The sequence below is a fragment of the Lepidochelys kempii genome, chromosome 2, assembly GCF_965140285.1.
Source record: "Lepidochelys kempii isolate rLepKem1 chromosome 2, rLepKem1.hap1, whole genome shotgun sequence".
Classification (NCBI taxonomy): domain Eukaryota; kingdom Metazoa; phylum Chordata; order Testudines; family Cheloniidae; genus Lepidochelys; species Lepidochelys kempii.
In genome coordinates, this window is record NC_136381.1 from 241,629,665 (window position 1) to 241,753,766 (window position 124,102).

The 124,102-nt window shown below is 41.9% G+C and overlaps 1 protein-coding gene and 1 long non-coding RNA gene across 3 annotated transcripts; one reads left to right on the forward strand and one right to left on the reverse strand.

Annotated features, from left to right (window-relative positions):
• Nucleotides 1-2,620: 2,620 nt before the first annotated feature.
• Nucleotides 2,621-81,183, reverse strand: ITGB1 (integrin subunit beta 1). Of its 2 annotated transcripts, XM_073334421.2 has the most exons (16): nucleotides 80,935-81,024; nucleotides 47,829-47,898; nucleotides 47,428-47,513; nucleotides 45,291-45,513; nucleotides 41,860-42,030; nucleotides 41,317-41,555; nucleotides 39,046-39,201; nucleotides 35,337-35,432; nucleotides 33,945-34,034; nucleotides 33,050-33,190; nucleotides 32,680-32,882; nucleotides 28,893-29,131; nucleotides 26,945-27,167; nucleotides 20,649-20,881; nucleotides 17,763-17,929; nucleotides 2,621-3,759 (listed from the first exon to the last, which is right to left on the reverse strand). In XM_073334421.2, the coding sequence occupies exons 1-16, from the start codon at nucleotides 80,941-80,943 to the stop codon at nucleotides 3,694-3,696; spliced, it is 2,412 nt and encodes an 803-aa protein (XP_073190522.1). In that variant the 5' UTR covers nucleotides 80,944-81,024; the 3' UTR covers nucleotides 2,621-3,693. The 2 variants fall into 2 exon arrangements, with proteins under 2 accessions (XP_073190522.1, XP_073190523.1); XM_073334422.2 differs by lacking the exon at nucleotides 47,829-47,898 and having other exon boundaries at nucleotides 80,935-81,183.
• LOC140907747 (uncharacterized) lies at nucleotides 80,622-87,184 on the forward strand. The gene is made up of 3 exons (XR_012157605.2): nucleotides 80,622-80,992; nucleotides 81,494-81,553; nucleotides 83,954-87,184. It is a non-coding gene; the product is annotated as an uncharacterized LOC140907747 (long non-coding RNA).
• The last annotated feature ends 36,918 nt before the right edge of the window (nucleotides 87,185-124,102 follow it).

Genomic DNA, 124,102 nt, shown 5'->3' on the forward strand with positions numbered 1-124,102 from the left:
CATAATCAGAAGCCAAAAGGCTTTTCAGGAAATGAGCTTGCATATACATATGTTGGTGTCAAGAGCCACTCTTTTGATGCTCAGATCTTTCCTTCCTTATGTAGAGGGAAAGATTTATTCAGGTAGCAGCAGACAACACAATCACTACATATTATGTGAACAAAGACTGGGGGGTGTTCATTCTTTCCATTTATATGCTGAAGTGGTCAGATTATGGAATTATGGTGCATTCTTCACAAGGTCTAGCTGGTGAGCTTGCATTTGACAGGGGAGAGCAATGTGCTAGCAGATCATTTCAGCAGGGACAATTTTCAGAGGCATGAGTGGTCCTTCAAAGGTCAAGTTTAACTGGGAATTGGTCCTGCTTCGAGCAGGGGGTTGGACTAGATGACCTTCTGGGGTCCCTTCCAACCCTGATATTCTATGATTCTATGTAGCAAAAGGCATCTTCAGTTGTGGTTGGCCTGCTGTAAACCTATTTGCAACAAGAGTCAATAAAAAGCGTAGTCTCTTCTGTTCATGAGCAGGAAGGGCAGTCAGTCCATCTCAGACACCATCCTTGTGCAGTGGAAAAGGGGCTTTCCCTCCATTTCAATTAATTCAGAAAATGGTGAAGAAGATTAATCAGGACAGGGCAAGAATGATACTGACTGTCCCAGCTTGGCCAAGACAGCAGTAGTATCTGGACCTGCTTCAGCTGTCACACAGAGTTTGCATGCATTTCTGTCTCCAGATCTCTTGCCACAATAGCAAGGCAGGTCCCTCAGTCTCTTCATTTGACTGCCTAAGCTATTGGACTTGGACTAATCTTGAACAGTCCAGTTCCTTCTTAGTGCAGAATAGACTGCTCCATTTTAGAAAGCTGTCTACTAGAAAGTGTTGCTTCGATTTTCCAGTTTCAGCTTCTACATTTTGGAGTATTTAACTTACTTAAAATTTCAAGAGTTATCTAGTTCCTCTTAAAGTTCACTTGGCAGCTATCTCAGCTTACCATTTTTTTTTTTGGCAGTGATTGATTGTTGTTTGTGGATGATGCAGTTAAAAGATTATGAAGGGGGTACCTAACGTATCCTTTGAGGGATCCAGTTCCCTCTTGGGATCTTTCTCAGGTCTTATCTATGTTTATGAAACCACTGTTTGAAACCTTGGTGGAATGTTCCTTATTTTATTTATCTATTAAAACTGTATTCATTATTGCTATACTATCATCCAGAAGGGTGAACTGCATGCTGTAATGAGTGTGTTCTTAGACTTGATCCCCCAGGTTTTTACCAAATAAAGTATCTGAGTTTCTTACAATCAGACAATTAGTTTACCAATATTTTTTCCTAAGCCACATAGAGGGGAATATGTTACACGCTTTAGATACTGGAAGGGAGCTTACTTATTATTTACATAGAACTAAGAGTTTTACAAAATCATGTAGGTTGTTTTTTATGCTAAGAATAATGTGGGGTCATAGTTAGAGCCCTGCAAATATGCAGATATCCGCAGACCATGATTGTGGATTGCAGAGATACATGTTTTGTATCCGCACAGGGCTCTAGTCATAGTGTGTCTGCTCAGACTATTCTAGATGGGTTAAACAATATATCACTGAACGTTACAAGTTAGCAGATATTTCTGTGCCTACTATTGTATGTCCTCATACTAGAGCTGTAGCAGCACTTAATATGTTCCTATTTTACAAATTTACAAGACTGCTACTCCGAAGTCAGTAAATCCATTCACTAAACATTATGGTCTAGATTTGGCTTCAAGAGCAGATGCCAAATGAGGCAGAGCAATGCTTGAATTATTATTAAATTAAAGCACTGTTTCCACCTCCTGAGTTTTCTGCACTGCTTGTCAAAATACTGATAAGTGGAACTATGCAGACCCTCTCAAAGAAGTAGTGAAGGTTACTTGCTTCATCTGTAACTGGAGTTCTTCAAAATGACTCTACATAGTCGTGCTTCCCATCCACATTTTGCTCTTCTTCACAGTCCCATTATGGCTTCTCTGGGACAGCAGAGGCAAGAGGGAAGAATTGAGGCAGTAGAGGGCACAGTACACCCTTACATAGCCTCTCCCTCAAAAAGTTCAGAAACAGTGAGGAGAGGGGGCACATGGGCACAACCTGGAAAAGGTTACAGGGTTAGGTAGCACCAGGCGGTGCAATACCCATAAGTGGGAGTATGCAGAGTCACCTCAAAGAACTCTGGTTACACAAAACCAACTTTCATTTTGTGCACAGTGTAAGAATTCTATTCTTTTTACGTTTGAACAAATAATTTTGAGTTTACTTTTGTATAATTAACTCACTTTCCTGATACTTGGTCCAAAGAGCAAAAGGACCTGATACTTGGTCCTCCTCCCTAAACTCTAAAATTGACTATTGTAGGCAGCTAGATTTAAGAATTTTTTAAAAAAATAATCTTTGAGGAACCCTAACTTTGATACAATTTTGTACATTATAAAGATTGTACAGGTTGCTTGAACAGTATTAACATCCCCATTGTAGAAAGGCAAGATGAGGTTTAGGTGTTTTTAGGTACTTTTAATTAATAAATAACTTCAGTAATAGCACTGTAAAAAGTGAACATCTGTTAAAATAAAAAGGCACTTAAAACAACATAACCAATTTGGAACAGATGCAATCTTAATGTTCACAGGCAAATATACATGGCACATGTCAAAAATGAAACCTGACAGTGACAGTCATGTCACAGTACAAACTATGCAATCTCAGCTACAGGGTAAAGGCAAATGTACAGCCAAGACTGCAAAAGAAAATAAAGTTGTGCTAATAGAAAAATATTACAAAAATTGCAACCAAATACATTAAAAGATTAGAAAGGTGACAAGGCATCAGGCTTTAAAGCAAGGAAACATTACCATAAAGGACACTATATGAATTAAGGCCCTCATGTATTTAGAGGATGTCCTGGTGAGTGCTTCATGGTACTGCAGGCCGGCCAGGGCTTGAATTTACAAAGAAAAAATATGCAAGATACTAAGCAGCAACTTCTTGAAAAATGGCACAAATTTTAAAGCTTTTCCTTCCTAAAATTTTCTTCCTAACCCCTTCAATTTGTCCATAACCTGGCACTTGACAATTTAATATTAGCTATGCAGACACTTTTCACAGCCTTTTACACCGTTTGTTTCCATCCTATTCATCTTACTGTTTCTAATCAGATATATCTAACAGCTACCCAGTCATTGATTAACTTTAAAAAAAAATGTGCGAGTTTGCAAGGAAATATTTAGTTAACATTTTAACTATGTCTGCAAACTCAAGCCCTGATAACCCTGTAAAGCTAAAACTTAATTTTTAATACTCAGTGGCTAGGCAGAGCCCTCATACTGATTGATTTCACCGTTTCCCTCCCAGTCACATCACAGCAGTATCGTACACTTCCCACAGAAGACCTACATTTGAACAGCACAGTAAGGAAAAGGTCAAAAAGGCACCATGTGACCTTAGCTGATTAGGCTATGCAGTCTCAAGTTTTCTGTCAGTCCCCTGGCACTGATTATTTTATTTGGAAAAAAAAAATTACATATTGTACATTTTTAAAACCTGCATAGGAAACAAACCTACATGTAATGAGTTAGTAAAATCACTGCAGAATTGCCCTAAATCTATCTTACTGTGACTACAAAAATTGCTACGTTGCATACAGTGTTGTGAAGTAATACAAGTAGTGTTCATTTTCCCTCATATTTAGGATTGACCACAGTTGTCACTGCACTCTTGTAAATAGGATTTTCACCCTAAAAAAAAAAGAGAAATGTTTACATTAGTATTAAAAGTACACACAACAAGCATTGCATTTATGCCAACTTTGCAAACAAAAGACATATTTTAACATATTACCCATTGATCTGTAGTGTTTCCAGATGCTGTAAGTAAATACTAGCTTAAATTGTCTGAACAGCAAGATTTTCTCTATCAACTTTAGTAAAAGGCATGCTTAGCTAATAAACGCTAAAGTGTTAGGACAGATCTCTACTTTAGGGTCACTCAATGATTACCTATTCTGTTCTTTCCCTCTGAAGCACCTGGCATTGGCTACTGTCGGAAGACAGGATACTGGGCTAGATGGGCCATTGGTCTGACCCAATATGGCTGTTCTCATGTTAGGATATGCCACTTGGTTCCCTTATAATTTATGAACCACACATGCTCATCTGCAGGCTGAATGATCAGGCGAAGGCTCTACATCTTCGATCTCATGACATACTGGTGAAGGAGTTGGGGGGAGCATTTCACTCAACATTTTTTGAACTGGAATGCTTGAATTTAGGCTCAAATAAAAGTTGTCTGAATTTCAGTTACTGAGCATTTGTAGCTCTGACTGACTTTGTTCCCAGGTGACAAAGTTTGGAGAACAGAAGGGTGTGCTGTCTTCCGGGAGCTAAGCTATGAGATGTGGACAGGAGGCTGAAGAGCATACTAATGGGAGCAGGAAAGAATCCACTGATTATCCTTGATGTTGGAACAAATGACACAGCTAGATTCTCGTTGGAACATATCTGAACCAGTTCCAGTGCAGTGAAGAGGTAAAAGATGAGCTAGCTCATGTAGAGAGCCCACCTGACTCAGCGCCTTCATTGATCTTGTCTTTTGTATTGACACCTCGCTGTGTGAGTGGAAGGAAGAGAGAAAGGGGGTCCAATGCCACCCCCCTCCCCCACTGCATCCAGATCTTTAGAATCAAGCCAGGAACTGATGCAAGTGGATCTGGGTTCCAAATGTTTGACCCTGGAGGAAAAGGAATACCACTGGCAACTTAACCCCTGTTTCTACTGCAGAATATCGGAACATTCCCTCAATTCCTGTCCATCCAGACTGAAATCAGGAAATGGACCGGCCCAGGCCCAGTAAGGGGGTACAGCCTGGGTGTCACCAAGCACCAAGACCTAAGCTAGTTCCCCCACCTTTAAAGAGAACCAAACCTAAACTGCATGGAGCCTCACCACACCTACAGGTACCACTGCACTTATGCCTGCACTGCATGAAAGCTTATGCGCAAATAAATTTGTTAGTCTCTAAGGTGCCACAAGTACTCCTTTTCTTTTTGTAGATACAGACTAACATGGCTGCTACTCTGAAACACTGCACTTATGTGTCCTAGGAGGATTGAAGTTGATTCCCCTGCAGTTAGCCCTGGTCAACTCTCATGCCATTGATAGTTTTATAGATGCAATGGCTGCCCAGAACCTACAAATTCCTCTTTGGCCCAAATCTTAATCAGACCCGGTAGAAACAGTTGATGGGTCACCCCTGTCATCTGATCCAGTAACCCAGGAAATTGTTCTCTTATGATAGGTCTACACTGCGATTAAAAACCTGCAGCTAGCGTGTGCCAGCTAACTTAGGTTCACAGGACTCGGGCTAAAGGGGCTGTTTAATTTCAGTGTAGACATTTTAGCTCAGGCTGAAGCCTGGGCTCTGGGATCCTCCCCACTTGCAGGGTTTTTAGCCTGAGTCAGCTAGCCTGGGCCAGCCACAGGGTTTTAACTGCAGTGTAGACATTCCCTTAGAGGCCAGAGTGGGAGAGCATCGCATGTTACTATACTTCAATGTGATCAGCTCTCAGTACTTCCCAATAATACTTGGAATACTGTGTTTTGTTTGGAGTAGCGTTACCCGCATATCTCCTGACGAGGGAAGAGCATTGACTTTTCTTCCGATTATTGCCAAAAAGCAGGCCTGCAACCTCCATGTTAGCCAATGCCTGTTCCCCTGGAACAGATATTACTACCCAAGGAAAAACAGCGGGGGCTAATGAGAAAGAAATTGCCTTGAGCCCAAAATCCCACCTCCCCAAGAAATACCAGGAACACACTAACATTTTTGAGAAAAAAACCCCACGTCCCTCCTGTCCCCTACAGGAGGCCTAGAACTGTCCCACAGACTTGCAGCTTTGGGTGAAGGCCCTGTATGGACAAATATACACTATATCCAAACCACAGTCTGGAAGCACTATGCATCTATATCCAAGAAAATCTCAAGAAGGGCTTCATCTGTTATTCTTCCTCCCCAGCAGGGGCTCTAGTCCTTTTTGTATGAAAGATGAGGCACTGTGCATTTGCAGGGACTACTGAGCCCTAAATCTGCAACCGGTATTCTCTGCCTCTTTGTCCTGGAATTTCTAGATTGTGTGTGAACAACCACAATCCTCATGAAGCTAGACCATCAGGGAGCTTACAAAGTAGTGCATAAAAGTCAGGGATGAGTGGAAAACAATCTTTCATACTTGATACAGATAATTTGAATATTTAGTTATGCCATTTGGCCTAACCAATGCCCCTGGAACTTTCCAACACTTTATGAATTGTGTGTTCAGGGACACAGGGGAACAGTATGTCGTCATTTATATCAGTGATATCCTACTGTTCTCAGAGAACCAAGAACAATACTGTTGCCACATCTGATCTGCTGTGGAAGCATGGTTTGCATGCCAATCTGGAAAAATGCCTCTTTGACCAGTCCTCCATCAAATTTTTGGGCTATGTCATCTTCCCAGGGTGTGTTCAGATTCAAAAAAGCAGCAACCTGTGACTGGTCAGCTACCCAGAATCCCCGTGAATTACAACACTTACTGGGCTGTGTCAATTTTTATCAGCAATTTATTTCTGACTTCTCAGGAAAAATAGCTCCCCTAACTCCTACATAAGATTGTCTGGTTCACTTTGTCACCAGAAGCCTACCATACCTTCATCAAGCTCAAGTCCACCTTCACAATGGCCCCATCCTGGTGCACTCCAACCCAACCTGCCTGTAGCCATCAGGGCAGTACTCTCGCAGAAGCCCAGACCCCAGCAAGTCTTGCACCCTTGTGCTTTTTACTTCCCCAAGCTCACCCCAGCAGAAAGAAATGACAACATTAGATAAGTATCTGCCTGCAATTAAAACCATGTCCAAGGAGAGATGCCACCACCTTGAGAGGGCTTGGCCACCTGGACAGGTATTCAAAGATGATAAGAACCTCAAGCATCTCTGCAAGGCCCAAGCTTCAAACCAAAAGCAGCTAAGGTGGGTCCTGTTTTTCTCTCAGTTCGAGTTAACCATCACCTACCTGCCTGGGTCTCAAAATGGGAAGGCCGACACCTTATTGCAAAAAGGAGAGTAATACCAGGAGGGCAAAGAGCCAACTGCTGAGAGAGCACACCTCCTCAAAGCTAGTAATTTTCTCAGCATGGCAGTTCACAGAGATCTGATCTCCCTTGTTTGATCCACCTCTAAGGAGGACCCCTTGCTGGGGACCACATCTCAAGTGTTTGCACCACTCTTAACATAATGGAGTAACATGTTTCAACAGGTGCATGTATGTATCTCTGAGGGCCTCACCCCGCTTTGAGATGCTACATCTTTATCATGATATCCCACTGGTAGCACACTTTGGTCATTGTAAGCCCTCCTTTGCAGCCTCCCACTTTTTCTACTGACCCTGTATGAAGGCCAAAATTCAGGCCTGTATGGATTCATGTGAACTCTATGTCCACACCAAGACACTTTGAACCAAGCTCATTGGTACTTTGGTCCCCACAGAAATACCTGCAAAGCCTTAGATATCCATTTCACTAAACTTCATTGTGGAATTCCCTAAATGGCCCACTTCATCCCCTGCAGCCACTTACTCTCCACTGAGGTTACTGGCCAACTCACGATAAGACACATTATTTGTCTTCAAGGGCTTCCAGACCACAATGTCTCATGGAGAGAGGAAGCGCCTTGCCTGGGAGCTAAATTTTCTAATCGTGCCTGCCTCCTTTGCTGGCCATGCAACTTGAATTGGGCTGCTGAGATGCTCTCTGCATCCTTCCCAGTAGAGTTAGTGTCTCCAATCCTATCTGGCTCCTTTCCTGCCTCTGGAAGGGGGGCCCTTGGTGACCCCACCTGGTCTGGGCTGAGGGAGGAACTGCTTACTGCCAACAGAGTTGACTGAGCTCCTCAACGAGACACCTAATAGGCAGTAAAAGCAGGCAATATAGACCCTTTCTTTTGCTTCTGGCCTTTTCTGTCCTAGCTCTCTCCCAAAACCCACAGAAATACCAGCTGCTGCAAACACTTCAGAAGCTGAAGTGGAGCTGAGGGGTAATTTCTGCAAAAGGCAAATGCAGCCCTGTGACATTAGCCAGCCAAACTGTTAGATGGAAATTTGAAATAAAAAGCTCTACAGCAGAGAGGTCTGGCTAAGATACTGTGGAAGTGATAAAATTGGAAGAAAATTCAGGGGTTGGGGCATTCCATTGCTGCCAGTGACTAAAAGAGCTGAAGAACCCATTGTAATGGATCTGTGGACCTTAGTACAATAAAGACCAAGTCATTTTATTGATTTCTAGAAGTCTGGGTTCATATTTATTTAACTAAACAAAGGAAGGCTATAGTACAGTGTGTGTATACTACATGGAGTAGGGGGATAACACATACACACTTCAATAACAGTGATGCACTTGCACACAACAAAGCAAGTCTTGCAGCTGTCTCCATTCATATCAGACTCTGGCAAACAATTTTGATATGCAAATAATCCTTAGTAAGGAGAGAAAACCTCAAGCTGTTTAGGCAATATAAATATTTTAACTTTGCCCTTATGTAGCTTTTTAAATCTTCTAAACACTTTACAGATAAGTCACCCTCAACACTCCACAGGGAGGTAAGCAAGCATTATCTCCTCTTTACAAATACGAAAACGGAGGCAAACAGGTTAAATGACTTGCAGCAGGCCACAGTAGGAATCAGTGTAAGAGCTGGGATTAGAACTCTAGAGTTCCCAGGGTCTAATTCATATTCGGTCCACATTTATCTTCTGGAAATAGATGATCAGCTGATATATATTAAATACAATGCTGTGAAAATACAGATCAGAAGCTCTGAAGTTTATAAACGCCTTAATTTAGCACATGACCAATCATAGGGGAAAAAAGTCAGAGAATATCTGTGCTTTTCTTACATTTGTATGAATTTAGTGTTTACGTGCAGTGCCAGTGAGAGACTGATGTCCTCTATTAAGTACATAATAGGCAACAATAACACAAACTTCCTCATGCTACCCAACCTGGATGTCTCAAATCTGAGCTGGAGTAACCACTCCTAGGAATGTGCGAATAATTCAGTCTCTTGTGACCCATTTGATCTGTAGCCTCTCTAAGACTAACAATGTAGTAGTGGACAGTTGTTCACTAGACCAAACTCATTTCACATTGGCTACCTAATAGTCATTGGTTATTACCAATCTGTGCTGAATTTTGACTGATAACTAAGATATGAAAGATTATTTTCCATTATTAACCTCTTAGCAATGGAGTTTCACAGAATATCTTACCTTCTGAGATAAGTGTATTGTAGTTTTTATTTAAGGAAGATATATATTTCATTTATAAGATAGTGTAAATCAAAATGAGCACACATTTAACATGCAAATTTAGCAGATAAACCATTTCTATCACATGCCCACTAAATGTCATGCACAGTTTAACTGAAATGATTCTGGAAACATTAGCTGTTCACACCGTATTCATACAGTAGAACTAATTACACTTCATTTGAGACCAAGAACTCTTAGGGCTTATCTACATGGTGCATTAGTGTGCACCAGGTGGGGTGTAAATTCTAGAGTGCACCAGAGTGCCATGCACTAACTTGCTCATGCTAAAAGTGCAATATAAGTTCCGTACTGATCATGTAGTCCCATTTCAAACGGGACTGGACTGGCAGACCCCTGTGATGTCGCAGAGCCCCCAATGGCTTCAAAAAGGGCTGCATGCAGATGTAGGGAACTGGCCATATTTTTTAGTGCAAGATTGAGGCTTTGGTCTAGTTTCCTTGTTAATAGCCACTACACCTGTTGAAACACTATCTAGGCCAGGGGTTCTCAAACTGGGGGTCATGACCCCTCAGGGGGTCGCAAGGTTATTGCATGGAGATCAGACTCCACCCCCAACCCCTGCTTCGCCTCCAGCATTTATTGTAATGTTAAATATAAAAAGTGTTTTTAATTTATAAACGGGGTCACACTCAGAGGCTTGCTGTGTACAAGGGGTCACCAGTACAAAAGTTTGAGAAAAAATGATCTAGGTATATCTAACACACTAATCGTGCTCCTTTTATACAAGGATTAGCAGGATTATATAAGGATAGCTTTTGCTTTCTATTTATAAATACTCTATTATTAAAAAAATGCATCTAATTCAGATTCATATCTGCCTCATTAATTTAAGTTTGTTAAATTATAGAATCTTTAATACATTAAGACTAAAACATTAAGAAACTTTACAAATTTAACACTGTATTAGTCTAGCTCCCACATGTATTCTGGCTGGCTGGCTAAAATAGAACTTTTTAGCATTAACTTGTCCCCATATATTTAAGTCAAATTATGTCAAAAATATTCTCATTAAAACTCTAACACATTGGGAGGGATCCATGGAAAGATTTGGGCACCTACATTCCAGACTTAGGTGCCCAAATCCTAGTTTTAGCTCCACTGCAATCCACAAAACTCCTGTCAAATCTATCGGTGCCTAAACTCACTCAGCACCTAAATTTTTCAGGTTAAAGTTTCCCTGGGTGCTTACGTTTCTGCATCTGATTATGTGCACTGCTGCCTCCCTGTAAGCATCTGGACACTTATCTCCCACCTAAGCCCCAGAGTGATTCACGAACCAGTGGAAGACAGGCATTTGGCGGCTTAAGTTGCACGTGAAGCCCAAACTGGTAGCCGTGCTAAGAAGGCATTTAAAATCCTCCCTGCAGCCTAGACTTAAGCACCTATCTCTAAGAGGGGGTGGGACTTAGTGCCCCTTCCCCAGTTGGCACCTGCCATTTGTTAGCTTAATACGCTTAATATCCCTGCCTAATATGTTTGCTTTTGTGGATCGCATTCTTAGATGTCTCTCTCCCTGCATTCACATTGTATAGGGAGCCTGCTGTGTGAATCTCAGTGTTGTTCCTGAGATTTTCTATAGAATCATAGAATATCAGGGTTGGAAGGGACCCCAGAAGGTCATCTAGTCCAACCCCCTGCTCGAAGCAGGACCAATTCCCAGTTAAATCATCCCAGCCAGGGCTTTGTCAAGCCTGACCTTAAAAACCTCTAAGGAAGGAGATTCTACCACCTCCCTAGGTAACGCATTCCAGTGTTAGATCTAGGTGCTATGATGCCCAGCATTGCAATCCCTAAGTATCTTTGTGGATTCACAACCATTTTGCTTAAAAATCTTAAAAGGAAATTGCAAATGCCATAGCTGTATAAGTGAAACAAGGTGAGTGAGGTAATATCGTTCACTGCATCTTTCACTGTTGGTGAAAGAGATAAGCTTTTGGGCTTTCACATGGTGACCTGAAGAGGAGCTTTGTGAAGCTTGAAAGCTTGCCTCTCTCGCCAACAGAAGTTGGTCCAATGAAAGGTATTACCTCATCCACTTTGTCTCTCAAATGTCCTAGGACAAACACTGCAGATAACTATAAGTAATTTTTCCATTCATACCCTCTGAACAGTATTGTTTTAAGCATTTTACTGGTTTGTAGTTCATGCAAGAAACTATTAACTACCTCTTAGATATCAAGACGATATAGAAAACCTAGGATAGATCATTTAAAGCTCACAAGATATATAAAAAGAAAAGGAGTAATTGTGGCACCTTAGAGACTAACCAATTTATTTATCATCAAGTTGGGCCATGATCACTTTAGATAAGCTATTACCAGCAGGACAGTGGGGTGGGAGGGGGTATTGTTTCATGGTCTCTGTGTGTATATAATGTCTACTGCAGTTTCCACGGTATGCATCCGATGAAGTGAGCTGTAGCTCACGAAAGCTCATGCTCAAATAAATTGGTTAGTCTCTAAGGTGCCACAATTACTCCTTTTCTTTTTGCAAAGACAGACTAACACGGCTGTTACTCTGAAACAAGATATATAATTACAGTTCCTGCAACAATATTCTCTCTGCTACATTACACAGTGTGTAGCATTCTAGATTACTGTTTAAGTATCTTGCTGTATACAGTATGTTTCATTGGCCTTCTTACTACTTTTTTCTCCATTGATGTATTGTTTCAATTTAAACAAATCACAAAACATCTAATCACAAAAACTATATGCAAGATATGTGCAGTTAGTTTGAGTTACGACCCAAGTTACAGTGGAAAACTTATCTCTAGAATCTTTTGACATTTGCTCAAGAACTGGTTCTCACTATCTACTCCATTTCACAAATATCATCAGGTCTTTTTGAACAACACCATTATGTGGATCCCCTGCCCAGTTTCAATGTTGGAAACTGCAGCCCTCCCAAAAAAGACATATCCCTTTTTCAGAGGATACAGAAAGGAGGAGACACACCAAGCATGGCTGGAAGGCTAGACAGGAGTTAACCCCTTGGATAATGTAGGATGCTATTCACTGGCACAGATCTAAATTGAGCATCACAGTGAAGAAGGTGTCGCAGGGCCCTGCTAGAAGGAAACCCTAGGAGTAGAGTGAAGTGGCTTCTTCCTGTGGTGACACAGCAGCCAGCTTCCCTTCCATGGCAACAGTATATGGCTCTTCTCCAAAGTGTTTGAGAGGAACCACTACGATGTGCATGAATTAAAAGTTATTGATTGAAGCCTGCTGCTACTGTGACCTCGAGTGAAGCATCCATTACTGGGGAGGTTCTCTACATTCCATTTCCTTCCCGAAAACCCACTCAGTCTATCCATGGCACCCTCGACTCCCGCTCTGAACAGATTCACAGCAATAGGGCTGAGGCCATCCAGCAAAGCCAGAGAAGACCTTGACATTCCTGATATTTCTAAAGTTAAGAAAAAGACAAAAAGTTAACTTTAAAAAACCAAGCCTCCTCATGCCAAATAAAGCAGCAAAAAGGCAGAAGCCAATCTAGAAAAACCCCATAGGTCTCTTAGGTAACAACAGGAAGGCTATGTCAAAGTTTTCTGAATTGCTTGGGAGATGAACATTTTCAGTGCATTTTTTATACCCTAGATGTCTGTCTAACTAATCAAGTTGCTCACAATAGACATGATTGCAGATAAGCTAAATGTAATAAAAGAAGTTAACAGAACTTTCAGCAGCTTACTCGAGATTTAAGACACACTTATGGTTTAAAATTTGCAATAAAGTCTCTGTTCTTTAGAAGTTAAAAAAACTTTTTTTTAGAATATCATCATTTGTTTAGCCCCAGCAAGCCAAAATAAGCTGGTAGAAATACAAGGCCTCTGCCTCAAAGAATGTAAAATATACACAGACGACTCATCAACAAAGAGGGGGGAGGGGGAAGGAGGAGGGAGAAATGACCCAAGCCATAAAACTGAATGATGACATTTAGTACCATCTGAGATCTGCCAACCAAGACTTTTATTTTACTTCTTTTAAAAAAAAGAGTGAAGATACTTTCATCTTGGTTCTTACCACCTGCTTGAGGAGAAAACTAAAGAGTAGTAGTCTTTTGAAAGAAATCAGAAAAAGGCATGGCAGGGCCAAGAGGGATCCAGCCATACAGAGATGCATGGAATGAGGCATGGAACAAGGGGGTAGTTAGATGTTTGGCTTGTGCACAACAAAAGGGGAAAGGAATGACAAAGAAGTAGGCAAGAGCTGGATTGTGTAGAGTCTTAGAAGGGAGGACAAGGAACTTAAAACATCATTCAGGAAATGTCAGGAAACCTGTGAAGGGACTGGAAACGGAGCTGGATATGGTTCAGAATGAGGGACAAGGTAAATGATTTTTACAGCTAGGATAGATTGAAAAAAGTGTGTGTTTCATGAGGCGAGAGTTTAGGAAAACAGGATTACAATAGTTGAGAAGAAATAATCAGGGCTTGGGAAAGGTTTTTTATGGTTAGAATGGAAGAATTTTGGAGATATAAAGGAAAAACTGGGAGAGAATGAGTAGTTAATGATAATATCAGGGTATAACCACATAAAAATGAGAAGGGACCAGCTAAGAGAAAATCAAGTTATGGGTCCAGGGCCTTGCCTGACAAAAAACCCCCACCACTTTGAAATAATAGGTGCAGCACTTAGATTCTATTGTGATGGACAAATTCTTCCTTTTCCATTTTCTTTATTAGCCCCCTCTTCTGTTTCCCCCCTGCAAGATTTTCCATCTTTCTCACCCCCACCCCCAACCTTCTCCTGTCATCTGTTTCCCTACCTGTCCTCTCTATTCTCATCCCCCTCTTTGGAGACCCTGGGGAAGGAGGAGAGCAATCTCACTTAAGAAGCCTTCCTTCTAATCTCCCTTAGACAGCCCATCCTCTCTGGCTTCCTGACCTCTACATCAGCATTTGGCTGTCACTGTCACTGCTTCTTGTGCTTTAGGGTTGAAGAAATAAGATCTTTGGGCTGATGCCATTCACTGCCTTCTGCCTTTCTCCTCAGTATTTGACATGGGAGGAGAGAAGATGGAAGCTACTACCAGCTAAGAATCTCAGAATACAATTTCCTTGTGATGGGCTTAATGCTGAGCCAAACTGACGGATGCAGCTCCTGCTTCACTGCCTCATGGCTGGTGGCTGTTATAACAGCGGAGCAGGGGCAGTCAGCAGCACAGAGCTGAAGCCAACAATTTAAGATAGAAGGTTGGAGTGTTCAGCCATAGTTTCAGGAGGGAAAGGGAGGCAGAAGGAGACTAACAGTTGGCTATGGAAGAAAATGACCTTCCCTCATTCCCATAGATCAGGGGTCTGCAACCTTCGGCATGCGGCCCATCAGGGTAATCCGCTGGCGGGCCGTGAGACATTTTGTTTACATTGACTGTCCGCAGGCACGGCCCCCTGCAGCTCCCAGTGGCCCCGGTTCACTGTTCCCAGCCAATGGGAGCTGCGGGAAGCGGCGGTCAGCACGTCCCTGTGGCCCGCTGCTTCCCACGGCTCCCATTGGCCAGGAACGGCAAATTGCAGCCACTGGGAGCTGCGGGAGGCTGTACCTGTGGACGGTCAACGTAAACAAAATGTCTTGCGACCCACCAGTGGATTACCCTGATGGGCCATGTGCTGAAGGTTGCCGACCCCTGCCAAAGACGACACCCGAGAGACAAAGGATTATGACATTGCCAGTTGTGATGGGAAAATTAGGAATGGGTTGCATATCTAATCATGAAATTATTAATGAACATATTTCACATTTCAAGGGTATGTTTAGACAGGGTTTTTTTGTTTTTTACCTTGAGCTAACTGACTGCCCATTAACTGAGGTAATTAATACATTTGTAAAAGCTAGTCTGGATGCTCCCCAAAAGTTTGTTCTAGTAAAGCCACAAACAATTGTATCCCAGATAAACCGTAAAGGCTAGTCTGGACAGTCCCTAAAAAACTACCTTGAGTTAACTAACAGTCAAAAAACCCCTACTGTAGAAAAGCCCAAAGAGATTCTCCTTCCTCCACCACCAATCTAAATTGTTGTTCTATTTTCCTTTATATAAAATACTGTTCTTCAACTTCACATATAAATTCAGTTCTCAAGCAAGTACTACTGATATTAATAAATAAGCAATGTTGCTGTTAATACAGATTAAAGATTTTCAAGCTCCACTCTGTACAATTTCAGAACTGAAGCAGCAGCAGTTCAACAGAATAAGGCTCAAACTGTGATTAATTGGCAATGACACTGAGTCTCAAAAGAGTTAAAAGTGACATGCAAAGAAAAAGAAGAAATTGAAAAGAAAATACAAACTGAGACTTAGAGACCAGCTTTACGTCCATAGTTTGGATTCTTGAAATTATTAATAGGACTCTTGTATATTGGATTTTCTTGCTGAAGTAAAAGAAATGGTCAATGTCGAATAATTCAACAGAACAAAAGAAAATAACATTCTCAACTACCATAAAAAAAAGGAAAGGTCATGCTGTATGTAAAGGAAAATTATGTTAGTAATTTTCTTTTAAAATTATTTAGTAGTAGAACTCTAATACAAATCTGAAAAACCCTCGGCAGATCAATAAACAAGGATAAAGCCCTTCTAAGGGAATAACCAAAGCATAACTCTGCTTATAAGGATGCGTGGGTGTTGAGTCCCACAAGATTTCTGTACATCAGTACGGAGGTTCGATGTTCAACCATTACTGACCTCCCCACAGACCTTAATGAGTATATATATTTAAGGTCTCCTTGCAAAAACAAAAAACAAGGACCTGGTTACTTATCTTTCCATATCTTGTTCTTTGAGATGTGTTGCACATGTCATTCGACTGTAGGTGTGTGCATGCCCTGAGCATAGTCAGTGGAAATATTCCCTTCAGTTGTTCCTGTTGGGGTGGCTTGGGCACCCTCTGATGCCATACACTCATAGTGCTGGTATAAAGGGTCCAGCCTACTCCACGCCCCCTCAGTTCCTTCTTGCCGGCCAACTCTGATGTAGAGGGGTAGGAAGGCGAGTCTGAATGAACACGTGCAACATATCTTGAAGAACAACAGTCCAGGAAAGGTAAGAAATCACTTTTTTCTGCTTCACATGCTTGCACATGTCCATTCCACTGTAGGTGACTCTCAAGCAGTTGCATAGGAGGTGGGATTAAAGTTTATGGACATGCTGACTGCAAAACAGCTTAACTTAATCTGGAATCATACCTAGACTGTTGAGTGATGGCATAATGAGCAGAGAACGTATGTACTGATGACCAAGTCACTGCTCTACAAATGTCCTGAACAGGAATCTGTGCTGGTAATGCCGCTGAAGATGTGTATGCTCTCATGGAGTGGACAGTCAGGATAACTGATGGCGGAACACCCACCTGCTCATAATGCACCTGAGAATGCATGATGTGATCCAAGAAGAAATTCTCTGCATAGAGATGGGGAGATCTTTTATCCTGTCAGCTATTGCTATGAACAGTTGGGTGGATTTACGAAATGGTTTGGTCCTTTCTACATAGAATGCTAGGACACATCTTATGTCCAATGAATGAAGCCGCTGTTATTCGCTGTTTGCATGTGGTTTTGGGTAAAAAACTGGTAAAAAGATTGCCTGATTGCTATGAAATTGGGAAACCACCTTTGGGAGGAAGCTAAAGTGAGGACATAACTGCACTTTATCCCCAAACAAGACTGTACAGACGTTCTACTGAGAAAGTCTGCCGTAGCAAGGAGAAGAGTTCCAGCGATCGTCAGAGTTGGCAAGAAGAAACTGAGGGTGTGCAGGGTCAACTCGGCCCTTTATACGGTGCTATGAGCACACAGCGCCAGAGGATGCTCAGCTGCCCCAATGAGTACCACTGAAGGAAAAATTTCTGGTGAGTGTGCTCAGGGTGCGCATACACCTACAGTGGAATGAACATGTGTAAGCACTCAAACAAGGAGGATGCTTTTTGCTCTTCTACACTTTGTAAATGCAACTGCCATCAACTTTTAATGGAAGCTGTCTGATTATCTGAGGTAACAATTTGTTGCACAGACAGGGTGTGATACTCGGATGTCACAGTAACAAAGTTGGGCTAGTCTAGCGCTATCACTTCAGTCTGTTTCCTTTTCTACAAGCTTGGCCAAAATTATTTAAGTAGTTAGAACTCAAAACCTAAACCTTTGAGTACATGGTGGCTTATCTAGTCAGGTTATACATCCTAGGCAAAAGATGTTCTTTTACAATTCATCGCTCTTTACAGTATGGTACAAGATATGTTCAAGACCAACTCTGAACAAAGGTTTTTTGTATTCCAGTTTTTAATCCTATAGAGGAGCACCTTGAAATATTTGGGGCATACAAGCAACACCTTTTGTACTTTCCGTAACAACAGTAGCTTTACTGAATTTAAGGTTCATGACTCACTGTGTCCCACTTCGCATTCATCTTCTCCTTTTCAAATTTAGCAAATTCTCTTCTGTCATGAATGATCATAAGTAGTTTCCAAATCAGTAATAAAGCAAGACCAATCAGAACAATTCCAGCAACCACACCAGCTACAATGGGAATGATATCCGGGCCAGTGGGGCATTCTGGGGAATAGAATAATAACAGTACAGTTTTAGCACAATGTAAAAGAAGCACAATTGCTGAAGAATTTAAATTATACTGTGCAATATTCAGAGCATCCAACTTGTCAAGAGCAATGATTTCTCACATTTAAAATGCATCTGTGAATAATAATCTAAATTAGAGCTACTGAGATCTACAAAGATTCTTATTCTAGTTTTGAGACACACACATAGTGAGAAAGCAAGTTTTGATGCCATGGAGAAATGACTTTTACTGACCAAATCAGCTTTTAAGACCACACAGAGCTAAGAATTTCATAGCACTTGAAGCCTTAAGATTAGACTTCTAGACTACTTTTGAACAAGCTGATTATGAATTGTGAACATAACAAGACAGGGGGAAAACTGACTTTATGAGTGTAATATGGATTAACCAGATAGTCCCAAAATACTCCTCGCTTTATAGAAAAAGTGTGGCCTTGTTACAATATTTATACAAAGCCAAATTGTAATAGCATGATCCCCTGAGGCAGAGGGATCAGATTTAACAGATTTTTACAAGACTTTTTCCAACATGGAAATCCAGTGCTTTGTTGAACTAGGAGATGCAAAAATGATTGACATTTTCATTCATTAGGATGAATAATTGCAGAACAAAAATGATACTTGTAAAATTAACTAAAACCAAACAAAGGAAGTTATTATATGGAGAAGGCAAGGCAAGGGTAACCAGCACTCTTGTAAAAAAGTTACCTATTTTGCAAAATACAGAATTCTGAATAGTCACCTAAACTAAAGGATTGATCCTGCTCCCCTTCTAGTCAATGGAAAAACTCCCATTAACTTTACTTGTGCAAGATCAAGCCCCAAGTAAACTGCTGGAATCTGTCAAGGTGAATAGTTACTGTATCGAATCACCCCAAGGGACACTGATTTTGAGTCCTGCTCCTATTGATTGGGCTGAGATTCCTACAGAATGCTAACATTATTAACCAATATTACTTTTTTTTAAAGGAAATAAAATGAGAAAATCTATTAATGAACTTCACAAAATTTTGAAAGTCAGCTGAGACAAATGAACATTCTACTGAGATTGTAAACCCTTTGGGAGGAGGATTCCCTTCATTATACATGGGCACAGCACCTAGCACAGAGTGATAGACTGCCTCTCCTCCTCTTCCTTTCCCTATTCTCTCCTGATCCCCTATGATCCCTTTTGCTCCCCATCTAGGTGAGGGGAACTCATGTGAGCCTTCAATGGCCAGGTCAGATATTTTGTAGTAACAGCTATAGGCTGTGCATGGCCCTTCCTCCATTTCATGTCAAATGACATGTTCAACAGAGAAATGTCACTCACTAATTCAATTTTTAAAATCAAACATGCTAAGTGACTGTTGGCTTTTAAATTCAGTCAGCTGAGTTTGCAAACAGCTCTCTTTAACGTATAAAAATTATGCTCCTCACCATGGAAAATTTCAACCGTAAAAGATGAAATTTTGGGAACATTACCAAAAAATAGTGAGTTAATGCAAGTTTCCATACAACATTCATGACGTAGAGAAGCTATTCCATGAATCTTTAAAATGCTGTACTAAGCAAAACATATACAGCTCTCTGGGTCGACATCATACTAAACTAGTACAACTAGGGGAAAATCTGGCCTTCACTGATCAGATAGATTATTGCAAATATCTGCATCAATTTCCCATAAAACAGAAATAACATTTAAAATTAAATAAAAAACCCCAGATAAACAAATCTCGTACTTCAGGGCATAAATTTCACCAGCTGGAATGAGGAAGGTATGTCATTCAAAGCTGCATCATTGTACAAATATGTGCATTATGGGCATTAACACATTTATGCCTGAAACAGCGGGTGTTGGCCACTGAACTAAGCAGACGATCGATCTTGTCCACTTATCAATTCGTATAATCCTGCAGAATGAGACATAACTTTCTACCTATCGTGTACAATTAATAAAAGGTATATTTTATATTAAGTCACTAACTCAGTCAGGAAACCACTACTATGGTTGGAAGCAAAAGTCCTTTTCAGAAGAGATGTTAGCTTGATTAGAGAGTAAGCCATCTGCACACTGATCTAAACTAGCCAATTTCCCAGAAAATAACAAACCATTGATCAAACCACAGTTGAATCAATTTTTCCTCTGCCAGTAGATATTTGATAGAACCACCTCCAGGAAGTCTGAGTATTATGGATTAATTCCTTGAAGGTAAGTCATCTGAGTAAAGCAAGGACTGAGAAGAGAAATAATCAAGCATAAACAAAGGAGGTTTTTGCTATTCTGTACAAAGCTGGACATATAATGTGACATTTTACTTAATTGTGTGTTTTTTGTTTTAACCTGTAACACGTTTCAAACCTGAGCTAAATCAGAAAGATTTGTATCAATGTATTTAGGACTTGATTAAAAGACATTATAGAAACACGATTAAAGTATGTCAACAGGAAGAAAAAAAACTTTAAATACAACATACACCAAGTCATGTGAGCAAATCTGTTTCAGTCAGTGTAGGAGTCTGTAAACAGTGTCAATATTTGAGACAGAAAAACCAGTCTCAAGCAGCCCTAGTTTCAGAGGAGGGAGCGGGGATACTACTTCTGGATACAGTCTGAAGGTTCAGAAAGGTCAGTCAATGTAACTGTGTTGGGTACAGAAGGAACAACAGAGAGTTGGTCACAAAGGTGAAGGAAACATGCAATAAGGGGTTTGTACCTGGTGTCTCCACTACATGGACAATGGCGTCATTGTTTGCATTGACTGAGTATGTGAAGTAGAACCAGCAGTCATCAACATCCTTCTCTTTACAGTGAGTCAGTGGATCAGCCTGGCCAGGCTGTGGTAACTTTTCTCGACTTTCCACTAGTGTCATGCTGAAATTCTTACAACCCTGAGAACATGTGTCCTTCTTTTCTCCCTTTTTGAAAGCTCTGCATTGAACACAGTCCCTGTGGAAATACAAATTAGTAACACCACTTTTAAACATGTTCATGAAAGGGAGATTTCTAGTATATTATTTCCATCTAATTGAAAAATCAATTGGCAAAGAAGGCAGAAATACCACCTGGAATGTGAGACTGCCATCTATCATCTCCCCCTACCTCTACACCCCCCCCCCACCCCCCGTGTCCTTTTTCTTACTCATCTCATTTCTTCTCTTTCCTGTTGCTCTCCTTTTTACTTCTGTCCAATAAGAGTCTGGCTTAGCTGACCAAGACTGTATATTTTGCAACACTGCTGTAAACTTGTGACCATAAAGAGGAAATTAAAAGTGATGCCCTAAACAGCCTGATGCTGGTACAAATTTGACAGGTCTTAGAATCCTGGTAAAACTGTGTGCTCTGCCAGTGTTTCTCCAGCAGTGAGATTATAAGTGAGACAAAAGCTGCATTTTCTATCTTTGCTATTCTTTTCTCTTTTATTTTATGTGTGTCTTATTTTTGTCTTCTAGGAAAAAGAATCCGATTTTAAGAAAACAGGAACGACAGCTCCAGCCCATCTTAACTATTACTTTTTTCTTCAAAAAAGGACAGTATTACTCTCTTTAATACCGTCTAAAAGACTGTCAAACAAGGGTTTTTTATTCTAAAACCTGTCTCCATCTAAAGGGAAAGGGATCAAAGGATGTTGTTAAAATGAAATCCTTATTTAATAGTTTACAATGCTTCAACTGTTTTTCTTTATCGTCTGTATCTTTAAAAAATGTTTTTAAAGGGTTTGCCATGGTACTAAGCAGGCTGAGGTCTCCCTATACCAAACTCCGAACCTTGCTTAAAACTGTTGAAATGTTGGACAGTAGGTGGGTTATGGCCCATATATTCTATCTAAATGAATATAAGAGGTGTAAGAAAGTGTAATGCCCTTTTATCTTGGCTTTGTCTTGCTTGATCTTCTTTATCACCTTCAATACCAAAGGCATTGGAGAGAATGCATAAAGAAGGTCCCTCGTCCACAGAACAAGGAAAGCATCTCCCAGAGTGAGAGACCCCAACCCTTCTTTCAGGCAAAATTGTTTGCACTTTCTGTTAGTGGTGGCGGCGACAAAGAGGTCCACTTCTGGAAATCACCAGGTCAGAAAAATGTGATTGAGAGTTCATGAGTCCAACTCCCCATTCATAATCTTGGAAGAAGTGATTACTGAGATCATCCATGTTCTATAGGCCTGGAAGGTAATTGGATGTGATTGGCTATATATTAGTTCCATAGCTTTACTGTGCTTCAGCACAAAGGAAAGGGGATCTTACCTACGCACCCTGATGATTGACGTAGAACATGCAGATTATTTTGTCTATCATGAATTCTATTGATTTACCCCTGATTAATGGAAGGAAGTGAACAGAAGCATTTCTGACTGCCCTCAACTCTAGGAGCTTAATGTGAGGACATGCTTCTTGGGCAGACTTACCAGAAACCAAAGGAATCTCTCGTGAGAAGGATGTTGTGACATGAAAGTACATGTCCTGAAGGTCGAGATACAATTGGCTAATGCCAGTGATGGAATTATAGCAGTGAGAGTCACTATTCTGAATTTTTGTTTTTTCACCAAGTTGTTTAGGAGTCTTAAATCTAGAATCGATCTCTATCTCTTGCCTGCCTTTGGGATGAAAAAAATACTTGGAGTAAACTCCTTCTCTGTGCTGAGCTAGAACGGGTTCTATGGCTCCTATGCCTAGAAAGAAGTAAATTTCCTGTCTCAGCAAGTGCTCATGAGAAGGGTGGCTGAAAAGGGACATGAGAAGGGGGAAGGATGGAGTAACATGATTTTATAATGTCAGATGTAATCTTCTCCCACACAAGTTGAAAATGGGAGCAACAGTCTACAAAGGTGTGTGTGTGGGGGGGAGGGGTAGAATGGTGTAGTTGCAGCTTGGTGATGTGGGGTGGTTCCAGGCTCTCAACCAATCCATCAAAACTGTCATTTTTATGACAAAGATGGTTGAGTGACAGACAGATCTTTCTCTGAAACCATGGCTTCTTTCTGGACAGCTCTGTGTGACTTTGAAATCCTGAAAATTGAACGGGACAGGATCTTTGTGCTGTTTGAATGTTTCTTTACATGTAGGTATATGTAGTGGTGTGGTGGTAGTCCCTCTCCCTTTGGGTTGGAGGGAGGCCACAGTGCCTCACCACGCCATTGGGACCAACGCCTAGTATCAGGGGAATTAGCATTAGGCATTAGTGTCCAGCCTGGTCTAACAGGGCTGAGCAGCCAATTGTTTATAGCCTCTTGACCCTTTAAGCAGAAGCCAGGCAAACACCTTAGTCTGTTTCTGGGCCCTTTTTGCAGGGGCCAGAGCAGACACAACAGTCAATTAAGCTCTTAGCCCTTTAAGCTGGGGCAGAGAAAAACCCCAGGAGTCAATTAGCTCTGGGCCCTTGGTGCAGGGACAGAGCAGAAACCCAGGGGTCAGTGTCCTAGCTCTAGCGGACGATTGACAAATGCAGGCCTCTGCACCTGGCAAGGGGAGGCGGCCACCCAGAGGTGGGGTGGCCGGTGGAGCCCGGGCCCACCCTACTCCCAGGGCCCTAACAGCGGCGGAGCGATCCGCCACTGGGTCAGCGGGGAATCCAGCTGCAACACGCTGGCCATGCTTCCGGCAGCGCTACAGCCACACTGAAGTCGGCTGTTCCTGGGCCACTTCTTCTCCTCCCCTCCCCTTCGGGTGCACCTGCAACCAAGAGACATCTTCCATCTGCTCCGGGTGGGTGGCCAGCAGCAGTCCTGGTAGGTCTGCAGTAGGCACAGGTTCCCTGGCGGGAAGGGACTCACTGGGCTGGGTAGCAGAGTCAGCAGCCGGGGGTGAATAGGACATGTCTGTCTCCCTCGGCATTCTGGCTGCAACTGAGCCAGAGGCTCCGCCTTTTATACTTCCCATTCCTGTTATCCACTTCCGGTGGGAGGGGCGAGGCAGGCTTGGCTCCGCCCACTTGTGCACAAAGGCCAGTTCCTCCCGCTCTGGGTCAGAGGGAGGCCACACTGCCTCACTACCGTGTATAAATCCCAAGGGATCTCAAGATGGCTCTGGAATCCTTCAGGCACGTAAGGATTAATCGGTGGATTCAGCAAAGAAGCTTATTCCATCAAAGGGAAGGTCCCCAACCATATTTTGGACCTCCCTTTAGAACCCAGAAAGCTAGAACCAGGGTGCCTGATGCATGAGCACTGCTAATGAAACAGTACAAGCTGCAGTGTCAACTGTGTCCAACAAGGCTTGGAATAAGCTCCTAGCTAGTAGCTGATGTTCATTAATAATGGACTGGAATTGCTCGCAGTATTCAGGCGGAAGGCACTCAAAGGTGGTAAACCTAGAATAATTTCTGTCATCATATTTCATCATAAGAGTCTGGTAATGTGCAATCCTAAACTGAATTGTAACAGATGAGTAGGTCTTACGGCCGAACAGATCAAGACATTTTTAGTTTTAATCCTAAGGTGTGGATTTGATGGGGTGCTGTCTGCCACGTTCAGTCACCACTTCTACAACAAGGGAGTTACATGAAGGATGGGAAAATAAAAAGTCAGAGTTCTTGAATAGACCACACAATTTTTTTTTTTTGTCAGCATGCTTGCATGTTGGTGATATTGTTGCTGGGGTCTGCTAAATGGTCTTGGCAGGATCCCACAGGGCCTCACTGACAGGTAAGGCAATTCTAGATGAGGATCACCACTGTAGAATATCTGGTAACTTCCACTGCAACTCTTTGACCTCCTCTAAGGGGATCTGTAAGGAGTCCGCAATATATTTTACTAAATCTTGAAGGCAGGGGAGGCTTGACAGTCTCATCTGGAAAAGATGAGGAGATATTCATTTGCAGAGTAGCCTCCTTATCTACTCTGGCCTCCTGCTCCTCAAACAATTCTTTAACTTGCGGTAATGGAAGAGGGATAGCTGAAGTAGGAGAAAAACTAGGGGCTCATGAAAACTGTTGTCAATATGCAGCCCAAGGATCCCAGTCTGGCCACTGAGGAGGTCCATGAGATACAGAAGGTGGTATCCAATGCTGCTGGAACTAGCAAGGAGGAGCACTGTTTTGTAGTTCCTCTCTTTCCCTAAAAGTGTCAGGTGGAAGCTCCTTTCATTGGTGAGCAGGGGAATCCTGCACTGAGATTTGAGAATCGGATGGGAATTCCTTTTCATCTAAAGGAGGAGCTCTGCCAAAGTCATGGTGTGCTGGAGAATCAAGTGGTACTGATAGGTACCCATTAGCAATGGAGGCTCAGACATATCTGAGACAAGTAAGGCTTTGGAATTTCTAAACTGCTGTGGCGCGGGGTGGAGTTGAAGCCAGGCTCCACAGTTGGTAATGATGGTATAGACTGTTCCGGTAAGTCTTGTCTGATGCAGTTCAACGGTACCAAAGAAGATGAATCCTTGGTATGTGCTGAGATAATATGAGAAGCCTGTCTTCTGGATGACCAGCTTAAGCATGGTGAATACCAAGAGAGTTCTAGATACCATCTTTTAAGAAAAAGAGTGCTTAGACTTCTTCCCTGGAGTGTCTTGCTACTGTGGTACAATGGAGGACCTCATTGCCAAAGCATGTTTTGTTCCTTTAGCCTTACAGAAGCTCAGAGCACTAGGCACAAGGTCAATACTGATGGAGCCTGCAGCCTCAGCGATACCCAGTGGAGGATATGAGGTCTCCAGTGTAGTCTTATTTTGAGGAGATTGAGGCATTCCTGGAGTAAACTATGAAGAGAACGACTCCTATTTTTATGGGTTTTCCCTGAGTCCTCTGAGGATCTCTTTTGTGTAGGTCTGTAGAGGTTTGTGAAGAGCGTGCAGATGATGATGCAGCACTATGCTCACTCAGAGGCTGATGTCCATTGGGGGTCTCTGGGCTTGGATGCAATGCTGGATGGAGAGAATACTCCATCATTAAGAGCTTAAGTTTCACCTCCCAATTCTTCATAGCTCTGCTTTTAAGGGACATCCATCTCCCCCTAACAGCAAATATACTGGGAGTGTCCGTCACGAGCCGGGATGGCTTCCCTGTGTGACGCAAGACAACACTTGAAGCCTGGAGATCCTGCCATATCCCAAGACAACAGGGATCCCAAAAGAAAAAAAACCCTCTTAAGAAAAAGGGATTATAATGCAAACCTCTACAAAATAAGAGATATAAAATAAATTACAGAAAATAATTAGTCTAAAGAATAAACTCTGAACAGTTATAAATGGGCACACTAAAGGCTCCATCTCAGGCTGAGGCGGTTGACAAGGAACTGAGCACAGCCTGCTGGTGCAGCCCGATATAGTTTTGGTGCAGGGCATGAGGCGGCATAAAGCACATGCGCTGGCTGAATGGGCACTTTTACTGAAAATCTTCAATCAAAGGCGCATGCACTCCAGGTCGGACACGATTCAAAGAAGAATCTCTGTCATCTTATCTATGAAATGAGGGTCCCTTGCACTTAGGGTAGGAATATTTATAGATACTGAGGCCAGAAGGGACCATCTAGTCTGCGCTCCTGTATAGCACAGGCCATAGAACCTCCTCATAGGAGTCTTTAGTCAATACTAACGGTTGTGAAATACACAGAAATATTAACTGCAGTCACTGGATGAGGAGATTTGAACTCAGTCTCCTGGATGCAATCCAGGGTACCTTTGGCTTTACATAGAAACCAGGTTGCAAGGTTAACTATGATGCAGTAGTCCCTGTCCTATAAACAGAGTATTATCCAAAAAAAGCCAGTCTGAACTGATTTTTATTTATCACAAATCACATTCTGATATAAAGGGAAGAAAGTTAAGGACTAAACGATCTTAGCTAAGGTAACCAGTCAAAGTTGTGTACTTTTTGTGTGTGTTTGTGACTCTTAACTTTATTTCATCTCCTCCTACTGCCTCAGGGGATTATATCCCTATATTTCAGATTGGAATATGAGAATGAAGCAGCAATGAATATCAAGGGCCTCATTTTCAAAGTTGAGAATATGTAAATAACAAAACCGCACATACACACAGCATCTCTGAAAGCCTCGCCTTTGCTGAACTGACACTTACTTGTGCTCTGCACAGACACCAAGGCAGGTCTGACACATTTCACACGTGGGGCCTTGGAATTTGGCATCTGTGCAGTTACAGGTTCCACACTCACAGGTTCCTCTTCCATTGCAGATTTGCCCATTGGAAGCCATACATGAAGACTTATCCAAGGAACAATCACAAGCACTGCCAGTGAAATTGGGGTAACATTCACATACTCTACACTTGCAGACACCATTTCCTGCATGTTAAAAAGATATTTTAGTAAACTTAAGTAAATATTCATTTTGTGGCACCGAGAAATACTTTGAATAATGTTTGCCATCAGGGAATATTAGAAATATAAACTGACTGATGCAAAGATAAAAAGATGACAAGTAGAATTAATGTTGCCTCCTTTGAGAGTTTTTTTTTTATAGTTAAAGACATTTCTCTTCCCTCCTCACAAAACCACAACCAAAAAACCAGAAAGGCTGGTGAATGGTCACTCATGGAGACCATTATAAAATGAAGCCCTCTCCCCACAACAGATAATCAGCATCAGTGCAACCTCTCTTTAACAATAATTTAACATTTATATCATGCTAGTAGCCTAGATGCCTCAATCAGGTTGGGGCTCTACTCTGCTCGGCACTATACAAACATATGGTAAACAACATAATTTGCACCTCAACCTTGTTTTAGAAGAGCTTAAGTCTCATGAAAAAAGGTCAGTTACTCTTCACAGTTGATTAAGTCCTTGGCCTTTTCTGAGACTGCTCGGAAGGATACCAAATAGTCACCAGTTTCAGAGTAACAGCCGTGTTAGTCTGTATTCGCAAAAAGAAAAGGAGGACTTGTGGCACCTTAGAGACTAACCAATTTATTTGAGCATGAGCTTTCGTGAGCTACAGCTCACTTCATCGGATGCATACCGTGGAAACTGCAGAAGACATTATATACACACAGAGACCATGAAACAATACCTCCTCCCACCCCACTGTCCTGCTGGTAATAGCTTATCTAAAGTGATCATCAAGTTGGGCCATTTCCAGCACAAATCCAGGTTGTCTCACCCCCCCCCCCCCACACACACACAAACTCACTCTCCTGCTGGTAATAGCTTATCCAAAGTGACCACTCTCCCTACAATGTGCATGATAATCAAGGTGGGCCATTTCCAGCACAAATCCAGGTTGTCTCACCCCCCGACCCCCATACACACACAAACTCACTCTCCTGCTGGTAATAGCTTAAATAGTCACCAGTGGTTTATACAATGTGAACAATAGCCACTAGTATCTGGGCTAAGATTACCAGCTCATTTTGTACTGATCGAGGTTACAGTAGGTGCCACAAGTACTCCTTTTCTTTTTGCGAATACAGACTAACACGGCTGTTACTCTGAAACCTGAGTGTAGTAGTACAGTCTCAAGACACTTGACTCAGCATTTACTACACCTCTTGTCAGATCCACCCAACATTTCTTAGATGGGGCATGTAGTAAAAACAAGTGCAAAATTCTCCCTCAAATGATTTCAGCTCCTTTAATCATTTATAATTTACTTTATCATTTTATATTAATACATACTGTAGGTATTTGCCTGGTGTCAGATTTATGAGATTTACAATAAGTTCTGGTCTCCTTTTAAAAGGCAAAAGTATTTAAATTTTTGAAGGTCTCATAGCATTTTACAGCTTTTGTCAAATTCACTTTACATCACAGACTGGAGCTGTGATGGCAGGGAAGATATTTAATCTGAAGTGTTAGCATTTCTACTAGCACATACCATAGCCTTGGCTATAGACTGATGGCCATTATATTATTAGGTAACTATCTTCAGACACTATCTGCTCAGGCCAGATTCAAATGGCTCTATAGTCATTTATCATATCCTCTAAGTCACCTAGCCACTGTTCAAATTTGTCAGCCTCACCCTGTAACATATTTGCAAAGTTTTGTAGAACTATGAACTATATTTCTCACCTCCGCAAATTAAGCCATTAGATCTATCACAGTTGAAGTTATCACATTCACAATATTTGCCAGAGTAGACTTCATTGGTGTTTTCCCTTTTCTTGCATACACATTGTCCGCAAATACACTCTCCATTGTTACTGCATATTTCTGTACTGTTCTCTCTTCTACAGTAAGCATCCATATCTTCACTATTTACTTCATCTGTGCTGCATTCACACTCTTTTCCAATACGTCCTTCGTTACACCTAGAGGAAAAATATATGCCTAAGATTTAAATTGGGTAAAACTCATGTGAACTGAAAATGTTTACATACAATAATATATACAAGAAAAAGATTCAACAGGATAAAAGGCAGTAGTCACTGTTTCTCCAGGGAATGGTTTGAGGTTCAAACTAGATACCAGCTGAGACTTAAGTGTAACCATCCTTAGGACCTAATTGTGCCATTAAGCAGTTTCTCAGCTGTTTACTTGTTCCAGGTGAAAAGCTGAGGGCTGCAACCTATGACAACATAGCTATGTAGCCATTATTTCTGTAAAAGGAGATCATTATTACTTATTATTTTAATATAAAAGTAGTGCCAATGGCTATTTACTATGGCTACTGCCCTTTACCCCACTTAATCTCTATCAAGGAAACATTCTCGCTTGGACACTGGGCATTCGAGGGCTGGATTCTCAGAGGTACTGAACACCTGCAGCTCCCAATGACTTCAATTGCAGTGAAGGGGTTTCAGCACTTCAGAAAATCAGGAACTAGTGTTTATGAATAAAAGGTGGTTTCTTATGGTTACCAGAAACAAACCTGAGAGCCACTTAAACCAGAGATGAAGCTTTCATCAGGAAATCATTCAAGTGTAGAAAAGAGCAAGGAACTATTCTTCATATTGAATCCATTATCCTTTTAGTCTTTGTATGTGAAGTCATAGAGATGTCAGTGGCAGTGATGTATAAAAGTAAAAGTAAGTGAAGCAGATAGTGCTTCAGGCAGGTAATATTTGATGACTCCCCCTTTCCAAATGCTTACCAGTTAGAGAAACATGCCCCAATCTGCAAGCATTCAGTGCACACACCACTTCCACTGACTTCAAAGGGAATTCCATATAAAGTATCCTGGCAAAATTAGGTCCTGCATTAAATATGCTCCTGAAATCTTTCCATTAAATCAATGTCTATTGCTGTTTGTCTTTAATAAATAACTGCATATGAGGGAGCTGGGAAAGGGGTTGAAAACTTCTTCAATTTAAAAATAATGTTTAGAGACACAAGATGGGTGAGGTAATATCTTTTATTGGACCAACTTCTGTTGGTGAGAGAGACATGCTTTCAAGTTTACGCAGAGCTCTTCTTCAGGCGTCAGGGCTTGTCTATACTTCTGGCTAAATTGTCATTGCTGCAATCGATGCAGCGGTATTGATTTAGTGGGTCTGGTGAAGATAAACTAAGTTGATGGCAGAGTGCTCTCCCATCGACGTCTGTACTCCACCCTCCCGAGAGGCGGAAGATAAGTTGGTGGGAGAGCATCTCCTGTCAACATACAGCGGTGTCTGCACCGCACTAAGTCGACCCAAGTTACGTCGACTTCAGTTACACAATTTATGTAACTGAAGTAGCGTAACTTAGGTCAATTTACAGCGTTAGTGTAGACCAGCCCTCAGATATGTACTCTAGGGCAGTGCTTCTCAAAGCCGGTCCACTGCTTGTTCAGGGAAAGCCCTGGCGGGCCGGACCAGTTTGTTCACCTCCTGCATCCACAGGTTTGGCCGATTGTGGCTCCCAGTGGCCGCGGTTTGCCACTCCAGGCCAATGGGGGCTGTGGGAAGGGCGGCCAGCACATCCCTTCACCCGCGCTGCTTCCCGCAACCCCCATTGGCCTGGAGCGGTGAGCCGTAGCCAGCGGGAGCCACAATCGGCCAAACCAGTGGACGTGGTAGGTAAATAAACCAGTCCGGCCCGCCAGGGGCTTTCCCTGAACAAGCGGCGGACCGGCTTTGAGAACCACAGATCTAGGGTATGTCTACACTTAAAATGCTACAGTGGCACTATTGGTGTCTACACAGGGACTTAGGTCAGTTTAACAATGCCACTCAGCTACGTGGATTTTTCACACCCCTGTGACGCAGTTAAATTGACCTAATTTTCTTGTATAGACCAGCAAAAGTGGTTAATCCAGCTTTCCCCCACCCCATGACAGGATAGGTGTTAATGGTCCACGTCACCTTGAATGGTCCCTTGAAACATGAATTAACTACTTATGCTAAACAATCTGTTGCACCTTGTATTTAGTAGTGACACTCTGGGTATGTCAGTACAGCAAAGAAAATCTGTGGCTTGCCTGTGCCATCCAATTCGGATTCACGGGGCTCAGACTGTAGGGCTATTTCATTGCTGTGTATAGTTCTGGGCTCAGGCTGGAGCCTGGGCTCTGGGACCCTGCAGGGTGCGTGCCTAGAGCCCGGGCTCCAGCCGAAACCCAGAGGTCCACACAAGAATGAAACAGCCCTGCAGCCTGAGACCCATGAGCCTGAGTTGGCTGTCATGGGCCAGCTGCGGGTTTTTCTTTGCTGTGTAGACAGACCCTCTGAGCAATTCCCCAGACCCGAAGGAGCACTCTGTGTAAGCTTGAAAGCTTGTCTCTCTCACTAACAGAAGATGGTCCAATAAAAGATATTACCTCACCCTCCTTGTGTTTCTAATATTCTGGGACCAACCTGGCTAGAACAATACTGCATATAAATAATGTTTGGAATGTATTAACCAGATATCAGTGTTGTTCACTACTCTCTGAGAGCTTGGATCCTACTTCCCTAAAGGTGAAATTCTTAGGAGTTGAGCCACATTTTCAGGTTGTCTGCCTGGTTTTCCAGAAGGAATCATCTTTATTTTAGCTATAGGTTTCTTTGAAAATGAAGAGCCCAAACTGGGATTATCGGGTTGATGTCTAACTGGCCCACTTCTAGGGCCAAATTCTGATCTTTTAAAATCCAGTACAACTCCAGTAAAGCCAATAGAATTAAGTCTGACTTTCACTGGTGTAATAAAGCAGAATTTGGTTTCTAGTTTACTTTCCATAGCTTGTGCTGAACACTAATAAATATAATTAATGAAAGGGAATTTCAATTATACATATAAACACATAGTTCTATATAGCCTAAGGGATTTTAAAACATATAAAAATTGAAAATATCTACGTAATTAGAGCCCCAAACATTAAGAATAAATAAAATAAAGAAAGCGATGAGGAAAATCACAGCATCTTAAAAGCCTTGTCTGTTAATACTGATTGGCCTTGAATTTTCATTCATCACTGGTCTTGAGCAGCTGGTGCCAGCTTGCCAGGCACTCCTGCCAAGAAGCTACAAAATGCATTGTAAAACTCCTTGGAAGAAAATCCAGACTTCATGTCTCAAAGGTAAAAATTAGGTCAATCTTAAAGCTCACAAGAATATTATAATTTACGCTCCATTTTTATTTGATCCTTGCAGTATTTTTCATAATAAATGGGTCTTAAAATAATAAGGCCTCCATATTCTTTGAAGGACCAACTCATGAAGGGCCAGATTCTGATACTTTGCTTGGCAGTGCCTTACTACATGAATAATTCCCCTTATTTTAGTGGGACTATTTCTGGAGACAAGTTAGTATTCAACACAGGTAAGACCCTAAGATGACCAAGCACCGTAATGTTTCTCCCAGCCAACCTGCCCAAAATAAAAAAAAGCAAGCCTAAATAAAGAAACTGTGTGCTCATATTTCCCGTTTGCCAAAAAGAATAAAAGGTCCATTTATTTACCTGCAAGCACCACACTCAAATGTTCCATTTCCCTCATGGCAGTCTGGACTACGAGGAATTCCCTCACTTTGACATTGACATTCACAGATGAACTGAAGATTAATTTCCACTTCTTCAGTGAAACCCAGTGGTTTAATTTTAATGGTTTCATTTTGTCCTTTCTTTGGACACTCGTTAGCGGTTACACTAATCTCAAATTTAACCTGTAAGTGAAATAAATGGAATCTTACATCAGTACTAAAAGGCACTCTGTCTAAATTATTAAAAAGTAAAATATTACAGAGATCTTCAGTCTTGTTCAATTCTTTAGGTATTAAAAATGTATGTTGTCAGCTATGTACTGTATACTTCAACTGAACAGAAAAATTACCTCATCTCCAATTGAAATGTTGGAACACTTTCTGCCATTTTCTCCTGTGCCATTCACTCCATTCTTGCAGTAAGATTTATAATTGATTGTTACTCCTTTTGGTAACTTGCTGTTTTCCAAGATAACCTCTGAAGACAAGGACTAAAACAAAAATTAGTTATTAGTTAAGTAATAACTACCATCTAGCTTTAAAAGAGTTGACAAATAAAGGTGGAGCCTATTAAATGGTCATTTCCTGAAGAGAGACTTTCACAAAAATACATTCTCTACACACCAGCCTTCAGTACAGTAAAGGAGAACAAAATCTGGAAAGGAATAAAATTGCACATACATTATCCTTATTAGAAGACACTTTTCAGAATGTTCTGTGGAGGGTCGTTAGGTTTTATCAGTCCTTTCTCACGCCAGGGTGTTTTCTTAACAGTTCCCCAAAGATTCATTACTTCTGTTTAAACCCACTTTCACTATTCTTTGAAGTACTACCATCATCATTTAAAGACCAGAGGTAGCTTCCCTCCAGAACTTAACAACATGGCTCAAAGATTACTAAACATAAAGGTTGCTGTGGTGAAGAAAAAGCACAGCTTCTTTCCTCTCCTTACAATAAGAAAAGATCATGCAAGGAAAAATAAGCATGTCCTCTTGATCACATCAGATGCAAGAAAACACAATTAATGTTAGATGGGTTTGAAAAGAGAAGATAAGTCTTTTTTTTTGCAGAGAGAATGCTAATCTTTACATACAGCTGTGCACTTTTCTTCAGAATTTGACAAGATTATGCAATTATTAACATTCCATCTTCTACTCCATTCACAATGTTTTTAAAAAAAGAGCATACCTCAGTGGGCTTCTCTAGAAACTGATGCCAATATACATGAATTAAAAACAAACTTACATTGTAGGCGTCAATAATCAGTTGAATCACATTGCTGGAATTTGCAGACAGAGTTCCAACTGCTGACTTTGGGATCAGATTTTTCAGTTCCTTTTAATATTAAAAGTAGAAAGTGTAAATTACTTTTACACAAATATAAATCCCACTCTAACAGCTTGTTTATTATATACACTGAGATGCAGTAGATCAGAGTTATGAACAGCAGAATTATGAACTGACCAGTCAACCACACACCACATTTGGAACTGGAAGTATGCAATCAGGCAGCAGCAGAGACAAAAAAAAAAAAAAAAAAAAAAAAAGCAAATACAGTACAGTATTGTATTAAACCTAAACTACTAAAAAAATAAAGGAAAGGCAGCATTTTTCTTCTGCATAGTAAAGTTTCAAAGCTGTATTAAATCATTGTTCAGCTGTAAACTTTTGAAAGAACCACCATAATGTTTGTTCACAGTTATGAACATTTCAGAGTTTGAACAGCTTCCATTCCCGGGCTGTCCGTAACTCTGAGATTCCACCTTATACAGTCAGGAAAAACTCCCAAGACCAAGACAAAAATGTTGCCAATAGTTTCAGTAACTTGTGAAGGAATAAAAACAGTGACTGGAATATTGAAAACAAAATTATGCAATCTTTTAAAATTCTCGTATATCTTTTGATTGAATAAAAAAGGAAGGTATTCTCCTTAAAAATTATTTAAAAAAACCTCTCATTTAAGTTAAAAAAATATTCAGACAGTATTTAATTAAGAAGATACTTCTGTAACTATAAAAGGTTTTAGAACCATAAGCCATATTTCCTTCTGGTGCATTAAAACAGTCAGGGAGAGGGAGATCAACTGTCATCAAATGAAGGTGAAAGAAAACAAGTTAGTTCTGTTGGTAAAATCATAAAATACAAATAATGGCAAACCCACCTTTTCAAGTTCTCTAAATCAGGTATTGAGAGAACTAGTTTTAAAACATGTTTAAGAGTTATGTGCTTTTCCAAAACTCCTTCCCCTTAAGCTCAGCTCTGCCCCTCCCACAATTCTCCTTTGACTCCACGTCTCCATGCCCCTCGGGTATTTTGAAGCAAAAAGCAGGTCCTGCACTGTTATTTCTAACCTAAAAGTAAGAAAGATTAAATCCACCCACTTTCTGCTTGAAAAATAAAAGCAGACTGGTAGGTTTTATATTGGGACAGGCAACTGCTCAAGAAAAGATTGCTTAGTAATTAGCAGGAATGGCAAAAATCACTTTCATGGTCACCCGTTTTCATACACATTTTAATTTCAAATCAAATTAGTTTTGATGATTGCATACTGGATCATCAGAATCAGCCTCTCAACTGTCTGGAAAAATATAAGCAACAGAAGCTTATCTCATGTGATTTTTTTTTTTTTTACTTTACCTTGTAAACTGCCTGAAACTCCTCAGTAACGGCAAAAATTGTCTGAATGTTGTTCTCACTAAGCTTCTGTACCAGGTGAGCAATGGAGGGATAATCCTGTAAAATTAGACATGAAACTTAATTCAAATTTAGCAGATAAAGAACAATCTGGGTTTTTTAACCTTACATAATATTAAATTGCTTTTTGAATTTTAAAAGCATAGGCTTCCAACCAAACAACAATAGTTTAGTTAAAGGGCAAGCTTTTTTAAAAACACAAACAAAAATTCCCCCAAAACCAAAAAATCCACAAAACCCTTCAAGGCAGGACTGTCTACCAGCAGGTGAATATGGTATAAACACATTTTAGACAAGACTATAATATAAAATAAATATAAAATAAATCAAATTTTCACATTCTTAATCACTTCCTATAAAGTCTGATTTAATCGCTAACATATATCCTATCATGTTTCATAATACTTTTGACTTAATCAAAACCATTAGCCTTGTGTGGTGTTTTATCCATTTTAAATACTAAACAAACTGTGACTCAAATGTAGTCTGGTATTAAACAAAACGTTTATTTTAATCTACATAAAATGTGTTTGGGAACATGTACACGCACACACTTTTTACAGCTACTTGTCTTTAGCAATCGAGTACTTAATTATCTACACACATTTTATTTTATCTACTTACCAAAAAGCCACAAAAGCATAGTTGTTAACCACACTCTTGTCTTAAACGTATTACATGCTACATATCATCAGGCCTGAATAACTTGCACTTGAAAGTCCTAAAAGAGTTGGCTGAAGAGATCTCTGGCCCACTGATGTTAATTTGTAATAGATCTTGGAATAATGAGGAAATTCCACAAGAGTACTAACATTGTGCCAGCATTTAAAAAAGGCAATGGGATGACCTGGGTAATGGTAGGCCAGTCAGCCGGACATCAATCCCACACAAAATAATAGAAACGCTGATTCGGGATTCAATTAACAAATAATTCAAATACAGGAATACTAATACCAGTCAATATCGTTTTATAGAAAAAACTTATAGAGTTATATGGGAAGGTCCTGCTGACCCCAGTATGTCCACCAGTCTATGGGAGGAATCTTGCACCATCTCCACCTGTATGTCCACAGAGGAGACATATGCTCTGTAGTCATCCTGCAGAGGAGAGGACACCCCAGACATCACTGCATCATTCAGTAATGAGGTGGCTACATACAAAGATGGTTGAAAAGGAGTCTCTTCAACCTCTTTTACAGGAGGCTCCAGGAGGGTTATTTGATCTCACTCGGTACTGACATCAGCACTGGGAACAATGTCCTCAGTCTCTTCTCTTGTGGAGAAGCATGGGAGGAAACCCCCAGGGATTCCAATATGGCCACTGGTAAGGCATGGGGCCCCCAACCCCTACTTGCACATGAAACCAAGTCTCTGGACCAATGTGGACCCTTTATTGCATACCAGGAGCGCAACTCTCTTGATGAAGATGAACAATGCCTTTGATCCCAAGATTGAGGGGCATAAGAACCTACTTCTGACTCTAAGGAAGATACCGAGTCTCCTGACCAGGGAGGTGCAGTACCACACAGTGACAAGGTCTGGCAGTGCGTCTCCAAAGACTTAAGCAACAGGGACAGCATGCTGGGCTTGCCTTTTGATGGTGTCTGGCGAGGAGGTGCCAGATGGTCTGAAGTAGGTATTGGATCTGAATAACAGTGGTAGGTAAAAAGAAAAGGAGTACTTGTGGCACCTTAGAGACTAACCAATTTATTTGAGCATGAGCTTTCGTGAGCTACAGCTCACTTCATCGGATGCATACCGTGGAAACTGCAGAAGAGGTAGGTAAGTGCAACAAAGACTACATATCAACTGCTAATGGATCAGCAACTCCTGCACCACCACAGAATCTGGTACTGAAAGGCACTGGAGATATCACACCACATCACATGCTTCTGGTGTGATCTGGACCAAGAGGGCTGACCTGATGCTGCTGTTGTTGCATCGAAGGGGTTGCTACAGTGCTCCAGCAGCGGTCAGTCATAATGCCACAGGCCCCAGTGCTGGAATCCACGAGCCTTCATGAAGTACTACTGGCACTGGGGAGTGCCTCCTTTCCGAGGACACTCTACCCTGTTTCCCAGCATGCCTACTGGATGTCAGTGCTGGGGATCTTGATCTTTTGGAGGAAGAGTCCTTTAAAGTACCCCACCAGTATTTCTTTTTTGGTCCTGGGGGAGGAGAGTGCTGCTGAGACACCACAATGGAGCACTCTTGACAGAAGTAGACGTGCATGCTGCCCACTTAGAACGTACAGCCACCTTAAGAAGTGACAAAGCTTCACCTCTGTATCTTTTTTGGTTCGGGGCTTAAATTCCTTACACATCTGGCACCTGTCCTGGACGTGATCCTCACCAAGGCACTTCACATATCAAAAATGAGGGTCACTCACTGACATGGATTTCCTGCAGCTGGTGCAAGGTATACAGCCCAGAGAACGAGGCATTCCCCAGTACCAGGTGTCAGTACTCAGAAAAAGCAGGAACTGACAGATCTACTAAACTCTTAAAAAATGAAACATACACTAAACTAACTATAACTTTATAAAAAACGTGTACCAACTATATACTCTAGAAATAATTTTCCTGAAAGGAAAAACATTGCCAAAGCAAGCTAACACACTCCAGCTACCAAGTATGAGCAGTTACAAGAAACTGAGGGGGAGTAAGGGTTGGCTCCATCCTTTATAGCATTGCAGAGTAGAACATGGCAGCAGAGGATGCGTGCACCACTGGGAGAGGTACGGCTAAACGAAAGATCTCTGATGCTGGTGCACCGGGTGCATGCACATTTGAAGTGGTGTGCACATGCGCAATCAAGCAAAGAAGAATGGTAAATAGTGATGAGGACAGGGAAGTCATTGGTCCATCAAACAAAGTACATTTTAATATAGTCAAATGAAAAGTTACACATCTAAGAACAAGGAATGCAGGCTATGCCTGCAGATTTGGGGGACTGTATCTTGGAAAGCAGCAACTCTAAAAAGGATTTAGGGTTTACAGTCAACAAGTAACTGAACATGAGCTTCTAGTGTGATGCTTTGGATATGTAAACAAGTGACTAGGGAGACAATTTTACCTCTGTATATAGCGTCAGAGAGATACCAGAATACTGTATTCAGTTCTGATGACCACATTTTAAAAGGTTTTTGAAAAATTGGAGATGATACAGAAAAGAACCACAAAAAAGATTTGAAGGCTGAAGAAAATGCTTTACAGTGAGACTTAAAGAGCTCAACCTGTTTAGCTTATTAAAAAGACAATTGAGAGGTGACTTAATTACAGTGTAGCAGTACTTTCACAGGGAGAATATACCAGCTATTAAAAGGCTCTTAAATCTAGCATAACAAGAACCAACGGCCAGACAATTCAAATTAGAAATCAGACAATTTTTTTAAAACCAATGACTGTGATTAAGCATTGAAACAAACTACCTAGGGACACAGTGGATTCTCTATCTCTATCTTTTCAAGTTACACCTGGATGCCTTTCTGGAAGATATGCTTTAGCCAAACACAAGTTATTAGCCTCGATACGGAGGAACAGGGTAAAATTTAATGGCCTGTGATACACAGGCAGCCAGACTAGGTGATCTAATGATCCCTTTCTGACCTTAAACTTTATTAATTTACTTTGGTTTAGGCATGAAGACTTACATAATAATGACTCATTGTGTACATGTTATTTTCCAGATGACACCTCCCATCATTTGGTAAAACAATTCCACCAAGTTTACCATCTCCAGCAAAGTGGAATCCAGCATCCGTAGAAAATACCAACAATCTTGTCACATTTCTCCATCCAATTTGTGTCTTAGGGGAAAAAAAGTTTTATGATTTTTATTTCATTCTTTTAAAAACTAACCCGCCCCCCCTAATTTGTTTAAAGCAATGCAACATACACTTAGATTTAAATACAAGAAGGCAGACATGACAAATATTCAAAAAAAAACTAAAATAAGCCTTTAAAAGTTAGTTATAGTTAGTTTATGCACATATTTTGTTCAAGTCTGTCCTGTAATATTATCAGCAACAGTAGCGCTTGTATAGCACCTTTCATCAGAGAACAAAACACTTTCTGACCTAGACTCTTGTCTGTTCTGCTCTCTAAGCACTACCTGAGTGGCACAAAGGATGAAGAAACTGCCCATATCACCCCAACTGTGGAGTTTCGGTAAGACATAATGCCGACATAACCAATTCCCAAACCACTACCCTGTAGCCCAATGATAGAGAGCATGTTTGGGGTAAAAGTGCACAGTGTGCTCTGGCAAGCCTGTACGGTCAGATGGTACCAAGAGGACCATTATCAACTAGTGGACATTAAAGAATCCCCTAGGTTGTCCTAAACTGCACAAGTTCCACAGCCAACACAGAACAGGCTAGAGAATCAGGGGAGCTATAACTAGATCCCTGACATCCCCTCTTCTCATCGCTATTCCACCCATTGCAAACTGGGCGCAGCAGAGTTCTGAGCCTACAAATATGGGGCTCATTCCTGTAAACTTTCTCAGCCATCTACAGAAGTTATTACAGGATTGGGCCATTTAAGCATATATAGCATTTAAGACAGAGGGAGGAAAAAGGCAAAATACTCATTAGAATCTCAGAAAATTCATAGTTAAAGCTGAAATTCTAAAATAATGCATTGGCTTCTCCTTTAAATAACAGCAGCAACCTTAACTCTGACTTAATAGTTTAACAGTACAATGATATTGTAAAAAAGCAATAGCTCGTGCTTGTGTTCTGGAATTTTGCATTGTGCAGGTGTGTATCAGTACCTATGACTGCAGGTGAAACTGTTTGGGAAATAACAGAATGAGAAGGTGGCACATTACAGTCTCTCAGGTTTATTTTATAGTATTATGTTTAACTTAGAGCTTCAAGTGTAGACCCAATGGTTGTACATATCAAAAAGTGCTGGCATGTCACTATTGAAATGGCCTGTACTGAAGGTTTTTTTGTTGGTGGTTTTAGAAGGGTTTTAAATGAGAAGTATTGTGTGACATACAGTATTTTCATTTCTATGTCCGGAAAGCTGGCGGCATGACATGTTACATTAGCTTCTAAGTAAAGGTTTCTAGAATATTTCTATTTGTAACAGGTCTTCCTATTGTTTTGTGAGTGTGGTGAGTAGGAAGGAAGAGAAGGTTATTATACACTTAAGATGTCACTTTCCTTTTGTTATCTCTACTGGGGCATTAAGGCTGTAATTACTTGAATAAGGATGACAGAAAAAAAGGGGGGTGGGCTGGGATGGAAAAAGTGTAGAAAGTTGTGCCCTGGCCAAACTCGAACCAGAACAAACTACTGAGGAACCAAGGAAGTTTTGTGAGCAAGTGTTTTCTAAGCTCCTTTGTGAACGTTTTGAACTCGGAATCCACTGGTCCATAGAAGTCCCCCAAAAAGTAGCAAAAATTAAAAAGGGGAGAGTTAAGTTCTATCTACTCAGTATAAGTGGCCTGTAAAAAAGTGCAATACACAGAAGTGTTTTGCATATATTTTAAAAGAAAATCATGAAGGGTACATTACATGTAAAAGTCATTTGAGAACACTTGTTTGATCTTGTTAAAAACATCCATGTGCCGCAAAGATTTCATGATTTTGACTTTTCTTTTACAGAAACTTCTGGGAAGAGAATGTTCATGGACTGCCCTCCACACCAAAGAGGGCTCATATTCCTAATTTCAAATTTCCCAGTAGGGACCTTTCAGTGAGTGGAATGTACATACTATATAACGTAAGTGCATGCTTCCAGTTCTGTTTGCTCTGTCTCCACCCGCTGCCCTAAGGATAAATCTCAGTCTTGGTTGGTAAAGTGAAATGTAGATCTGTTTTTAAACTTCAGGTCAACAACAGTGAGACACTCTGACTGCATTAAAATAGTTTGATCTAATATAGTAGTAATGAAAATTGATATACACTTACTCCACAAACTGCAACTTGCATTATTGCATCAAATCCACCTTCAGGAGAATCCAAATTGCCAGAAATGTGTTGTTTACCTACAAGTTCATTGAACGTCTTTCCGTTACTGGTAAGGTTGAGCACGTTTTTGTAACTAAATGGACTCGTACAGTTTTGGTCCCCTGTACAAGGGTTCCTGAGTTTGGCTGGTGTGGTACTTATATAAGGCATCACAGTTTTCTCCACAAAGGAGCCAAATCCTAAAACAGAACAAAACCCCTCAGTCAGAGTGTAATTCTAGTGTATATATATAATCATGACGGAATAGTGCACAGTTCAAAAAATTTCAATTTTCCCCCTCAACATTCCAAATATTCTTTTGGAACAGTTTCTAAACTGTACTTTACTAGAAGAATAGCAATAATATGAATATTGCTCATTTTTCTTCTATTATTTTTCAGACAGTCAAAAAACACATCAGTAAATTCAACTTTACTATTTTTAAATCTACAAATGGGATTTTTCCCTTTTCCCACGTCCATTAATTAATTAATCCTTTCTTACCAATTCGAAAATCTGAAGTTATTTTCTTCATTTCTGTCATTAGAGCAGTACCAAGACTCTTCACATTCTCTAAATCATCCTTCATGGAGTAAGAGAGGTCCATAAGGTAATAAAGATCAATGGGGTAGTCTTCAGCTCTCTTAAATGTTAATGAAAATGTCTGTGGTTCCCCTAAACCAACAAAAATAACCCCCATTCATTACAAAATGAAGAGTAACTGAACTGACAAGAAATATAAATTCTTTATTGAAGGTCTTTCACCAATGTCCTAAAAAAAGGTTCACCGCAACCATGAATAAGGTTACTTCTATAACTGGAAGTGATCAACTGCAAATTAATATATCCAGAATTTTCAAAAGTGACTAACAATTTTGCATGTCCCATATGAAACACCTTAAAGAAGCCTGATTTTCAGAAAGGTCTGAAGGCCAACTCTTTGAGATCAGGTCCCTATAGGTTGTTTTATGTTGAATACATGAAAATCTGTGACACCAAAAATCAGTAGTCACTTCTGAAATCTTGACCTAAATATTAATTTCAACAAATAACGTTCCTGCAAGGTAAGTAGCACAGCTATTTCCCCCTGTTTTTTATGCCATTAAAACACAGAAACACAAAAGACTATGGATATTGTAAAATTAAGGAGGTAAAAAAAACTTAAAGGAAATTAAGAGTTGGTTTACCCTTTCATCCCTATCTCACCCTGTTGTGATTACTTATTACAGCCTTAAAACATGGGGTGAGCTTATATAACATGCAATAAAAAAAATCCAACAAAGATAGATCCCCTTTAAATGAAAAATTCAAGGATGAAAGACTTATTCCAAGATTTCTTTTTGCAGAAACATTGAAGAATTTAACGAGTACTTGAAGCACCTTAGAGACTAACAAATGTATTTGAGCATAAGTTTTCGTGGGCTAAAACCCATTTCATCGGATGCATGCAGTGGAAAATACAGTAGGAAGATATATACATACACACACACACACAGAACATGAAAAAATGGGTGTTGCCATACCAACTATAACGAGAATAATCAGTTAAAGTGAGCTACTATCAGCAGGAGAAAAAAAAACAACCTTTTTGTAGCGATAATCAGGATGAATATAGTCGACTGAATGTCTCATAGTGAAACTAATCCTTAAAATTCCACTGCCAACTCTGGCCAAGTAACCAATGGTTTCCAAGATTATTACAGATGGCAGATTGTCCCCCCCTTAGATCTGGATAGGCTTCATTAGGGCCCTGTATACCCAGACCCTACCAATGTGAAGGTTTCTGCCTGAAAGTGCAGAAACTGACACTTGGAACTTAGGGCTACACTCAGGACCTTACTGATATTCTAAAGTCTTGGGAAGATTCTACCCTAAAATGCTATAGAAGGATTTGGAAAACCTTTTACTAATGGTGTTAAGAGTGAAATCTAGTTCCCCTTCATGAGCCATACAAGTCGGTTTTAGTTTCTTCTTGACTATTTTAAATTACTCACAGGCCAAGGCCATGCCTTTGAGCCTCCAAAACTCACAGGAAGACAGACACACTGACTGTCTCCCTTCATACTTCTGGAAAGTTATTGCCAATGTGAAGCTTCAAGTCAAAGTGCCACCTGTAATGGTAAGTCACTTTAATTTCACAAACCCCCATGAAGCCACCATTCAACCCCTCACAAAGCTTCTCTCTTCCATCTGACTTTTAAAGTCTCATTTTGCCAGCCATTACTTTGTCTTGCAGAGTTTCTTAGTTTGCAACTGTCTCAACTAGAATCCTAACTTTAGTTCTACCCAGATAAAGTAGTTCTTGAATGAGCTGATACCTAAATCAATTCTCCATTTTATCCAAAAGATGGCAAGACTTTTCATTAAGACTGCTAGATTCCTAGATCTCTGGAGTACTATTATAATTTTCTCTTGTAAGAACTCTGTTTTCCTGTTCAAAAGGAGCCAAGTCTCTATTTCAGGGATGAAAATGGCTACACAATTACCTTGTGGTTTGTGCTCATTCATCTAGGTCTGTACCCACTTCTTTGGCCTCCTAGAACAAGGTATCTTATGCGGAAACCTGCAAATCTGGCTGCTGGGATTCTGCTCTCATGGTTACCAAACCTCAAAAACTAGTTCTCAACTAGTGCAGCCTTTGGGCACAGAGTGCTTTGGCAGACAGCAGTGCTCTTATAACTTTTCATTCTGTGTGTTTTTCATCTTCCCTCCCTTTTATTATTAATCTGTGTAGACTGTTGGTCCTTCATCAGTTGAAACTGAGCCAATCACAACACGTCTTCCCATCTTCTCTTGTGCTAGCCATCCTTTGTCATGCTTGTCCATATCTCCTTGTTAGGAAATCATCCCACCTCTTTGGAGGCTGACTGCATGGCTGTTTCTGTTCTCTTGGATACCACTCGGATATCGCTGCGGTCCATCTGTTGTTGCTGAGTCGGGCCACATGTCCTGCCCACCGTATTTTGCTGAGCCTGCTTCCAACATTATTTAGTTGGGGATGTGATTGCAGAGAGAAATGCCCAAAAATGTTCGTTCCATCACCCTCTGTGTGACAGTTGATGTTCTTCAGTCTTTGTCAGCGACCATGTTTCTCTGCTATATAACACTGCTGGAAGCATGGTTGAGTTAAAAAGATTTGCACGAGTTGTTTTGCTGATCTTTCCTTGGAGGATGTCCTTGATGTCACTGAATGCGTGCCATCCAGCTTTTTTTTCTGCGCAACAGTTCGCCTTTCTGATTGTGGCACATGTTGACTTCCTGGTCCAAATAAATGTATTTATCAACCTTTTGGATCTGCTCTCCTCCAAGAATTATTTGGGTTCTTGGCAGAACATCTGATCTCACGTATTTCTTTTTCGACCAATTCATTTTTAATCTGACTTGACTACTTTTCACATTCACTTCTTTAAGCATTCTCTCAAGCTGAGCTGTATTTTCGGCTATCAGCACTATATCATCTGCGAACCTGAGATTGTTTAGCCACTCACCGTTGATATTAATCCTGCCTTTCAAGTCTGCTCGTCGAAAAACCAATTCAAGACAGGTTACTACTCTATTTTCCAGATGGACATGCTCCAGGATGACAGGTCAAAAGCACTACAAAATGGGACAATTTTGTCTTAACTTGTAAACTAGTCTTTTCGTAGGAATATATTTACTAATGCAAGCCCCCTACATGTTCTTTGTCATCTTTTGTTTTTAGCTCAATGTTCTGTGTCAATTACGCCCATCTACCTAAGCTTTTCTCTCATTCACCAGGTTATCCGAGCGCCTGGAGTTACAGGGATGGGACTGCTCTTCTTCAAATCGCTGCGCTTCCTAGCAACAATCATCATTATTGCAGAAAGATATATGTAGCATTAAACACATCAAAGTCATAGATAATAGTGAAAGCCTAAAAAATTATATGAAGATGAGAATTAATATCTCCATACCTGTTCGCAGCTTCAGTGTCAATTGCTGTGGCTGGATCTGGGTAATGTCCTCTGGTTTGAGATTTTCTGTAGTACCTCTGCTACGATTTGTTACCTCTTTATTTTTGAGGATTTCTTTGGTACCTCTAGGATTTTCTGTTTTATTTGGAGAGCAGCCCTTACTCTCTAGTGCTCTTAAGTCATCACATCGGGCAGAAGTTGGCTCTCCTTCTTGTAAAAAGTTCTAGAAGATATGGGGAAGAACATCATCAAACTCACAGCAATTTACAATCTTTGACACATGGCTTGAGCACATAACACTACTTTTGGTATTTACCCCATTATTTTTATGCACCAAGAACCTCTAGAGACACTGGCAAATTTTTAAAAGTGTATTTTAAATTGTAAAATATAAAACTCAAATATATTGTTTTACTAAATTTAGTAATGACTATAGTGAAAAATTTATCCAGTGCAGCAGCTTACGGTTAACTTTACTAAAGTCAATCTGTGCATGTGACTGAGGCAAGGTAAAAAAAAAGTGTTCAAATTAACTCTTCCAAGAGAAACATGAAGTCACTATTCAATTAGCTACTCTGACTGAGATGCTCGAAAACCACCACTAGCAAATGGGAAAATCTGCCTTTCCTCAACTAGCCTACAAGAGACTGAACATATTTATTTGATATGTGCAGCAACAGAACTTTAGTTTTGCTTTTTTTTGGAAACGTTGTAATTAAATAGTATGTCACAGTATTTAGGTAGACTGTAACAGAATTACAGTGCCTTGATGACCCGAAGAAGAGCTCTATGTAACTCAAGAGCTTGTCTCTCTCACCAACAGAAGTTGGTCCAATAAAAGATATTACCTCACCCACCTTCTCTCTTTAGTGCTCTGATGTATACAACTCCTGACACACTTGGGAAAAGTTCAATGAGGAGGAGAAAGAGAGGAACGTATTTCTGAACTAAACAGTCTTGGAAAACTTCGTCTTGAACAAAAGCTACCATCCCATAATCCACAAAAGCATTTTGACTTGTAAATACGGTATGAATACATGCACTCATATGGCTTCTAGTATGAGGCATTTTTAATCACTGAAAGAAAGGCGAAGTTTTTTCAATACATAAACAAAAATTGAAGATATTTATGCACGGCTCGTAAAACGTGTCAGACATATTTATTGACGTGACACTGGCCCGGAGCTACATGAATCTGCAACCAAAACAACAAAGTTGAAGTTTACGAATATATTCCAATATTTACGGAGGGTATGTGTGTGTGTGTGGAACAGTAAATAGGTAAGGCTTACTGTCTTATTAATTTACATTATAACTTGCAATTGGCAGCAACCACTCTAGTTAAAGTTGTATGTAACAGACACTCCACTAACATTCCTGTTTTCAGTTTTGTATAGTTGTCTGAAACAGTCACATTTCAGGTTGAGATTTTCCATACCTGATCCCTGTTCAGGTTTTTTTTTTTTTAGTTGGAACAAACAGTTCAACATATGTGGCTAAGACTGTAGAATAAATTATATGGTATTATCTTGTATTATTTGATACATAAGATCAGACCCTGTACGTTCAACCTTACATTTTGCACTTCCTGACTTGAGTGCTTAATTACATAACCTTGCATTGTCTTTTTTTTGTATGAAATATAAAACTAAAACACCAATCCACCCTAAGAATCAAATACTGAAACTTCATCATTTCAGGTTTAAAACCTATCTAAACCCCTCAAACCTCTCACTCCCAGCTTCCCTCTTCCACTTCGTCTGTATCTAAAATTACCAATCCTCTAATGTCACTGGGAGAATATAATTAAACACACCCAGACAGACTCCAGGCTGGAATGATTTTAAATAACTATGAGACAGATCTCCTAAAGTCTGTGTGCCCTTAACATTTGGCAATGAAAGATAGATCAAAATCTCTGTCACTTTCTGATGGGCAGAGCTAGCCAATCCAGATTTCATCCCGTTATTTAGCATAAGATACTTGAATTGTTCTTCAGCTTTGATTTAGACATTGTAGACACTGAAATAAATAGCTACTATTGAAAATCCTAAAATAGGGTAAGAATAGATAGTTTTTAGAGTACTAAAATACCTAAGACAAAACATCAGAGAAAGCATTTCACAAATATACTCACTTCCTCTTTGCACCAGCCACAGTTTGGTCCTGCTTGTATACATTCCCCACATGATTTTGCATTAGCTTTTATACAATCACTTCCACCTGTCAGGGAACAGAAATAAATTATTTTATCTTAAAATATGCTCGTAATCACACACTTAATTTAAAATAAATAAATTACTCACTACTAGCCATGTAACTCAAGGTTAATCCAGTTTAAACAGGCCACCAAGAAAAAGCAAAATATGAGCTATTATTTTATTATTATTACTGCTTCTCGGATATGTTACCATGAAGTACATGAAGGCAAAAGTGTGCTATTTATATTAAACGAAACCATGGTAAAAATATACAGTTCAAGTTTACTTTAAATCAATCTATTGCTGAATTCAAGGTTTTTACAACATTTAGATGTACCTGGTTGGGCAAATCCATGCCAAATCGAGCAACATAGTAGTACAACCCAGATGAGTGAGTTGAAATTTGTCTGAAAAATAAAATGTAAGTAGTTGAGCTACTAATATACCAAACATAGTAGGACAGCATGGTAATATGGACATACAGATGTGATTCAGACATTATTGTGATAACATGCCTCAATTAATCTTGTCAAATAGGTTAGGTGAGAGTGTGTTATGACCTGGTTAAACAAAATATGATTGTACTTCTAGTATATGCAGATTGGACGTCATACTAGGACGTGGAGAGTTTATTTTCAAATTATTTTTTAAAAACTCTCTTGACTTAACACAGTGAAGTTTGAACCCTGTTAGGAATATGAGGGCTTTCCTACATAAACATTCAGTTTGCAGCAAGCTAGGGTGTGAATCTGCCCCTCCCTAGCTTGCTGAGTACTAACTGTCCATGGAGACCCTGCTGATGCGGACTAACAATTCCTCAACATGCTCTGTTCTACCCTGCTTTGAAACAGCAGTAGATCAAAACATACTAACCATTAGTGCAAGGCAGCAGGGTCTACATGGATAGTTAGTGAACAGGCTAGTGAGGGATAAACTTACACTCTAGCTTGCTGAAAATTAAATGTTCACGTAGACAAGCCATAAGTAGCACAATTTTTCCCCCTCCAATGTGTATTACTTTGCATTTATCAACACTGAACTTCATCTGCTACTGTGATGCCCATTCATTTTGTTTGGTTAGCTCCCTCGGACGTTCTTCACATTCTTCTCTGAACTGACTAACCTAATCAACGCTGTCATCTGCAAAATTTTGCTACCTTACTGCTCACCCCTCCATCAGATTGTTAATAAATATATTAAACAACGCACCTAATACAGAATCTGGAGATATCTTGCTGTTACCCTTTGCCAGGATAAAAACTGATAATTTATTCCCTACTCTTTGTTTCCTGTCCCTTAGTCAGGTTTTGAACCATGACAATACTTTGCCTCTCATGCCAGGACAGATTCATTAATTTAGTGGCTTCTAGTTAGAGATCTTATCCAAGGCTTTTCAAAAGCATAAATAATTTATGTCAGTTGGTTCTCCTTCATATATTCTATTATTGACACTTTCAGTAAATTCTAACAGATTTGTGAGTCATGATTTTTCTTTGCAGAAACCGCATTCTTTAGAACCTATCCTATCATGATCTTCCCAGACTTTCATTTTTCTGTTTTTAATTAAAGGAGTACTTGTGGCACCTTAGAGACTAACCAATTTATTTGAGCATGAGCTTTCGTGAGCTACAGGTCACTTCATCGGATGCATACCGTGGAAACTGCAGAAGACATTATATACACACAGAGACCATGAAACAATACCTCCTCCCACCCCACTGTCCTGCTGGTAATAGCTTATCTAAAGTGATCATCAAGTTGGGCCATTTCCAGCACAAATCCAGGTTTTCTCACCCTCCGCCCCCCCCCCCCCCACACACACACACAAACTCACTCTCCTGCTGGTAATAGCCCATCCAAAGTGACCACTCTCTTCACAATGTGTATGATAATCAAGGTGGGCCATTTCCTGCACAAATCCAGGTTCTCTCACTCCCTCACCCCCCTCCAAAAACCACACACACAAACTCACTCTCCTGCTGGTAATAGCTTATCCAAAGTAACCAGTCTCCCTACAATGTGCATGATAATCAAGGTGGGCCATTTCCAGCACAAATCCAGGTTTTCTCACACCCCCACCCCCATACTGTGTTCTCATACTGTGTATGGGGGTGGGGGTGGGGTGAGAAAACCTGGATTTGTGCTGGAAATGGCACACCTTGATTATCATGCACATTGTAGGGAGAGTGGTCACTTTGAATAAGCTATTACCAGCAGGAGAGTGAGTTTGTGTGTGTGGTTTTTGGAGGGGGGTGAGAGAACCTGGATTTGTGCAGGAAATGGCCCACCTTGATTATCATACACATTGTGAAGATAGCGGTCACTTTGGATGGGCTATTACCAGCAGGAGAGTGAGTTTGGGGGGGGGGGGGGAGCGGAGGGTGAGAAAACCTGGATTTGTGCTGCAAATGGCCCAACTTGATGATCACTTTAGATAAGCTATTACCAGCGGGACAGTGGGGTGGGAGGAGGTATTGTTTCATGGTCTCTGTGTGTATATAATGTCTTCTGCAGTTTCCACGGTATGCATCCGATGAAGTGACCTGTAGCTCACGAAAGCTCATGCTCAAATAAATTGGTTAGTCTCTAAGGTGCTGTAGCCAGACAGCCCCCCCGCCCCCCCTCAGACCAGCATTGCTGGAAACACAGGAGGAAGCAGGAACAGGGCACTTAACATATATTCCAGCACAGCCTTTGAAGCTGTGAAAGCACAGGTGTGCTGCTACAATGTGCCTCTGGGAACAGATACGACGATTAAGCTCACAGCAGGCAGAGGCCCTGTGACAGACATGGCTCTTAGCCCCTACTAAATAGTGTGATGCACACACACCAACATCCTAGGTGGGAAAATATTTACCCTGATAAAAGAAATGTCCAGTAGCCGACACTTATTGTTTCTCTCCTTTGCAAGTGTAAACTACTCTTGCGAAAGCTGGCGTCACCCCGACAGACCAGCCTCAATTTGGCATAAGAAAGGAGAAAGAGAATAAAGGAGTACAGAGGTATAAGTAGGGGACCTACAGCACCATGATTTTTGAGTGCTTTTCACTATCTATCTGCTGGTCAGATAAGTGACAGCCTCCCAAGGCTTCTGCAGCTAAGAGGGTCCCTACGCCTTGTCCCTTATTCGTCTTTCCGCGGAATTGAGTGACCGATCCTGGCTTGGCACCGCTGGAATCGAGAGATGCAAGGAGGGTAAGAAGCACCCACACCTGATCTCCTATCTTTAGTGTACACATATTTTGAAATAGAGCTCTATACTTTGTTTTCTTTCTTTGGGATTGTGGCTTCAGTTTTGTAACTTGTTTGTGTGTGTAACATCTCTACATTTAAATAAGTAGGCACTAGCAATTTTGTAACCACATGATTAGAATCTAGCTTAATAAATTTTTGGTAACCATTTATGCATAAGCCTGACTTGTTTTCTCTGGTTTACTGTAAAGCAGCCAACACAATTAAAGAACCTCAGCCGTTTTGGCTCTAAAGCCTGGCCATTAGGTGAGAGTACTAAGAGCCTAGCGTTGAGTTGTGCCGCCTCCACGGGGCAAACTCTTGGGGCACCTGTCAGTCAATCCTGGCTGCCCACTGCGAAGGAGCTCTGAGCTCTAGCAGTTAAAGTCACGGGTGTGGAGAGGCTCTTAGTGCTGCCATTGGGGCACCTGTCAGTCAGTATTGACTGCCCGCTGCGAAGGAGCTCTGAGCTCTAGCAGTTAAAGTCACGGGTGTGGAGAGGCTCTTAGTGCTGCCATTGGGGCACCTGTCAGTCAGTATTGACTGCCCGCTGCGAAGGAGCTCTGAGCTCTAGCAGTTAAAGTCACGGGTGGTTAGGACCTTGGGGCATCCGTCAGCCTAGCCCGGGCTGCCCGCCGCGAAGGGACAGTGCGTCCTAGCGGTTAAAGTCACGGATGGTATAAACGGGCATAGCTGGCACCTCACCAAACATCCTTGGCCGTCGGCTAACAGGTGCCACAAGTCCTCCTTTTCTTTTTGCGAATACAGACTAACACGGCTGTTACTCTGAAACCAGTTTTTAATGGTTTCAACAAATTTCCCAAGTACAGATGTAAGGCTCACTAGTCTATAATTCTCTGGATCCCCCCTAAAGTCTTTTTCTAAATATAAGGACGATATCTACTATCCTCCAATCTTCTGGTATAGTAGCTGTTTTTAATGAGACTGCAAATTTTTGATAGCAGTTCAGCCCAGGGTGGATGATATTTAAAAAAAAAATAGTATTTTTTAAATTTAAATCAAATAGAGGGTTTTTTTTTAAATAAACCTATTTAAAATTTATTTTGATATTATGTCAACCTATGTTAATACGTAAACTTACTATAATTTATTAACATCATTTAATTGTAAAAAATAAAATTATGCAGTACATGTTTGCTGCTAAGTTTTAAAGAAAATCAAACCACTGAGCTGGCAGAAGCCACTGGCTAAACACCTGGAACCAGAGTTTATTGAAATGATAAACCAGCTTTTTAACAGCAGCACCCTTTTCTGCAGGTGCAGAGACTATTTTCTTCATTTCAGTTTATTCAGCTAGTTCAGTTCAATTACTTGCTCCTTCAAAATTAAAAAACCGATTGGAAGTTAAAAAAGCAGGAAGACTTGTTTTCCCTCTTCCAATTTATGAATAAAAACTAGGTGTAACTAGTTCTAAAGTAGCGACTAGTTCTAAAAACTTGAAGGACTTGACCAAACAAACAAACAACTCAATTCACTGATTATAGATCATACTTAATTTGTTTCATAAATTGGTTAATTTTAAATGCAAAACACGTTTTGATTAACTTGCTTTTTTTCTAATGTATCCAACTCATTTAAGGTAGCTTTATTTAATCAATAAAAAATCAAAAATGCTGTTTGTGCATTTTAATTTCCATCCAAATAGAGCTCGACACAAATCATAAGTAATAATAATAAAAAAAAAATCTAGTAAATAAGTGTATTTTCTACCATAATTAAAATGAATGTAAAAATTAAGAATCTGAATAAATGCAAATTATGCTTCACAATTGCTTAAATAAATATGTATAGCTATTGTGTATCCTCTTGGTTACCAAAAAGCAGCATTAAATTTATTGTAAACGCTATAATTAGCTGTAAAAAACATGATGTAATGGCTAAAAGCCAAAGAGAATCAATCTTTCTTTAGGTAAAGAATTAAAAAGTACATATCCACAACAATTAAGATCAATTATTTAAATCAAGGTTCCCTGCTTGCCAATTTAAATCATGATTAAAATCAGTGATTTAAAACGGCTTTGATTTAAATTAATCCACTGTGCTTCAACCACTTCATACTTAAGCTCCATCAAATCTATTGGACGCATACCATTCGGGCCTGGTCACTTAATACTGTTTAGATTATCATTTTGTTTCAACATTTTTCTTCTGACACCTCAATTGCTGATAGTACCTCATTTTTATTACCAAAAAAGAGTGGTTATCTCCCTGTGATGATGACTGATACACATAAATCATTTCGTTTTTTATAAACATCCTTAATTGGTCCCTTTATCCCTGGTGAGCGAGCAGACCCACCCATTTAAACTAAACGTTAGAAAAATGCCCTGATTTTGTGATATGTTGGACTGACTAATAGTCTCTCATGGAAATTTGTGGAAGCATCATTTTTCAGTTATTTAAAATGAGACTGAACAAAGGCACTGTATAATATACTAAAGAGAACAAGCCGGCATTTTGATATGACTTAACAGGTTTTCCCTCCTTATTCACCTTCCAGTCAATTGCTGTTTTAGGAAGATGCCACAATGATGAAACCACTCTTTTCCTGTCATTTCATTTAGTCCAAATGGCCATAAGTTAGTTAAATACATGCACCATTTTCAGAATAAATTACTCCTTCTGTTCTCAGAGTGAAGGTTGGTGGAGGTCATAATATAGATAATCCCAAGTTAGAGTACAGATTCTAGTATGTACAATAATGCTCCATAGTCTGTTGGAATATAAATAGATATGAAATGTTTTTATTTCCATGGTTTCATACCATAGGTAGTTATTTGAAGCTCTCCTGGACATCTTGAAAATACAAAAATTAGATGTAATGGAATTTAGGCAGGAAGAAATCAAATTTAGTAAGATATTTTACTGTGCAAATGTAAAAACTCAGAGAAATTATTAAAAATAAGACTCTTTGATCAGTTAGAAATAAAAAACACAAAATTTTCACATAACTATTTATAAAAGAAACTTCTCATTCTGAGTGTAAAATGACTAAAATGGATCTGAAAATGTCAGGAATCAGGCAAGACAAAAAAGGATTAAGTGTTTTGTTTACACTACAAATCTTAATAAAGATATCCCTAAAAATATGAGTAAGCTACATATTATGCATATTTTATATGAAAAACACAGGATTTGAATGCTTATAAACCACTGTATCCAGAAAATTACTGGACTGTTAGTTTCCCTTATTATTATGGAAATACCTGGTAGTAATTCCATAGTGTTCTAAAATGAAGCATATGGTCCTGTTTTTCTCAACAAGCATATAGTCAATCAGTGTGACATTTAAGTTCTTAGGCACTTTACATTTTCTATGTAATTCTTATCTGGTTTCTCTTCATAACATTTTTAACAGAAATTATTTGAAAATGGGCTCTGGCTGCAACTTTTCTTTGGCAGCCTTACATTTCTTTGCTGACAGATTTCTCTTAAAAATTGTCGACTTTTCAAAAATATTGGAAGAGAAGACAATTATTAGTAGATCTGGGGCAGTGGGGATAGGCTTTTTGTTTTTTATAAAGGATTTAGGAGCATTTTTAGTTGCTAGTGAAAGTTTACATACTCTGTCCCCAAGCCTGATTGATAGGGGATAGGTGCACCAAAGTCTGACTGAAAATCTTCTCCATCAGGATCCAGTTTTTTATCCAGTTTTATACTACAATGGAAAAGGTTTCACATGCAGTCACAGAGGCGGCATTTCTGTTCCCAACAGAATTGCCCTCCCCATCAAACTGCTAACCCTAATTGAAACATAAAAAAAACAACCTAAGAAATTAAGACACAAAAACATAACTGTGCAGCAGTAAGGGTTCACACACACGAAAAGAAATGGAAAGTTAAGCTACCTAACAGTGCATAATCCTTTTAGTCCCACACACCTTACCAATATCCAATTACTGTACACCAGAGACCATGCACTGCATCCTGAATTCTGCCCCAGTAGGGGTCTGAGCCTTCCTCTAACTTCCATGTGCATGTTTGCACCCTTTGCCAAATTACCCTCTCAAAAACCGACTATCACACTTAACATCCACAACTCTTAATGTTTGGATAAAGGGGTCTGTGCGGAGGGTGAAAGAGGGGAAGAGTTAAGGTTGCAGTATGCAGTCTGTGGTGTACAGTACTTGTGGTAGTGGTAATGGTAATGAGCGTGCCTGTGGATAGAGAAAGCTATGTATTGTTAGGTAACTTTGCATTTCCTTGCTTTTGTGGGTTTGTAGCAGACATATTGTGCATGTAGCAATCCTGTTTTACAATTAACTTTTTTGTGTATTAATTTACAAAAAGCTTCAGTTTAAATATAATATAATATATGCTGCTTCTTTTCACTGTATTAAATTCAGTAAGTAGAATTAAATTGCTGGCACCACACAGCCTTTACTGTTAGAGGAAAAGAGAAATTATAAGCAGATCACCTTTTTAGGGAAGCCTAACTGTGGACGCACAGCAAATCCATGCAGACTATATAAATAAGTCTATAAAGATGTGACACACTGTTGAAGCTATGACTAAGACAGCTTGGAACAGAAACATTCCTGAGGAAATGCAGCCCTGTGATGAATGTAGTTCTGGGCACAGATTCCTCATGAAGTTAACAACTAAAATGTCTTTTTCCATATATGGGAAGGCCAATGCCTCTCCTGAAACAAGTGGCCTACCCATCCTATACATACTAGTTCACTTCCTTTAACTGTATTGCTTAATAGTTTTTCCATCTGGGCTGTTAAATAAAACATTTCAACAAAGATTTGTATCTCTGCTAATTATGGATCCATACACTCCTAGCAAAGTCACAAGCACCCTCAAGCTCCAAGCGTCTCGCAGCACTAAACCACACGATACTGTACCAGAATATAATTGATTGCTACAGCAAATGCATGAGGGCATTGTTTAGGTATTTTAAATAAACCACTTTACAAAAAAAATCTGCTTTTTCTTAAAATGCTATGGATTTTTTTTTTCGGATTTAACCATTTTAAGTTTAAAAAGACCAAACCTGCAAAAGGTTAAATCCTCACTCCTATTTACTGAAATTTTTCCAGCTATCAAATCATCCAGTTTTGCTCTTTCCTACAAAAACAGCTTAAACTATCGCCTCATGAGAACATGATTTAAAATTAGAATTGCCAACTTTCTACTCACACAAAACCCAACACCCTAGCCCTGCCCCTTCCCTGAGGCCCTGCCCCTCACTCAGGACATTCCCCCTCCCTAAGTGGCTCTCTCTTCCCCACCCTGACTCACTTTCACTGGGCTGGGGTAGGGGGTTAGGGTGCTGGAGAGGGTGATGGCTCTAACTGGGGGGCCAGGCTCCAGGGTGGGGCCAGAAATTAGGGGTTCAGGGTGTGGGAGGGGGCTCCAGGCTGGGGGTTGGGATGAGGGATTCAGAGTGCGGGAGAGGGCTGTGGGTTGAGGCAGGGGGTTGGAGTGCAGGAGGGGATGAGGGCTCCAGCTGGGGGTGCAGGCTCTGGGGTGGGGCCAGGGATGAGGGGTTCACAGGGTCTGGGAGCGGGCTCTGGGCTGGGGCAGGTGTGTAGAGGGGGTAAGGGCTCCGGCTGGGAGTGCAGGGGCTGGGGTGGGGCTGGGGGATGAGGGGTTTGGGGTGCAGGAGGGGGCTGTGGGTTTGGGGTGCAGGAGGGGGCTGTGGGTTTGGGGGAGGCTCAGGGCTGGAGGAGGGGGTCGGGGCTCGGGTTTACCTCGGGCAGCTCCCAGGCAGTGGCGCAGCGGGGCTAAGGCAGGCTAGTTCCTACCTGTCCTGGCTCTGCGCTGCACCACAGAAGCAGCCGGCAGGTCTCTCTCCTAGGCGGGAGGGCCAGGAGGCTCTGTGTGCTGCTCTTGCCCACCGGCATTGTCCCTGCAGCTCCCATTGGCCGCAGTTCCCAGCCAGTGGGAGTGCAGACCCAGTGCTCGGGATGGGGGCAGTGCATGGAGCCCCTTGGTGCCCCCGCCTAGGAACCGGACCTGCTGGTTGCCTCTGGGACACAGTGCACAGCCAAGACAGGTAGGGACTAGACTGCTTTAGCCCCGCAGCACCGCCGACCAAACTTTTAATGGCCTGGTCGGCGGTACTTACCAGAGCCGCCAGGGTCCTTTTTCAACCGGGCATTCCGGTCAAAAACCGGATGCCTGGTAACCCTACTTAAAATATTTCTGCACATGAACATCTGTCTAATGGTATTTTAGCAGAAATTGTGTATGTACCTATTTTACAGAGGAAGATTTCTACATAGCCTTGGGCCTTTGCACATGTGGATCTCTGAGTTTCCTTGCTATTTGTTTCAGAGTGGTAGCCGTGTTAGTCTGTATCAGCAAAAACAACGAGGAGTCCTTGTGGCACCTTAGAGACTCCCAAATTTATTTGGGCATAAGCTTTCGTGGGCTAGAACCCACTTCACATGCATCTGACGAAGTGGGTTCTAACCCACAAAAGCTTATGCCCAAATAAATTTGTTAATCTCTGTCATAAATATAAAGGGAAGGGTAAACCCCTCTGAAATCCCTCCTGGCCAGGGGAAAGCTCCTCTCACCTGTAAAGGGTTAAGAAGCTAAAGGTAACCGCGCTGGCACCTGACCAAAATGACCAATAAGGAGACAAGATACTTTCAAAAGCCGGGAGGGGGGAAAGAAACAAAGGGTCTGTGTGTCTGTCTATATGCTGGTCTTTGTCGGGGATAGACCAGGAATGGAGTCTAAGAACTTTTAGTAAGTAATCTAGCTAGGTATGTGTTAGATTATGATTTCTTTAAATGGCTGAGAAAAGAATTGTGCTGAATAGAATAACTATTTCTGTCTGTGTATCTTTTTTGTAACTTAAAGTTTTGCCTAGAGGGGTTCTCTATGTTTTTGAATCTAATTACCCTGTAAGATATCTACCATCCTGATTTTACAGGGGGGATTTCTTTATTTCTATTTACTTCTATTTTTATTAAAAGTCTTCTTGTAAGAAAACTGAATGCTTTTTCATTGTTCTCAGATCCAAGGGTTTGGGTCGGTGGTCACCTATGCAAATTGGTGAGGCTTTTTATCCAACATTTCCCAGGAAAGGGGGGGTGCAAGTGTTGGGAGGATTGTTCATTGTTCTTAAGATCCAAGGGTCTGGGTCTGTAGTCACCTAGGCAAATTGGTGAGGCTTTTTACCAAACCTTGTCCAGGAAGTGGGGTGCAAGGTTTGGGGAAGTATTTTGGGGGGAAAGACGCGTCCAAACAGCTCTTCCCCAGTAACCAGTATTAGTTTGGTGGTGGTAGCGGCCAGTCCAAGGACAACGGGTGGAATATTTTGTACCTTGGGGAAGTTTTGACCTAAGCTGGTAAAGATAAGCTTAGGAGGTTTTTCATGCAGGTCCCCACATCTGTACCCTAGAGTTCAGAGTGGGGGAGGAACCTTGACAATCTCTAAGGTGCCACAAGGACTCCTCATTGTTCTTGCTATTTGTACTTATCCGTATTGTGTTTACTTGGAAGGTTTTTTAAAATAAAATATAACAGTGAAAAAGTTTGAGGCTACTACTTTGTAATCACTCAGAAGGACGGTTCCAGTTGTCAATGAACAAAAAAGGATGAAGTCTCCTTTGTAATGTAATTTTAACTGAGAATGAAACATATGCATATTGTTTAATGTGCCAGTTCCTGTGGCATGTAGGTGCCAAGATTCTCCCTCAAGAAAACCCAGGCATCTTGAAACTTTTTTCCCTTTACTATATAAGCAGTTAGCTATCATTTATTAAATTAATGGTAGCATAAATGTGCTTGATACAGAGGATAAGAGTAATGGCAATATGAACCTTTCCAAGCCACCTCGTCCCTTCTCATATGTTCAGGTTGTTGGAAGTATTGTAGTCTTAACACATATAAAGTTTGTATTACACAATGTATATGTGATACAATACACAACTTGCCTGGGATGTGGATCAGGAAGCTTCAGGATTCTGGGAGGCAAAGGTTAAGGGGCAGACACCAGAAGCAGGTGAAGCCCATTAAGTTAGTTACGGACACCACTAGGAAAGCTGAACAGCTACAGGGAGCAAAGTTGGCTACCCACCTTCAGAGAGGATCCAGCTAATATGAGTGAATTTGTTTTGAAGCCTAGTTTAAAGGTAATTCAGGATTTCTGTTTATCTTTCCGAAAGAAAGTGAAAACTAGATATTTTTGTTTACTAAATACTGAGATACGGAAATTTGGAACTGGGTGAAGGGCAATCCCCAGAAAAGAATTTTTGTTTTATTGATTTATATTCCTGAGGTTTGGGTTTTTTTTTTTTTTTGTTTTTTTTTGAGGTGGTGGGAGAGGTGTTCAAGACCTTTTGCCCATCCTAAGTACAACACAGTTGCAATTAACTCTACCCTAGACACTAACTGCGGGTATCCGTAAGTTATGCGAATTCTGTAAGCAACAACTTTTTATGTTCCATAGCAGCACTAGACCACCAACTAATAGATTTCCGGTATTCTACAAACTGTCTCCCCTCCCTTTCTTACACCTTCCACCCAAATGGGATATTCTCTCTTTGTTTAGGACTGCAGTTGACAGGACTTAAATTTTTTCACAAAACTCTCAATCAGGTTTCTAGCAGTAGGTTATATGCAAGGCCTCCTGTACTCTGCAACAAGCTTGATGCAAGTTCTTCAATAAGGTGCCTATTCTAATTCTGTGGCAAGCCAGCGCAGCAATTTGGAGAGTCTGTAGCAGCTTCAGCTAATTTTAAAAAAATAAAATAAAAAAATTGTGTTGAACTAAATGTCAACACTAAATACAATTAGCTAACGTTTTCCCTCTACTGAGCTTTTAGATGGTACCCCAATTCAAATGGTAACCTCAATTTAACTGATGCAGAACTGTTGCCTTTGACTGTGACAGCCCTGAAACAAAAGGAGTATTTTAAATAAAAACTGGCTTACACTAAGTCACCTCAATTTCATGTGATAGTTTGAGATGATTATAATAAAGATTGCCTGAAAGGCACAACCTTAATCAAAACTTCTGAAAACTAACGAAGCACCCAGGGGCATGGGTAAGCAGGGGCATGGACCCCCCACAATGATCAGTGGGGGCACACAGCTCCTCTAGCCCCAGGGCCGCGGAGGGAGCACAGAACGTGCCCCTCCAAAAGTGGTAAAATTTTTATTCCTATGCCCGCCCCCAGTCTTTCATGCGGTTTCTAGTACTATATGCTACAGAGAGATGCACTGGAAATCCCCAACATACAGATATTTACATTGGTAGAAATATATGTAGTGATAAAATTAAACAGGTTGCCTTACAGACAAAACAAATGGCTTCTTTATGATGTTCAAGTAGTATTGCCATATCAATTTACGATGCTATGATATGATGTATGCTTGACTGAATAGACATTGGGTGTCAAGAACCACAGGTCCCCTCACCTTTGTTTTGTGAGAGCTAGGTAAGAAATCTAATAAAAATGTGAACTGACACTTAAATTCTCCTTTGCGTTTTCAAATTAACACATTACCAGAAGGGAGCACAACCAGAAAGTAAAACACTTCACACGGTAAGAGTTATTCCCTCCAAGACCTCTTTGCACTCAGCTCGACTCCAGCCTTCGCCACTCAAGTATCTTTATTTGGCATATAGCAATGCTACACTAAGTTGATTAGGCTCAAATGCGGGGGGGGGGGGGGGGGGAGGGGAGTGGATGCAAGGTACATCACAGCTCCGAAGTTACACAGAAACCCTCTCCCTTTATATACATTACGCATCTCATCGCTATTTGCTATACATTGCATCACACATTCTTGGATTGGCTTGTTTACTTTGCAGGAACCAATCACATTTCACAGGCTATCCACAGTTCGACTTCCTCTTTACATTCCTAACTTATTTTGCCCCTCCATGTGTTAATTACTCATCACAGGACAGGCCTCAGCTACACCTATCAAAGGGTAATTCACTTGAGTGCTGAGCTGCCATTTTCTTGGTTTTGCTAATATAATGCTATTGACACACCAAGTTCAAATTCTCTGGGTGGTTAGCGGGAGAAGAGGTAGCTGGCAAACACTGAACTATTCCGTATTCACAGAATTTGAATTTTAAAATGACTGGGCCAAATAACTATACAATGGCCTTTTTACAGGAAAGGGGACATGCATTTTACAGTGAGTACTGAGAGCTGAAAAGCAGGAAATCTTGATACAAACAAATGTCCTCCTGATGAAGGAGTCTTTATAAAGCTGATGAAATGAAAGGGCTTAATTGTCTTATGCCAGGGAACTTCATTTCCTACATTTTTGTATCTAAAAATCAGTATAGCTTTTACATGGAACATCCCTATGACATAAATACATTGAAATTAAGACTCAATTCTGATCTTGCAGTAGCACAAAAGAATACCTTACATCAGGGTAATCAATAGGCAGATTGCAGGCCAAATCCGGAACACAAGACACTTTTGAACAGACCCCAAAATCCTTTTATTTACTTTTTATCATTTATTTAGTTATTATTTTCTCTGAAGTCTGGACCTTGACTATACTTTGACCAAGAAATCTGGACCTTAACAAAAAATAATTGACTACCTCTGCCTTACACCAATTAACGATTGACTTAGTTCAATGAAGATACCCAAAGTTGACAGTGAGTGTTGTCAAAAAGTACTCTCTTCACAGCATCACAACCAGAGGGAAAGTATGTGAAAGTGAGATCTGTATAGAGTAACATTTGCCTATAGATTATGGTGCCAACTTGTTTTTAGCAGTTAGTACGAACACTTCAAAATAAAAATGGATTCCAACCCTGGGACAAGAACTGAACTATCACCTGTTAACATAGAAAAACTGGAAAATTGCTTTCCACTAATTTGAAAAACAAGTTTCAATTTAGACAGTTTACTACATTAGATTAATCACCATTAGGGTGCTAACTTAAACATGCTACAAGCCAGGGTTTGTTGTTTAGGGGACAACTGAAGCATGCACTGTGAAGCTATAACCAGAATATTCAACAACATTTATTGAACCTTATTTTTCCCATTACCCTCTACCTATCTTGTTGTAAGTGAAAAATATAACTATGTGGTTTCTCAAACTCTGCTTGATAAAGTTAGAAATGTAACTGAATGACCCTGTTTCTGAATACATATTGTGTATTTGACTGTATCCCCATTACAAACCCATGAAAGAAACTAGGTTTAAATTTTATTCCATGAGGAAAATTTCTGTATAAAGGAAGTTAAAATTAAATAGGAAACTACAACTTCCTGTTCAGTTTGGACAGCACAGTTACAATGTACTGGTACCTAGTTTAGAAAACCTTGTGTAGAATCGGAGACAAGGAGAAATAGGAAGTTTAACCTTTGTCTTCTAGCCATGCAGAATCATACCATGGTTCTGTAGGTCCTACTAGGGAAGCATTATGTCCATAACTGTGAAGCTTAATCAGAAGCACTGATCATTAGAAGTGATAATCTGTGCTTCTGAACAGTTAGTGATGTTGTCAGTTGTATCATGTATTGCTATAAAACATAAGTAATGTTGGGGGTAAAGTTTTTAAAAGTGCCTGAGTGATTTAGTCTCACTGAAAATCAATGGGACTAAAGAACCTAATGGGATTAAGAGGCTTTCTAAATCTTGATTCCCAGGAATCATAATTGAAGATTCATATATAAACAAATATCAGTCTGTAACATCACCAGGCTCAGACCATGGCTCAATAAAACTGAATTGGAACGACTCATAAATGAAGTCTCTAGAGTATTGCTTTTTATATGTAGGATATAGTTGGTTCAAAATACAGCAGCTCACATTACAGGCTATAATGTCTTGATAATCAGACTCCTGTTAAAGTCTCTGTAGGCTTGCTGTCATTGATTTCAAAGTAGTTCTATCCATAGTCAAGACCCTTGAATGGATATGGCACAGCCAGTCTTTCCAGCTGAATATTATGGTCAGAATTAATTTGTTTTGCCTTAATTGTAAACTTGGCTCAGGGCACTTTGTTTCTATGTATTTCCATATCTCCTTCACCCACCCCCACCTACTCTTCCCCCCACCCCCCAAATTATGAAATTCACTGACTAATGGAATTGAAGACGCTAATCTTCACCTAATTCAGGAGTCCAAAGAAATATTCACATAATTCAAAAGTTATAATAATTAGACAGCTTTGAAGGAGACACATATACATGATTATCATGATTGCAGCTGGTGAAGTGTTCTAAATAGATCCCTTATGTTGATAGAAATAATGTGTGCTGTGAGATACTGCATGTTAGAAGAAATTAACTTAACATTGGCACATGACAGGCAGAAAGAAGGAGTGCAAGAGAAGCAGGAAGAAGTAGGGAGGATGGAGTGACAGGAAAGGAGGCCATAGAAAATGTTGAGAACAAAATTAGCATAGTATGAAAGATGAGAAACCAATTTGTTAGTCTCTAAGGTGCCACAAGTACTCCTGTTCTTTTTGTGGATACAGACTAACACGGCTGCTACTCTGAAACCAAACATACGGTGGGAGAAGGGCAGCAATAGAACGAGCAGGGGAAAAAACTTCAAATGGGCCACAAACAAGCTGGGAACAACAGTCCTTTGAAAGAACCAGGCTGTAGGGGACAATGTGGGGAGGCTGCAACTGCCAGAGGCCTGTTTCTTTGTTATGAGCCCAGTAAACACTGGCTGCATCCAAGTATATGCCCCATCATTCAGTGCACTGAAATGGTTTCCTAGAAGGAGCAATGTGGATTATACGGTTCCTACTTCAAGACCTTACAACCTTTTTTCCATCTTTAATGGTTGCACAGTGCCCAGCACAATGGGGAGATGGTTCATTACTAGGGCTCTTAAGGGCTACTATAATACTAGTAATCATTTAATTTAACACACTTATGCAGATTCTATTATGTTAAGTGGTTTTTGAAGTGTTAACCTGGTTTATACAGTTTACTTTTGTCCTAATGTGGACAAGGCCTTGTATACTATGCTTTCTTCATACTGCTTTGTTTAAACGTGTGTCCAAGCCAAGATTCCATGGTTTAAGAAGTAATTCTGGTAAACCTATCAATGTTAGAAAGGCAAGTACTGCTTATAGACACGTGGGATTTTTACAGTTTATAAACTATGCATAAACACCGCAAAAAATAAATTAACTAGAACCGAACTGAGACTTAATTTCCGTTGAGATTGTTAATACTTTATTTCTAGGGCTGTCGAGCAATTAAAAAAATTAATTGCGATTAATTGCGCTGTTAAACAATAGAATACCGTTTATATAAATATTTTTGGATGTTTTCCACATTTTCAAATACATTGATTTCAATTACAACACAGAATACAAAGTGTACAGTGCTCACATTATATTTATTATAAATATTTGCAATGTAAAAATTAAATAGTATTTTTCAATTCACCTAATACAAGTACTGTAGTGTGATCTCTTTATCGAGAAAGCTGAATGTACAAATGTAGAGTTATGTACAAAAAATAACTGCATTCAAAAATAAAACAATATAAAACTTTATTGCCTACAAGTCCACTCAGTCCTACTTCTTGTTCAGCCAGTCGCTCAGACAAACGAGTTTGTTTACATTTGCAGGAGATAATGCTGCCCGCTTCCTGTTTACAATGTCACCTGAAAGTGACAACAGGCGTTCACATGGCACTGTTATAGCGGGAGTTGCAAGGTATTTACATATCAGATATGCTAAACATTTGTATTCCCCTTTACGCTTTGACCACCCTTCCAGAAGACATTTCTATGCTGATGATGGGCTCTACTCAATAACAATCCAAAGCAATGCAGACCCATGCATGTTCATTTTCATCATTTGAGTCAGATGTCACCAACAGAAGGTTGATTTTCTTTTTTGGTGGTTCAGATTCTGTAGTTTCTGCATCGGAGTATTGCTCTTTTAAAACTTCTGAAAGCATGCTCCACACCCTGTCCCTCTCAGATTTTGGACAGCACTTCAGATTCTTAAGCCTTGGGTCAAGTGCTGTAGTTATCTTTACAAATCTCACATTGGTACTTTCTTTGCGTTTTGTCAAATCTGAAGTGAAAGTGTTCTTAAAACGAACATGTGCTGCGTCATCATCCGAGACTGATATAACATGAAATATATGGCAGAATGCAGGTAAAATACAGAGCAGGAGACATACAATTCTCCCCCAAAGAGTTCAGTCACAAAATTTAATTAACACTTTTTTTTTAAACGAGCATCATCAGCATGGAAGCATGTCCTCTGGAATGGTGGCCAAAGCATGAAGGGGAACATGAATGTTTAGCATATCTGGCACATAAATATCTTACAATGCCGGCTACAAAAGTGCCATGCAAACATCTGTTCTCACTTTCAGGTGACATTGTAAATAAGAAGCAGGCAGCATTATCTCCTGTAAATGTAAACAAATTTGTTTCTCTTAGCGATTGGCTGCACAAGAAGTAGGACTGAGTGGACATGTAGGCTCTAAAATTTTACATTGTTTTGGTTTTGAGTGCAGTTATGTAACAACAACAAAAAATCTACATTTTTAAGTTTCACTTTCACGATAAACAGATTGCACTATGGTACTTGTATGCGGTAAACTGAAAAATATTTTCTTATTTTCGCAGTGCAAATATCTGTAATAAAAATAATATAAAGTGAATACACTTTGAATTACAACACAGAATACAATATATTTGAAAATGTAGAAAAAACATCCAAAATATTTAGTATGTTTCAATTGCTATTCTATTGTTTAACAGTGATTAAAACTGCGATTAATCCCAATTAATTTTTTTAATCGCGATGAATTTTTTCAGTTAAATTGCGTGAATTAAAGGTGCGATCAATCGACAGCCCTATTTATTTCTTCTACTCCTATTCAGATATCTTAACCAGTGGTTTAGCCATTTGCTGTAGTTATACTATTAACTCTATTACATTTCTCCTTTGACAAGTTCTGCGTTTGTGTGTTCTAAACAATCAAAATCTTAATGTATCAACATTTAAAACTGAATTTTAGGCACTTTTGATGTAAGAAAGAACAAATAAAAAGATGAATATTTTTTCTAGCCTATGCAGTTCAAAAGCATGGCAGGCAGAGGTCATGGCAGTTATATCTAATTAAAATGCTAGTGATACAAATTCATTGAGTATTTTACTTGTGGGTTATGCCTAATCTCAACTGCAGCATCTGCATCCTCTGTTGCAAAAGCTGCTTTGGAAATTCACAAATGCAAAGTCCTTGCTATCCTAGTACCCAGATGACATAGCCAACCACTATATTAGAGAGAAAACAAGAGAAAGAAGCTCACTGCTATTGTCATCTTCCTCCAGTGTGTCCTGTCTTGTCTTACTCTGTAGTTTCCTTGGGGCTGGGATTATTACAAGAATATTGTCAGTCCTTATGTAATGCATGGCTAGAAAGGGTTAAACATCCTGCAAAATAAATAACCCACAGAAGACATGTGGGGAGATAATGTTTGTGTTTTTGTGTATTTACATATGTATGAGTAGGGTCGACAATGTAATCAACAATCCCTGTCTATGCTTGTATTCTGATGTAATTTAAATTAATTGTAAAGACGGGATATCAAGGTATTCATCTCTTTTTGAAATGTACTGTGAATGATGGAGGAAAAAGCAAATGGCCTTAGGTTAATTCCTATAGCTAAGTACAGGTGAGGGACCTCCTTCAAAGTCATCCTAATTACCTTTTGTTCTCTGAGGAATCCCAATTTATCAAAGAGGACATGAAATTGTATAAAAGATCCTTGGGTCCTGATTCTGTCATCTCAGATCTGCTTAGGCTTCATCAGGGGAAGTTTGAGTCGCAAGACTGAGGTCCCAGTTATGCTGGTACACCCTGAATATGATATTTGGACATTGGACTATGAACTATTTCTGAAAGAACTCTTTGCAATGACAAAGCTCACCATCTATGCTATGAATCTGAACCTCAATAAATTGAACTCATGTCTGTATGTATATTGATCTTTTAACCACACACTCTCTTTTCTTTTTTAATAAATTTTAATTTAGTTAATAAGAACTGGCTGTAGCGTGTATTTGGGCAACATCTGGAATATTCATTAACCTGGGAGGTAATGTGTTGAACCTTTGGGATTGGTAGAACCTTTTCTTTTATATGATGAAATAAGATTTTCAGAAATCATCATATTTGACGTGGGTACCTGGATAGAGGTCTGAGGCTGGATCACTTTAAGGAAACTGTGTGTTTGGACTTCTTCGTAACCAGTAAAGTAATAAAGAAGCTGTTTTATGCTGACTTGGTAAATCTAAGTATTGGAATATCCACCAGCTTTATGAGGTTTGGCAGCCCCATTCTTTGCAGTTCACCCTAATTGAGTGACCATAGCTGGCCCCCACTAGGACACTGGTCACAGTGGCGTAGTCGTGGTTGGATACACATTACCACAGGTTAACTGGGTTTTTGGATCAGAACCACATGCTTGTCAAAATTTAATTTTGATATTGCAGAGTTTGAGGGTTAAAAATCAGTTACACCAAGTGGCGCAGGATCAAGATCCTGACAGAAGAAGCCTGGAAGAATTGTGCTCACAGAGGGGGTTGTCTTTTAAGAAAAAGACCCCAGAGCAGGAACTGAGAAATCTGTTAATTGCCAGTGATAAGGAAGCAGACCTAGCGAAAATGCTTGCAGTGAGAAACCAGAAGGTAGAACTTGAACAAAAGCAAAAAATAGTTGATATGGAAGGAGAAGCTGCTGAAAGAGAACGCCTGTGTTTTTAACATGAACAAAGAATGGCATATATTCGATTGCTAAGGCAAAAGTGGACAGACTTAAACTCCAACTCAAGAGAATAAAGAAACAGCAGGAACTGTATCATCCTGAAAAGCCAGCTTCTCTCAAACACAGAGATGGGGATAGAATCTATTCAGTTTGTAACAATGTTGGTATGTTGTTTGACTCTAAGCAGTTGCCTGTGTGTAACCAAATTTACCCCAACACTGCCGCCTTTTATGTAAATGCTTTTACTGTGAGCTCAGGTGAAGGTAACCCCATAACCTGTGCAGAGAATGTAAAAGTCAATGGTAAAAGCTGTTTAGGGCAAATTACAACTTCTAACATCACTCTTGTTAAAGCAGATCTTGTCAAAGAGGAAGATTTATTTGGTAAATGAAAGAGTGTGAATATTGTAATCCTCTGATGAAGTGGGTTTTAACCCACAAAAGCTTATGCCCAAATAAATTTGTTAGTCTCTAAGGTGCCACAAGTACTCCTCGTTCTTTTTGCTGATACAGACCAACACGGCTATCACTCTGAAATATGATTTTACTGTAAGTGTGCCTTTAGCCAGAATCCATCTTGAATGGAATGGTGTTAAACATGAAGTTATAGCTGATGTAAGGAAGTTATTCCCTAAGGATCTTTTGATTGGGGATGATGTTAAAGCTTTGTTCAGTCAGGTTGACATAAACCAGTCACAGGAAAGAAATAATCCTGAACCTGTGTCTATTAGGGGCAAGGATTTGCCTATGGAGGTCTTTCTATTTAAGTTGCCCAGGAATGGTAAATTAAAGTCTTACTTGCACAATTTGACACTATAACTTTCTGGAGACTCTTGTGTTGGGTATTTAACACTTTAAGTGCAGGCTGTAAAGGCCTTGTTAGCCTGCAAAACACACATTCCATTTTAACACTTCCACTTCAGCTGGATTGAAGATAAAAATCCCACATATCAATTTATGCTTTTCTGGTAGCATACATGAATGTCCTTTGTGCCAATATAAAATAATCCTATTATGTTTTCCAGCCTCCACTCCTCCCAGGCTATTTTAGTTTTGTGTACCTTACAGGCTGAATTTATCCACATACAATATTTAGTTCAGCATATAAATATAGTTCTTACACAGCTGACCAGAACTGGGGCTCATGACTCAGTTCTGCCTTTGAACTATACCTTGTTCTTCACAAAGGCAAGCTATCTATCCTACCTTCATTGTAAAGAAATAGCAGGGCAAAAGTATGTATTTTTATTTTTAAAAACTGTAGAAGCTTAAGCAAGCAGGTTTATTAGCTACTTGCTTCTTACAAAAAGGTCTAGAAACATTTCACTGCATATTACTGTGACATTTTGAAGGAAGTTGGTAGACCACAGAGTAACCCAACATTTAAATGGAAATCTTGTTTTACATAGTAGTATTCACCTTTCAGTGACTGGCACAAACACATGATCAAGTAACCTCTTCTTTTTTCTAGATATAATGTACCAGATTTTAACTGATTTACATTTAACCATAATTTTAGGTACAACCCAAATCCCCAGATTAAATCAATGGGGTTCTGCTGCAGTTAACAAAAACTGCTCTTTAATTTTAGTGGTTGTTCACTGCTGTTTCTTCTGCTACAAGACAACCCTGAAACAATGAAACGTCTCCTTTTAGTGGGACTGCCTAGAGCAGGGATTCTCAACAAGTCTTGCTTGTGGCCGCTTTGACAATTTTTCCTAAAATACTTAATTAACTTTAGGAAAAACAAATACATATGCATGTGCAATCACAGTAATTTATTTATGATGGGGTGTTTTTGAAGACTCAACAACAACATACAGCTGTCTCTATTTTTTACTGGACCTAAACAGAATAGAAACACAAATAAGGTGCTTTGCATGTTCGTGTCCTTTTTGTTCTTTCTTTTGCTTTTTTTGGTGGGGGTGGGGGTGTTAGACCTGCTAGCAAGTCTGCTTCTGTGAAAAGTGATATTTGTATGTTTGTTAATATCGCTTTTCACAGCAAAGACTTGTTAGCTAGCTGGGAGGCAGTGAAAAGCAATATTAACAAACATGCAAATATCACTTTTCACAGCAGCTTTACTCAGCCCTGCCAAACGGGGGGACAAATTAAACCATGGATGGGGAGGTGGGTAGGGAGGCAGTGGGGGCCAGGAGCGATGGGGTGCATGGGTGAGGGGCCAGGGGTGATGGGGGTGGTGGTGGTGCGCAAGCCTGAAGTCCAGCGAACGTGGGACAGAGTCTGCCGCTGTGCAGTGGAAGCCCAGATCCTGAAGTTCCCACGGTCAGAGCCCGCTGCCGTGTGGCCAGAGCCTGCTGCCTGCCACAGCAGCGCTGAAGCCCGGAAGCCACAGCCCCACTGCCCCCGGGAAGGTGGGGAACTGCTCTTCCGATGTTTCAGAGTAACAGCCGTGTTAGTCTGTATTCGCAAAAAGAAAAGGAGGACTTGTGGCACCTTAGAGACTAATAAATTAAATGCTCTAATAATAATAATAATAAATGCTCTAATAAATTGGTTAGTCTCTAAGGTGCCACAAGTCCTCCTTTTCTTCTTCCGATGTTTGTGGCTCAAAATGGGGGGCAGGGCCTAACCTCACCTTGCTGCTCCCTTCACCCCTCAATCACTGCCCAGGAGGCTTTGGAGGCAAGAAAAGCCCCTGGTGGCCACATGCAGCCACGGTGCCTGCATTTGAGAAACACTAGCCTAGAGAGACTTAAAGGCCACAAACTTATTTTAAAATATATCCTCACAATCTTAATTTGCAAGTTTAAGCACATCTACTTTACAGAATTTGCAGAATGAAACAGCAGCAAGGGTGATTCTATGGATAAGTGTTTTTTAGTTGTTTCCCAGCAATGGTACAACCGAGCTGAAGTAGATTTTCATTACCGGTATATATGGTAGTGAATTGCCTGAAGCCTGTCTACACCAAAGCTAGCACGAGTGCTTTAGGCATGTTTGCACAGCATGTATGCACTAATCCTGACTGGGGATCCAAGCACTATGTAATAAATAAATCCCCTTCTCAATGTCCTTCAACAGAATTTAAGCACTATCATTAACAAACTACACTTGGTTGCTCGCCAGTCTGGGTTTAACTCAGTTTGGACAAAGGTTCAACATGCCATCTAGCTCAGGGTAGAGACTGAACACAATACAAGGCTGAAATTATTTATTCCCAGTTCCTTTTCAGGCTCCCAATTAATTGTTCAAAGGCTAAGGTTAGATATTTATTTCCCAGATTTCAACTGGGAACTTAATCATCCATTATTCTAAAATGATTTAGAATTGCATTTGCAGGAAACACTGAGAATATTTACACACACCATTGAGTAAATGCTCAGCAATTTGAGCATTAAGTAACAAAAAGCTCTCAGACCGCCCCATCCCCAATGTATACATTTAACCTTAAAATTCTGGCTGGCAAATGACACTCCGCTTCCCAATCTCAGTTACACTGGCTGTAGGGCCCCATGAGCGAATGTCTCACATGCACGCGTTGTAGCACCAGTTACCTGTTCACAGTGAATATTAGTTCCATGGTGGAGATAGTTGTCTGGTTGTTAAGTGTCAGAACACTTGCACCCTAGATTCCTACAAATATGTAATCCCACAATTCTAGTATAAATATTTGCAAAAGAACAACCTGATCTCACAGAAAACCAGAAAACGTGAATAAGTTATTTATTTGCGCTATGGCAACACCCAAAGGCCCAGATCAAGATTGGGGCCGCAATATGCTAGGCTCTTTACAAAACTGAAAATGACAGTCACTCTCTGAGAGGTGGTTTTACCTAATCTGAAACAAAATGCAACAGGTAACCTTTACCTCCCCTCTCCCGCCCATTTGCACCCTCCTCTCCCCCCCTACCCACCGGGGCTGGGAGCAGAGCCGCAGCTCCAGGAGGGTACACAGACAGAGTAAGGTGACTGGCAGCTGGGGCCCCAGGGGTTGGGGTCCCGGGTGCAAGGCTGGCAGCCAGGGAACTGGGACAGCAGCCGGAGCCAGGAATGTAGCTGGGTAGCACTCCCTTCCCACCTCCCATGGGGGCTGGCCCAGGCTGCAGCTGTGTCCCCCTGAACATTCTTCTGTGCCCTCCCCCAGGGGGCACACTCTACAGTTTGGGGACTTCTGGGTTAGAGCATAGTTTTAAGGTGTCTCTTGTGAACTAGAATATTTTTTAAAACTCAGGTTGGCTCCATCTATGGTAGCCAGCCCAACAGTTGGAACTGGATTTAGCCACAACCAAATTTTAACCATGCATAAGATGGAGGTTCCTCAGTTGAAACCCCCTATGTAGACAGGACAGTAAATGACAAAGTGGGCACAAAAGCCTTTGTAATTAAAAGCTGCTTCAAGACAGACAGCTGTAACAGATGTCCCCTGAGAAGCAAATTCCAAAATACATGCATACTCAAACAATTAAGACCTTCCTTACGTTGGAAATTAAGTCAATTCTAATAGTTACACTAACAGTGCATGCCCCTAGTGCTAGCAACAGTAAGTTCTAATGTAAGCCATTTTATCTCCAACTATACCAGCTCCAAGCAGCCTCGGTCATAAACATGCCAGTGGTTGACCTACTCAAATCCTCACTAATGCTAGAACAAGGATGGGAATATTCCACCAAAATTGCTAGCATCAATACAGCCCAAGACACTAAGTAAGCCAAGATGGCTGAGTCCTGTTTTGGTTTGTTTGTGTTTTTAAACACTGATCAGTGAGTGATATCCCCACCCAAGAAAAAGTAACACCAACATCCCTACTTGTTTTCCACACAGTGGTAGACTTGCCTTTGTGATATTCAATTACAGTAACTCACTTAAAGTCGTCCTGGTTAATGTTGTTACGTTGCTGATCGATTAGGGAACATGTTCGTTTAAAGTTGCGCAATGCTCCCTTATAGCGTTGTTTGGCAGCCACCTGCTTTGTCCACTGCTTTCAGAAAGAGCAGCCCGTTGCAGATAGCTGGTGGGGGCTTGGAACCAGGGTGGACCAGCAGCCCCCCGTCAGCTCCCTGCTCCCCTAAGTTCCCTGTGTGGCAGCCGCCCAACAGGTTACCAATTGCCGGGCAGTTCAGCTATCCCTCCTCCCACTGCTATGTGCTGCTCCTGCCCTCTGCCTTGGAGCTGCCCCTGGGAGCCTCCTGGTTGCTGTGCGGGGAGGGAAGGGGGGAAGAGAGGTGCTAATGTCAGGGTGTCCCCCTCACCCAGGCTCCTGCCCCCCGCTCCTTTGCCCCATCTCCACAGAGCTGGGTGGGGGATGGGACGATGGGAGGGGGAACACCATATGACAGGGCTCAGGAGGGAGGTAGCTTGCTGGCAGCAGCTGCTGTCTCAACTTGCTGATCTACTTAAAAAGAGAGTGTACTTACAGTAGGGTCAGCATACTTAAAGGGGCAATGTGTGTCTCTCTCTCACACACACACGGTGTGTCTCTGTCTCTCTCTGCCATGCTGTCTTCCCTTCCTCCATTCGTGCGGTCTTGTAGAGTGTGAGGCTACATTAACAACAATGTCTTAACCCTTGAGGGCTCAGCCGAGTGCTAGTTCATCATTTAGCAGTAAGGCATTCCCTGGGAAATATCCCACCCTCTTCCACCTTCTGACTCCACCACCTCAACCAAGCTTCACAATCATCATTGCTGTGTACAGTATTAAATCGTCGGTTAAAACTTATACTCTGTGTGTGTGTGTATATATATATATATATACACACACACATAAAAAACAGTCTTTTGTCTAGCAAAAAAAAATTCCCTGGAACTTAACTTCCCTTATTTACATTAGTTCTTATGGGGAAATTGGATTTGCTTAACATCGTTTTGCTTAAAGTAGCATTTTTCAGGAACATAACTACAACATTAAGCAAGGAGTTACTGCAGTGTATTCTGGATCACGTGGAGGCTATTTTTAAAATGATTAGACACTAGCTCCAGGACTGTTTGGTAAAATGAAAGGGCAAGTATTTAAAAATGCTGTGCTTAAGATGTTCTGCATTTGCTGACATTTTGCATATGCACATAAATTGCCTCCTTACACAATAATCAAGACATGGATAGATATTTAGCATACCTTTAATGAACCAAGACTAAATTTCCCCCTCATGCATGCAGCTTACACACTACTTGTCTACCATGACTAATGGAGTTGATCTAACATGCATCATACAATATTTATCTCAGGACCAGGACAACCTTGAACCAACTGCAGGAATAAAGTACCTCAGTTAACACCAAATCAAACTTGTATAAAACCAAACTTTGCAAATATTGTTCAATCCCTCTTTTGTTCAAAATTTTAATGGGACTATGTTCATATAGTAAGGACTTCAGAAAAGATGACTGACCTAGCCAAAAGATAGGCTAAAAATTATGAGTAACTTGTTGTAGGTTGAAAAAAAAAGAACAGCAAAACATGCAAAAAAGTCTTCTCTATTCTTTGGGCATCAGATAATGTCTCTACCTATTGCTTTACCCTAATTGAATCTGGTACAGACTAATTATCATCCCAGTGGTCTCTTTCTTAGCCTCACCCTTTCATCAATGAAAGAATACTTGTGTTACAACTTATCATACCACTGTCCATTGGGCACTTACTTCAGCCATCCCACCATCATGAGATTCTTCAAAGGTCTGGTCAATGCACCAGTTAAGAGAACCTGTCCTTATGTGGAATCTCAGTTTAGTGCTGTCAAAGTATGCAGATACACCACCTTTTGATCCTTTGGGAGAGTGCTCTTTATCTCACAATACTAAATACCATATTTTTAAGTCTTCATGGAAGAGTTAACTCAAGCTGCTACCCAGATGTTGCCCCTAACTCCACTTCCTCAATGCTCTGTGCAGGAAATTAGTAAGCTCTCTCTAGAGAAGAAGTCACAACTACTTATTTTAAAATCAAACTAAGTGAACCACAAAGCACCATGCACCAAACGTGAACCAGAAGGAAGACATGTACTCAAAGTAGCCTCCTGGTCTCCTCCTACTATTTTGGAAAGTGCTGGTACTGCATAAGGATTATGGTTTAGTTTACAAAAGGTGGTACACTTTTAAAAAGAAAAAGCAAGGCTACAAGTTAACCATGGCAGGTATCACAACAGATTAAGAACTAAAACTTAGAAAGAAAACGTTGTTGACCGTGCTTGAAACTCCACTTGCTGATCAGTGGCAAGCAGGAGGCTCTCTTTTAAGAGGGAATGAGATGACTAGGACATCAATTTCTACATGTTGTCACTTTCTTGGGTTTTCAGTTCTGTGCTTGCACTTCTGTCAGTTTTCCCTGACACCAGCAGAACAAAATTAAGATGTTGGTCAATTTCACTTCTTCTAGTCAGAACCCCATCAGAAGATTACTATATCTCACTGCTGCTCAGAAAACAAGCATCATCCAGTCAAGAGAATGAAACTACTCATATCGAAACAAATATACCCTATTCCTCTTCACAGCAGGCAGGGAGACTAGGGAAAAGTTGTAAGTAACTGACAACCATAAATATTTAGGAGGTTTCTGTAAAAAGGAGTAAACTCTCCCCCAGCTCTGAGTCACTGTGAAAGTTCCAAATTTATGAGTTTTCAGCATGGTACCTCACATCTTTTTGTAGAAGTTAAGCATTTTCACTTTCTCCATAACACTGGCTCCTCCAAACCCAGGTACAGGAGTCTCGGGCAAAGCAAAGTGGTTATGGATTTTTTTATTTTTAAGAAGAGGATAGTGTGACATTGCGCTCCATATGTTTTATGGAAATATGCTTATGAGTGTGAATATGATGTAACTGGAATATAAAATGCCTCTTGTAAGGTATCATAACAAAGGTTATAAGCTACTGAATATATTCCTTCTAGTTGTATGCATGTAACATTCTTGTATCTTAAGCTAGAAATATGAAGCATAACTATGAAGTCCTATTGTAATTATGCAAAGTGTGGGCCATTAATGGTGGTTTGGAATCTTGATGGCTCCCATTGACTAGGACAACTGGTTGTAAATGGTTTATTGACCTGCACACCTTCCTGTGTACCTGTGGGCCAACTCAGGAAGAATGGAGACTAGGGGTCTTAAAGTGACATGTGACCATGTCACATGATGTTGGAATCCATCTTAATCCTTGTACTTTTCCATTGATGAGGCGGGGGTGGGGACAAGCACAGACAAAAGATTCCTGCCTTGTGCCAAAGCTATACAAGGGAGTGGAGCAGGACAAAGGGGGCTGCCAGTCATGAGAAAACCCCTGCTTACCACCTGAGATGTCTGCTGGATCTAACAAAGAGTGTACCCGGGGAAAGGATTAGGCCCAGACTACGAAGAAGTCTAGTCTGCAAAAAAAACTTATTGGAACATCTTTGAGGGCAAGATATTACCTGTAATCAGTTTCTTAATGTATTAGGCTTAGACTTGCGTGTTTTGTTTTGCTTTGTGACTTACTTGGTTCTGGCTGTTATTACTTGAAACTACTTTTTATACTTAATAAAACCACTTTCGTTGATTAATAAACCCAGAGTAAGTGATTAATACCTGGGGGAGCAAACAGCTGTGTATCACTCTCTATCAGTGTTATAGAGGGCGGACAATTTATGAGTTTACCCTGCATAAGCTCTATACAGAGTAAAATGTATTTATTTGGGGTTTGAATCTCATTAAGAACTGGGTGTCTGGGTGCTGGAGATAACTGAAAATAGCTCAGCAGGTCACCTAAGTCTACAGCTTTGGGGACATGGACCAGACCCTGGGTCTGTGTTGCAGTAGATTAGTGTGTCTGGCTCAACAAGACAGGGTTCTGGAAGTCCCAAGATGGCAGGGAAAATGGGCTCACAGGTAATTTCAGCACATCAGGTGACAGTCCCAAGGGGGTCTCTGTGACCGAACCCGTCACAGCTAGCTAAGTAGTTGTGCAATATTCTATAGGAAAAGGATATAAATAACCCATCTCTCTAATGGTCCCTCAGTTCCTTTCATTTGAAGGGTCTAGTGCAAGAAACTATCAGTGCCAAGACCAGACTACACTCCTGTAGACTTTCCACTTTCTGCCAGACTGGTTCAAGCGTAATTTTCTCCTCCTGCCATGTGGATAAGAATGTCTGTGTAAATTGAAAGCTGGCTAACCTATCACATGAGTAATGATAAATAGGATAGAGACCCATCTATCAAACGTGAGGAACTGTTCCTGTTTATGTACCAGTTTTGCAATGTTTTGGACTTCTTATACAAACCAAACTCTCACAGAGCAAACATTTAATAGCTCACTTAATGGGGTTTCTGGTGCAACTGCACCTGAAAATGTCAGTTCTAGATATCATGTTATCAAAAAGATATTGACAGCTACAGAGTTGAGAAGAGCAATAAGTCTGATCATGCTGCTAGGAAGACTGAATTATTAGGAAAGATTTAAGAACTAAGTATGTACCACATAGCTTTTACTCAGCCAGGACATAGAAGGAAGGGTGACATAACGACTGTTTACAAATATCTGAAGAGTGATCATACTAAAGGTAATACAGGAATTATTTAGTGTAGTAAAGAGGAGTAAAACTAAGAGAAAAGTGATGAAACTGTGAATAAGAAGACTTATTCTGAACACCGGGAAAAGCTTCCAGACATTGAGGTGTATTCAGCTGCGGGATCATTTCCCAAGTGAAGTGATTGAAGCTCAATAAAGTGGGGCATTTAAAACTAGACTGAACAAAAACCTCAGGGAACAATCATTCACTGGGATACCTGAAGATGCATACATATTTCAGAAAATAACTCGCAGCCCTTTTCAACTGGATCTCAAAGCCTTTTACAAAGGTGAATACAAATTAACATTTTTACATTAGGTTAATGATGCAGAAGCAGAGCAGCTTGCCCAGAATCATTACAGTCAGGAAGAGTTACTCATCTGGAGTATTGCGTACAGTTCTGGGTGCTACATTTCAGAAAAGATGTGGACAAATTGGAGAAAGGCCAGAGAAGAGCAAAGAATATGATTAGAGGCCTAGAAAATATGACCCATGGGGGAAGATTGAAAAAACTGGGTTTGTTTAGTCTGGAGAAGAGAAGACTGAGGGGGACATGATAACAGTTTTCAAGTACATAAAAGGTTGTTACAAGGAGGAGGGAGAATAACTGTTCTCCTTAACCTCTGAGGATAGGATAAGAAGCAGTGGGCTTTAATTGTGGCAAGGGCGGTTTAGGTTGGACATTAGGAAAAACTTCCCATCAGAATGGGTAAGCACTGAAATGAATTGCTTAGGGACGTTGTGGAATCTCAGATTTTTAAGAGCAGGTTACACAAACACCTGTCAGGGGTGGTCTAGCTCTAAATAATACTTAGTCCTGCAGTGAGTGCAAGGGACTGGATTAGTTGACTACTCAAGATCCCTTCCAGTCCTACGATTCTATAATTCTAACTACCACTCAAATGCTCAATCCACTAGACCAGAGCTCCAGTACTGAAGTGTTGACAAACCTTAAAGATGTTTTCTAGCTCTAGCTTTTATTAAGACAGGATTCCAGTCTCCATGGTTGTCAATCTTGCACTTCTCAATATATTGAATTGCAAACATTTCAAAGGACTATGGGCACGTTTACACTTGCCATTTAAAGGGGAAAAAGTCCCTTTTTTGTGCAAAAACTGTGGGAGCATCAATGACTTTTTGCATACAGCTCTTACGGGTGATGCTGTTGCAGTGATGTGCGAGTGAAGACACGTTCTTCCTGTTTACAGAGCTTTTAGCCTCCACAGGATATCCTACAGTACCTAGGTGATCACTCTGGCCAGCAGCTCTGCTGCTCTGCTGCCAGGTAAACAGACATCCAGCCCTTCCCCAGTAAAGCCCCAGGAACTTTGAAACTCCCCTTCCTGTTTTCTCAGCAAATGCTCACTTATCTGGCCAGGTGACAATGCCTGCTCCACAGAGCAAAGGATCCCCTGCTTAGAGCAATGCTGAGCTACTGGAGCTGATCAGCGTTTAGGGAGAGGAGGCTGTGCAGGGACCCCGCCCCCACACCCACAAGACCTATCATCAAAATGTTGAGAGCTGCACTGTGGGATAGCTACCCTCAGTGCACTGCTCTCATCGGCTGCAATGGAAGTGCTGCAAAGGAAACACACTCTGACACCCGGGGAAGTGAGTACACAAACCAGTGCTTTTCTTTCACTGGTTCACTATCACCAGTGAAACTGACAGCGCACAAACTCTGCAAGTGTAGACATAGCAAAAAGTTAACAATGTGTCATCCTTAACTCACCTGGTCTTGGCTATCTATTGCTAGTTGCTCACTGTTTTCACAGGCTTTACTTATGGCTTTAGGCAGTCTTGCACAATGCTACTTAACCATTTGCCTGAGGTAAGTAATTTTTGTGTGTGACAGGAGAGTGAATCATCAGTTTTGTCATGAGTAGGGCGGATGTATAGACTGTGTCTTTGCTACCACGTCTTCACGAGTTTCAAAAGCTTATTTAAATTTAGATATTTCTGAATTTACTTGGTAGTGGCATTAGTCAAAGTACTTAAGGAAAATTACAAAATCCAAAACCTCAATCCCTCTCAAGTTTTCTCTGTTTTTTTTTAAACACAGAATAATTTCCTCTCCCATGTGATAGCATTTCCTTTTGAATTTCTAATGCATCAACACCAGAGATGGCCTGGACCTATTTGTATTCCAGTAAAGCCCTAATCACACCAATACGTAAGCTGTTGCTTAATTTTAAACACATGAGCAGTCAGAATATCAGGGTTGGAAGGGACCTCAGGAGGTCATCTACTCCAACCCGCTGCTCAAAGTGGGACCAATCCTAACTAAATCATCCCAGCCAGGGCTTTGTCAAGCTAGGCCTTAAAAACCTCTAAGGAAGGAGATTCCACCACCTCCCTAGGTAACCCGTTCCAGTGCTTCACCACCCTCCTAGTGAAAAAGTTTTTCCTAATATCCAACCTAAACCTCCCCCACTGCAACTAGTCCAGCTCACATAATGAATTACTCATGCACTTAAGCACTGGCATGAGCAGGGCCTTCCTGGCATACTAAGGGCAGATACGGTAGATGAAACGAACCATTCAGATTTTATTTTAAAAAAATGTTTAATGACCACTGGGTGGATTTTTTGTTAGACATTTCCCACCGAATTAGTCAAAAATTTGACATAATATATAGTAGCTCTACAGTGACTGAGGAAAAGTTTCCCCTCCCCCTTATTTGTCCCAGGCTATACTGAGGAAAGAATTAATACTTTCAAGACTACATTGCTTTCATACTGCTGCAGCTAGAGTATTTTTCCAAAAAACAAGGAATTCAACAGATTACATGCTGAGACCTAGCATTCATTCCCTGTTCTCTTTCAGACTGCAACAAGTTTATATGGCAGTTATAAAACCCTGAAAAACAATCACTTATGAGAGAAACAACAACAAATCCGTAACTATCAAGCAGTCAGAAGGTCACATCACCATGCAAAGTCACAATATCTATCACAATAAGTCACAATGTATTAAATCAGATTTAAATGTTAAACAAGTTTGCTTTCACTGATCTATTCAATACATGCAAGGAAATCATGTTACAATTTTTTAAAAAGCAATAGGGAACCTCATAGATCTGCAAACTCTTAAACTGAGTCACATATGATATTATTACTGTAGCTCTGTCCTTCCTTCCTCCCTCCCTCCCTGTTGTCCGTCGCCTTCCTGTCTAAAACCTTTTCGGGGCGGGGGTAAGGGCCTTGCCTTTTTACTGGTTTCTCTAATGCACCTTACGAACACGGTTGCTAGTACCCGAGTGAGTTAAGAAGTTCGCTAGTCGTGCCGGGCTGAACAAGGATTCATACTGCACATTCACAAAGCGCCTCCGGTCAGCCTCTAGACTCCCACCCCATTTCACAAATGCCACAGAAAAGCAGCACCTTTGGGGTGCGTACAGCACCCTCCACAAAGCAGGGAGCCGAGGAGATGAGGGGCGCTCCCATCCTTTAGGGCGGCACGCGGATAAAGCCGCTACCCTTATGGAAAGTGCCACGGGGTATTTGGCGGCCGCTCTGCACGGCCAGGCCCTTGGGCCGAGCCCCAAGGCGTTGAAGGGCTGGGCGGCAGGCGGACAAAGGGCCCGGGCATTTCACGGTCTGGCTTTAGGGCCGGGAGCCCTGGCCACGCTGACACTGACCGGGGCCCGTGGGGGGCAGCCCCGCCCGGCAGGGGGCCGGGGAGCCAGCGCTGGCACTGCCCTGAGGCGGCCGCGGCTGGCTCCCTGTCCTGCACGCCGCCCGCGGCCCCCCCGGGGGGGTCAGACCCAGCACCGCCGGGCAGCGCCCCACACTCCAGCCCTCGGGGAAGCGGCGGCCGGTGCCCTGCCCCGTCCCGCTGGGCACGGGGGTGGCCAGCCCCGTCCCGGGCAGCGGGTCACGCCGTCCTTGCCGCGCGGGCTGCCCGCGCAACGGGCCCGGGTTGGGCCGCGGACCGAAGGGGCGGAAACCCGCAGCGGCAGCGAGCGCGGCCCCCCAGCCCCGTACCTTGGCCATGGCGGGAGAAGGCGGCGGCAGAGGCGCGCTCGGGGCCCGGCTGGCTCAGGTCTGTCCCCGCGGGGGCCCCGGAGCGACTCTGGGCGCGGCGCAGCGGGAGCCCCTGGCGCTGTTCCCTGGGTGTCTCTGTGCCCGGCGCCGCTCGCTCGCTCGCTGGGAGCCCCGTGTGCGGGCCGCAGGGGGTGGGAATTGGGTCCGGGCCCAGCGGCCGCTCCTCCTTCGCCTCCGGAAGCGCATTCCTTCCCGCGGCCGTCAGGCCCGGCCCCTGGGCGGGGGAGCAGCTTGGCGGGGGTTCCTCGGGGGCCCGGAAACTGGGACTAGGGCCCCGGCCCGACTGACTCACCTACCCCTAGGGGCACCCCCAATCCCCAGTGTAGGGGACGTCCCCGCCCCATAACATTGTATCGCCAGGGCAAGTTACATGGGCGCTGCCCAAGTGTAAGAGACTCTTGCTCCCCCTCAAAGCTGCCGCAGTGTGTGTGTTGCTTTTAATTACAAGCCTGACGATCTTTGGTGGTGGGGTTTTATTTGTTTATTTATTTATTTATAGGCCCCTCCACCTGGTTTCAAGTGATTGTATGAGACTCTCAGCTTTCAGCTAAAAGAAAAAGTAAGTGTCTAGCCTTCTGGGCTGTGGAGTAGGGTTGCCAGGTGTCCGGTTTTTGACTGGAACAGCCGGTCGAAAAGGGGCCTTGGCAGCTCTGGTTGGCCACAGCTGACAAGGCCACTAAAAGTCCAGTTGGCCACAGCAGAGCTAAGGCAGGCTCCCCCTCCCACACTCTGAACTGCTCATTTCTGGCCCCACCCCAGAGCCCCTACCCCCTCCCACATCCCTAACCCCCTCCAATACTCCCCTTCCCCAAGCACCCCTCCCGCTCTTCCTAGCTAGCAGCCACCTCAACTCAGTGGCTCTGCTCTCCACAAGCAGCGGTAGGCTGCTTGGGGAGGAGGGGTCAGATGGAGGTGCTCCGAATTTACAGCTCTCTTCCCCCATAGTCCCTACCTAGGAGCCTCCACTTCAGCCCCTCTGAGCTCTCTAGGGTATGTCTACACTGCAATTAAATGCCCTGCTGCCCTGGCTTAGCAGACTGGGGCTGTAATATTACTGTGTAGACATTTTACAATAGTGTTTCAAATCTCTCCCTGGTGAGGTGAAGGGTATTTGAATCACACATTCCATCTCCCCTGCCCAGGTGCCAACTTTCCAAAGTGCCGGGGAGTGCTCAACCCTCAGCTCTGCCCCACACTCTGCCGCTTCCCCCAAGGCCTCACCTCTGCCCTGCCTCTTCCCACCCAGTTCTGCCCTCTCCTCTGAGCACATTGCGTCCTTGCTCCTCCCCCCAGCCTCCTGCACCCTGCGAAACAGCTGATTGCGGTGGGAGGTGCTGATCCGTTGGGCCTGCCAGCAGGTGGGAGGCACTAGGAGGTGGCAGGGAGCTAATGGGGAGCTGCTAGTGGATGCTCAGCACACACCATTTTTTCCCCATGGGTGCTCCAGCCCTGGAGCACCCATGAAGTCGGTACCTATGCCTGCTTGGGCCTTGTGGTGAAAATGAGCAAGGGTGGGGGAGAGTGAGCAATGGAAGGAGGGGGGATGGAGTGAGCAGGGGGCAGGGAAAGGGTGTTTGGTTTTCTGCAATTAGAAAGTTTGCAACCCTATGAGAGAAGTTTGAAAATGTGACCTGGCTGCACACCAAAGGCTCAAAACCTAGAAAATAAATGCAAAGAACACAAAATGTATTAATCTCATGATTTTTAAGGCCTGACACATGATTTTTTGAATACCTGCAGTTGGCATTATTGCTGTTAGTACAATCTGCCTAGGCTTCACATTGTCTTTGGAGTTTTTATCCTCCAGCTATTTGTCATCATTGTTTATCCCTGATCCAGTGCAGGTGCTCTCTCTGTACTCTCTCAACTCTCTCCCAAAGCTGTAAAACTGTGTTTGGCAAGACACTTCTCTCTGAAGTTTCTTTCCTTTCTCCTAAAGTTGGGCAATTTTTCTACATTGCATCTTAGTATATCAGATAATTTGAGGAACCGTCTTTCTCCACTTCCTTATAATTTCAGTAGAAAATGTTTATCTCAGGCTCTCCCTTGTAATGTTAATTTCAGTCACTAGTCAGAATTTGGACTGTGCTTTGTGTCTTCCATTTTCCACCTCTAATTTAAAGTCACTGATTATATATTTGGTGAGTCTCCCCTCTTTAGGCAATATGACACGGGAAGTACCCCAAATCCTGGGACACATTTTCCCAAGTTCCTGAAGCAGCAGCTGATAAATTGGATGCTGCTGGTTTCTGACTCATCACCATTTCTAGGCCCAATAATCCTGCTTTAAAGGTGAACAGCAAAGGTGAAAAAGAAAATGTATTTGTGCCCTTACCTTAGACTGATCCATTATGATTTATAAAGATTGCCTTAAAGATTTTCCAAAAGTGAACTTTATTTTGAAGAGACAAGGTGATGAGTTAATATCTTTTACTGGATCATCATCAGCTGTTGGTGAGAGACAAGCTTTCAAGATTATATATAGCTCTTTCTTCAGGTCTGAGAAATGTACTCAGACTTGCAGCTTATCTACACTGGCAATTTCACACAGGGGTGTGAAAAACCACCCCCTGAGCGCAGCAAGTTTCAGCACTGTAAAGCACAAGTGTAGACAGTGCACCAGTGCTGGGAGCTACGCCCCTCATGGAGGTGGGTTTTTACAGCGCTTTAGCATTGCCAGTGTAGACTAGCCCTCAGAGTGCCAAGCTAAATGCAAGGTGGAACAGATTGTTTAGCATAAGTAGTTACTACACATTTCAAGGGACCATTCCTGGAGAAGTGTCCCATTAACACCTCTCCATTCATGGGAGGAGGGGGAAGGAAAAAAAGCTGGGGGGGAGGGGTTTAAGTGGAATATAGCTTGTTGCAATAAGCCATAAATCCAGTGTCTGTATTCCGTGCACGATTTTTAGTATCTAGCAAAGTTATGAATGTAAGTTCCTGGGTTTGTCATTTCAAGGTGTTGTGCAGGTTTCTTTTGAGGATGAGGACTAAGATGGGATTCTGAAGGAACTGACAGACTGAATCAGCAACATAGCTTAAAAAAACCAAGCAGGCAAACTCCAGATATGTATTGATTCCTTACATCTCAATAAAGCTCTATAATGTTGTTATCCTTCACCAACAATTGAACAGATCCTGCAATAACTTAATAAAAGGCAAAGGTCTTTTCTGGTTTAGGTGTTATAGATGGCTCCTTGCAGCTAAAACTTGATGCAGAAAGCTCTTAATTGGCTACCTTCTGGACTCCTAGCAGATATAGGTAGCTGTGAAAGAAATGCCAAATAGGAATTTGGTTGAGAGGTTTGAGAAGGTTGAGGCAATTGCAGATAACATTTTAGTGCTTGTTTACACTACCGCTTAAGTCAATGTAAGTTATGTTGCTCACGGGTGTGAAAAAGCCATCCCCTGAGCAAGGTTGGATATTAGGAAAAACTTTTTCACTAGGAGGGTGGTGAAACACTGGAATGCGTTACCTAGGGAGGTGGTAGAATCTCCTTCCTTAGAAGTTTTTAAGGTCAGGCTTGACAAAGCCCTGGCTGGGATGATTTAATTGGGGATTGGTCCTGCTTTGAGCAGGGGGTTGGACTAGATGACCTCCTGAGGTCCCTTCCAACCCTGATATTCTATGATTCTATGTATGCTGGCGGGAGACGCTCTCCTATTGACATAGCTTCCACCTCTAGTTGAGGTGGAGTAATTATGCTGACGGAAGAGTGCTCTCCTGTTGGCCTACAGCATCTTCACCATACACACTACAGTGGTCCAGCTGCATCGGTGCAGCTGAGCTGAAGTAGCGCAGTAGTGTAGACTAGCCCTTAGTCTAAGGCCTTGTCTACACTGCCACTTTCAGCACTGCAATTTTCTTCGCTCGGGGGTGTGAAAAAACACACCCCCCCCGGGAGCAACGCAAATTTCAGTACTGTAAAGTGGCAGTGTAGATAGTGCTACAGTGCTGGGAGCTATTCCCCTTACGGAGGTGGTTTTATTGCAGCACTGGGAGAGCTCTCTACTACACAGCCACGGCAGCGCTTTAATGTCAGCTGTGTAGATATACCCTTTGGCCCGGGCTGCACGGGGGGGGGCGGGGGAGGCATGGTTTCGAACTAAGATTCGCGTAGCTGAAGTCAAAGTATCTTAGTTCAACTTACCTGGCTGTCCTCACGGCAGCGAGTCAACTGTGGCGGCTGCCCCATCAACTCCGCTTACTCCTCCTGCCGAGGTGGAGTACAGGCGTCGATTCGGGGATCAATCGATCACTATCCGCTGATCCGGCGGGTAATGAAGATGTAGCCTTAGTTTGGTTGTGTAGACTCCCTCAAAGAGGCTAATGCTGATCTCAATCATAGCCTGATTATGCTGCTCAACACAGCATACCAAGTGAGTCTAAAACTGAGTAAGAAAAAAGACACTGCACCTATCAGCTTTGCTGTATATTGGACACCTTCTAATGGTAGAGGGTTTAAAAATAGACCCTGAGAAGGTTGAAGTAATTTTGAGCATGTCCTGTCCACAAAATGTGGAAGACAGAGTTTTGTGGGGGATTTGTAAATTAACTGTCCAGGTTCTGCACAGCTCTACTTTTCACTAGTACAAGTAGGTGAATGATTGACATGGGATAGATTTAAGCAGCAGGCTGCAACTTTATTAAATATACTTTGGGGACTGGCACTACATTGTCCATTCCCAGCTGTCATGTACCAGGCATTTAATTAGTTCCAGTGCAGGTTACAGGGCTTTGGCCATGTATGAAACTACAGACTCTGTTCAGTTGTGCAACTTTTCCCCTGGCAGAGGCCAGAAGGCTGAGTGGGGGAAACTTCACTCTACAAAAACTTCAAGCTTCTCCTCCCACATAAGCACAAGGTCCACCTGTGCAGGAGTCTCATTTACCTCTGGGAGCTGGCCTTTTTAGCCTTTACCTGCACTGATGAGTCAGTAACTGTAACAGCATTATATGAACCTCAATTCCTAGTATTTCTAACCCACCTGTGCTTCCAGGAGGCTGTGAGGAAGGCAAGAAAACCCACTGGACTGCATGCCAATGGTGAATTGTGAGCAGGGTAGCTAGAAATGGGTTGGGTTGGGGAGAAGAGGCTGAGAACTGAATAGACTAGGGTATGTGTGTGTGTTAGAACTGATGCCTTTCATTGGACTACTAATTTTTAGTCAGGCTAATATGTTTTTATAGGAATTTTGCTGTTGTAAATATTTGTTGTTAGAAATCTTAATAAAGGGTTATTTAAAATAAACAATTTGATACCATGTTATAAGGTAAACAGCATGATCAAAATTTACTTATAGCATTATACGCATAAGAACATAAGAATGGCCATACTAGGTCAGACCAAAGGTCCATTTAGCTGTCTTCTGACAGTGGCCAATGCCAGGTGCTTCAGAGGGAATGAGCAGAACAGGTAATCGTCAAGTGATCCAACCCCTGGTACCCATTCCCAGCTTCTAACCAAAATTTCACAAGAATTGTAATGGGTCCAATAAAGTACTATTGAATTCAATTAAAATAGTTCTCCTGCCCCCTCTTTTCATTGGTATTTTTAATTGGAGGAATTGGTAATGATGCCTTGCATTTTGTGTCAGTTCTTTGTAATATATATTAAGTGTGCATAAACAGTTTAAGGAATATATTCTCAATCTGTAGAACGTACCAGGTCAACTGGAAATATTGGCAAAGCAGTACGTGTTCCAGTATATATTTATAATCTGTTCATTTAATAATATTTAATTTTTATGGATTAGATGCCATAGAGCCCCCTTTTAGCCAATAACCAAATTAAGGTAGAAATTCAGAGATCCTGTGAACAGATGATAATGGTGAGAACAAGAACAGATCTGAGTGTAGGTTAGCATCTTAGATACTCTCTTTAAAATATTTATGGCATCTTTTGAATATGGCATTGCTTAGTAGGCACATCTAGTTTAGTTAGCCATTAGAAATAGATTACTCCAGCTAACGACTGACCTAGCCACTGATTAGAACCTAACCCAGGGGTTCTGAAAATTTTTCATTCATGGACTACATTTTAATACAGAGAGTGTTTCATGGACCACCCATTTTCCCACTGATGACTGAGCAGACCATTTCTTCCTGTGTGTCACTATATAACACTCATGTGGCAATTACAGTAATTGCTTACATGAAGAGTAATTTTAGGAAAGTGTTCAATTCTTTAAAGCTATTCTTAAATGCAGTTTAACATCTGGCAATAAAAAGGAGGAGCCAGCACTGTGGACCGCCAGCAAGTACCCCATGGATCATCAATACTCTGTGGACCACAGTTTGAAAACCTCTGATCTAATCTCTTTGGGTAAGTCTACACAGCAAAGACAAACCCTCAGCTGGCCCTTGCCAGCCGACTTGGCTCACAGGGCTCGGGCTACAAGGCTGCTTCATGGCTGTGTAGACTTCTGGGTGCTCTGGGACCCTCCATGTCACAGGGTCCTAAAGCCCAGGCTCTAGCCTGAGCCAGGAAGTTTACACAGCAATGGAACAGCCCTGCCATGGTTTTTCCTTTGCTGCGGAGACACACTCTTTGTGTCTCGGTTTCATCTGTAAAATGAGATAATTATACTTGCCTGCCTCACTAGGCTGTACTGAGGAATAATTAGTTAATATTTGCAAACTATTTTGAAGATGTAAAGTTCTATAAAGTATTATTAATAATAATTATATATATTACAATAGTGACTAGTGGTCCTAATAGAGATCCAGATCCCATTGTGCTAGGTACTGTACAAAAGTAAGAGACAGTTCCTGCCCTGAAGGGTTTACAGTCTAAATAGACAAGACAAAGAGCATGAGGGGAAGGAGAGAAGCCAAGTAACTTTCCCAATAACACTCAACAGGTCAGTGACAGAGACAGAAATAGAGCCCAGGTCTCTTGAGAGTCAGTCCAGTGCAAATCACTGGACCACACTGCCCCTATGGTATCAGCACTTCTTATTTTCCAATTCTATGATTTGGAGACTTCAAGTGACAGAGATCATGACATCAACAAGTAAGATGATCCAATGGTTTCTTATCCTCACTGTTAAAAAGGTGTGCCTATTTCTAGTCTGAACCTATCTAGCTTCAGATTCTAGCCATTAGATTTTGTTATGCCTTTGCCTGCTAAATTAAAGAGCCCTCTACTATCAGAAGTCTTCTCCCTCATATCATTCTTTTCTAAACCCTTTCCAATTTACCAAAATCCTTTTGAAAGCGTGGAACCCAGAACTGAACACAGTAATGGCCTCACTAATGCTGTAGAAAGAGGTAATATCTCCTCACTTCTACTCAATAGTCCCTGACATATACATTGGCTTACACTGGGTCTCTTAGCTACAGTATCACACTGGCATCTTGTGTTTAGTTGGTTATTCCAAGTCATTTCTAGAGTAACTGTTTTCTAGTCAAACCTGTAAGTGTGACCTATATTTTTTTTTTTTACCTAGATGTGTGACATTGCATTTGGTTATATTAAAACACATACTGTTCAAACAAACCCAACTTTCCAAGTGATCCAGATTGCTCTGTAGAACTAACTTATACTTGCGTATCATTCCACCAATTGTTATGCCCTCTGCAAACTTTACTAGCAATTATTTTGTATTTTCTTCCGGATTATTGTTAACAATATTGAATTATATTGAGCCAAGAACAGAACCTGTAGGGTCTCACAAGAAATATCCCCAATGGATGATGAGTCTGCATTTGCAATGTTTGAGATCCATCAATTAGTCAGTTTTTAATCCATTTACTATGAGCTACATTGACTTTTGTATAGGAGGGGTAGGCTCTGAGGGTCACAAAACACTCACTGAGGCCTTTGTATAGATTGCCCTTGACCCTAGGGAATCCACAGAGCTTGGGAACATGACCCAAAGCTCATTTGAAGAAGAGGTAAATATTACCCTCCCATAGAGTTTTTTTCCCCCCTGGATTCTTTTCTTCTGGATTTTACCATTGAGAGGGTGCTCCAGCTCTTAAACTTTAATATTATTTATTTTTGTGTGAAAAAAAAAAGGTTAAGCTTTTTTGAGGGGGAGATGGGTGGGGGAAGGGGTTTCTTTTGACCTGCTGAAGAATATGGAGGAAATAGGAAATTGGTCTCTGATTGGTCTGAGATAATCTGGGCAGAGGACAATTTTATGCTAATCAGTCCTTTTGCACACTGTGAGAGGAAGAGGAGGTATATACAGATGAGGTGATCACAGGCAAGAAGAGAAGTCAGGAAACAAGAAGGGGAGAGTCTAAAGGAAAGAAGTAGCACTTTCTGTCAGTGACAGACAAGAAGCCCTGCCTCCAGAAAACCCACTCAGTCATTTGGAATTAGGAGATCCTCCTGACCTAAATATGAAAATGACTACACACATTAAATATTGGGCAGGTCCCATTACTTTTAAAATAGTGACTCTTCCTTTGTCATTGGTGAGATACTGTCCTGCTTTGACATACACCTCTACCCCGATATAATGCTGTCCTCGGGAGCAAGTTACAGAGTTATTGGTGAAACTGCGTTATATCGAACTTGCTTTGATCCACCGGAGCGCACAGCCCCGCCCCCCCGGAGCGCTGCTTTACCACGTTATATCCAAATTTGTGTTATATCGGGTCACGTTATATCGGGGTAGAGGTGTATTTCTGAAATAGCTCTACCCACCGTTATGCAGTGCCTCCCCTTTTTTACACACCTAATGTCGCTCTCCACACTCCAACACCTTAAAACGGTTTCTTCCTCTCTCTTTGTCTCTCTCTTTTTTTCTAGACTGTTACACAAAAACTTTTGGCAGAGCAGCTCATACTGAAGGAGATGATTGTACTAGGATTCCAATTATTCACAGCCAACTGCTCTCCTACTTTCAAAGGTCTATTACGGAATTTCCACCTAACAACATAGTTCTCATAGGGGTTTTTGTGTTCACTAGGATCTAAAGGCTGAAGTTAATGGTAGTTTTGCCTGAGTACAGATTTGTTCCATTATCTTTTCATCTCATTTCCATAAGAGGCTCTTCCATAGCAACTTCCTGTACAGTTATTCTGGCTGCATTCTGTGTTTTACACCAGGTGTTTCTTTTCCTCTCCATGCCAGCAGCGCTCATCATTTTATAGCTGGCATCTCTTTAGTTTGTAGCAGTACTTGCATATCCCACAGAACCACTCAAAACAAATATTCAATATCTTTTAAAAAACTAATGAGTTTACCTTTTGTACACACAATCACAACTTTTATTGCCAAATTATATTATCATTTATAAAAATCCAAATCCAAAACTCCATTCTGACGCCAGATAGGTTGAATGAACAGACCAGGACAAAAAGAATTGTTGTCAGTGAACTAATAACAATTAGAATGTTCAGGAATAATTCTGTGACGTTATTGACATGAACTGTGACCATATAAATCATTGTTGCAACCAGGGTCCTATGGTTGCACCAGGTCTTGTACATAGGAGGCCAAGTAAGGTGTCTATGGAAAGTTTGTAGTTTGCTGGTTATGATTATGCTGTCTGTATGTGTGTATATTTCTTGTGTTTGCAGTTATGAATATTGGCTATGTACTTGTATCTCAATGTGTTTGATTCTAAGTAGCCTCAGTGAAGTATTTGGTCAGCTTTTTGAGAAAGGACTTTTCTCAGTAAGTGCCCAATCAAGAAAAATCTAACTGACAATGGACTTTGGGAGACGCCAGTCCACACCTCAGCTTTTGTAGGAACGTTCAAACCAACGTGTAAACAGTGGCGTCGGCCTGCAAAAAGCTGAATCATGCGTAGACATGTGACTTGCCCAGGTGGCTACAAACTCCATCTTGTTGCTGTGACTTTGCACAAAAGGACAAAGGGGTTTCTGCCCACAAGAGAGGAAAATATAAAAGACCCTGGAAGCCTCACCATTTGGTCTTCAGCTGGCTTAAAAGATGGCCTCTTCACCCCAAAGAGATGCCTGAAAGAAACTGGAACAAAGGACAGTAACTACAGGGATGTGAGTGATTGCTGGACCCAGACTAGGTAGGAGTCCAGTCTGTGAAAGAAGCTTATTGGAATGTCTCTGGGGGTGAGATTTCATCTATAATCAGTTTCTTAATGTACTAGGCTTAGACTTGCGTGTTTTTGTTTTATTTTGCTTGGTAACTTACTTTGTTCTGTCTGTTATTACTTGGGACCACTTAAATCCTACTTTTTATATTTAATAAAATCACTTTTGCTTATTATTGAAACCAGAGTTAGTAATTAATACCTGGGGGAGCAAACAGCTGTGCATATCTCTCGATCAGTGTTATAGAGGGTAGACAATTTATGAGTTTACTCTGTATAAGCTTTATACATAGTAAAACGGATTTATTTGGGGTTTGGACCCCGTTGGGAACTGGGTATCTGGGTGCTGGAGACAGGAGCACTTCTTAAGCTGTTTTCAGTTAAGTTTGGGGGATGTGGTTCAGACCTGGGTCTGTGTTGCAGCAGGCTAGTTTGTCTGGCTCAACAAGCAGGGTACTGAAGAGCCAGGCTGTCAGGGAAAACAGGCTCAGAGGTAGTCTCAGCACATCAGCTGGCAGTCCCGAGGGGGTTTCTGTGACCCAACCTGTCACAAATTCCTCCAATAACTATGAAAGCAGGAGGCTGGTTAGTTCAAAGATTCCAACTGTGAAGGTATCCGGTACAGTCATTTGTTAGAAAAATGTAATGCAAATACTTGTTCTAAAATCAAAAGCTTACTTTAAATAGGACAACCACATTAAATGTCTGCATTTCTTAGCAGGTAGAAAGCATTTGGCCGACAGCCTTATGCCTCACAACATACTCAAGGTCTGTGGCTGTTTTGTGTAACCACACACTTCAGCTTTCATGCAGTAGCTGAAGTTTAGCTAAAACTAAAATTACCCTAGTAGACCATAGTCTGTTCTCAGACAAGTACGTGCTGAAGTAAATGAGAGTTTGGTGTCTCCTTGCCCAGCCAGTCCCAATTTCTCTGCCACACAAGCTCCTTCACCTCCAGTTCCTCTCAGTCCCAGACCTTCCCCAGTCCTAGTTTCCTCCCCTAGCTCCCAGCCTTCTTACCCAACTAGTTCAAGTATTCCCCTTACCCTGGCTCCCAATTCCTGGCTCCCCCTATGGATCCTTGATCTAATCTACTCCTTGTGGTCCTCCCACCCTCCAGGCTGGGCTGTTCCTCCTTCTTCATGCTGCTTGAGTTCCAGCAGGGGAAGCATTGAGAGCACAAGAGAGGCAGTCTCCTCAATATCAGGGTCATAGGTGCTAGGTTATATGGGCCCATGAGGCCTGGGCTCCACCAGTACACTGGACATGTGACCGAGACTGATGTTTGAGCTGTGGTACAACCAGAAGAGGGGGCCCAAGTTACCTGCCCAATCTCCCCAAATTTGAGTGATGGTGTGACCCTCGGTGCCAGGTATGATGGAGGTATGCCAGGTATTTTTCTCCTACCTTGGTCATTCTCCATACTCCAAAGTATAGGGGACTCCATCCATTACACCCCTCTGGGGGTTCTGCGCCATGCCCCTTGGGCTGCATCAAAACGGTTACAAACCTGGTATCTATTTCTCAGGGTATGTTTACACTATGGAGACTGTACTGGCATAGCTATGGTGATATAGCTATGCTGTATAACCCCATAGTGTAGCTGTAGCCTACACCAATGGAAGGGACTTTTCCATTGGTGCAGGAACATCAGACAATGGTAGCTAAGTTGATAGAAGCATTCTTCCATCTACATAGCTATGCATACCGGTGGATAGGTCAGCATAGCTAGGCTGAGGATGTGGTTTTTCACACTCTATACTGACAGCTGTGTCGTCCTAAATTAAATATGGACCAGGCCTCAGTACCTGTGACCGGTTCCACAGCAGGCCTCAGTAAATGGGAACAGGAGATAAAGGGAAAAATCCTGTTCAGCCCCTGCAACGTAGAGCTGGAGCAAGCTCAGTGCAGATGGAATCTTTGGAAAATTTAGCTGCCAAATTCTAATAGGTCTCTACTGAACATATTTGAACTGAGATTTTTTTCAAAGTCTTAGCACTTGGCCGAATTTGGGCATATTTTAATGGGAATAGCACAAATCACGCCCCTGTCACAAAGGCAGCCCTCCTACTAAATTTTGAGCCCCTGCTCCAAAGCATGGCGCTCCTAGAGCTTCTCAGTGAAACAGTTGTAAGAATTTTATAAAAGGACAAAACACAGTATTTTTCCCTAATCTTGTTCTAGGACAGGGGTCGGCAACCTTTCAGAAGTGGTGTGCCGAGTCTTCATTTATTCACTTTAATTTAAGGTTTCACATGCCAATGATACATTTTAACATTTTTTAGAAGGTCTCTCTATAAGTCTATGTATTATATAAATAAACTATTGTCTGTAAACAAGGTTTTCAAAATGTTTAAGAAGCTTCATTTAAAATTAAATTAAAATGCTGATCTTATGCCGCCGACCCACTCAGCCCTTTGCCGGCCTGGGGTTCCGTTCACCTCGGCCGGCAGCAGGCTGAGCAGGGCCTGTGGCTGGGACCCCGGCTGGCAAGGGGCCATTGGCCGGGATCCCAGACCAGCAGTGGGCTGAGCGGGGCTGGCGGCCGGGACCCCAGACCGGCAGTGGGCTGAGCGGGGCCAGCGGCCGGGACCCCAGACTGACAGTGGGCTGAGCGGCTCAGCCTGCTGCCGCTCAGCTTTTGTCGGTCTGGGGTTCTGTCCGCCAGCTCCTGCAAGCCAGGGTCCCGGCTGCTGGCCCCACTCAGCCCGCTGCCGGTCTGGAGTCCCGGCTCTGTCCACATAGAGTAGGTACCTACCTTCTCCCTGATTCTAGCCATTCTCTTCTTCTCTCTGCACTGAGATGAGGTGGGAGTGTGCTGAGAACATGGCTGAGGGTGAAGGAGCAGGCTGGGGGTTGGGGTGCAGGGTCTGGCCAGGAACTAGAATGAGGGAGGGGGCTCAGGGTTGGGGCAGAAGGTTTGGGTGTGGAGCGCTGACCTGGGCAGCTCCCATTTGGTGCGAGGGAATGGGTGTGTGTGAATGGGAGATGGGAATGGGTGTGTGTGTGTGTGTCCAGGAGCTCCCGTTTGGTGCTCAGGGGGGTATGTGGGGGGTGCAAGAGTCAGGGCATGGAGTGGGGGGGCTGGGTATGTGTGGGGGGTGCAGGAGTCAGGGCAGGGGTTGTGGGGGGGGGTCAGGGCACAGGGCTGGGGTGTGGGGGGGTGCAGGGGTGAGGGCAGAGGTCTGAGTGTGTGTGAGGGAGGTGCAGGGGTCAGGGCAGAGGGCTGGGGGTCTGTGAGGGGTGCTGGGGTAAGGGCAGAGGGCTGGGTGTGTGTGAGGAGGGTTCACGGGTCAGGGCAGAGGGCTGGGGGGTGCAGAGATCAGGGCAGAGGGCTGGGGGTGTGTGATGATGGGGGTGCAGGAGTCAGGGCAGGGGCTTGGGTATAGGGATGTAAGGGTCAGGGCAGAGGGCTGGGGTCGTGGGGGTGCTCCCAGTCCCCTGCCCTGAGCAGCTCACCTGATTCCACCCCCTTCCCCAAGGTCCCTGGAACAGAAAGCAGCTGTGGCTCTGCTTTTAACTCTCCCCCTCCATAGCAAGGGCCGTCAGCTGATCGGCCGCAGGGAGGGAGAGGAGGAGGGGCAGGAACCCAGCATGCTGGGGGAAGAGGTGGGGGGAGGGGGAAGCTTGCCTGTCCTGCAAGGAGAGAGCAGGGTTGGAAAAGAGCGGGCTGGGCCAGGAGGATTTTTAGTGGAACGCTGCTTTGTCTGCCCGAGTCTGGCAGAGAGCAGCATGCCATTAAAAATTGGCTCGTGTGCTGTGTTTGGCATGCGTGCCATAGGTTGCTGACCCCTGTTCTAGGAAATGTCAAAATGATATTTGCTGAAACTTTCAATAATAAGTCAGTCTAGGACGGACACGTCTTGGAAAATTTCAGCCCGAATGATTAAGGTTTAGCAAAGATATAAACAAATGAAAACAAGGGGTATGTCTACATTACAAAACCTATATTAGTTCGACTTATGGTGCATGTCCACACTACTCTCACCAGCAGCGCTTCCACGACCTAACAGGGGCAGTGTGGGAAGCTGAGACTCCAGTCTCTCAGCTCCACTGTCAACTTCCTCCCAATAGCTTGGCTTCCCCACAGGCTCCCGGCGGGCTGCCCCCCCTTGTCTCCCCATTCTGGAAGGGTAGGGGGAGCACTTGGGCTTCTCACCCTGAGTCTCAGCTGGGAGTGGGGTCTGAAGCCACCCCAGCTTCTCGCTGCCTGGATCCCAGCTGGGAACAGGGTGCAGCCGCCCAGCTCTCCAGGGGAGGGGGAAGAGCAGCTGCGCTTTAGTTCCCTGGCTTTCTTGTCAATTTATGGTTCCTGCCATGAAATTGACAAGACAGCAGATGTAAGGGAGGCAGTGTCTACACACACTCTGTGTCACCCTAACTATACCAACATGAGCCTCATGCCTCTCATGGAGCTGGAGTTTTTATGTCTGTGTAGTAGGGCACTTACACTGGCTGGAGGAAGGCTATAGTGTAGACATTGACATAATTAGGTCAACATATGCTGCCTTATATAGACCTAACTATGTAGTGTAGACCAGGGTTTATAATTAGAAGCGTTAGGCAACATTAACTACAGGCAATACTATCCAGTTCCCCCTATAGTACTGTTTTGGAAGATTTAAATGGAGATTGCTAGGTAGTTTAGACTCCAAATTCTTTTACTACTTAACCCCCTCCGCCATGACCAATAATTAACAGAAATAATGGCATAATTTTAAAATAATAGAAAAAATATTTAATATACTTATTTCCCTGCACTGGGGGAAACATAAGTGCCTCACTATTGTACTAATTCATGAGAACCAAAAAGTGGAACTGACCATCGTAGTTTCATTGTTCGAGCTTAGTAAAATGCACGTTAAAAACACCCTCTATAAATCATAAAATCTAAATTCGAATTTTAAAACATTCTTTCTATTTTGATAATTTAAGCTATTATTGGTAACACAAGTATTTTTTAAAAGCTTGTTATTATTATTTGTCTTAATGGTGTCCCTTTAATTTGTTCTTAATTTTATTAAAGAGTAGCTAAAACTTTAATATTTTACTTTAAATTTATATCTCACTGTTTTCACTGCTTGTTAAATAAAAGTCTACATAACTAAACTGATTACACAACAAATGCAACTTTTTGTCAAAGATTACGACTTTTGATGCTGTATAAAATATAAACACTGTTGCTCTGCAAGGATTCTTCATGGGCAGAATTGAGGATAACAGACTGTAAAGTCTTTGCCAAGGACCCAGGGGCAAGTCTTGAGCTGTTGTAAATTGTCATTGCTTCACTGGAGTCAATAGCCAATGGAGCAATGACAGTTTACGCCAGCTGAGGATCTGCCCCATTAGTGTTTCCTGTATGCTTTGTCAAATGTTGACCACACAGTCTGTGCCCCATTTATACTAGCAATTGTCAATGTTTAAACTTGTATAAAACATTATTCAACAGGTTTCTGAGTAACAAGAAATGAGTCTAGGTCTGATTTAAGGTGTAACAGGATGCTCTATATAATATTTGTTAAATAGATTAGAGACTATTGGCCAAGTCCTGAAGCCTTGACTCAGTTCTTCTTCAGTCCTTATTAAGCCACACTCTCAGTGAAGTGTTTGCACTTAGTGTTCTGGCCAGTCAGTGGGGATGGTTAATCAGAAACCTTCCTGCAATGTAAATCAGTCTAATCATGCTTCAATACAGATATAACTTATATCAGCCAGGATGTTATATATATTGTGGGAGGGGGGAAGGGAATAGTTGGAAGCATTCCATATTCATTGCAGCTTTATTACTATATGACTTCTTGTTTACTTTTCATCGTTTTAAAAACGGCCTTGTAATTTAATGGAATGAAGAGTTCACTAACAGTTTTCAAACTGATTTGCTTCAACAGCAGGTGATTTGGAGACAGTCTTATTTCTGGACTCCATTCAGCTATTATTCACAATTTGGGCTACAAATACTGTAATGTAAATAATACAAAACATGGAATTGATAAATTGCTGGGATTTTACCTGTTCTATTAATTTAATTGCAAATGTTTAATGGAGAGTGTCCCCAAAACATACATTCATAGGATTTCCTGTGCATTGAGCAGCACTGCATTGCTCTAATCTATACCAGTACTGTACCATAAAAGTACACTGCAGTGACTCAGGCTGATTCATATATAGGGCAGATAATGCTTACAGTTCAGCTGGATCTGGATAGACTCATAAGTTGTTTGTGCAAGAAGATTCCGAGGCTTTAAAATGACGTGTTCATCTTCCTTTACTTAAATGTTTCATTTTAACCAAGTCATTGCATCCATTTTACCTCTTCTTTTTTTTAATCGAATTTTAATTAAAATTGTTATCGATATAATTTCCTTTGGGAAATAAAATACTGTATTACCCATATGTATGCTGTCTTCTTTTATACTGTGAGTTGAGAAGAACAGGCTGTGGGATACCCAGTTATACGGTCAGATAAAGTCTGAAGTGAAGATTAGTAATAATAATGACAATCTTCTTATTGTTGGGAATGGCTTTGATATCAAAGCAGAAAGAGGACATTAATTCACCTGAGGAAGGAGATTAGGACTCACTATTATGAGAGCTTTGAATGGTTAATAACAGTTTGTCCTTTGTTCTTTTGTGGTTATTGGAAGAAGAACAAATGATACAGTACTGATAAATACATCATAAACCTATTGCACCATCTCTCTTTTTGTTACAAATCTATTCCTTTAAAAGGAATATTGAAATATACTCTGGATTGGAACACAGTAAATGCATTAATTTAAGAGACTTTCTTTCAGGAGGTCATTTTTGGGGGATTTTATTTTTAGTATATTAGAAGTTATGCTTTTCACAGACTTCTTTTATTATGATTTATTTAAAAATATTGTATGTGTTTTGTTTTGGCACATGGAAAATTAGTTATCATTCACTGTAAGTGGACTCATGTACTATGCTCTGGGATTTGTTTTAAACTTTTGAGTATTGAAAGAATGAATGATTTATTCACTTTAAGCAGCAAAAGGCAAGATTCACAAAGAGAAAAGAAATGTAAATGTGGTGATGCTCCTTGTCACCACACCAAGCTTTTAGGCTCCTAGAACATCGCTGAGATTCACAAAGCCTAAATTCAGTTCCAAGTCTTCCTGGACAATGAATGAGGTGAGATAGCTGCCTTAGAATGGGATTCACAGAAGTCAATATGGTAGGAAGCTCCTCACCTAAAATAGCCTATGAGAGGTGCCAAGTCAAGAGATGTGTGCTAAGCCCCCCTCCTCTTATGGAGATAGGCATCAAGTCTGGGATGCAGGGAAGTGCCTTCCTCTGCTTGGGATTCTGAGCTGCTCTGCTGGCATTCATCACCTATGTTGTTTTAGCAAGAAGCAAGGGAGAGATCGGAAAGGAGGAGGACCACCTCCCTCATAACTTTTAGCCTAGTTGTCATGGTACTCACTAGGATGTGGGACACCCATGGTGAGAATGGTTTTGAACAGGGATATGCCACATCTCAGGTGAGTGCTATAATCACTGAGGTATAGGATATTCTGTTGTGGGGCTCTATCAGTCTCTCCTGTTGAAGCTGTTCCACTGTGGATAAATAATTAAAAAACAATTGAAGCAGGGGGACTGAAACCTGGTCTTCCACCTTTCTTGTGGAAAGAAAGCTTCAACATTGGACCAAAGAAATGTGAGGTCTCACACATCCGAAGTGAGAACGCTAACCACAGGTGTAAAAGTTATGAGGAAGGTCCTCCTCCCCTTTCACTCCCAAGCCATTTTGTGTAAGCTTGTCTGTACAGGCCTAAATCTGAGCAAACTTATTGGAGCAGGTCCCATGGCAACATAGGTGAAGGAATGCCTATATTTTCCAGTTAATGCATTGCCCTGGGGCTTAGGTATGCGGACACCTGGCATGGGAATGCAACCCGCATGCACAGAGGCAGAAACATAGGCTACTAGGGAACTTCTACTGCAAATATTTAGGTGCCAAGTGATTTTAGATGCCTGCTGGACTTTGGGATAGTTGAGTGGGGTTTTGTGAATCCCTGTGGGGCCTGATTCTAGCAAATACCAGCAACCACACGACACACAACAAAAACAAAAACCTAACCCAGGAACCTATCCTTACAACAAATCCTGTTGCCAACTGTGTCCACATATCTATTCAGGGGATACCATCATAGGAGCTAATCACATCAGCCACACTATCAGAGGCTCGTTCACCTGCACATCTACCAATGTGATATATGCCATCATGTGCCAGCAGTGCCCCTCTGCCATGTATATTGGCCAAACCGGACACCTCTACGTAAAAGAATAAATGGACACAAATCACGTCAAGAATTATAACATTCAAAAACCAGTCGGAGAACACTCCAGTCTCCCTGGTCACTCGATTACAGACCTAAAAGTCACAATATTACAACAAAAAAACTTCAAAAACAGACTCCAGCAAGAGACTGCTGAATTGGAATTAATTTGCTAACTGGACACCATTAAATTAGGCTTGAATAAAGATGGGAGTGGATGTGTCATTACACAAAGTAAAACTATTTTCCCATGTTTATTTTCCCCCCTACTGTTCCTCACACGTTCTTGTCAACTGCTGGAAATGGCCCATCTTGATTATCACTACAAAAGGTGTTTTTTTTTCTCTCCTGCTGGTAATAGCTCACCTTAACTGATCACTCTCATTATAGTGTGTATGATAACACCAATTGTTTCATGTTCTCTGTGTATATATATATATATATCTTCCTACTGTATTTTCCACTGCATGCATTGGATGAAGTGGGTTTTAGCCCACGAAAGCTTATGCTCAAATAAATTTGTTAGTCTCTAAGGTGCCACAAGTACTCCTGTTCTTAATTTCTGTTGTGAATCCAGCCCAAAGATACTGTGAAATCTTGGTTGTAATGTGCACATCTTTCCACTTGATGCTCTTGCAGAGCAGTTTTGCTTTCAATTAATGCACATAAACCTCTTATGATGATTTATCACTGAGAGAGGATAGTCTCTCCATAGTCAATACTGTAACTAGTTTTCTATTATAAACCTAAATTTGAATCCCCTCGTGTTTTACTATAGCTCACCAAAATCATTTGAAATATCTCATGTGTAAGACAAGAATTTTTTGGACAGATTTCAGTTTAATTGGACATGGTGAACCAAATTCAGAGGTGCTGTGTAAAGTGATGTAAGTTGGTCTGACTTTTCCCACTTATCTTTGGAAGTTCTAAGACACTTTTAAAAATTATACATTACGTGAAAAGGAGGCTTAACCTTATCACAGCGGAGACTGCACAACTATCTAACTTCCTACAAGAATCCTTTGCACTTGTTGATTGGCTTTTTGTGATCTATGATATGTAAGGCATACTTCTCCACTCCTCTCTCAATGTACAAACGATAGGGAATGTTATCAATATGGCATGAACCCTCTTCCTGTTAGAAAATAAAACCACCACCACACGTATGTTCCAGAGCCTACCTGTGTTCAGAGCATGAATTTTAGCACTAGTCCTGTTTAAATTTCCTCTATGGTACCTGGCGAACCTCATGTTCTTTCCAACATTATTAAATAGATAAACAAATATAAAATACTCTGTTCTTCTATTTTTCAAAGGAACCTTTAAAGTAAGAATGAAAAATATTGTAATTATAGCACCTGTAGAATGCTGCAATTCAGAGTTTTGATCAAATTATATATATATAATGATATTTTTTTCAAAATAAGTTTCTAAATATCTGCCATTCTCTTTCCACTGGAAGTGACCAGTTTGGAAGTGGCCCTCTTTTTCCTGTGTGCCAGAAGCGTATCATCTTTAGTTAAATCACAGTGGTAACAATCTGTAATTTCTAATGCTCAGGGCATTAAATACCTCTTTTAAATGAGGTAGATATTTCCTGATATCTTCAAACTTTATGGGCCGAATTCAGGAGTTATACAGGCAACCATGTTGTTGACCTCAGTAGCCTGAATAAAAGCTACAGGTCCTTCAGGTATGTCAGCATTTTATTTGCTAAGAATTATGTAAGTGAATTATATTTTTCCTTTCCAGTTCCATACCTCTGTAAGAATCCCATTATTTTTTAGGGATAAAAAGGATTTCAGATATTTATCTGTAGGCCTGATAATTTCTATAAAAGGGTTAAAAAAAGAGGTACATAAATTCATGGAGGATAGGTCCATCAATGGCTATTCGCCAGGATGAGCAGGGATGGTGTCCCTAGCCTGTTTGCCAGAAGCTGGGAAGGGTGACAGGGGTGGATCACTTGATGATTACCTCTTCTATTCATTCCCTCTGGGGTGTGATGTTGCACTCCATGTGTTTTATGGAAATATGCTTATGAGTGTGAATATGATGTAACTGAAATATGCTTTATGCAAAAGGTCTCTTGTAAGGTATCATAACAAAGGTTATAAGTTACCAAATATATTTCTTCTAGTTGTATGCATGTATCATTCTTGTATCTGAGGCTAGAAATATGAAGTATAACTATGAGATCCTATTGTAATTATGCAAAGTGTGGGCCATTAATGGTGATTTAGAATCTTGATGGCACCCATTGACCCAGAAAATTGGTTATAAATGGGTTATTTACTTGCAAACCCTCCTGTGTATGTGTGGGCCAACCCAGGAAGAATGGACACTACGAGTCTCACAGTGACATGTGACCATGTCACACAATGCTGGAATCCATCTTAATCCTTGTACTTTTCCATTGATGAGGCGGGGGTGGGGACAAGCACAAACAAAAGATTCCCGCCTTGTGCCAAAGCTATACAAGGGAGTAGAGCAGGACAAAGGGGGCTACCAGTCATGAGAAAACCCCTCCTTACCACCTGAGATGTCTGCTGGAACTAACAAGGACTTTACCAGGGGAAAGGATTGGGCTTGGACTAGGAACGAGTCTAGTCTGTGAAAGAAACTTATTGGAACATCTTTGAGGGTGAGATATTACCTGTAATCAGTTTCTTAATGTATTAGGCTTAGACTTGCGTGTTTTGTTTTATTTTGCTTTGTGACTTACCTTGTTCTGGCTGTTATTACTTGAAACCACATATAGCCTACTTTTTATACTTAATAAAATCACTTTTGTTTATTAATAAACCAAGACTAAGTGATTAATACCTGGGGGAGCAAACAGCTGTGCAGATCTCTCTATCAGTGTTATAGAGGGTGGACAATTTATGAGTTTACCCTGCATAAGCTCTATACAGAGTAAAATGTATTCATTTGGAGTTTGGATCTCATTAAGAACTGGGTGTCTGGGTGCTGGAGATAACTGAAAATAGCTCAGCAGGTCACCTAAGTCTACAGCTTTGGGGACATGGACCAGACCCTGGGTCTGTGTTGCAGTAGATTAGTGTGTCTGGCTCAACAAGACAGGGTTCTGGAAGTCCCAAGATGGCAGGGAAAATGGGCTCACAGGTAATTTCAGCACATCAAGTGACAGTCCCAAGGGGGTCTCTGTGACCGAACCCATCACAGTTAAGTAGTTGTGCAATATTCTATAGAAAAAGGATATAAATAACCCATCTCTCTAATGGTCCCTCAGTTCCTTTCATTTGAAGGGTCTAGTGCAAGAAACTATCAGTGCCAAGACCAGACTACACTCCTGTAGACTTTCCACTTTCTGCCAGACTGATTCAAGCGTAATTTTCTCCTGCTGCCATGTGGATAAAAATGTCTGTGTAAATTAAAAGCTGGCTAACGTATCACATGAGTAATGATAAATAGGATAGAGACCCATCTATCTAATGTGAGGAACTGTTCCTGTTTATGTACCAGTTTTGCAATGTTTTGGACTTCTTATACAAACTAAACTCTCACAGAGCAAACATTTAACAGCTCACTTAATGGGGTTTCTGGGGCAACTACACCTGAAAATGTCAATTCTAGATATCATGTTACCAAAAAGATATTGACAGCTACAGAGTTGAGAAGAACAACAAGTCTGATCCTGGTGCTAGAAACACTGACTTATTAGGAAAGGTTTAAGAACTAAGTATGTACCACATAGCTTTTACTCAGCCAGGACATAGAAGGAAGGGAGACATAACAACTGTTTACAAATATCTGAAGAGTGATCATACTAAAGGTAATACAGGAATTATTTAGTGTAGTAAAGAGGAGTAAAACTAAGAGAAAAGTGATGAAACTGTGAATAAGAAGACTTATTCTGAACATCGGGAAAAGCTTCCAGACATTGAGGTGTATTCAGCTGCGGGATCATTTCCCAAGTGAAGTGATTGAAGCTCAATAAAGTGAGGCATTTAAAACTAGACTGAACAAAAACCTCAGGGAACAATCATTCACTGAGATACCTGAAGATGCATACATACTTCAGAAAATAATTTGCAGCCCTTTTCAACTGGATCTCAAAGCCTTTTACAAAGGTGGATACAAATTAACATTTTTACATTAGGTTAATGATGCAGAAGCAGAGCGACTTGCCCAGAATCACACAGCAAAACTATTTCAGTCAGGAAAAGTTACTCAGCTGGAGTATTGTGTACAGTTCTGAGTGCCACGTATCAGAAAGGATGTGGACAAATTGAAGAAAGGCCAGAGAAGAGCAAAGAACATGATTAAAGGCCTAGAAAATATGACTCATTGGGGAAGATTGAAATAACTGGGTTTGTTTAGTCTGGAGAAGAGAAGACTGAGGGGGACATGATAACAGTTTTCAAGTACATAAAACGTTGTTACAAGGAGGAGGGAGAATAATTGTTCTCCTTAACCTCTGAGGATAGGATAAGAAGCAATGGGCTTTAATTGCGGCAAGGGCGGTTTAGGTTGGACATTAGGAAAAACTTCCTCTCAGGATGGTTAAGCACTGAAATGAATTGCCTAGGGAGGTTGTGGAATCTCCGTCATTGGAGATTTTTAAGATCAGGTTACACAAACACCTGTCAGGGATGGTCTAGATAATACTTAGTCCTTCAGTGAGTGCAAGGGACTGGACTAGATGACTTCTCAAGATCCCTTCCAGTCCTACGATTCTATGATTCTATGAAAAGAATCCAATTTTTCTCACTACCACTTGAATGCTCAATCCGTTAAACTTTGCCCCAGCTCTGAGTCACTGTGAAAGTTCCAAATTTATCAGTTTTCAGCCTGGTACCTCATATCTTTTTGTAGAAGTTAAGCATTTTCACTTTCTCCATAACACTGGCTCTGCCAAACTCAAGTACAGTAGTCTCACGCAAAGCAAAGTGGCTATGGATTTATTTATTTATTTATTAGAAGAGGATAGAGTGACGTTGCACTCCATATGTTTTATGGAAATATGCTTTTGAGTGTGAATATGATGTAACTGGAATATGCTTTATGCAAAAGGTCTCTTGTAAAGTATCATAACAAAGGTTATAAGCTACTGAATATATTCCTTCTAGTTGTATGCATGTATCATTCTTGAATCTGAAGCTAGAAATATGAAGTATAACTATGAGGTCCTATTGTAATTATGCAAAGTGTGGGCCATTAATGGTGGTTTGGAATCTTGATGGCTCCCATTGACCCAGACAATTGGTTAAAAATGGGTTATTTACTTGCAAACCTTCCTGTGTACATGTGGGCCAACCCAGGAAGAATGGACACTACGGGTCTCACAGTGACATGTAACCATGTCACATGATGTTGGAATCCATCTTAATCCTTGTACTTTTCCATTGATGAGGCGGGGGTGGGGACAAGCACAAACAAAAGATTCCCGCCTTGTGCCAAAGCTATACAAGGGAGTGGAGCAGGACAAAGGGGGCTACCAGTCATGAGAAAACCCCTCCTTACCACCTGAGATGTCTGCTGGAACTAACAAGGACTTTACCAGGGGAAAGGATTGGGCCTGGACTAGGAACGAGTCTAGTCTGTGAAAGAAACTTATTGGAACATCTTTGAGGGTGAGATATTACCTGTAATCAGTTTCTTAATGTATTAGGCTTAGACTTGTGTGTTTTGTTTTATTTTGCTTTGTGACTTACCTTGTTCTGGCTGTTATTACTTGAAACCACTTAAAGCCTACTTTTTATACTTAATAAAAACCACTTTTGTTTATTAAAAAACCCAGAGTAAGTGATTAATACCTGGGGGCCCAAACAGCTGTATATATCTCTATCAGTGTTATAGAGGGTGGACAATTTATGAGTTTACCCTGTATAAGCTCTATACAGAGTAAAATGGATTTATTTGGGGTTTGGATTACTTGAGAAACACAAGGACCTTCTCTCACAATGCATGAAAGAGATTCTTTTACAATTATTCAACCAACCCTATGCTATTTCTGTCAACGCATTTGAACATAAAATGATATGCTTTAAAAACATCCACTTTTAGTCTATATAGAATCTGCTCTTTAACATACAATTTCATCTAACTGATTTAAAAAGAAATATGCCCACAGGGTGAAATTAACCAGGCCTCTTCCCAGAAAAAAGCAGAATAATAGGGCTTGTGTGGGGAACTCTACAGGCATTGGGGAAATCAGCTCTGATTTCAGTTAGTGGGCTAGAATGCCTTCTGCTGCCACTGCCCTATAGGGATTTGGGCCATGCAATCCATACAAATGTAACTCCAGTGGCTTTCCTCCCCGACCCACTTTCAAATCCTTCCTCTGCAGTTCTGCAGTACAGAGGGTCTTGCTTAGGCCCTTTCCTTGTGTATGATTTTCACCCATTATCAACAACTTTCAGAAGTTATGGGCTTGATGCAGAAATCACTGAATGAAATTCTATGGTCTGTATTATGCAAGGCAGAGTAGATGATCCTAGTGATCCCTTCTGGCATTATAAGTAAGGCTATGTTTTAATCACAGGTATTTTTAGTAAAAGTCATGGACAGGTCACAGGCAGTAAACAAAAATTCACGGCCGGTGACCTAGCCATGACTTTTACTATATACCCCTGACTAAAACTTGTGGGGTGGGGGTGACCCTGGAGGTTGCGCAGGTGCTGGCGGAGGCGAGGCTCCCTACCCAGCTCCTGGGAAGCGATGACTTCCAGCTCCTAGCTCCATGTGCTACCTCTGTTCTGTCCCAAACCCCTGTTCTGCAGCTCCCATTGTCTGGGAACCATGGCCAATGGGAGCTGTGGGGGCGGTGCCTGCGGGTAGTGGCAGCACGTGGAGCTGGGAGGAGAGTGCCTGTCGCCCTTCCAGGGAGCCCCCCACAGGTAAGTACCACTCCGCATGCCAGTCCCCTGTCCTGAGCCCTGCCACACCCAAACTCCTGCTGCTGGGGGGGCCTGAGACTGCCCCAGCAGCAGCCGGTGTGACTGGCCCAGGGGCTGCCCGAGCTGCTCAGGTAGCTCCCAGGCCAGCTGCACAGGCCATGGAAAGTCATGGAATCCGTGACCTCTGTGACAAACATGGAACCTTAATTAGACTCTATCAATGAGGACTTTGAGACTTTTCCATGAGTTGCTAATACCGATGATGAATACTGAGTTGGTCAAAGCCAAAGGAAATTTGTTTGGTTTTTGTGTGTGCAAAATATCATCAGTAATGTTTGAAAAAAGCCAAAAACTGGAGCCCATTTTATTAAGATTTCCTCCTCTCCTCGAAGTTCAACTGGGAAGGGGTTGGATAAATTGTTCCAGTTTGGGTTTGTTTTCAATTTAAGAGCTGAAAACAAAAATGCTCAGAATATACAGCAATTATAAAACTATATTTCAAAAGACAAAATTGCTATTGATTCTATTAGCTGTTGTGTGTTCTAAGGTTTTTGGAGGGATTCTTATGCATTCTCTTTTCTCTTTTCTTTTTAATGACTTAAAGAAACAAGAAAATAGACAGGTTTCAGAGTAACAGCCGTGTTAGTCTGTATTCGCAAAAAGAAAAGGAGTACTTGTGGCACCTTAGAGACTAACCAATTTATTTGAGCATGAGCTTTCGTGAGCTACAGCTCACTTCATCAGATGCATGCCGTGGAAACTGCAGCAGACTTTATATATACACAGAGAATATGAAAAAATACCTCCTCCCACCCTATTGTCCAGCTGGTAATAGCTTATCTAAAGTGATCATCAGATGGGCCATTTCCAGCACAAATCCAGGTTTTCTCACCCTCCACCCCCCCACACAAATTCACTCTCCTGCTGGTGATAGCCCATCCAAAGTGACAACTCTTTACACAATGTGCATGATAATAAAGTTGGGCCATTTCCTGCACAAATCCAGGTTCTCTCACCCCCTCACCCCCCTCCCAAAAACCACACACACAAACTCACTATCCTGCTGGTAATAGCTCATCCAAAGTGACCATTCTCCCTACAATGTGCATAATTAAGGTGGGCCATTTCCAGCACAAATCCAGGTTTTCTCACATCCCCCCCACCCCCATACACACACAAACTCACTCTCCTGCTGGTAATAGCTCATCCAAACTGACCACTCTCCAAGTTTAAATCCAAGTTAAACCAGAACATCTGGGGGGGGGGGGGGAGTAGGAAAAAACAAGAGGAAATAGGCTACCTTGCATAATGACTTAGCCACTCCCAGTCTCTATTTAAGCCTAAATTAATAGTATCCAATTTGCAAATGAATTCCAATTCAGCAGTTTCTCGCTGGAGTCTGGATTTGAAGTTTTTTTGTTTTAAGATAGCGACCTTCATGTCTGTGATTGCGTGACCAGAGAGATTGAAGTGTTCTCCGACTGGTTTATGAATGTTATAATTCTTGACATCTGATTTGTGTCCATTTATTCTTTTACGTAGAGACTGTCCAGTTTGACCAATGTACATGGCAGAGGGGCATTGCTGGCACATGATGGCATATATCACATTGGTGGATGTGCAGGTATACGAGCCTCTGATAGTGTGGCTGATGTTATTAGGCCCTGTGATGGTGTCCCCTGAATAGATATGTGGGCACAATTGGCAACGGGCTTTGTTGCAAGGATAAGTTCCTGGGTTAGTGGTTCTGTTGTGTGGTATGTGGTTGTTGGTGAGTATTTACTTCAGGTTGCGGGGCTGTCTGTAGGCAAGGACTGGCCTGTCTCCCAAGATTTGTGAGAGTGTTGGGTCATCCTTTAGGATAGGTTGTAGATCCTTAATAATGCATTGGAGGGGTTTTAGTTGGGGGCTGAAGGTGACGGCTAGTGGCGTTCTGTTATTTTCTTTGTTAGGCCTGTCCTGTAGTAGGTAACTTCTGGGAACTCTTCTGGCTCTATCAATCTGTTTCTTTACTTCTGCAGGTGGGTATTGTAGTTGTAAGAAAGCTTGATAGAGATCTTGTAGGTGTTTGTCTCTGTCTGAGGGGTTGGAGCAAATGCGGTTGTATCGCAGAGCTTGGCTGTAGATGATGGATCATGTGGTGTGGTCAGGGTGAAAGCTGGAGGCATGCAGGTAGGAATAGCGGTCAGTAGGTTTCCGGTATAAGGTGGTGTTTATGTGACCATTGTTTATTAGCACTGTAGTGTCCAGGAAGTGGATCTCTTTTGTGGACTGGACCAGGCTGAGGTTGGTGGTGGGATGGAAATTGTTGAAATCATGGTGGAATTCCTCAAGGGCTTCTTTTCCATGGGTCCAGATGATGAAGATGTCATCAATATAGCGCAAGTAGAGTAGGGGCTTTAGGGGACGAGAACTGAGGAAGCGTTGTTCTAAATCAGCCATAAAAATGTTGGCATACTGTGGGGCCATGCGGGTACCCATAGCAGTGCCGCTGATCTGAAGGTATACATTGTCCCCAAATGTGAAATAGTTATGGGTAAGGACAAAGTCACAAAGTTCAGCCACCAGGTTAGCCGTGACATTATCGGGGATAGTGTTCCTGACGGCTTGTAGTCCATCTTTGTGTGGAATGTTGGTGTAGAGGGCTTCTACATCCATAGTGGCCAGGATGGTGTTATCAGGAAGATCACCGATGGATTGAAGTTTCCTCAGGAAGTCAGTGGTGTCTCAAAGGTAGCTGGGAGTGCTGGTAGCGTAGGGCCTGAGGAGGGAGTCTACATAGCCAGACAATCCTGCTGTCAGGGTGCCAATGCCTGAGATGATGGGGCGCCCAGGATTTCCAGGTTTAAGGATCTTGGGTAGTAGATAGAATATCCCAGGTCGGGGTTCCAGGGGTGTGTCTGTGCGGATTTGATCTTGTGCTTTTTCAGGAAGTTTCTTGAGCAAATGCTGTAGTTGCTTTTGGTAACTCTCAGTGGGATCATAGGGTAATGGCTTGTAGAAACTCGTGTTGGAGAGCTGCCGAGCAGCCTCTTGTTCATATTCCGACCTATTCATGATGACAACAGCACCTCCTTTGTCAGCCTTTTTGATTATGATGTCAGAGTTGTTTCTGAGGCTGTGGATGGCATTGTGTTCTGCACGGCTGAGGTTATGGGGCAAGTGATGCTGCTTTTCCACAATTTCAGCCCGTGCACGTCGGCGGAAGCACTCTATGTAGAAGTCCAGTCTGCTGTTTCGACCTTTTTGGGAGGAGGGTGAGGGGGTGAGAGAACCTGGATTTGTGCAGGAAATGGCCCAACTTTATTATCATGCACATTGTGTAAAGAGTTGTCACTTTGGATGGGCTATCACCAGCAGGAGAGTGAATTTGTGTGGGGGTGTGGAGGGTGAGAAAACCTGGATTTGTGCTGGAAATGGCCCACCTGATGATCACTTTAGATAAGCTATTACCAGCTGGACAATGGGGTGGGAGGAGGTATTTTTTCATATTCTCTGTGTATATATAAAGTCTGCTGCAGTTTCCACGGCATGCATCTGATGAAGTGAGCTGTAGCTCACGAAAGCTCATGCTCAAATAAATTGGTTAGTCTCTAAGGTGCCACAAGTACTCCTTTCCTTTTTTCAAGAAAATAGAGTTTTGCAAAGCTCACTTGGATTGACAGTAAAAGAAAACAGCAGCCTGAAAGTATTGGCACAAACTTTCAAAATATAAATTATATGATAGGTGTGAAAAGAAAAGGAGTACTTGTGGCACCTTAGAGACTAACCAATTTATTTGAGCATGAGCTTTCAGTGAGCTGTAGCTCACGAAAGCTCATGCTCAAATAAATTGGTTAGTCTCTAAGGTGCCACAAGTACTCCTTTTCTTTTTGCGAATACAGACTAACACGGCTGTTCCTCTGAAACATGATAGGTGTGGTTTGCCTTTCCTCTGTGTAATACTTCTAGCAGGCAGGGCAGCATTGCTGAATGTGGGATTGTCTCATTATCACAGTTATATGAGTCGTTAGGCTATGATTTTTGTTTTGTTTCATTAAATGTTGCCAAAAAGTTTTTTTTTTTTAAATTAGGTTAAATCAAAATGAGTCATAAGGCTTTGCACATAAGTTAATAATAGCAAAGAAGCTAGAAGCTGTGTGAAGAAAGCCACAGAGGACTGGGATCAGCGTACAGCCCATCTAATCCCCTCCTAGAGAGTAGAGAAGTGCCTCTGGTGGCAACACTTTCTCCTCTGACCTGTTTCTTTCTTTCCCATGAAAGTAGGGCAAGAGATGCTCCTGCTATAGTCTTCCCACATAAGAGCCTTCACAGAAATCCAAAATGTGGGCTTGATCCTATGAAGTCTGTGTGCCCAGAAACCCCAGTCAGCTCAGTTTATTGCCTCATTCAACTGAGTCCTGTAGTTGAAGGATATACCAACACATTAAAATTGAAATGAAGAGACAGCTTAGTCATCCTACTATGAATTTAAATATACTAAAATACAGATAGTAGGGGAGGCAGTGTGCCTAGTGAATAGAACACTGGACTGGGGTGCAGGGGGCCCAGGGTCTATTCCTGGCTCAATCACTGGCCTACTAGGTGGCCTTAGGTGAATCATTTCACCTCCCTACCTTAGTTTCCCCATCTGTAAAATGGGAGTAATGACACCAGCCCCTTTTGTAAAGTGCTTTGAGATCTACTTACTGATGGAAAGTGCCATATAATGCTTTGTATATTTTTATTGTTATATAGAGTTAATTAGGGTTATGTTTAGGGAAAATATTTAAATAAAGCTTGTTAACATTTTCCCCATTCTCTTTAATATAAGAAACACTTGTATTCAAATATTGGCTCATTCTTGTGCATCAGGTTCCTGCTTCTCCCTACACTAGTAACCCAGGTAAGGTTGTTATAGAACAGGGGTTCTCAAACTGTGGATTGGGACCCCAAAGTGGGTCGCAACCCTGTTTTAATGGGGTTGCCAGGGCTGGCTTACACTTGCTGGAGTTTGGGGCTAAAGCCAAAACCTGAGCCCCACCGCCTGGGTCTGAAGCTCAAGCTCTGGGCAGCAGGGCTTAGGTTACAGGCCCTGTCATAAATGTAAAGGGAAGGGTAAACCCCTTTAAAATCCCTCCTGGGCAGAGGAAAAATCCTCTCACCTGTAAAGGGTTAAGAAGCTAAAGGTAACCTCGCTGGCACCTGACCAAAATGACCAATGAGGAGACAAGATACTTTCAAAAGCTGGGAGGAGGGAGAGAAACAAAGGGTCTGTGGGTCTGTCTTTATGCTGCCTTTGCTGGGGATAGACCAGGAATGGACTCTTAGAACTTTTAGTAAGTAATCTAGCTAGGTACATGTTAGATTATGATTTCTTTAAATGGCTGAGAAAAGAATTGTGCTGAATAGAATAACTATTTCTGTCTGTGTATCTTTTTTGTCACTTAAGTTTTTGCCTAGAGGGATTCTCTATGTTTTGAATCTAATTACCTTGTAAGGTATCTACTATCCTGATTTTACAGAGGGGATTTCTTTACTTCTATTTATCATAGAATCATAGAATCATAGAATATCAGGGTTGGAAGGGACCCCAGAAGGTCATCTAGTCCAACCCCCTGCTCGAAGCAGGACCAATTCCCAGTTAAATCATCCCAGCCAGGGCTTTGTCAAGCCTGACCTTAAAAACCTCTAAGGAAGGAGATTCTACCACCTCCCTAGGTAACGCATTCCAGTGTTTCACCACCCTCATAGTGAAAAAGTATATTTTCCTAATATCCAATCTAAACCTCCCCCACTGCAACTTGAGACCATTACTCCTCGTTCTGTCATCTGCTACCATTGAGAACAGTCTAGAGCCATCCTCTTTGGAACCCCCTTTCAGGTAGTTGAAAGCAGCTATCAAATCCCCCCTCATTCTTCTCTTCTGCAGGCTAAACAATCCCAGCTCCCTCAGCCTCTCCTCATAAGTCATGTGTTCTAGACCCCTAATCATTTTTGTTGCCCTTCGCTGGACTCTCTCCAATTTATCCACATCCTTCTTGTAGTGTGGGGCCCAAAACTGGACACAGTACTCCAGATGAGGCCTCACCAATGTCGAATAGAGGGGAACGATCACGTCCCTCGATCTGCTCGCTATGCCCCTACTTATACATCCCAAAATGCCATTGGCCTTCTTGGCAACAAGGGCACACTGCTGACTCATATCCAGCTTCTCATCCACTGTCACCCCTAGGTCCTTTTCCGCAGAACTGCTGCCTAGCCTTTCGGCCCCTAGTCTGTAGCGGTGCATTGGATTCTTCCGTCCTAAGTGCAGGACCCTGCACTTATCCTTATTGAACCTCATCAGATTTCTTTTGGCCCAATCCTCCAATTTGTCTAGGTCCTTCTGTATCCTATCCCTCCCCTCCAGCGTATCTACCACTCCTCCCAGTTTAGTATCATCCGCAAATTTGCTGAGAGTGCGATCCACACCATCCTCCAGATCATTTATGAAGATATTGAACAAAACCGGCGCCAGGACCGACCCCTGGGGCACTCCACTTGATACCGGCTGCCAACTAGACATGGAGCCATTGATCACTACCCGTTGAGCCCGACAATCTAGCCAGCTTTCTACCCACCTTATAGTGCATTCATCCAGCCCATACTTCCTTAACTTGCTGACAAGAATACTGTGGGAGACCGTGTCAAAAGCTTTGCTAAAGTCAAGAAACAATACATCCACTGCTTTCCCTTCATCCACAGAACCAGTAATCTCATCATAAAAGGCGATTAGATTAGTCAGGCATGACCTTCCTTTGGTGAATCCATGCTGGCTGTTCCTGATCACTTTCCTCTCATGCAAGTGCTTCAGGATTGATTCTTTGAGGACCTGCTCCATGATTTTTCCAGGGACTGAGGTGAGGCTGACTGGCCTGTAGTTCCCAGGATCCTTCTTCTTCCCTTTTTTAAAGATTGGCACTACATTAGCCTTTTTCCAGTCATCTGGGACTTCCCCGGTTCGCCACGAGTTTTCAAAGATAATGGCCAATGGCTCTGCAATCACAGCCGCCAATTCCTTCAGCACTCTCGGATGCAACTCGTCCGGCCCCATGGACTTGTGCACGTCCAGCTTTTCTAAATAGTCCCTAACCACCTCTATCTCCACAGAGGGCTGGCCATCTCTTCCCCATTTTGTGATGCCCAGCGCAGCAGTCTGGGAGCTGACCTTGTTAGTGAAGACAGAGGCAAAAAAAGCATTGAGTACATTAGCTTTTTCCACATCCTCTGTCACTAGGTTGCCTCCCTCATTCAGTAAGGGGCCCACACTTTCCTTGGCTTTCTTCTTGTTGCCAACATACCTGAAGAAACCCTTCTTGTTACTCTTGACATCTCTGGCTAGCTGCAGCTCCAGGTGCGATTTGGCCCTCCTGATATCATTCCTACATGCCTGAGCAATATTTTTATACTCTTCCCTGGTCATATGTCCAACCTTCCACTTCTTGTAAGCTTCTTTTTTATGTTTAAGATCTGCTAGGATTTCACCATTAAGCCAAGCTGGTCGCCTGCCATATTTACTATTCTTTCGACTCATTGGGATGGTTTGTCCCTGTAACCTCAACAGGGATTCCTTGAAATACAGCCAGCTCTCCTGGACTCCTTTCCCCTTCATGTTAGTCCCCCAGGGGATCCTGACCATCCGTTCCCTGAGGGAGTCGAAGTCTGCTTTCCTGAAGTCCAGGGTCCGTATACTGCTGCTTACCTTTCTTCCCTGCGTCAGGATCCTGAACTCAACCAACTCATGGTCACTGCCTCCCAGATTCCCATCCACTTTTGCTTCCCCCACTAATTCTACCCGGTTTGTGAGCAGCAGGTCAAGAAAAGCGCCCCCCCTAGTTGGCTCGTCTAGCACTTGCGCCAGGAAATTGTCCCCTACGCTTTCCAAAAACTTCCTGGATTGTCTATGCACTGCTGTATTGCTCTCCCAGCAGATATCAGGAAAATTAAAGTCACCCATGAGAATCAGGGCATGCGATCTAGTAGCTTCCGTGAGCTACCGGAAGAAAGCCTCATCTACCTCATCCCCCTGGTCTGGTGGTCTATAGCAGACTCCCACCACTACATCACTCTTGTTGCACACACTTCTAAACTTAATCCAGAGACACTCAGGTTTTTTTACTCCTATTTCTATTAAAAGTCTTCTTGTAAGCAAACTGAATGCTTTTTCATTGTTCTCAGATCCAAGGGTCTGGGTCTGTAGTCACCTAGGCAAATTGGTGAGGCTTTTTACCAAACCTTGACCAGGAAGTGGGGTGCAAGGTTTTGGGAAGTATTTTGGGGGGAAAGACGTTTCCAAACAGCTCTTCCCCAGTAACCAGTATTTGTTTGGTGGTGGTAGCGGCCAATCCAAGGACAAAGGGTGGAATATTTTGTACCTTGGGGAAGTTTTGACCTAAGCTGGTAAAGATAAGCTTAGGAGGTTTTTCATGCAGGTCCCCACATCTGTACCCTAGAGTTCAGAGTGGGGGAGGAACCTTGACAGGCCCCCTGCCTGAGGCTGAAGGCTTTGGCTTTGCCCCGCTCCTGCCAGGGGCTTGGGTTTTGGCTTTGGGTCCCCCCAGTCTGGGGTGGTGGGGCTTGGATGGGCTCAGGCTTCGGTCCTACTCCTGGAGTCCTGTAGTAATTTTTGTTGTCAGAATGGGGTCATGGTGCAATGAAGTTTGAGAACCCCTGTTATAGAATATGGGATAGAGATTTGGCCTCACTCCCTCAACTTAGTACCAGACTTCAAGCCTATGTAACTTTTGAATATATTCTCTAAATTAGATATTGATTTGGGATGATCCTGTTAATTTGTTTGAACGGAAAATTTAGAAGAGATCTTAACTGCAATACTGCTTGGGCACTAGCAGAATATGTGTTATTCAGGTGCATGAAATCTGAAGCAATTTCTTAATGTATAAAATAAAATAAAAGTAAAGCTCCAAAATTAAAATTGTATTCCCCCAAAGTAGCTTTCTTCACAGTTGCACTACGTACAATCACACTTACTATATGATAGGACTCTTTTTTTCTTTTTCAGTTAAAGCCTGAAACATGACAAAGTTGTTTTTGTCTTTTCATCATCCTGAGATCAGGTTTAATTAATTCTGGCCACTCTTCACAAATGCAATATTGGGCCAAGACAGCCATATCTTCAAAAGTCAGTGCTTTCCAATCACCTCTCTCTCAGAAAAAGGGAAGGGCATTTCTCCTCTATTCAGGTTAATGACACACTCGACAGATCAGGTTAGTCAGGCCAACAAGTCCATTCTAGTAATAAATAAGAATGTTTGAACATGCACTAATCATCTGTGTACAGAATTTGGCTCTGATAAGCGTTGTTAGAGACCATGAACTAAGATCCCTGTTACCTGTACTCCTAAGAGATGAGATCTCTGCTACTTTAAAAAAAAAAAAAAGCAGCAGGTATAATCATGGGATGAACTCCTAGGATCATTGAAGTCCATGGGATTTTGCCTTTGACTTCAGTGAAGCTAGGATTTCACCCTTAACGTCCAGACCAACATTCTCTGTCTTAGTAAAAGAACTTGAAGGCTCTGTGTAATCATTTGCTGTGCTTCTTTACACACTAACTGCGTGTATTCAAATGGTCTGTCTTAAAACTGTCTTAACATAGGCCTTAGTCCTGAAACGTGATCTGTGTAGGCAGACCCTTTGCTCCACTGATTTCAGTGGAGTTCTGCAGAGTCACAAGGCATCATCCACATGAGTGTGATTGCAGGATCAGAGCCTGGGACTGTAATCCCTTTGGGGCAGGATTAGTGCTTTTCTTTTTAGTTCTGTAAAGTGTCACGCACAGTTATGGATTATATAAATAGAAAATAGCAATAATTATTTTTTTTTCCAAAGCTGTATGAATCATAAATATTAGCTCATCTCTTCCATCCCTCTGCCCATGAAAAATTGTTCCATACAAAACACTCTAGAGAGGGTTGTAAATGACGCAAATAATGAGGTTTTATCACATCTCTTGAATATGTTATAGTCTAGTAAACCTAGGACACTTTTCACTGATACTTGGCCAAAATATACCTTTGCTTTATTTTATACTGTTTATTGTTACACCTAGTTATAGTATATTCCCTTGATCATCCTAAAGAATTCTTTTCCCTCCTTGATGTCTGCACTCTTCAGATACTTGGTAACCAATCTTCCCTTAATTTTTTAGCTAACCTATACATACTAAATTCTTTTAATCTCTCCCCCACCCCCACCCCCCTGCCAGCTCCCTAATCCTTTTGGTTGCTGTTCTTTGAATATTTGAATACCTCCTAGAACTGTACAGAGTAAGTGCAGTCTAGGTACAGTCTTGATAGAGTCCTATAAAAAGAGATTATCTCCTCATTGCTCTGATATGCTGCCTTTGTAACCTCAAGGAAGTTTGGCTCCCCCCCTCCCCCCCGCACAGCCCAATGACACTGCAAGCTCACACTGGATTTTGTGGCAGGTCTACGCTGCCCTGCCTTGAGACTATGGCAGTGTGCTGCACTGTAACTCCCCTTTGTGGCCGCTGTGGGCATGAACTAAAAGGTCCCTATCTCTCATTTATGTAAATCCTGGATTAAATTGTGGCCTATTATAAATTGCATCTAGTGTGTTCCTTTCATCCTCTAATTTTGTGAATTAGTAAATAAAGTGGTTTGGTTTGTCAGATGTTGTTTCTTTATAACCAATACTGGTTCTTGCTATGGTTTCTTTATCCTTGGGCTGCTAACATCTATTTGCTCTTATTAGCTGATCCATTATTTTGCCAGGGCTGGATTTCACAGATGGTTGTTTGACACAATTGCTCTTTTATTTTTTCTAAAAGATCAGCTCCATATTTAGTTTTTGAGACTCTGAGTATGAAAGATTCACTGTAAGCAATTAAAAACCAAAATACTTTTAGTGTTAAATGTTTGTGTAGCCCCGACCCTAGAACATGGTGTTAAGTTGTAAGCTAACTCAGTGTGGTGTGACAAGAGGGCATCAGAAGAAACATTGTAAAAATGTAGTTTGTGTGTGACGTTCAGTGTGACTGTGTGTTCATCTTCAACATAGTGGGCAAAACTTATCCTTGATGTTCCATCAATGACTGCAGTGAAGAAGCAGCACCAGGAAAAGGTTTGGCCCAGTCTTTTGAAAATATACTTAAAGAGTCCATTTCAAAGCAAACACTTTAACACTTTTTATTGATTATTACATGCTATTTTTGAACTTTGGACTTTTAAGCTTTTTAATGAGCTATAGATTGCAAAGAGGCCCTTTGCTTAAAGGAGTCTGTTTAGGCCAGAGTTTCCAGAGCTAAAATTATCTCGAGAGGCTGGAATAGCTGGAATAGCTACTGTATCTGTCCCCCTCTGTCTTTGGAGCTCTTATTTTAGGAAAACATAGTCAATGGAAAATGAACTGAAGTGAGTGATCAAATCCCTGCTCCTGCAAGGGAATCCAGGTGACAGACACTTACACCACCAAGGTGTGCCATTGTACTCCAGGTGTTGTCACATAGATTGGGCCTTACATTGTGTCCTGCATTATGATTTTTATTGTATTGACATTGCTGTCCCCTGTGACCATCCCAAAAATAAAATATGCATTTACTTTATGAGGCTGTCCCACTGAGCAAAATTTGAAATAAATAGTAAATTTTAATAGTGATAGGGGAGACTTAGGTTTTAAAGAAAACATTATTTTCACTGAGTTTCTGTAGCATTTCTTGTACCTGTCACTCTATGCTCTGTACTTTATCAGTTTCTGGATGGTGCTTTGATCCTTGGTTTCTAAGCCAAGTAAAAAAGCAATTCAGTGGTTATTGTGTGCCATCTACTGTTCTTCCTAGGAAATATAGTCTGCAAAAAAAAATTGTCTAAAGCCTGCTCGTTTTGGTTATCACTGGGATTACTGTCTCAGCTCCTGCCATGTACAAAACCAGCTTTCCTCTGTTTCCCCTGTGCAGAGGAATATTTTACATGGTGTGGCATTACTCCTCTGCCAGTGCAAGGGATATAGCCAGGGTGTGTCTATCAGGGCTAGATGTAGGGCAGGCAACCTAAGCAACCACCTGGGATGTTGAGTTTAGGGGGTGCCAGGGTCTGGATACTGTTTTTGTTATTAGCGACAACAAAACAGAACACAGAATGTTTGAAGTATTATGTTAAGGTATTGATGTTAGTACATTTCAGTTATTCTTAAATTAAAAAGTTTCTATAAGCTTAGAGGAAACAAATTTTTTATTTGCTTATATATGGCAGGAATAAATACAGATTTATAGATCTGAGTGTGCAAATTGATCGTTTTATATGACAGAGATAAATCATGCATGCAAATTGTGCATCAAAGTTGTGAAATGAGGTACAAATGCAATAAAATAAAGTATTCAAAGGTTTAACAAATGGAAGGGAGGGTGCCAAAGACAGTCCTCAGCTGGGGCGTATTTGGTCTAGGGCCAGTCCTAGTGCCTATGCACTGGCCACCAAAACAGTCTTGTGGGGGCCGTAGACAGATGGCACAATTTAAAACACCTGCAGGCAGCTCTGCACTGTGATGGGCACTAGGTCAGGCCCCTGGATTAGGAGAGCACATTAGGAGGTTCAAATCAATGGCACTGAATACTTCTTGATTTCAGCTCAGGATCTGAAGCTAGGAGGGTAAATCATATCCAAGCAGTGCTTGGGGGCCTACAAGTCCAGGGGCCCTGCAGGAGCTGCTGCCATCCCAGCAGGAAGAGATGGACTCTAGATATATTTACTGTAAGCCATAATTTACCTGGGTCAACTGGGCTGTTTTCTTATCTTATAAACCTTCTTATTTACAGTTAATATAGGAAAATGACCTGCAGTTAACCTTTCTGTTTAACTTTCTGTTTAATTAACTAAAAAACCCAATATCCTGAGCTGGGTGACTGTTACTCAGTTATTGACTGGCTGGGTATAGATGACAGGAATTGAAAAATATTAAATAGAGGTTTGGGAAATGAGGGGCCTATGGATATAATACCATCCTCCTGAATTGAACTTGCCCAAGGTCACACCGGTAGTGTGTGGTAGAGTACAGAATAGAATCCAAGTCTCCTGGGTCCTAGGCTAACACCCTAATCACCAGATGAACTTCTCTGTCTGATACTGATTTTACTGGGATGGCTATAGGCAAAACAGCTGCCTTCATAACCATTTGTTATCAACTATACATAGTATTATGTAGTTGTGCAGAACTAAAGAGTTGAGAAAAGGAAAATTAAATAAAAACAATCATTGAGGTAGCATTGGTGTTAGAGAAAGAGAAAGAAGTATTAGTGGGAAAAAGGGAAGAAACAGCCCAAAAGGCAGATCACACAGCAAAGTGTAAGTTAAAGTTGGATTTTAAAAGATCGAACATACATTAGTCTTTTTTTACTTTTGATTTATCAAAACATCAGTTATTTTTATAGACTGTATTTCAAAACAAAGGTCAGAGTAAGCAAGGACAAATATAATATAGAAATAAAAGGTAAATCAAATGAAATGTTTTTGTCAATACTCCTTGGTCACAGTGAATTGCATTCACAGGGCAAACATGCTTCTTTTTAAAAAACAAAATGTCATTCGAAGTGCAGCACTTGACTGGATTACTATAATTAACTTTAACTGGCTGATGTCTCATTGCTTTCTTGTACTCCGTTGTCCATCCCTCCATTGTCTCTTGTATTAAACTTCAATTGTAAGTTCCTTGGGGCACAGGCCATGTTTGTGTTCTGTGTTTGTATGGCACCTAGCATATGGGTCCTGATTCATGACTAAGGCTTCTAGGCACTAAAGTAATACAAATAATATATTAATAATAACAATAACATAGTCATAATTTTATTTCCATCCTAAAAAAATCCTCTGGAGTCCTATGACAGTTTACTGTGTTGATGCAGCCAAATCCATGTACTTGATATACAGCCACAACGGACAGGAAATTGTGATGATAGAGCCTTATGGAACCCAATCACACAGCAGGAACAATCCCTGATCCATTATTCTGGTGGGCTGGAATGTGCTTCCTGCAGTAAAGCCCATGGATGTGGTCTCAGATAGGAAATTTCACACAGAACCTCTCATGGAGCTGCTCCCTGATCATTCTAGTGGGGTGGATGAGGTTTATCTCCACACTGAATGAGCTGCAGGAGCCATCCCTGAGCCCAGTGGATAGAGGGTGATCAGCAAGAGGGCTAGAGCCATCCACACAAAAGCCCTGTGTTTCTTCACCTCCAGTGCCCCAGCTTTCTGGAAGCAAGTATCCCAATGAAGCCATGTTATCAGGAATTCCCCTTAGGTCCTTAGAGTATGTCCCATCATGGACTGAAGGGAAGGGAAAAGGCAATGGGAAAGATACTTCAGCCCCAGGCTGTAATTGTGTTTTACTTCTAATGGCAAGTAAACCAATGGGGGGTATAATGTACATTTTCTGGGACCCTGCCCTTGGCTCACCCACTCCTCTGGCCATCTTTCCCCAAGCAGATCTCTAGACCAGCGGAACTCCCTCCCCAGAACCAAGGGGAGGTTCAGTCAGTGTAAGCCCTACTCCAGTGTGGTAAGAAGGAAATCCCTGAGTAGATAGTCCTCTTCATGTGCGGATCTACTGCGGTAGGGTTTCTTGCCATGTAGAATCATAGAACCATAGGGTTAGAAGGGACCACAAAGGTCATCTAGTCTTATCCCCTGCCAAGATGCAGGGTTTGTTGGGTCTAAACCAGGGATGGGCAAACTACGGCCCGGGGGTCACATCCAGCCCTCCAGATGTTTTAATCTGGCCCTCAACCTCCCACTGGGAGCGGGTCCAGGGCTTGCCCTGCTCCAGCACTCTAGCTGGGGAGAGGGGTCAGGGACTTCCCCACTCCGTGCGGCTCCCGGAAGCAGCAGCATGTCCCCCCTTTAGCTTCTACATGTAGGCGCAGCCAGGGGGATCCACAAGCTGTCCCCACCCCAAGTGCTGCCCCCGCAGCTCCCATTGGCCAGGAAGCATGGCCAATGGGAGTTGAAGGCACGGCGCCAGCGGACAGGGCAGTGCTCAGAGCTGCCTGGCCACGCCTCCACGTAGGAGCCGGAGCGGGGTCATGCCGCTGCTTCTGGGAGCTGCTTGAGATAAGCGCCACCCAGAGCCTGCCCCCCTGCCTCCCTCCTATGCCCCTGCCCCAGCCCTGATTCCCCTCCCACCCTTTGAACCCCTTGGTCCCAGCCCGGAGAACCCTCCTGCACCCCCAACCCTTCATCCCCAGCCTCACCCCAGAGCCCGCACCTCCAGCCAGAGCCCCCTCCTTCAGCCTGAACTCCTCATTTCTGGCCACACTCCAGAGCCTGCACCCCTTGCTGGAGCCCACACCCCCAACCCCCAATTTCATGAGAATTAATGGCCCGCCATACAATTTCCATACCCAGATGTGGCCCTCGGGCCAAAAAGTTTGCCCACCCCTGGTCTAAACCATCCAAGACAGATGCCTATCCAGACTGCTTTTGAAAACCTTCAGGGAAGGAGTTTCCACAGTCTCCCTAGGCAGTCTGTTCCATTATCCTACTGTTTTAACAGTTAAGAAGTTTTTCCTGAGATTTAATATAAATCTGCTATGCTGTAGGTTGAACCCATTGCCTCATGTGCTGCACTCTATGGCAAGAGAGAACAACTAGTCTCCATCTTTTTACGTCGGCCTTTCAAGTATTTGAAGACTGCTATCACATCCCTCCTTAACTCATATGGCTTGCATTCCATCCCTTACATCATCTTTGTTGCTTGCCTCTGTATCCTTTCTAGTTTCTCTACATCTTTTCTGTTCATTGGTGATCAAAACTGGACACAGTACTCCATCTGAGGGCTAACCAGCACCGAGTAGAGTGGTACTCGTATGCTGGTGACTTGCATGCTATGTCTCTGTTAATGCAACCTAGAAATGCTGTTTTGCAACAGCATTGCATGATTGAGTCATGTTTAGGTTGTGATCCACCACAACTCCCAGATGCTTCTCAGCAGTTGCTAAGCCAGTTATCCCCCATTCTGTTTTAATTTGGTTTTTCTTCCCTAAGTGTAGCACCTTACATTTGTCTTTGTTGAATTTCATTTTGTTGTCTATAGCCCAGTTCTTCAATATATCAAGATCCCTTTGAATTTTAGTTCTATCCCCAAAAGTGTTTGTAGCCCTCTCCAGCTTTGTCTCATCTGCACATTTGATCAGTGTGCTCTCTACTCCTATAGCCAGGTCATTAATAAAGATGTTAAATAATACTGGACCCAAAACAGATCCCTGTGGAACCCCACTTGAGACCTCTATCCAATCTAACATCATTCCATTAATAGCTACTTTTTGTTTGCAGTTGTTTAAGCATTATGTATCCACTTAATGGTAGTTCAGCCAAGCCCACATTTCTTCAGTTTACTTATCAGAATGTCATGTGGGACTGTGTCAAAAACCTTGCTAAATTCCAGGTATATTATGTCCACTGCATTCTCCCTATCCCCGGCGACCTGTCCCAGCTGCTCCTAGGCAGAGGTGTGGCAGGCAGCTCTGCACGCTGCACCCATCCTGTGTGCTAGCTCTGCAGCTCCCATTGGCTGAGAACTGCAGCCAATGAGAGTTGCGTGGGTGGCACCTGCGGGCGTGGTGGGGGCAGCATGCAGAGCCGCCTGCCGCACCTCTGCCTAGGAGCAGCCAGGACAGTTGCTGCTTGCGGGGAGCCGCCCAAGGTGAGCGTCCTCTGGATCCGGCACACTGCACCCCTTCCCACACCCCGCGCCCCCTCCCAGAGCCCGCACCCCCCTGCCCCAGCCCCCTGCTAGCTCCATGCCAATCAGCCTATAAACTGGACTTTCAATGAAGATCAGAAATGCCAGTTGATAGAGCTTTCCGGTTGGTGAAGTGCCAGATAAAACAGCTTTTACTGTATTATATATATCAATTTGTTGCGCTGGCCCTCTTGTGGTTAGGTATCTGCAGATGTAACCATGTACCTGTTATGTACGTCAGTTCATTGCCATGACACTCTTAAGGTTGAACTTCTGGTCCTGTGGTCAGAAAGTTCTCTTAAACACTCTATTTGCAGCTCCCCAATACTTGGGGTTTTCCGTTAGGCCGCTTATCTGTTTAAAGTTCATAGTCCTCAAGCCTCATGCTAACTATGCTAGCTGATAAAGCTAATGTCTTACAGGATACAGACATGTAGGTTCCTTGCATTACTGCTAAATATAATAAAGGCAGACTACAATGAAGGCAAGGCAGTGAATATAATAAAGGCAAGCTAGCCCTACGGGCTACCGTACTCTGGGGGAATAGCATCAGGCCCCACTGACTTGAATTCATTCAAATTAGTCAGAAGATCTCTAATGTGTTCTTTACTTATCCCGATCTGCATCCCTTCCCCTTTTTTGTCTATGGTAACTTCAGTAGTCGTCCAGTCACAGGTTATTTTTTGAAGCAAAGTAGGCATTGTGCAGCATTGTATATATAACTTAGCTTTAATTTTGTGGTCCTGTATAATTCAGTCAGCAAATGAGGCTGAGCACACCTTTCCCCAACCTAATAAAGGGGAACAAATATACATTGCAAATGGCAATCTGTAATGATAAAGCAGTCAGTTGCCTCAGTGAAAGATGGGAAAGCACACCTCTCTCGCTCAGCAAATAAATCATTGTTCTCATCAAACATAGTTTAGAATGTTAATCCTAAGCGACAGGCTGCAAATGCAGGGAGATAAGTAGGCTTTGTCTACGCTGCCACTTTACAGCGCTGCAACTTTCTCGCTCAGGGGTGTGAAAAAACACACCCATGAGCACCGCAAGTTTCAGCGCTGGAAAGTGCCAGTGTAGGCAGTGCACCAGCGCTGGTCGCCGCACTCCCAGTGCTGGTAGCTACTCCCCTCGTGGGGATGGTTTTTTACAGTGCTGGGAGAGCCATGGCAG

Excerpts from the sequence above, each read along its gene's own strand:
- ITGB1 (XM_073334421.2), bottom strand. Across the intron at positions 35,433-39,045 it reads ACACAATGAGTCATTATTAT|GATTATCCCTCCATTGCTCA; the intron begins GTAAGTCTTCAT and ends CTAATTTTACAG. Across the intron at positions 3,760-17,762 it reads TGAATGCGAAGTGGGACACA|GGTGAAAATCCTATTTACAA; the intron begins GTGAGTCATGAA and ends TTTTTTTTTTAG.